Raw genomic sequence first — 141,638 nt, forward strand, 5'->3', positions numbered from 1 at the left:
TATCAGGCACAGAAACATGCATCTCAGCAGATCATCTCCTAAAGCCAGGCATAATCCACTGTCTTGCTGCTCTGAGGAGGATTATAAAGGGCTGTGTAGGACCAGGTGCACATGGAAAAATACCTGTAAGGGTTGGAGTTGATACTTGCTCAACCCTAAAGAGAAACAGGACTTTAAATCCGAGCAGGTAGTTCAGAAATTCACAGCATCTCCCCAGCATGATACTAATATTGATATTAAACCCAGCTTCAGGCTGAGTCCCAGATCAGTCTCTGCTCAAGTGGTGCCCCATGCCCAGCTCCCTGCAGCGCTGCTTTACCGGGGTGGGGACCAGAAGCCCTGGAAGCTTGGCCCCCCCCCCCCCCAGCACGGCACAGCATGGAGGCCAGGCTGCCCCTGGCAGGGCAGGGATGGCGACCAGGCTGGTGGCAAAGGCCGGAGCTGGCATGTCCCGGGGGGCAGATGTGGACTGAAGAGACACCATGGCCATGACCCCCCCCCCAGCATCCAGCTGTTGGTGCCTGCTCAGCATCACCAGGAGAACATCGCCTCGGGGGGGCAGCAGGGAAGGAGCATCCCCGCTACCACTTCATGAAAGAAGTGCAATCCCCAGCACAGCTACAGGCTGGGGGAGACTGGCTGGAGCAGCCCTGAGGAGAAGGACTTGGGGTGTTGGTTGATGAGAAGCTCCCCATGACCCGGCTTCAGTGTGCGCTTGAGCCCAGAACCCCCCCCGTGTGCTGGGCTGCACCCCCAAAGCGTGAGCAGCAGGTCAAGGGGGGGGATTCTGCCCCTCTGCTGTGCTCTGGGGAGACCCCCCCTGCAGTCCTGATCCAGCTCTGGGGCAACAGCACAAGAGGGATGTGGAGCTGCTGGAGTGAGTCCAGAGGAGGCCCCGGAGCTGCTGCGAGGGCTGGAGCAGCTCTGCTCTGGAGCCAGGCTGAGAGAGCTGGGCTGGGGCAGCCTGGAGAAGAGAAGGCTCCTGAAGGGGACACCTTAGAGCAGCTCCAGTGCCTGAAGGGGCTCCAGGAAACCTGGAGAGGGGCTTTGGACAAGGGCCTGTAGGGACAGGACAAGGGGAATGGCTTTAACCTGCCAGAGGGGAGACTGAGATGAGCTCTGAGGCAGAAGCTCTTCCCTGTGAGGGTGCTGAGGCGCTGGCACAGACTTTTCCCAGAGAAGCTGTGGCTGCCCCATCCCCGGCAGTGTTCAAGGCCAGGCTGGACACAAGGGCTTGGAGCAACTGCTCTAGTGGAAGGTGTCCCTGCCCGTGGCAGGGGGCTGGAACTGGACGAGCTTTAAGGTCCCTTCAACCCAGACCAGTCTCTCTCTCTATAACACCAGGCTGTCCAGTGCTTATCGCCCCGGTGCAGGGCAGGGCTGCAGAGGCACAATTCCTCTCCCCCCGGCTCCCTGGGCCCTGCCCCAGCCACTCCTCAGCCTCGCTGCCCTTCTTTGGGCCGCCACCGTTTATTTCACCGGTGCCTCCCAAGCAGCGCCTGGGGCTCGCAGTCGAGCCCTCAGCGGGCCCCGCGGGGGGCTCCTGCCCGAGCCCGGCCACCGCAGCGGTGAGACCGACGCAGAGGCGGCATTCCCAGGGAGCGGAGAGGCGCGGGATAGCCCCGCGGCTCCTCAACATCCTTCCACCGCCCATCTCCCCTCCCGTGCCCCCTGCCCGGCTCCGCTCCCTCCCGACGCCGGTGACCGCGGGCCGGAGACCCCCGGCCGGTGACGGGGCGGCTGCAGCCCCGCAGCAGCAACGCTCGGGGGGCGTCGGGCGACACTGCCCGGTCCCGGGGCGGAGCAGGGCCCGGCCGGGCCGGGGGTGCCGCACCCGGTACAGGGACCATGCCCGGTACCGGCGCCCAGCGCCACCCCGCTCCCGCCCGTCGCGGCCCCTTTAAGCGCGGCCAGGGTCGTCCCTGCAGCTCTCGCGAGACCCGCCGCTGCGCCCCGCCCCGCCCCGCCCCGCCGAGCGCCACAGCCGGGTCTGGTTCTGGACTACCCGCCCCATAACACCCCGCGCGGAGCAATAGCCAATAGCGACGCGGGCAGGGGGCGGGGTCTCGCGGGTGAGCCGCCTATGGCGTGTCTCTCCGCTCCCGCGCTGGGCGGGGCGGTGCGTACGTACCCCGCCCCGGTCCCCCGGAAGTGATGTCACAGGCCCCATGTGAGCCGATTGCAACACATGCAGCGCGGAGAGGGGGAGCGCGAGCAGCCGGTGTCCGACGTCAGCGCCGCCGCCAGCCGCGCGCCGCCGGGGGGGACCGCGCCTGAGGTGAGGGGCCGGGCGCGGGGGGGGCGGGCGGCGCGCCGGGCCCGGCCGGCTCTAACCGCTGTGTCTGTGCCGCCCGCCCGCCGCAGGCCGCCGCAGCCGCCGCAGCAGGAGGAGGAGGAGGAGGAGGAGGAGGAGGGAGAAGATGGCGGACGATCCCAGCGCTGCCGACCGCAACGTGGAGATCTGGAAGATCAAGAAGCTCATCAAGAGCCTAGAAGCGGCCCGCGGGTGAGCGGCGGGGCCTGCGCCGCCTCAGGGGGTGGCCGCGGCGCGGGGGGGGTGGGCGCACCGTGGGGCGGGACGGGGGGTTGCGGGGCCGCCCGCCACGGGGACGCTGCGGGGAGGGACCTGGCCGGAGCGGGATCAGCAGTGAGGGCTCTGCCGCCCGGCACCGTCCCGCCGTCGCGGGGGGTGAGGGAGAGGCGCTGCCCCGGCCCGGCGGCCCCTTCCCGGGCCCCGGTGCCCTTTTGTCTGGCCGCGTGGTGAGGCGGCCAGGTCCCTGCGGCTGTGCACGGCCCTGGGTTTGGAGAGGAGAGCGGGCTTGGAGCGCGGCGAGCAGGGCCCCCGGGGACACCGGGGAGGGCTCAGTCGCAGAAAGGAAGCGTAACCGGCTTTCCCGCACGGGAAGCGGGCAGCGCCTGCCGTTGTGCTCCCCGCTGCCCCCGGCCCGGTCGCGGTTCACCAGCTGTCTGCCCTCCACCCTGTGAGGCTGCCTCTGCCGGGTGTCCTGGGTGGATGTTCCGGCCCCGCCGGGCGGGGAGAAGGGACGCGGGGCCCGCTTCCGAGCTCCACGTAGCGTCCGGCCTCGCCGTGGCCCCTGGCTGCCCCGTGCCAGCTGGCACCGGGGACCGGCGGATTCCAGCTGGAGCAGACAGCTCCTCTGCCCCGTGCAGGCGTGGGCTCCTCCCAGGGGACCCACCGGCTCGGGACGAGGGGGTGTGGGGTTGCAGTTACTGTGATTCTTCTCTTACCAGCACATACCTGATCTTTCTCCCCCCTTCACCTTCCAGTGAAAGTGCTTAGCTCCTTTTCCCTGAAAGCAAGCTCTCCCAAAATTTGGGTAGTGCTAAGTTTAAAGGCTCTAATTCCACTTCTGTTTGTCCTTGCACTTTGATTTCTCTTTTTTTCCCCACCAGAAGTAAAACTGCTGGATGTTCTCACAGCCTGCCCCATGCCAAAGGTGACATGGTGCCTGCATGCGTGGTAACTCAGCAGTGGCCTGCTATGTGGGTTGGGAAGCTACTCAGGCTTGAGTACTTGTAAGAACCGTAGGTTCCGGAGCTGTAAAATAGCAAAGAAAGTGTGTGTCTCAGTATACAGTGCAATAAAGTCGAAATGAAGGGTGACTGCATGGCTCTGGTTCCATAGGCTCATCTGAACTAGTGTTAATTGGGCTGGGACATTGCTCTGGGGGCACCCAAAAAGTGGGTTGCCTTTGGACAGCTCACATACACTGAGCTGCTGTCTTGTTCTTCTTCCCTTAGTACCGGTGCTTGTTCTGGTGTGTAGAGTGGGCATGGGGAGTTGTTTAGCTGAAAAGTAACCCAGGGAAGTGGAAGTGAGGGAGAACCCAAGCTACAGCTGCCCCTAAATGTTATTTAACATGATGTACAAAGTAGCTGTGCAGGGGATGGGGTGTGGGAGAAGGGAGTGGGGAGCCTGGGTTGTCCTTTCTGCAGCAGAGTGGACTTTGACTGCCGAAGCTGACCATTCAGCTGTGCCTGTGCAGGGTTGACAGCGTGTGTTGGACTCATGGGGAGGTCCTGGCAAGCGTGGGAGCATGTGAATGACTTCTGCCATGAAGTTAAAGGCCTTGGGGAGCTATGGGTGTCCATTGCAGCTTGTGAAAACACCTAGTGGCTCCTGTAACAGCGCTGGGTGTGTTTTGGAAGTGTACAGTTAGTATTTTGGCTCTCCCTGATTCAAAATGTGGTGACATTAGCGTGTCTAGCTTCGTTGGCAACTCTTGTGTTGTTTGGAATAGGTGACTGTTGCAGAGAGCAAGACTACAGCTGGTATTGGAGAGCTCCCAGGGTGAGGTGAGGCAAGGGGCTGGCTTGGAGCGGGTGGCTGTTAGGGGTAGCAGCTTCTTGGGGCCACAGCCCTAGTGTCTTTCCTCTTCCCCGCCAGTGGTCCCCAGAACATCTCTTCTTCGTGTAAAGGTGCTGTGAGCACAAGAAAACGCACGTAGGAGGTTTAGCTGAGCCCTCTGAATCCAACATATGTCCTAGATGTTGTGGTACTGCTGCTCTTTAACGTGTGCGCTAGCTGCTAAACCACCACCTGATGAAGGCCGCTGGTGCTAGCAATCCTTGTAGAAGCAAGGTTATGTGTAAATGGGTGTTGTGCTAAAATTATCCTGGTCTGTTTGGGCCCAGTAAGGGGAAGAGATGCTGCAACTTTTGCCACCAGAGGCATTAGGCTCCCCGGCACAAGAGGTGTGAGGTAGTGAAACAGGCTTTTCCGGCCTTTGGGAGAGTCGCTTCCTCTTCCTGTGAAGTAGGAAGACCTGTTCTGGGGTGGGTTAGGGGGCAAAGTCTTTAAATAGGGTGATGTGGAGGGCCAGGGACTCCTTGGCGTCTCCACCTTCCCTTACTCATGTACTCCTAATAGTGACCCAGCAGCAGTGTCCCAGTTTCATGTGCTGGTTGTTCCTGCAGTGGATCAAAGAGACGGGAAATGGAGGAAGCTGGAGCTAGATGTTCGATTCGTGTGTGGCGGTTGGGGCATCTCTGCTGTTAGCCAGCTTTTTGGTAAAATCTCCATGAAATCTTGCAGAATGTTATCAGAATGTTAAGTGAGCATGAGAGCAAGGAAATGCTTTTATCGTGTCTGGGATACATGAGCTAAGTGGCAGTATTTGGTTGGAAAACCAAGGTGGAAGATTAGAGCTTCAGCTTTACTAGAAGCTGATGAGCTCAAGGCCAGCGAGGCTAATGTTAAGGTAATAGCCTAGCAAGAATGTCCTGTGTTATTTCTCCAGGCTGGCTTTCTTGCTGATCTCTGGATAGCAGGAATCTGGCAAATCAAAACAAAAGTAATGTTTAAAACTGCCTAACCCACCTCAAAACCCTCTCTCTGCTTGGCAGGGAGTAGAAGGAGCTTTTGTCTGTATCATGCTTCCTAAACCAGAAGTGTCTGTTACTCTCTTTCTAGCTCTCCCAAGGCTGAGTTGCACGCTGTGATACTTTACACAGTTAATGAGTTGATCTTTCTGATGTGGTGTGAAGGGACGGGGAGTAGCTGGTATCTGCAGAGTATGTGTGAGTGAGAGCAACTGGGGGGCCTGAGTTCTGTGCTGTAGGCAATTAACCTTTCCAGCCAGAAGATGATGAGGGTGAAAGGCTGCTGGTGAGCCCTCATGAGAAGTCTAGCCTTGTCGCATCTCTGGTGGCTTGGAGTGCTCAGACTTTCATCAAGCATCTTTGCTTCTCTCCCACAAAGGGATTCTGCTTTCAGTCCACTGTTAGGTTTTGTAACAGACAGATTTGGTGAAGGACTGTGCCCTCCAGAAGGTGCAGCCATGGCTTTGCATGTGGCTGTTGCAGCAGCTCAAGTAGAAGTAGTATTGGCCCTGTGTTTTCCCTTATCCTCTCTCTCGGTGCTTTTCTGCTGTTGCTTCATGCAGTTTTCCAGTGTCAGTGTTAAACTGACAATCAGTCTTTGTTCCTTTGGTCTTTGCAGTTCTGAATAGTTAGCAGGGCTATGGTCATTTTTTTTCTGCTAATCTAAGCTGTAAATGCTTGGCAAAATCAAGCATCAGCAGCAACTGGCAGTTTCCTTGCAGGCTTAGGCCTGAGATGGGGCCGGATCTGAGTCACGTTTGGAAAACTTCTCAAACTCTTAGGGACAGGGGCTCTCTTGTGGCAAACAGCTCTGCTCAGGAATGGTTTGCTACCACCTCCTCTGGCCAGGTGGACTTCCTGACCCTGAGTGAGAGCACAGCAGGTGCTGGTGCAGGGTGTAGAGCTGCATTATAATGGTAAAACCCTCAGGAACCTGCTCCCTTGAGACATCTCTCCTGCCCTGAACTTGTTCTGTTCAGAGCAGTAGCCCTTTTTAGTTGTTTTACTGAAACAGGGAGAGAGGAGGCAAAGAGAATGGTGTCTTTGAAGGCTCTCTCTGCAACAACCACTAAGGTTGACAAGTGTAGTGTGTTGAAGAATTTTTTCCAAACTATTTTGGAAGGTGGGGAAACAGGTCATATGCAGGCTTCAACTAACTCTGAACAAGTAACTTATTCTGCTTGTAACTGGAAGAAATGGCTCAAAGCAGAATGGAGAAATGGCAAGAGAAGGGGACATCTCAGTGTCTCCAGAGCCACGGGAAGGCAAAGCAATGCTATTTCTTGCTAGGATTTGGATTCTGCCAAGTTGAGACTTCCATCTGTGTATGGGAGAAACCAGGAGGAGACAAATAAGTCACCAGGGAGGAGAGAGGCCTGAAAGTGTGTGGGGAATTCCTGCAAAGTGAAATAAAGGCTAGTTCTGCTTGAGGGTGGAAATGCTGACCTGTTGCTTAGACATAAGTTTTTTCAGCTTGTGTTGCAGAACACATCACTTGCAGCAGGGTTCTTCTGCAGTCCATCTGGAGCCTTGCTGGGCCTGATGGAAGAGCCCAACTTTGGAGTTAGCCTCGGGCTGCTGCTGTTTCCCAGCCTTGCGTGACAGGGACAGGAGGAGGCTGCTTGGGTGAAGGTGGGTGGGAGGCTGCACAGCTCCACACCTACTTCTGGAGCGTCCTGGGATGGTGCTGCTTTTATGACCAGGCACGTTGGCAAGGCTGGGTGAGACCTGTTTGGACAACCTGGTGCTCCTAGAGAACAAGATAGCCTTGGTCTGTTCTACTGTTAGGATGGCGGGTCTTTCCAAAAGTGACCTGAAATCCTACCTGCTTGTGAGTTAATGCAGCAGCTGTGAGTGCTGCAGCAGCACTAGCTGCTGGAATGCATGTAGGGTATGTCTGGGGTCAGTTGCAAGTATGAGTTTGCCTTGTTCCTGATTCCTTTTGAACAAAGTGCTTGGGAACTGGTGGTGCTGGGGTTATGTCGTGCTGTATTTCTCACCTGAATTAGGCAGTGTTTGGTCACTCCTGGGAGCATCTGCAGTTCTTTACTGTAGGTGGCTTGTTCTGCTGATAGCAGGTACTGCACAACTTCGTTGCACTCAAGTTGCAGCTGTGCTGGAATACCTGTTCAGCAGTTGAGTGTGCTACAATAGTTGTTGCTTAACGCTGGTATAAACTCTTCTGCTGCACCATATATGCATATAAGATCCAGTACACCCACATATAGTGGTGTACTGTATCTTACAAGTGTAACAACACCACCATGTCTAGGCAAGTACCAGTAAAGCTAAGTCTTTTAAGTGATGTCATACATCAGGAGGAGGATTTTGTGTGCTGTGACTGGTTTCTGGCTACCCTGCCAGAGGTGTGTCAGTTCAGAGGCTCCCTCCCCTGTTCCCAGGCTGCAGCAGATCTCTTTCCCCACCTTCTTTATTGGGATCTGTTTGTCGTTGTGGCTGTACCTTGGGTCTGGGCTCTGGGAAACAGTTTAACCGTTGATACAGGATCTGTTTCTGCAGAGCTGGAGCTTTCACCTTAGGACGTGGAGTATGGAGACCTTGAACCGGGCCTGGGTGAGCTGGTCGATCCCTGAAGGGCAGTGCTGTGGCAAGGTACTACTTGGCTTTCCAACTTGTGCTGTGTTCATTAGGTTGCAGTGCTGATATGTCATGCTAGTGCCGGTCATGGGATAGCCTTGAGGATCTCTCCGCAGCAAGCTGATGTCTCCAGTGGAGCTACCTTTGCTGGAAGTCTTTTGCTTCAGCTGGAATCCAGGCTGGGCCAGCCTTGGGATAAACGGCTGCATTTCCCTCTGTGGAGAATGTAAGCCAGATGTGGGGCAGGGACTGCAAGAGGAGTGTCTGTGGGGTGGCACATGGAGTTTATCTTTGCTGACAACAGGTTTTCTGCTTTGGCTTTATGAGCTGTCATTAAAGTATGGAGTGTTTAGGGAAGAGGTTATGATTTAAGTTCTTACCTAAGCTGAATTGCTTCCTTGAAGCAAAAGCACTGCTTCGAGCCTGCTTGTCTTAAGGGTAGTTTCTAAAGGAGGTCACGTTTCTGTTACAGAAGTAAAGGCTGCAGTATTAATACTGCCTTTTGCTTCTGGTAGTGTGAGGAGATGGAGACATTTGCAGAGAGGTCAGAATAGAAATAATCCAGGGCAGAAGTGATAGCTGAGGGCTCTGTGGCAGGTAACCACACAGGATGTACTGCAACTCTTTAAACACTGTTTCCCTCTCAAAGTCTGTTTGAGTCCCTTCAGGCTGCCGGTCTCTGTAGTGTTGGGGTTAGAAGCTGGGTATGGGTTTCATGTGAGCAGGGCTGATCAGACCCCTCAGGATTAAGGCAGTGTCTCTTAAGAGCTTGTGTTTTGGTGGTGTTGAGGGGGGTGGTCTGAGAAAGCTGCTCTCCCTGTGCCAGATAAGAATGCAGCTGGAGCTGGGGAGAATGTCCAAAGGGTTGTTGACATCCTGCTGGTTGCCTGTGCCTAATTGTTGTAGAACACTTTCTGGGCTTTCTCATCTGCTTGCTCTACCTGTTCCTTTTGAATTGTAGCAACAATTAGGACGTGTTGTTTGAGAGTACACACTAGCAAGTGGCAGAAAATGACCTGATCTGGGAGAATGGTTACATGCGAGACAAGAACTCTAGGAAGTGTTTTATAGCCCCTGGTAGTTCGGCAGCCTGGTACCCTCTTTTACAACTCTGTGAATCATTAGTGAACAGTGTGATTCATATACAGCTCATCATTCACATAGAGCTAATGAATGAGTCCCTGACTGCTGAGGAGAAATGACGTGGCAAAAGATGGGAATGAGCACCTCAAAAGAGGACAGACTTTTTTGGCTTTGTGGCAACTGCATTTCTTCCCCCCTGCTCCCCTTTTATCTACCTATTCCCATGTAGCTCTGAGGCATTAACATCTTAACAAGCAAATCTGGATCTGTTGCTGCAGTCCCTCAGTGTACATCTTGTACCCAACTGGTCCATTAGCATAATGCAACAAGTCTTTTAAACTTGGAGCATTGATAATTGGAGAGGGAGGAGGGAGAGCAGGGGAACTGTGGCAAAACCAAGCCTCCCAGTGAGTCACAAATGTCTGAAGTGCAGAAATGTCTGTTCCACTTACCAGTAATTGGGCATCCGGGCTTTCTGCATGAGGTCAGATGCAGCCAATAAGGCCTATTCAAAACATGCCTACGCAATTAGGTTTTGTGATGTGTTGCCTTTGATCCAAGGATTTCAGAGGGGCATTGATTCACCCTCCCTGTGGGGTGTGCGGTAGCCACTTATGCTGATTCAAGTCTCTTTGGTAATATGGGATGAAGTCAGGATTTGCTCCTGGAGCTGCAGAAGTGAGTTGGGATCTGGGTGCTGGTGGTTGCCTGAGCGGCAGCCACAGTGTCGGAGCTGGCTGCAGTTGGGGACAGGAGGAAGCCTGGAGCATGGAGCTGCTGGCATTGACCTGTGCGCAGGTAGTGCATAGTGGACTAATGGGCTCACTGTTACTTGCTACCTGTGCAGCCTTCAGACACGTGATACCTGGCCAAATTCTCTCCTATGTGGAGGAATTAGGGGTCCGTGACCTGATTCTTCTTCCACCTCCTTTCTGTCCCTGGGGAGTGATGCATGCTGAGCTCAGGAGGCAGGTCCTGGCAGCAGGCCAGTGACTGCTGAGGGGGGGAAGCTACCTTGCCTGACCCTTGGTGAGACACTAGCCAGTCTTGCCTCTGCTCTTTTACTGAAGCAGCCATTTGCTGCCTCCCTGTGGGAAGCTTTCCCTTGCTGCTGAAGCAGGGGGTGCACTGAGGAAAGCAGGCTCACTTTTCCAGGGTGGGTTCTAGCTTGGTGCTTCGCTCCCTAGCCTGCATTTGGTAAGCGTGCTTGGCATCTCAAGCCTTTTCCTCTTTGAGAAGGTCAGTGGGTTAGGGTAAGAAGGCACAATACCATTTCAGGGCAGTCTTAATGTCTCCGTTCAAGTTGTTTCTGGTTACACAAAGTGCTTTTTCTATCTGATCTGCCAGCATTACAGGAAGATGATACGCAAGATTCCTGCCTAGGGCTCTGGGACAGCGCTCCAACGGGAGAGCTTGGCACTGCGTGAGCCATGGAAGCAATAGCTGCATGGCCTCATGCTGTGCAGCTAAGTGATTTTCCTTTGTCCAGGGTGGAGATGGCATTCAGAGACTGATGGATTAGCTATCTGGGGTGTTTCTTTGACTCAGGGGAGGGGGGCTCACTTTCTCCAATCAATGCTTATGCTGAAAAGTACTCTTGAGGAAAGAATTACTTGGTCTCCTGGCTCTTTGATCCTCCCCTCATATCTGCTCTGCCCTCATCTTGTGCTTTTTCTCTGCTTCTGAGGCAGCACTGGATCCAGAGAGGTCATCTCTGCCTTACTGCTGCTTGGGAACTGGTCTCTTCTGTATCTTCATACCCTTCTTTGGATGACTTGGAAACCTTTGAGGAACAACTTGTATTGATGTCGCCTTTCAGTAAATGACCCAGAGTTCTTGTGTATGCTGCTGTGAAATGCAGAATGCCTCTGAGGTGGAGGTTGTGAGGTTCCTCCTGAAATGATGCTGCAAAAAGTACTGCCGACAGCATGGCTTTCAGCTCAACTTTACATGAAACATCTAAGGAGCTAATGGTAGGTCCCATTGTCAGCTACCCACTGTTGTGTGCTCTGTCTGGGTATCCATGCAGCAGTCTTTGAGCCCATCATCTAAACAGGGAGTGGGATTTCATCTGTTTCTGATGGAGACCTCACAAAAAGCTGTTGCTTCTCAAGCAGCAGTTAAATGGAGGCATGTTGGCCATGTTTGTTACAAAGCATTCAGCTGATGTTCTCACAGGCAGTGCAGTCTTTGGGTAAGCTTCCAGATGACCTTGCCTCTGAAGGCTGAAGGGAGCCTAGACTCTTAAGATTGTCTCTGCTCTGTCCTAGCAGGCTAACAGGATTTCCAGGAAAAGTTAATGTAGCTTTTGCATCTGCTGTTGTCTCTCTAGATTTGGCATCTCAAGCGGACTTGAGCCACTTCCTATTTGACAAAGGCTTTGTCTTATTAAAAGACACGATGTCTTTAAAGGGCACAGCTATGAACTTCAGAGCCATAATTCCTAAGTTGTAAGAGCATATGAATAGAACTTCCCCAGAGCAAGGTCAACACTGTTGCATACAGGACTTATGTGTGAATAGGGAGTGTCTAATGGCCTGTGTTTTGTAAGAGAACCCAAACCAGCCTATACAAAAGCACACTCTTTGTATACTTCATTCAACACCTCTGCTCAGATACAGGATCAAAACCCCATCAAATATTCTTTACTTACATTACTGCTTGTGTGAACTGTGCTCTTGACTTAGTCCTTCACACTGTGTGGGTATTTGTTCAGAAGTAGCTGTCTTGGACCTGTGGAATTCATCTGGTGAAGTTCTGCCTTGGATTACATAGATAGCACTGGCATCTGTGTTGCATCTGGCTGTGGGTGTGTCAGTGATGGGACTGGTCTAGCCATGGTATAACATCAGTAGTCTTGGTGGTCCAGGCAGCTTGGGCTCCTTGGTACATGTGGTGCCTGCTCAGTAATCCACAGTCCTCTTGGATGGAGACCAACAGACGTTACCTTGGGAAGGTAACATGGCTTGAAGCAGTATGTGGCAACAGCTATTTCATAGAAAGCTTCCTAGCTGTGGTATGTGGTTAAGATCTGATTATCTGAAAGCTGTTTGCTCCGTGCCTTTGCTGGTCTCTGGCAGTCACATATAAGCCTTGTCCTGGGGAAAGCAAGATGCCCACGAAGCTACTGCCCTGTAAAAATAAGCTGCTTTTGAGTCATAGAGAACGAATGACGTTCCTTGCCTGTGTATCTCCACATTACACAGTGTGCTATTAGTGTAAAATGTTTCATTGTGGAACAACTACAGCTCAGCTGCTGTTTGTCAGGTCTCCTCTGATACCACAGGATAGGCCAGTAACTGCTATTTATATAGCATCTCTGTGAAATTAATGCTCTCCCTTGCCAGCACATATCCCAGATTCCAGGAGGCAGGTTGAGTGACTGTTCCTCCTCAGCCTTCTGGTTGGGATTGCTCCGGTGCCAAGCTGAGGGTAGCTACAGTCAGTGCTTGCTGGTTTTTGTGTGGTATGCATGTAGCCATTTCACTGACATAACACTGTGTAAGATGGTCAGAGTCTTTTAGAAAGCTACTAGGCCAGTTTCCAGTTTCAGCTGAAAGCTGAAGGTCTAAGGGTCTGCTCAGCTGTTCCTCCTGACGGGCAAGAGAGGAGAAACTGAATCCCTGTAGATGAAGATGGCCACCCGGAACAGGAGGCTCAACTGCCAGCTGTAATGAAAACCATCATGGGGTGTACTTGGCAGCTGATTTCCAACGTGATACACTGCTCACTTTGTGCACTTACCTTCTGTAGTGGTGCCTTCCTCATGCTGGACCAGCAAGTACACAGTGTGCACCGCTCCTGGTGCCAAAGGTGGCTGGAGACTTGGAACAGCAATCCAGCTGGTGTAAGTGTCTTCAGTGAAATCCCCTCTCTTGCTCCTGGAAAGAACCCAACAGTTCTCCTCTTAGTCTGCAATGCCACAGCTGTCGTAAGGCACTTGAGATGCCATCGGATGATGCCTCTTGGGCAGTACGGGAAGGTCCTGCAGGGAGAACGGAGCTGCTGGATGCTGTGTGTAGTACCTGCTTGGAGGAACACTGGCAAAACTTTTCCCTTTGGGATTCTGGGGCTAGGTTAGTGATGTTCAGCACCGCACACACTGCCACTCGCTGTGATAACTTGATAACATTTGTTCTTAAGCCTTTCTGTGCCTGGGAAAGCTGTTTTTGGTGGTACAATTGTCTGAAATTCAAACTGTAGTAACGTTGAAGTTTTAATACTAGAACAGGCTGTCCTATCCACAAACCTTGGTTTCCTACAGAACTCGCTGTCTCAAGAGAGCGAAGTGTGCTTGGTTTTGCTTCGTCCTTTCCCCCAAACGGTTCCTTGGCAGGTTGTAGGGGCAAAGCTGGAGCCCACCTGCAGTGGTTTAGGAGCAAAGTTGGAGTCTTGATTATTGTCCACTATCCTAGAGATAACTAATGCTGGTACCTTCAGGCCACACTAAATCTGAGCTAATTACCACTTACTGGCAGGGCTGGTACAGTGTGAGTAGTAACCATCATACCCAGCCGGTGAAGTGGTTCTGCCTTTCCGGAGGTTGGCACTTACTTGCCCCATTGTTCCTTTATAATGTGTGGACAGATGCCCTTAATGCCTTAAATTGTTTTCTCCTCTGCAGTCCCTTGTGCAGTGGCACACGTTGTGCTGTCCTGTGGCCGGGGATGCTGGTTTCTTACAAAAGCAAACATCTCTGTTTCTTACAAGGAGCATTTCGGGTCTTGATGTGCATACTTGGATTACAATGGCAGCTATTTGGCTGCTGTGCAGGCACTCCTTAGCCCAGAATAGGGACAGCAACTGTGTCTAGCTGCTTCAAACTTCCTGGCTTGGTTCAGTCTGAAGGCATTAGCTTCCAGCTGATCTCATATAATTTGTCTTGGGTGCACTAAAACTGGAGGAGGCGAGGGGAACCTCTTAGCAGTGCTGTGTTTTGAAATTGGGATCCTGCTGAGCAGAACATAATCTGGAGTGCTTCAGGTCCGTCCTTCCTGCGGGAGAGCTGGGGATGATACAAGGAAGAATGCATGTTCAATCCAGAGCTGCCAGTGTGAGCACTGCCCTTAATCTAGATTGATTACTTAATTGTTCACTGTAACAATTCTATAATGAAGTTTTGTCTGGCAGCATGCTCACCAGGGGATTCGTGGTTGGCAATGGTCTGCCAGGCAGCAAATGTCCCATGTGCTTCATGCACAGCAGAGCCTGTTGGTTTTACAGGTCTGCTGCTTGGAAAAGCCCCTTTTGGGAGGTTGTAGTCAGCATGATTTCCCCTACTTCCTTCTCAGAGTAAATGTGCTCTAGAACCGTGTCTTTGAACAGCAGCTTGCTTAGAAACTGTTTCCTATGTTTTGTGTCATTGTGGTGAATTTAGCAGATGGAACCACAACTGGTTTTTTCAGACCTTGCCATCCTGCAGGAAGGTCACATGCAGGTACCAGCTTGCTTTGAGAGGGGAAAACTGCTCTTCTGTGGCAGGCTAACAAGGTCTCAGTGGTGCATGAGGGAGTTCTGCAGCCGTCCTGATCACTGGTGTGCAGGCGTGCTTCAGCTGGTGACATGCTGCTCTCAGCCTCTCTGGGACATGATCAGATCCTGACAGTGCGCTGGTTTAAGGAAGAGGGAGATGAGCAGGGGGGATGCTGACTGTTACCTTCAATTAGCTGGCTGCCTAATGAACTGCTTGGTTGGGTGGATTAGCTGTACCCAGCAGGCAACAGCAGCAGCATACTGGCAGGGGCTGCTTCCCCTGGGGGTGCTGGGGACACGGGTGAGGAGCTGGTGGCTCCTTGTGCTCCAGGCTCCAGCAGCTGGGGATGCTGTGAGGTGCTCAGGCTGCACGCCTGCTGTTCTGCTGCATTCTCTAGGAATCAGTTAGTGCCTGAAATAGCTTTGACTGAGTAAATAATGACGAAAGCACATCAAATCCAAGAAGTGCACTTGGTATTGGTAATGGAAGGTGCTTTTGGACATAAACCCAGGCCGGGTTTGCTGAAGGGTTGGACCAAGCACAGCACAGTGCTGTCTTAAACTAGTTTGAGATTTACGTGAGGGAGAATGCATCATCTAAGAGACCCATTTCATTTATTTGCTTGCAGTAATGAATCACGAGAGCTTGTGAAGTGCACTGTGTTACCTTGGGTCGGGTGCTTTGGGCAGGGTGTTCCTGAGGAACAGTGATTTGCCTGACGCGTGACTCTGCCTTATAGATAAGAAGCTGTGTGTAATAGAAATGATGGCCAGTTGCAGTGGCCCTGTGAAGGTGTGGGGTTGGTGCAGTCCAGCCACTCACAGCACACAGAGTTGCACTCTGGCCAGCAGCTCTGCTCATGCCAGTGTTTCTGAGGCAGTGGAACATAACAGGAGGCCAGGGGCTGGGATCTGAGGAGTGGCTTGCATTTGAAAACTGAAGGTAGGTAGCTTACTGAAGAACTGGTCTGGGGAGGGAGGGTGTTCTGGGTCTTCCACCTTGCTGTTTCCCTAGCTTGCTATCTGCTCTTCCCCCTCTGTCCTCAAAACTGCATTAAATCTCTTCCTAGCAGGAAAGCCATGCAGTGCCCAAGGGCCATAACAGTCCCATCTGCCGCATCGGGATGTGCTCAGTTTATGCAGCAAGTTAGGTGTGATGTGCAGAGCTTTCCAATCTCTGGGAAGTCAGAGAATCTCCTCTTTCAGAGGAAGAAATGAACTCAAGAGTGCTACTTTCAGAAAAGTCGGGAAGAGTTGCTTTCATTCCGATCAGGCTCTTACTCAAAGGAGCCTGCTGGGAATGATAGGCCATTAGATCTCCCCTAAGGCTTGTGCCATTCACTGTGGTAGTGAGCTGCTTTAATTGAGTGGTATATGGAGTATTCTTGGCTGGTGTGACCTGGAAGTCTGAGAGCTGTCAGCATGGCTCAAAGCTCCTTCTGGGAATAATGCCTGCAAGTGTCTCTTCATGACTTTCTTGATGAGTGTGTATGGGGATCTTGGATATTAAAACCAATTAGTTGTCTTTAAGGTCAGGGACTTATTTGACCTACCAGCATCTGTTTCAACTTGGCCTGAATTGAAGATCTTTGGAAGAGGGCTGTACAACTTTTCTAAAGAGGCTAATGAAGTGATGCTTTTTAAAGCACTTCCCTGCTGTCTCTGTAGCCCAAACACTTCAGGCAGGATGCTAGAGCATGACAGGCTGGAGCAGCAGCAGGCAGGTTCTCTGTTAGTCTTCTACTGTAAGAAATGTAAAATAGCAAAACCTAGCAAACACACACCCCCCGCTTTTTTTTTAATGGCTGAAAAGCACTTTAGTTCTCTGGTACAGAATACTGAGTAGAGGTTTTTCCACAGAGCTTAGCTGGTTTGCCCTTGAGAGGGCTAGAGGACACGATGAGATACTTGATTTTTATGCCATTACTCTAATGTGAAGTATTAGGTCTGGGTTGAATTTGAGACAGTGCAGAAGCAGCACTTCAGACATCTGGGATACTTCAATGGCAAATGGCAGGTACCTCCTGGAAGGCAGATAGGAACTTTCCTGATTTTCATGTTGGCCTTGGATGGATTTGAACCACGAGGCTGCTTTAGGGATGAAGTTCTCTGCAGGATCCACCCAAAAGCCGTAGGAAAAACGAGTATCAAACTTACTTTTTCATTGAATTTAAGCCTGCGCTGTGATTTGTGGGGTCTTATCTCCTGACTCTGTGCCTGGGGTTGGTGCTTAAGCACACTTTATTTAAAGCAGCTGCCAGAGCTGGTCAGCTTCTCTGTAAAGTCAAGTGCTGGTGGGTAAGTAGAAAAGACTAACTGCTACAAAAGGGTCCTTCCAGTCTGGTTTTCTGTATTAATCTGAGGAGAACAAAGTGTTAAATCAGCACTGGGGCTGGCTTGTGCTACCAGCTGTCTGAGAACAAATGGAATGGACTTTAAAACATTCTTTAAGTATGTGGCTGCATTGTTTTAAATAATCTCTGCTGGGGACAGCTTCCATGCCTTTAGCTTGCAGCCCTTAGCCTCAACATCCGTGCTTTCTTTTTCCCAGAGTAGTATCCCAGGTTAAATGAGCAGCTTTTGGAAGACTTGCTTGGTAGTGACTAACCTGAACACTTGCTTATGGAGCCACATGCTTCTGAAGAGCCTGGTTTTGTTCTCTTTTCTCTCCCATTACTCCAGCAGAAGGGGAATGACACCAATAACAGTGGAGTGAAGCATCCTTGGGGGAGGGAGGCAAGACAACTGCGTGCATGGAATATGGTATGAAATCACGTGTTGCTTTGGCTGGTGGCTGCTCACAACCCCTCTCTTCTCCTTTCTCAGCAATGGTACCAGCATGATATCGTTGATCATTCCCCCCAAAGACCAGATTTCGCGAGTGGCAAAAATGTTAGCGGATGAGTTCGGCACCGCCTCCAACATAAAGTCTCGAGTGAATCGCCTTTCAGTACTGGGAGCCATTACATCTGTACAGCAAAGACTGAAACTCTATAACAAAGGTAACTTCTAGCTTGTGTGGATGCTGGCAAACTTCCCTTACTTGGAAGCAGCCTTAAGTTCCTGCATTATGCAGTTTTCTGCTAAGCAGATCTGTTGGCCTGTGCTGCTCTCTTTGCACTGATATTCCAGGTACGTTGCCTGTGGACAGCTACTTAAGGGGGCCCTTGGGACTAGAATAGTGAGATGGTCCTTGTCTCTAATAAGCAGGCTCATGATTCTGTCCTTAGCAGTGCTGACTCTTGTTAAACTTGAGCAGCCTTAAGAGCTATTCCACAATAGTTCATTTGCATTAAACTAGTGGTTTTCCATCAAGCAGAAACTTATGTATGCCTTCTGCATGCCACTGTGCAGCTACCATCACAAACAGACCCAGGCAATCTATAATGGTTGCTGGAAAAGTGTTCATTGTCAATGTTTTTACACTGGCAAGTGGTTTTTATTGAGATGGTCAGTCTGTAAATCACTGTATAAGAATTAGGAAGGCTTCACAGGGTTACCCAGCCTTTTTCAGGATTCTGTGAGCTTGCAAGCTCATGGGTTTAACAGCCAGGTACGTGTTCTTGCAGCTCTGTTGCAAGTCTTTCCCTCAGTGTTACCTTTAGCTTCCTGCAGCTCTTCAGCACTAAATTAGTTTGCTTTCCATTGTAGAGATCTGGGAGGGAATGAGGTGGAGGAAATGGAAAGTAGAAAACTTAGGAACTTCAGTTCCAACTGTGCCTTAAGTATTAAGGCGTAGTAGTTTTTGATGGGTGCAGCTTGCAGTATTTCTTAGTGATCTAAAATTGCATTGTGTCCCTTGTAGTACCTCCAAATGGTCTGGTTGTTTACTGTGGAACAATTGTGACAGAAGAAGGAAAAGAGAAGAAAGTCAACATTGACTTTGAACCTTTCAAACCAATCAATACATCGTTGTATTTGTGTGACAACAAATTCCACACAGAGGTAAGAAGTCCCCTATTACCTGCTGGTCCTGCAGTAGTCAGGCTGTTTTGCTAGACTCCCTGGAACAATCCTTGATGTGCAGAGTCCACAGTCTGTAGAGCAGCAGGGTTTAGTTAAGACATCCTGCTGGTGAAGCCACCAGCTCCTACTACAGCTGACTTTATGGTCCAGTTAGTAACTGCTGAGTTCGTGTAACCCACAGACATAAGCTTTTCTCTGTAACTGGAGGCAAGGGTTTTTTCCTTAACCTCAGAGGCCATAGATTTTATTCCAAGCCAGGCCTTAAAGTAATACCAAGATAATATTAATGTTGCCAGTCCTGATACCAGATGTGTTAACTGAGACCCTTGATGGAGAACTGGCAGGGGCCTAATCTGCCTGGGGTAAAGTGGGATTATTTTTATTCAACATCTGCTTATCTTAGTTAAATGAAGGTTTGAGGCATATTTAAAGTAATGTGGATTACACTAGTCTTGACTGGGTGAAGTCAGTTCATTGCATCTGTTCTGGCTCTACTGGCAGTTGCAGAGGTCTCTATTTGTAGTAGATGACTGACTGCCTTTCATGTCCGTGGGTTCACCACGATAAATGTGTGGACTGAGACTTAACTGCCTGTCATCAAACCTGTATGACTTGGGCTTGACAGGCCCTTCATTGATGTAGTTCTGCTTGTTTGCTTGGGTTTTTGGAGACCTGATCCGTGACTGGGATTCAAAGGGTAGGAGTACAGGAAGGAAAGATGTGCTTGTTGCACAGGTGAAGTACATCGCTATTATTCTGTCTCCCCACCAAGGATGAAATCCCAACACATCTGTCACCTACCAGGAATAACAGAACTGGGCACAGGTACAGCTCTTGAGTCCTGCTAAGCCCCCATGTCCATAGGCAAGAGGTAAATAAGAGAATTCAGGAGAGAGTCGGAGGTGCAAAGCCAAGAGATGTTTGTCCCTGCAGTTGCTGGCAGTGGGTGGATGGTGCTGCGTTGCCTTCTTCCCCATCAGGAAAGGGATTAATTTGGTCTTGTCTGCAGCTGCTTCCTCAGGGGCTGTTCACTACCAAAACAGTAGCTGCTGCCCAGTGGGCTGTTGCTGGGAGCAGTGAATACACTGCTGCTGATGTGTAGCATTGCTCAGCAAGAGAGTGGCAAGAACTTGAGAGGAATTTGTGGTAATTGCTGCTGCAGCTGTGATTACTAACAGCACCTTGCTCCATGGGCTGTTTGCTCTCCTGTGTCTTCTGAGTATGTGATTATTTTCGTTGGTATTGTCTGTGCTGCATGATCAAATCTAGCTGCAAAAGCCTGCTATATGCATCTTGAGCAGCAAGATGATGTTAGCACTGAAGTCTTGATTTGGCTGTTTCCTTTGGTTGTAGAGCTGTGGTTTTAACCTAGTGTTTTCCTCAACATGCAACTACAACCCAACAGGTGAGGGCATCTGGCTTGGTACATCAGCAGCTTTCCAGTGAAAGTGAGGGCATGTCAAGGAGCAGAAAGTGGAGGTGATCTTCACCTTTAGGCTGAAGCAGCAAAGAGGAAACTCGGCCCAGACTGAAGGAACAGAATAAAAGCTTGTGCTTGATAGGTCAAACTGTGGAATTGCTGACATAGAACTAATGAAGGGAAAATAGAGGGAATCACTGATCATTGGATACTTTATTAAAATAAGAGGGAATCAAGAACATCAGAGCCATACGCTGCTTGGCAAGAGGATCTGGTAAGATTTCCTCTAGATATTTTATTGCCTGTGTGAAACCAAAGTAAATTCCCAAGAGGGATATGAACCCTGGTGTGTGTCTGAAGGGTAGGATTTGCAATGACTTATTTTGATACCTTGGCTGGAGCATTCATTCCAGTCACACGATTTGCTTGGCTCTGTCCCAGTTAAATAGATTGCAATGTAATATGCCACTTCCTCTTCTCATTCATCCCACTGCTGAGGAATTAATACAGAATATTTATTTTGGCCAGTAGTTTCCATTAAACTTTAGTGTCTGTTTCTTTTAAGCTTGAAAGCTGTAGAGTTGGTCGTGTGGATTTTGGATAAAGATGACTGATGGTTTTTATCCTTTCCATTCAGCCCAATAATCAAGCTGGCAGGCTTGCAGGCAGTTAAAAGGTCCTCTGCAGTAAACCAACACCATCACTCTTTCAGTATTAAACTGGTGACTTCAAACAATCTGTAATTTGACAAGTTCTCCATCCTGCTGATGTGGTTTTACCAGCTAGACAGAGGATTCTTGCTCTTACTTTTATTGGACATGTGTAAGTGAACAGGAGTGGGTGTGCTGAATGTTCCTGCCCACTCAGGCTGCCCTTGAAGGAACAGTAGCTGCCAGATGCCCTCGAAAAAGGAGTGTAGAATGTGGGTATTTGTGGATGTCCCACACCACCAGAACCAAGGTTGGGCAGGACAAAAGTAACTCAAAAGCCTTGATATTAAGCAATAGATTAATGGTTAGTCAACTTATATGACCTTACAGGATGAATTTAGCTGCCTTCTTTAGAGGGAAGATAACTTCCATTTTGCAGCAAATGTTCTGGCTGTATTCTCTATAGCCAGTTATGCAATTTGCTGCTGTTACTTAATTCTGCTTTGTAAGGCTGAGTTTGTCACAGCCACTATAGATTTCATCATTCTACCTTTGGGACTTGAAGCCAGCAGGTGCAGCAAACCAGTATTTGTTGTAGTTGGCAAGTTGAAAGTCTGTATTAGTGCTTTGCAGGATGAAAGTAGCCCAAATAGCCTGATCTAGTGAACTAAGCAAGTTCTGCTTTGTTGGCTGGAACGGTAGGAAAATTCCTCTTCCAGTTTTGCCAACCAGAGAGGTGATGCAGCCTCATAGAGGTGTGTGAGTTTCACTTTCCAGAGCTGATCTTTAGAGTTTTGCTATTCCACCTGCCTGCAACATCAGGTGATGAACTGGTAAAAACAGTGAAAGTAGTTATCAAGCCAGAGCATTAGCTTCCTTTCTGCTCTTGGCAGCATTGTGTGAGGTAGTAATCTGGGACTCCCAAATGTGCTGCTCTTCCTCTAGCTTATTGGTATATAATAGCAAAGACCACCTACAGAACTGATATTTATTGAGGTATACTGTTTCTGGTTGCCTTTCTGAACCAGGGTCTTTAATAGACTGGTGCTTACTGCTGACAACATCCTTTTCTGTTCCAGGCTCTTACAGCGCTGCTTTCCGACGACAGCAAGTTTGGCTTTATTGTAATAGATGGTAGTGGTGCACTCTTTGGAACTCTTCAAGGAAACACAAGAGAAGTCCTGCACAAATTCACTGTGGATCTTCCAAAGAAGCATGGTAATGCACTAGTCTGTCTAGACTGTTTGCAGCAGAACACCATGGGGTGGCATGGGAGGGCAGGAGCAGGAAACTTGGCCTGCAGGTGTTTAGCTCTACTCAATTCTTTGCTTCCTTGAAATCTGACAGCAAAGCCTCTAGTCTGAGCCTTCTGTCAAAATTAATGAGTCACTGTAATATGCATTTGATCTTCAAGTTGTGCTTTTTATTTCTTGGAGCATTTGACCCTTTACTTGGTTTTGGGATAGTAGTAACTAAATATTACTAGCACAAGTAGTAACAGCACTTGGTAGTGTCTTTAAAGTTTGCATCTGATGGTATTGCTTGCAAATCACAGTGAAAAGCAAGAAGCTCTTCCTTGCAAGAAGCACAGAACCCTAATTGGGCAAGCACATTTGTAGTTCTGCTCTCTGGTGCTGCATTGTAGTAAGCCACTGATGAGTTCAGTCTGTTAGCTACTCCTGGCTTACTGTCCTTAGTAGATTGGGATGAGACAAAATGAAATTGAAACATCTCCCCCAGTTAAGTTCCTGCAGCAGAGTTTACTGGGATGCACTGCATCGGCAAGAAAAGCACGTGAGGCAGTGTAACAAAGGAAATGGCTTTTAATGAAGGTACAGGGCATAGAAAATGTGCACAGATGTTCAATTTCTAAAGAAAGTTTCAAGTCTGTATAAAAACAAAAACACCCTCAACATATTTCCCTCTTGGGATATGTGGAGAAAAATCCCTTGCTGTGAGTGAGCCCTCTTTATTCACTTACTGTTTGAATGAGTGCCCCTGGCTCTGCTTGTGGCAAGCTAATTCTGAAGGCTGCATCTGCCCTTGGCTTCCATTATTCAGGGCCCAGTTGGAACCATGTACTGATAACCTTCCTGAACTGAAATTACTTCCAAATCACTCCTTCACATCTGTTCTCTTGTAAAGGTAGAGGAGGTCAGTCTGCCTTGCGTTTTGCTCGCTTGAGAATGGAGAAGCGACACAACTATGTAAGGAAGGTAGCAGAGACGGCTGTGCAACTCTTCATCTCTGGCGACAAGGTGAACGTGGCTGGTCTCGTTTTAGCTGGATCAGCTGACTTCAAAACCGAATTAAGTCAATCTGACATGTTTGATCAGGTGAGTGGCCTTTTCTGAGCAAAGCCCAAATGTTTAAGCTGTCAGTAGTAACGGTGATATTAGCAGTAGCTACTTGGTATGAGATGTATCTAAGGAGGAATATAACTTTGGTGTCTGAAGTCATTTGATCAAAACTAAACATCTGATGTATCCTAATGGGATAGGATACCTAATGTCCTAGGAGGATTTTCTAATGCCTCCCACAAGGAGGTAGTCTCCTTTTCTTAACAGCAGTGCTAGAAAGCAGTCTGTCCTCCCTGGTTTGGAACTGCCTATTCACATTCTTTCTGTTTCCAAATCTAAAGTAGAAGCTTTACTGGAATTAAACTCTACTAAACCTAACCTCCATGTCCCTGTTGCCTGAAAACTGAGCTTCAATATCAAACATTCAGAGGTCCCTCTGACTCAGAACCTCTGCTTGCAAGTGAAACAAAATAGATTAATGCTGTGACTCTTGCCAGGTGCTTGTTCTTGTGGCATTATGAAGTAGTCTTATGGCAGTGCTGTGTAATAGACTCTTTTTCATGTCTTGCTTGTTTAGCGGTTGCAATCCAAAGTGCTCAAACTAGTTGACATTTCATATGGAGGAGAAAATGGATTCAATCAAGCAATTGAGTTGTCAACTGAGGTCCTCTCCAATGTGAAATTCATTCAAGAGAAGAAACTAATAGGTACGTGACCACATGTTCAGCTTTCTGAGCCAAATGTGCTTGACTGAATATGCTGAGGCCTTTAGGCCTCCTAGTAGTGCCTTTGTGTGCTACCTCAGCCCTGCGATGCTTTTTGAGGTGGACAGAGCATGACTTGTAGTGGTTCTTTGTTACCTGAATGCCTTCTCAAATGCTGCAGGACTTAGGAGACTTTAAGGGGGGGTGTGTGTTGTTTTTTTCCCCGCTGGACTTCTCAGATCTTCCCTGTTTATCCTTTCATCAGAGATTGCCTTAGTTTTCAGGCCTTCTGGTGACATTTGAATAGGAGGGGGTGAAAATAGCTCCTCAGATCACTTGCATCTTCAGCAAGATGAAAGTTAAGATTTTTTGTTTTAAGATGGCAGTAGAAATGATCCTTTGACTCTCAGAAGGTACACATTGTTAGATTAAAAGCACAGGAGGGCAATAGTACCAGTAGATACCTTACACTGGGAAGGGTGAAGTTAAATGGTTCCTGCTGGTGGGTTAGTCCGGTTGATTGTTTTAACAGCAAAGGCAAGCCTTTCAGTGGAGTGAGATTCCTGACACGGCAGTATTTCAGGGAGTATTTGTTAGATTTGGAACATTCATCAGCTTTCTGCTGATGAATCTTTTAAACTACATGCTCTGACATGTTACCATATCCTTTGCTTCCTTCAGCAGCATTACAATCTCCTTTTCCAACTGCTTCTTGCATTCAGATCAGGCTTGTTTAAAGCTCCATGTGGCATGAGCAGTGTTTATGACAATCTCTTTCTTTGTATCCTGGCTGCAGGACGATACTTCGACGAAATCAGTCAGGACACGGGGAAGTACTGTTTTGGCGTTGAAGATACGCTAAAAGCTTTGGAAATGGGAGCAGTAGAGATACTGATAGTCTATGAAAATCTGGATATCATGAGATACGTTCTGCACTGCCAAGGCACGGAGGGTAGGTAGTGCTTCTGTGAGACTGAAATGTCCATGAAGGTTTAACACCTATGCCATCTCGCTTGGATAAATTATGCTGGAGGAACTCCTTAAGTAGATCTTTAAGGACTTGATCAAGGGGATGTCATGTAGGCAGGTCACCAACTTGCAGCTTCCCAGCTACTCTGAAAAGTCTGAATGAAACTAGCAAGCTTCCACTGTGGAGAAACAATTGCAGTGCTGGGGTGGTAATTTATCACAGTGCTAGCACAAAATCTGCCTTTCAGTTGTGAAAGTATAATTGTGGTACCAGTGCATTACAGAGGGGATGCTGACTTGACTCATGGCCAGAAACATGATTCTTACTGACCACAGACAAACCAGAATGCCTGAAGCAGGACCTCTGCTTTTTTTGGTGTTGACATGAGTTACTCCTCCTGGTGTGCTCGTTTGGTTTCTCATAGAGCTTCACGAAGAAGGAAAGGCAGTGTCATAGTATCCCAGACTGGTTTGGGTTGGAAGGGACCTTAAAGCTCATCCAGTTCCAACCCCCTGCCACGGGCAGGGACACCTTCCACTAGAGCAGGTTGCTCCAAGCCCCTGTGTCCAACCTGGCCTTGAACACTGCCAGGGATGGGGCAGCTGCAGCTTCTCTGGGCAACCAGTGCCTCACCACAGTCAGAGTATTTCTTCCTAATATCTGTCGTAATTGCTGACTGTTGTCAGGCTCTTGCTGTCTTTAACCTGCACCTGGTAGTTTTATCCAAACTGATTTTTTTCACCTCCCTTTTCAGAGGAGAAGATTCTGTATTTGACACCAGAGCAAGAGAAGGATAAATCCCACTTCACAGATAAAGAGGTATTTCAACTTTGGGGCTTGTAGATTTATTCTCAGTATACTGGTGCAGCATTCTGAACATCTGAGCTTAGTTTGTCACAAGCACATGAACATGTGCCACCTTTCTAGCACTCGGATGAGACTTCAAGATGACAGCCCATGGCTCTTCCTGTTCACCTTCTGTGTAACCCTTGGATTCCATGCTTGCTTTACTCCCATCTTCCCTGCCACCAATTCCCAGATGGTGTAAATGAAGTGACAGGCAATACGGGGTCTTTGGCCACTGTCGAATTACCTGCTAGAAGAGTTTGGTAGCCACTGTGCAACATGCAGGCTAAGGTCCCAAACCATAACTCCCTCTTTATTGTGCACTTACGTGGTCACAACCAATCAGATTTTGCTTGTGCAGGTCAAAAAACCCTGGCAGGGTTTGGGATCTCTATTACTTTGCAGTGTAAGCTGGGCAAAGAAGTCTGTCCCTTGTGAAAAGGGTGGTCATCTCTGTCTCATGCAGGAGCTGCCAGGGTAGCCCTTTCCCTTCTGGTGGGGTAATTGCTAATTCCTTCTGTGCATGGCAGGTTTCCATTGTTATCTGCAATGATGTTGCGTTTCTATGCCAATAATCACCTGACCTCCTACTTATAAAGCTCTGTGTTTGCATAGATCAGTATTTCCTAGAGAGAACAGTGCCTGGTTAGATGAGTGGCTATGGACTGTTTGTGGGGTATAAAGCAAATCTAAAGAAACACTAAAAACTGTGTAGCATGAGCTGACACTTGAGCAGAAAGAACAAACAAGGTGTTTCCTCTCCTGCTTCTAAGTTCTGAAGTATGGGGCCCCAAAACAAGGCCTGTCAGGACTTAACTTCTTAACACCAGGAGCATTCTGCTTGTGTCAGCGCTTGGCTGATACAGATGTGTCCCAAATGCCTATCACATGGACCCTGGCAAGTGTGTTGGTTGCTCCAGCCTTTGAAGCAGGAAGGTCTCTCTTTAAAAATGAAAAGACAATAGTGGTCTTTAAGCCAAAGACAACTTTAGGTATGGATTTTCTCAATACCTAACACACAGTGATGTAACTTTTTTGTTACTGGTTTTTTCCACATCCTCAAATGTCTTTCTAGACTGGCCAGGAACATGAACTGATAGAAAGTATGCCCCTTCTGGAGTGGTTTGCAAACAACTACAAGAAATTTGGAGCAACATTGGAAATCGTTACAGACAAATCACAGGAAGGATCCCAATTTGTGAAAGGATTTGGAGGAATTGGAGGTAAACTGCAAGAGAAAAATGTTTCTTTTTTTTAATGGTTGTTTTGATAATCTGGTGCCAGGGCAAGTGGGATTAATCTTATTCCTATTAGTCATAATACCAGTTCAAGAAACTATCATGTTCATCAGGGATCTGCAGGTGAATTCATTCCACATTCAGCACGATGATGCTGCATGTTGTGCAGCTGTCACTTTCCAACTGTGTTCCTCAGATCGCTTTGTCCTTCAGAGTGCTCAGAGGGTGGACTGTCCTTCTTTCCAGCTGCTGAATTTCAGAAGGGCTGTGAACTGCCTCACTCTCTGCACAGTTGTTGTTTTGTGGCAGACCATGCCCTGCTGTGTAGAAGTGCTGTATGACAAACCCCAGCCTAGTTTCTGAAGCAGTTGGATATCTGTTACTCATCTCTCAGAATTTCCCTGTACTTTGCTCCCTGGTCTTCCCTTCTTTTCAAAATAAAAGCATTTTTAGCCCAACTTCATGGAGAAATGAGGCTTCTGAAATCCTTCAGTCCTCCTCTTGAGCTCACTGACCAGTTTCAGCTAAGTCTGGCAGAGGTGCAGATAGCTGCTCTGCTTCAGTCTGACAAAAACCGTTAGTGGGGTAGAGCCAAACCACCTGCTGTGCGCCTTGTTCTCCCCAAACTAGAGATCCCAGGACAAAGCTGCTGCTTTTTGGCTGATAAGCCAACTGTTGACACTTGCTGTGTTTAGGTTAATGGATGTAGAACAGAGTGTATTGCAAAGAGGAATTTCTAAGGGCCGGAGAACACTCATCAGAAGGGTTCGAGCCTGAATGGTTTGGCTACATAAGGAGCAACAGGTTTCTAAGTTTTCAGGGTTTGTAATTCCAGGAGTCCTTCCTGTCCTCCCAGATCCAGTCTCTGCATGGTGGGCTACTTTTCGCTACCATGCTCCCTCTAGACTTGAAATACTCTTTGAATACTCTTCAGCTAAGTAAATGTTTCCAGGGATAAAGGCTTCCCAGAAACCCAGGCTGGTGTTTGGGGAGGGAAGAGTCTAGAGAGACAGCCACTAAATACTGCTTTTACTGTTGTAAAAGTTACTTCAGTGCCAGCTGCCTTCTGAATGTAACTGTCTGAGCAGTTAGAGTAGGTCAAATGATCTGTCACTGCTGCTTTTTGGAGATACAGTCCTCCTAGAATAGGTTCAGCTTTTCCAGCAGAAGAGGTATTCCTTCTTTTTGGCACTAAATTACACCAGGCTGTAACATGGCTGTGGCATTTCCACGCTAACTGGATGTCCTCTGTCAGTCCTCAGCCTGAGCCTAACTCACAGTACAAGTTTTAAGTCAGCTTCTGCGAATTGAATTGAGAACCTCTTGACGTGCAGACAGGGCTCAGGAAACTGTTTAAATGCCTTTCTGGCTCTATGGATTTTGAAGAAGCTAAAGCCTGTTGTTTTTCCCAGGTATCTTGCGGTACCGAGTGGACTTCCAGGGAATGGAATACCAAGGAGGAGACGATGAATTTTTTGACCTTGATGACTACTAGGTAGTCGACCTGGGTCCGGCAAAACGTGCCTCGCCCCTCCAGCATCCAACCCAAGGAGCAAACTCATGGTGGAAAACTCAACAGATCCCTGCCTTAGAATTGGAACATTTCCAGAACTTGATCCACAAACATTGGATTTAAAAAAAGCAAAACCCTACACTTTGATTTGTCATAGTGTCAGTACAGCAGCAAACTACTAAGTTCCTCTATGCCACTTTGGACTAATTTAAAAAGAATCCCAATTTTTACTTTTACTCAATGGTGAAATTGGTTGCTCTTGTATTTTATGAAAATGATTTTTTTAACCTTCATGATACATTAACTGCTGTAAAACCTCTTCCTTCAAAAAATTAATAGAAGTAAGATCCTACTGGTTTGTTTCTTTTTACTTTGATTGGAGAGATCAATTGCTGCATTTTGCAGCCCCGTGACCCATTTACATGGCACTCTCAGCTTAGACTGCAGAAGAAGAAATGTAATGAAATTGGAGCCGTTCATTCTCTTCTAAAGAATGAGAAGGCACTTACCTTGAGTGCTAGCTTATGTGTGGCTTGCAAATTCAGATGGGATGGGGAGGCTTACCAGCCAAACGTGCTTTAATCTATTTGCAGAAGCACTGCTCTCACAAACTAGGAAACGCACTTCATTGATTGCAATGAAAATGCTGCTGAAGTCTTGGGCTTAATTTGGATTTGAGCAGTGCAGCCTTCAGGATATATTATTATTATTATTTTTTTTTTTCAGTCTTGACAAAAATAAACACCTGATTTAAGTGAAGTAAGGTACACTTTGCTTTGTTTTGTTCCTCAGTAAGTTTTTCTTTTTGCTTTAGGACTGCGTAAGGTTTCCTTGAGTATGTGAATTGGAACCCACAGTTCGTTCATGGAAGCGGGTATTTAACAGGAGTCATTAGCAAATGGAGTCCTTGACAGAAACCTTAGTGCTGGTGTGTTTGGAGCATTCTATACGTGTATGCTGAATGTTAGCACAACCCGTGGGACACCCATCTCCCAGCACTAAGGCAGTCTGTGGGATGGGCTCACAAGTCTCCTGTAAATCTGATGCTGAACATTTAATGTGCCCTTCATGGGTTAAAACTTCTGGTTGCATCAAGACTCAAGAAAGCTTTTTGTCACGCCTGCTATATAGAATGCACTTCAACCTGCTGGAACTGGCAAAGGGTTTTTCAGGTGGTGGTGCAGGCAGAGAGTGAAGTGAGCGTTGGCATGAGGTAATGCACAGGTCTTGCTGCTTTTTGGGGGTTACTGGGTTCTCTGACATCGCGGTGCCTGGTAGTTCTGCTCTTCACTGGCTCTGTCACTCCTGGTGCATCGGTCAAAAGCAGCTTCTCTTCCAAGCTGCATACCTGCCTACTTTTCCCATAATCCTGTTTCACTTGAATGAAGGGGGAGCTTGTCTTAAAACTTCTGCCACGCTGTTCTCTGAGGTCCAAAATGACAGTCATTGTGAGCAATACAACTCGTACCCCTGGCTTAGAACCTGGCAGATCAGATGGCTTTGCTGGTGTTCTCGCATCAGAGCTGGAATCTCTCACAGAAGGTGGGCCCGGGTCCGCCGCAGGTCTGCGCAAACCCAGGTTTGAGCACATCTGTGGTCTCCACGGCGGTATGTTCATGACTTTGCCATTGTAAATGGGTCTAATGTGACATGACAAGACCAGAAAAATTGGATGTAAATTTACATTTTTTTGAATATACTGCTTGTTGTTTCACATGATACATTAGGGTATGCAGCTCCTTTTTGTAGTTTTTATTTTTACTATTTAAGTTTGGAAATGATGCCAAATTTTTGTATTTCTTTAATCAATGTGTTCTCTTCGGTGATATATATTGCATTATATATTGATGTGTATATCAATATATACTGATATGTATTACACTTACACATACAAACACGTTAAACGGGGGTGAAAAATCCTAGCCTTCGCATACTATATAGCCTCTGCAGAGAGATCCCAAGCAGTGATATCTTGGTGTTGTGATGTACAGAAATGGAGAAGAGTATTAAACCATATTTAAGAATATAGTAACGACTCCTGGTTTATTTTTCTTTAGTCCAGGCAACACCTGCTTTCCTCTCAGCCTGGGGCCAGCTTCAGGTCAGCACTTGAGTTTTGAGGTAGGTCTTTCACAGTTGGGTTTGAGCAGCAGGTTTCTTCATCAGACCCAGTTGCTCTTTTAAGCTGTTTCAGAAATCTAACTTCAGAACTGGGGGGAAAAGCCACCAACTCAAGTTCAAAGGAAGTTGTGCTGTGAATGTCACCTCAGGTGGTCTTCTGGAAGATGAAAAATGCCTGGCAGAGGCAGGAACCTGCCCTTAACATTCCAGGCACACGACACATGGGTGGGTGTTTTTTTAAGAAGCCTTTTCCACCCTGCCTCTTGGTGCAGGACAAACCTGGATCAGCAGTGTACTCATCTGCCCCAGTTCCTCCTGGGCCTGAGCTACACGCATGGATGACTCTCCCCCAGCTGGGAAGGTGACATGTAAGAGACATGAATATCAGGGATTTTAAGGGATGCTTTATGTCTCCTGTGAGCTGGCCTTGCCTAGAAAGTGATTCTCTGGCTGCAGCTGATCATCCACCACTTGTAGCAGATGGAAGAGTTCTGGAGATGGGACATTTCTGCTGGGGCAGAACCAAAACCAATACACAAACCCACTTAGCTGCACGTCTCGTGCTGTCTGCAATCGAAGTACAGAAAACCCATCACCATTCAGCTCCTGGTGCAGATAAAAGCACCAAGCTGAGATCGGCACAAAATACTTTAAACAAGGAAAACTAATGCCATCAGTCAGCACATCGCAGAAGCTGTTGCTTGCAGAACGCTGCCTGTGCAGCCTCACCACTTGGTGTAACCAGGTATGTGGATGGATATTGTTTTCAAACAAACCCAGGAGTAGTTCTCAGTTAACCCTTTACTGGCAGCAACAGCAAAACTGGCTTCTGCTCTTCAGCTGGGTGTTCGAGGGAGCAGGAGGAGCAGCAAAGCCTGGCTGCTGGGGGTGAAGATGCTCCAGAGCCGCCTGGGCTGGTGTCACAGATGCTTCACGCCAGGCATGCTTGGCAGCTCCTATTGCCCCATGTACTAATCTTGGCAGGTTCTCATGTCTCTTCCCCTCCACGTTTCAGTGAGGAAACACAGGAGAGCAGCCGCAGGAGCTGTGTGCGGGTCCCCTCCAGCACACTGGCAGCAAAGGTAACTCCTGCCAGGGGCATCTCTCAGTTCCAGACAGACAGGGTCACAGGAGAGAAAGGTGGTGAAACTATTTCCTTCCTTACAGCTGCCAAAAGAAGGTGGCTGGCTCCCATTTACCCTTCAGAAAGCAGCTTCTGTTGCCTACTTGCTTTTGTCCTGGTTGCAGGGTTCAGCGATAGCACTTGGACTGTCTTGGATTTGAAAGTGCTGATTTAGCATTCTGGGTTCACGTTGTTTCACATAGAATATTGCAGAGCATCAGGCAGGTTCTTCCCGGCTTATAAACTTGAGCATCCCTTTGCAGTGCTCTCATCTGGGAGCCCAGGCTGCCTTCAGCACGCTGCATTGCTGCAACATGGAGTTTGGCAGGGAGGTCGGTGCTGCTGGGTCGGCATGCTTTCCCACACAGGTGACCAGAGGACACAGGTTTGTCTTTGCAAGCAGTGCAGCATGGCTTCCCGCCTGCCCGTGGGCTGGAAAATCAGCATTTCCCTCGAAGGGATCCAATCGTCATGAGCTGGAATCAAGAGAATAAAGTAAGTTTCCAGGATGTCACCTGGAGCTGCTTCTGTGCATCTCTGAGTGGTTTAAAGCGCATCCCTGTGCTGCTCCATCTGTGCCTTTTCACACCTGAGCTTGGGAGCTTCACACCTGAATTTGGACACTTCACACCTGAACTTGGAGGCCGTGTGCCAGGAGGCTCATGTGAGTTTAGCGGATGAGCAGCTTGTACTTGCTGTCTGAATGCATTTATTTTTTTCCCTGTGCCAAAGGGCTTCAGCTCTTCTAAATACTTCAACTACACGTGCCTTACACCCTGGGTAATACCTGCTGAGTTCTTATTTTCATAGAATCAGAATGGTTTAGGTTGGAAGGGACCTTAAAGCTCCTCCAGTTCCAACCCCCTGCCACGGGCAGGGACACCTTCCACTAGAGCAGGTTGCTCCAAGCCCCTGTGTCCAACCTGGCCTTGAACACTGCCAGGGATGGGGCAGCCACAGCTTCTCTGGACATCTTATGTTTGGTACATCCACACTGCTCTTGCAGCATTCCCTGGTTCAGCACGTGTGCTCGGGTGTTCTGATAATCCTCTTTTTAAACATTTCTTTGTATGCAGCTGTAATTAAAGACAGAATTTGCCCTTTATGAGCTGTTATTTCGGGAGCTGGAGCCCGGCCTGCGCTGTTGTTGCTCGCAGGCTGCAGATGCCATTGTCCTGGGAAGCCGAGCGCAGCCGGTGGCGCTGAAAGGCAGCTCTGGAATTTCACTCGGCTATTTTTAGCCAGTGGTGCAAAAATTGCACTTCCAACACTTCTGAGTCTTTGTCAGTGCTGGAAGAAAGCAAAGGGCAAATCCTGACGTCTCGCTGACGGAGAGGTGACCGGGAGCTGCTGCGGAGGCTGAGCCAGTGAGAAGGTGACGTGTGAAGGGGAAGAGCCCCGGCTCTGCATGGCTGGGCACTGCCTTGCTCGGCAGAGGAAGGGGCTGTGGCAGGACATTGCTGCATGGCCACAGCCACCGGCCTGTCCCACTTCATGTGGGTGATCCATGGCCATTGCTATGCCTGGGCGGCTCCTTGCTCTTCTCCCCATCAGGGCCATCCCATTTCCCTCTGCGTCCCCAGGTCTCCCCGTAGCTCTGCTGTAGCTGTGTAGCTCCGTGGCAGTGCTGTGTGTGCAGGTCTGCTCTGCAGAGCCACGGTGGTGGCCGCTCTGGACATGGCAGCTCTTTGAAAGCTGGGACCTGGAGACAGGAGCTCCTCAAGGATGCTGTATGTGAGTCCAGCTGAATGCCAAGCTGTTGTGTGGGACCATTCCCTTCAACCCCAACCATCTTTGAGGCTGTAAGACAAATCCAGTTTCTAACCCACAGTTTCTTCTTTCTAATGCCAGTGCAGGAGTTTTCTCAGAAGCTGATTCACCTGTTTGGCCACCAAGTTGCCACCTTGGCACAAAAACGTCCTCCTCAGGCAATGGGCTCCTCACAGCTGAGTTGTTGCTTGCCTTGGTGTTCCCTGCCATGTGTTTGAAGAGTCCCAGGTGGCTCCTTTGCTGCTTGCTTTCCTTCTGCTCCAACTTCAGGACTTGATTTGAATGGGGACACCTTCAACTGCGCTTCATTGAGGTTCCCAGTGGCTTCCAGCTACCCGAGAGCTGCTCTGCTTGTGGAGGTAAGAGGGTTTTGAGGGCAGGAGCTGCTGGAATGAGCCATGCAGTGACCCTGGATTGCCCTGCCCGCTCCAGGGCCGGCAGCTGCTGGAATTGCTGGGCTGGAGGGGGCTGATGGGCTGTCACCGAACTCGGGGAAATAACCTCAAGTTAGAAACCGACATGGCTTTATTCCTGCCCCAGGTGCTGGGGGATCATTCCTTCTGTTGTGCACCCTGAGAAGAGACAGTTCACAGCTGATATATCTTCATTCTATACATATTCATCCACGAAATGCCCCCCCAGTTCCCATTATTCATTGCATATGGGTATTTGGACAGATGAGGCCGCGGTGCAGGCGCTGTGAATTTGAGGAGTGGTGTCTGGGGGTCCTGGTGGTCATTTGGGGAGAAATATCCCCCCTCATTTTATTTTCTCATGGAAACCCATTAGTTAAGGACATTGGAATGTGTGTAGACTTTCCAATTAACTCCGTGTTCTTGTTTGGGCTAATTTATGACCCTGAGAGGCTTCTCGAGCTGTTTTCTTTCACAGTCATTTCCCTGTGTCTCGGACCTTATCAACAGGAGGAACCTCCACTGGTTTGAGAGAAGACATCTGGTTCTCTTGTGGCAGCCTTCCTTCTCTCTATATCCTCTATACACAGTAAAATTCTAGTTTAAGAATCCTTGTAGCCCCATCTATTCAGTAAAATAGTAATTTAATTTGATATCAATTATATAGTGAAATACTCATTTAATTTGGTATCAGAGCGAAGGCACAGCCTCACAGCAGAGCGTGCAGCACAGTGGGGACATGGTGTTGGGATGCAGCTGGGATGGGGACAGGTTGCTGTGCTCTTGGGACACTGAGCTCGCTGCACTGTACCTGCTGTTATCAGTGCTGAGGTTCCCTGCACCCCTCAGCCCACCCTGGGGTGCTCACCCCCTGCCCTTGCCCCATCCCCAAACCCACCCTGAGGCACAGGACCGAGGGGAGATGTCCCAGCCCAGGAAGCCTGAGGCCCTGAACAGTGCTGATGGTTTCCACCTCGGTGGTGGTTTCCATCACGCTGCAGTGTTCATGCAGGCGCTGACTCCTCTCCTGGCTGCTCCTCGGGTTTTCTGCCTGGTTTTTGGGATTTGTCTGGGTTTGGATGCTCAGAGGCCTGGGAACATCCATGGTTATGTTACAAAAACAGCATTTTACTAAGCAAATGTCATCCTCCAGCTCACAAACTAAATGCTGCCTCCAGGGAGGGGGGGCAGCGGTGCTCCCCAGCACTGTTGGAGGCTTCAATGCTTTTCCCAGGATGGTTTTGGCCAGGACAGCCCCAAACCCATGTGCAACAGTACCATCAGCCACCCCCTGAACCAGACACGCTCCTGCATATCAGCACCTACTGTGAGCTTTTAAATGCTGCTCCCTTAGTCTGGAGCTTCTGCAAGCTGGGGCCATGCTCTTCAGCTCTCTCCACCATCATCATCATCCCCCCCATCATCACCACCAATGCGGTGAAGCCACTTGGGTCAGAAAACAAGAAGAGTTTACTTAATTGTCTCTGTTTAAATCAAGGGGTTTTTGTCTGTTCGAAGAGCAGTTGCAAGCTTTGCTTAGAGCCCAGCTTACACAGAGGTATTTTGGGGTTGTCCACAGGAGCCCACCATAGAGGCAGGTGATGAGGACAGGCAGAGGGACCATCTCATGTTCCTGAGCCAGTTTTCATTAAGGAATAAGCTCCATTCCTGCACTGCCAGCAGGGACCGCCTGCGGAAGCACCCATCAATTCACTGCCTGTGGAAGGCAGCAGGTAACCAGCCAAAAGAATGGGGTTTATGTACAAGATAAAGCAGGGGGACATCCCATGTGAAACAGCATCAGAGGTGTAGCTGTGAGCTGAAGTCAGCCGCCTTCACTTGAGCACCACTTGGGAGCCAAGAACATACTTGTGGAGGGTGGGGAGGGAAGGGAGGATGCTGTGAACCCACGTCATGGGTGGCAGCGGGCTCTCAGGACACCTCGTGTACCTCTGCTGGGTTTCTGCCATCATCCCTCCTGGTTTGCTACCACCAGGTGAGGTGCCCTGTCTCTTCTCTGCTCTGCCTTTCCACACATATTTATTTTATGCCAGGATGGATTTTGGTTGCATCTGCAGCCAAGTGAATCTTAAACACCTCCTTTCCGTGTCCTCTGCGCATCCCGGATGCGACCGAGGTCTGAGCAGCTTTCTGAGCACATTTAGGGATGGCAAAGACATGCTCTGCAAAGCCAGGCAGGACGGGGGCCTGTCCTTCAGTAGACCCGCCTTTGCATTTCTATCTTGAGCTCAGCCTGGCTGGGCCTCAGCCTGGTTTGGTTTAATGCCCAGCTTGTTCAGGTGTAAGGAGGGCACCGAGGCGGGATGTGCCGCATGTGGCTTTGGTGTGAGCAGCATTGGGAGCTGCCCCTGTGCTCTGGGGGATGCTCGGTGTGGGAAGGGCAGATCCCATGGGGCTGGCTCTATATCACGGCTTATTCATGGGGAACGCAGGGGCTGGGTTGGAGAGAGTGATACCTGTGGGAGGTGAGTGGGGATGGGACCGGGACCAGCCCCTCTGCTGTGAGTGTGGCTGAGGATGATTTACACTAAATAACAATTGTTCTCCTCCCCTTTGCTTGCTGAGGTGGAGATGCTCTCACCGCATGGGCACAGACCCCGGCAGGGGCCGCTCTGATGCGCTGTACTTTGAGAGGTGCCCTGTGCCGTGTCACCGACCACCTCCCATGCTGAAATCGAAGAGTTCCTATAAATATGGAAAAGTACAGCTGAGACATGGCAAGAACTGCTGAAAGCTGCATTTCCTTTGGTGTCTGGGCAGGGTCTGAGGGCACCAGAGCCTGCACAGCTCTGCCAGGGGGTGAAAAATAACCTGGAAATGCATTCTGATCAAGGCCAACAAGAGGGCTGGGAATTCCCCTTTCACTTGCAAAAACAGTGAGTGGTTTCATCCCTCACTGCACAGTGCTGGGAGTACAGACCATGCATGTGAATTGCTTTTTGTTCTTATTAACAGGGTAACTGAGTTACTCCTCGCTGTTTTGCTTAGGTAGGTGGATGTGCCTGAAGGATGCTGCACTGCAAAGTAAGTCCGTTCGTAGATTTATTGTTGTCTCACAATCAATTATTGGCTTCATGAGGTTGTCTTACAGTTGGCAGGACACCAATTACCCAAATGTCACCTCTTCCCACGCAGGATGGAGAGCCAGCACTGCCAGCTCCCACACATAGCAGCTACTGACCTGCTCTGACAGTCAAAATCTTGTTCTGGGTAAGTTGTCTGCTTCCAGGAAGATCCTTGTCAACGATCCTGGCTTGCTGAAGGGATGTAGATTAATTAAATACTGAGGTCTGAGCTTTGCATCATATTCACACAATTACAGAATAGAATCCCAGACTGGTTTGGGTTGGAACGGAGCTTAAAGCTCCTCCAGTTCCAACCCCCTGCCATGGGCAGGGACACCTTCCACTAGAGCAGGTTGCTCCAAGCCCCTGTGTCCAACCTGGCCTTGAACACTGCCAGGGATGGGGCAGCCACAGCTTCTCTGGGAAAAGTCTGTGCCAGCGCCTCAGCACCCTCACAGGGAAGAGCTTCTGCCTAAGAGCTCATCCCAATCTCCCCTCTGGCAGGTTAAAGCCATTCCCCTTGTCCTGTCCCTACAGGCCCTTGTCGAAAGCCCCTCTCCAGGTTTCCTGGAGCCCCTTTAGGCCCTGGAGCTGCTCTAAGGTGTCCCCTTCAGGAGCCTTCTCTCCTCCAGGCTGCCCCAGCCCAGCTCTCTCAGCCTGGCTCCAGAGCAGAGCTGCTCCAGCCCTCACAGCAGCTCCGGGGCCTCCTCTGGCCTCGCTCCAGCAGCTGGGGTTGGGCAGCTCTGAGCCAGCCAGGTCCAAATGTGGCTTATTAACAATTGGAGCTGATGGGTTTTTGTAGTTTTCACAGGACAGGCAATTTTATTCCATATTCGAGACCAAGCCCCATTGTACCAGGGGTTATTATATTACAGCCTTCACTTGCCGATGTATGAAAAGAGCAATGATATGCTGTTTCCTTACCTCTGAGAAACTGTTTCTCTTTTTTGGGGAGACTTGAGGAGTGGTTCAACTTGTCTGACCTGGCTGAGCTGTGGGCTGTGAGCAGAAGACAAGAGGGTCTGTGGAGGAGTGTGAAGGAAAGCGGTGACCCTGCGGGGTGCGGAGGGTCAGACATTAAACCACACTTTGGAACAGGATGTCCTGGCTCTCTAGTCTTTAGACCACAAAGTGAAGTCTTGCTTTATCATGTAGGATGCGACAAGTGAAGCAGAGCAGCCGAGTGCTGTGTGAAAGCAGCCGCTGGAGCCCATGAGCTGCAGCCGTGAGTCACAAACCCCAGCGCTGCAGCTGCCCACACCTGCTCTGCCTCCCCCTGTCTCCATCCCTTACCTCCAGATCCTTATAGATGAATAAAGCCACAGGAAACAGCAACTGGGGGGCTGGATCCTGTGCTTGGGAAGCTCTGTGCTGTCTGTGTGCCTCCTGTTTCCCACCACCCCAAAGCAGCAGGGCCACCCCTGCCAAGAGGTCCGTGTCCTTGGGAGCTGTGGCCATGCAAGAAGCAGCCCTGGGCCCCATCCTATGGACGTGGTCCTATGGAAGGGAGCACCTCCTCCTTCAACGCAGGGTGTGGGGGCTTTGCATTGATTTTCTTTCTTTCCCCTTTTTTACAACTATTGCTATTTTGAGCCCCCCTTGCTCCTAACATCATCACTTCAGGTGGTGTAGAGGAGCTGGATAAGGACCGGCTGCTTCTCTCTGGGTGGCAGCAGAGTTAATGCATTTGTTATTGGGCTGGGGTAAGAATCGTTGGGAATCTGCCCAGTTTTTTCCAGATCTTTCCAGATCAGGCCAGGTTGGACACAGGGGCTTGGAGCAACCTGCTCTAGTGGAAGGTGTCCCTGCCCGTGGCAGAGGGTTGGAGCTGGATGAGCTTTAAGGTCCCTTCAAGCCAAACCAGGCTGGGATTCTGCAATGTTTGAAAAAACCCATCACACCTAGTGTCACCCCATTCTGGCTACAAAACACTTCTCTGAAGGAAGAATAAATGTTTTCATACTTCAAGTGCAGTCATCCCTGCCCTGACAAGAATGTTTATTTATATCTTACTCCTACCAGCTGTAAGTTCAATAATTATTCTTCCAGCAGGAGCATTTGAAATGTATCTGCTCTTGCTTTTCTCGTGCTGTAACTCATTACTGACCATTGAGTAACCTCTGATCCCTATCAAACAGCCAAATAAGTGATCGTAACATCCTAAGATGAAGGGGTTTGTGAGCAGACTATGTTAGGCTGGGGATTGTGGGGAGGCATCTGAAGTTTGCAAAAGGCATACCCATGGGGTGCTGGAGGATTCGAGCTCCAGCTTGGTCCGTGGCAGATCCCAGACAGTGTGTTGTTTTGCTGCTTGGCTCTTGGGTCTAGTTTTCTCACCTGGCTGTAGCCTTGCTGGATCAGCACAGGGATGGGGGCAGCATCCTCATCTGTGGGTACAGAGAAGCCTGTCTGGGACGCACCCAGGGCTGGTGGCTTTTATCCTTGTCCTGTCGGTGTTTAGCACCAAGAGGGAGCCCTGAAATAAGGGACCAGCTGCCAGGATGTTTGTCATTTGACTGAGCTATTTCAAGGCCTAAAACAATTGCAGAACATGGAAACAGACTTAGAAATCCCAGCACAAACACAGGCTGGGGGAGACTGGCTGGAGCAGCCCTGAGGAGAAGGACTTGGGGTGTTGGTTGATGAGAAGCTCCCCATGACCCGGCCTCAGTGTGTGCTTGAGCCCAGAACCCCCCCGTGTGCTGGGCTGCACCCCCAGAGCGGGAGCAGCAGGTCGAGGGGGGGGATTCTGCCCCTCTGCTGCGCCCTGGGGAGACCCCCCCTGCAGTCCTGATCCAGCTCTGGGGCAGCAGCACAAGAGGGACGTGGAGCTGCTGGAGCGAGGCCAGAGGAGGCCCCGGAGCTGCTGCGAGGGCTGGAGCAGCTCTGCTCTGGAGACTGAGCTCTGTGGCTGCCCCATCCCTGGCAGTGTTCAAGGCCAGGTTGGACACAGGGGCTTGGAGCAACCTGCTCTAGTGGAAGGTGTCCCTGCCCATGGCAGGGGGTTGGAACTGGATGAGCTTTAAGCTCCCTTCCAACATTCTATGTTTCTGTGAAATAATTCACTTTATTATACAAAAAAGATGTAGAGAGAATAAAATCAAATCGTTCTCACTGGGAATGTTTCTGTACTGTGTCAGTCCTTATATCCTCCCCCAGGTGCTTTATGGAGCTGGTCCACAGCAGCATGAGCCACAGACAGATCTGCCGGTGTGGGAGTAGAGGTTGGAGGGGATTAGTGAGCAAATCCTGCCGTGGGGCTGTGCAGGCTCCAGGGCCAGTGGCACAGCTCCTTGCTAGGCTCCCCCCACGCTGCCTGCCCTGTCCTGTCCTGATGCCGCGTGTCCTCTCCACTTGTCTCTGCTGAAAAATACCTGCTGCAAGAGGAAATCGGTACCTCATGCAATGAACGTACAGAAAATGTGCACTTAAAATGATGGCTGAGTTTCAGCAGCGGTCCCAGCCCAGGGGTGATGGTTCATTAACCTCAAAGAGTTCTCACTCTATTGCACAACATGGTGGTATCTCCAGTTCACTGATGCAGGGACTTTCCCTCTTGCACTTCCCCCTCATACTCATCCTCGCAGGAAAACTGGCAGAGCAAGTCCTCTCTTAGGCTGAAACTGCCCCACCGCCCTGGCGTGCTTCCACCTCAGCAAGGTCATCATTAGTGCTTAATTACCAGCTCCATCCTTGCCCTGCTGATGGGCAGATGTGTGGCAGGAATCCATCAGGACATGGTGATAGCACACACATGGAGGTGTTACCGATCCAGCAGCGTGTTAACCTGAGCACACACCCAGAGACTGCTCCTCAAACTGTGGTTTGTGTAGTCATGGGGCTACAGTGCTGGGCTTCATCAGTGCTCAGGGGGTGTGTATCTCTCAGAAGCTTTATCAAAAACCTGGTTTTTCATCCATCTTATTAGACCTTGGACACATCGCTCAGTCCTCAGAAGCTGTTAAGTGATGGGTTGCTCAGAAACAATTGTACTTTACAGATACAGTATTTTTCCTTGGTGTGCTGCACTAAAGCCAAAAAATCAGAGTTTTTATAAAGCTTTGGTTAATTATTTTCAACATTCTTCTCTTTCTCTCAGATCGTAGATGTTTTCCACACAATTAAAAGCAGATTACAGGAGCTCAAGTTCCATCGGACAGCTCATGCCACAAAGACCCACATCTGCTTCTGTAACATCCATCATTGTGATGCATTAACCATTCAGCACAAGACGATGGATTTATTCTTTCTTCAAATAAATGGAGGAAGTTTTGCATATTTTCTTTTTTTTTTTTCCTTTTATGTGGGGTTTTTCCCCTCTTTTTTCCTGGACAATCCTTTCCATAATCAGAAAACTGGCCTGACTGTACAGCCAGGAAAGCGCCACATAAAGAGCGTTGTGCTGATCAGCAACTCTCTTCCCTGTATATATTTAGACCAAGACATGCTGATTTTTAACTTTGGTGTCACAAACAACTATCTGCTGCTTTGTTTGATCTCCAGAGTGAATGTCTGATTACAGGGAGAGCAAAACCAAGCTGGATTCTGTCCCACCTTGTTCCCGGTGACACCTTCGTGAGCTTGCCGAGGTCGGTGGCGTTACACAACACGGAGGATGGGGTATAATTTGCCCTGCGAGTCCTTTGTTACAGGCTGGGATGTGAAGGTGGAAGGAATTCAGCTCGGCTGTCAGCGCCCGCACCCAGCTTTGACAGGAAAAGCCTTTGGATGTGCCTTCATGTGGAAATGGAGCGTGTCTGGGGAAGGGTCGGTGGGTGCTTGCACAGCCCAAGCTGATGTTAGTGCCGGTGTGTGAGCTGGGGCTCTGTAGTTCCAGATAGAGGGACCGTGGGCAACAGCATGTCTGGTCTTTGCTTTCTCTGGAAGAATGTAACCGGGGCAGCTTTTGGGGCACGTCAAAGTTTCACCCAGACTCTGGGCAGCGGCAGCTGTTTGATGGAATTGGGGTTTAGTCTGGAGAAGGCTCAGGGGGGACCTTATCGCTCTCTGCAACTGCCTGACAGGAGGATGGAGCCAGGAGGGGGCTGGTCTCTGCTCCCAAGGAACAAGGGAAGGGACAAGGGGAAACGGCCTCAAGCTGCACCAGGGCAGGTTTAGATGGAGCTGAGGAACAATTCCTTCCCCAAAGGGTGCTCAGGCATTGGAACAGGCTGCCCAGGGCAGGGCTGGAGTCACGGTCCCTGCAAGTGTGTAAAAAACATGATAGACAAGGCACTTAGTGCCATGGGTTAGTGGTGGACCCACCAGCTTGGGGTAATGGTTGGATGTGATGATCTTAAAGGTCTTTTCCAACCTGGTTGATTCTATGGGGAGGGAAACCTGCTGCTCTTGGTTCATTTTTTCAATCCTACGAAGGGTTTAGACCTCATGGTAAGTACTCTTTTAAGCACTTTTTGACGAATAAGGTACATTTCTGCTGACCTAAATACCCTGCAAAGCAGGTGTGTTGTCAATAAGGACGGACTTTGCACCATTTTCATTTGATCACACTCTATTTCTTCACCATTTGGCAGAGATTTAAACAGGTAACGGGAAAAAAAATGCTTAGCAGGAAGCTACTGAGCCCATTTTCATTGCAAGCACTGAGCCACTAGTGCTGTGCTGTTACACCAAATTGCTGCTTATGACATTTCTGCTTCCAATTTCCAATGCCTCCAAATGCATTTGGCCCCTGCTGCCTCATCAGATCGCAGCTCATGTGCCCTTGGCCACCCAAAGCGCCTCAGCTTCCAGTGTCGCCGGTGCTGCTGCCCCACCAGAGCGGCTCCAGCTGCCTGTCAGCAGCCAGAGGAACCCGGTGGCTGCTGCTGGCACTGGCAGTACTGGAGGGCGGTGGTGAGCTGCAGTTTGCCTGCAGGATGCAGACCCTAAAGGTTGAGAAGCTGCTTGCTGCTGAGGGTTGTGATGAGCCAGGTGGAAATGCCTCACCTTATCTGCTTTGATGTCTCCTTGTGAGTACAGCACATCTCCTTTTCAGGCCTTTGTATTCAGCCCTGTTTTCATTTAACCTACACTGAGAGTTTCCTCTGGCCAGGACCATCTTTTCTTTATTTTCCAGGTAGACTGAGATGAGCTCTGAGGCAGAAGCTCTTCCCTGTGAGGGTGCTGAGGCGCTGGCACAGGGTGCCCAGAGAAGCTGTGGCTGCCCCATCCCTGGCAGTGTTCAAGGCCAGGTTGGACACGGGCTTGGAGCAACCTGCTCTAGTGGAAGGTGTCCCTGCCCGTGGCAGGGGTTGGAGCTGGAGGAGCTTCGAGGTCCATTCATCCCAAACTAGGCTGGGATTCTATGACTTTCCCCCTTATTTTGAGCTCGGTTTTCCTCCCTCCCCAACTGTCTCTCATTTTGCATCAAGAGAACACACTCCTCAGGTGTGGCTCAAAGCCAGGGGCCAGTTTCCTCTCTGGGTAAGTGAGCAGGATTTTGGACACGTTTCTTTGCTCGTGGCCAATGGAGGGATCCTCACAGGGTCTGGCTAATGGGAGGCTTCACTCTCCCTTCCTTGGTCTAAGTACAGGAACACGAATCAAACCACCTCGTGCTTCAGCTCTGGGACATAAAACCTGACCGCGACAAGAGTGTATTTACCGGGGTCCCACAGGCGCGTTTGATCCCCAAACCTCACGCTATTCCGCACCCGCCTTGCCGCAGCAGGCACCGCACCAGGCGGGGCGCAGCGGCCGTGCTCCCGCGGACAGGCCCCTCGCCCTGGGACAGCGGCGAGGCACCGGCCTCGGCGCCCTCCCGCCAACCCCGCCGCGCCGCGCCGCGCCGCCCCGCCCCGGGGCCGCTTTGCTCTGAGAGGGCAGGGTCCCAGCGGGCACCGGGCCGAGGCTATCGGGCGACGCGGCCCGCGGCGGAGCTGAGGGGACCCCTCGGTGCCCGCCGGGAGCCGCCCGCAGCCAATGGCGGCGCAGCGCCGCGGGGGCCGCCGGGAGCTGTGGTCCGTTACGAGAGCCGCCGCGGCAGGGTAGCGCCTCTCTTCTTCAGGGCGTCCTGACGTCACCCGGAGGGACGCACTGTGCGTGCGTCGGCGCGTCCGTGCGTGCTCGCGGCGGGGGGGGGTGGTGGAGCGGCGGCGGCGGCGGCAGCGGGGCCTGTCGGGCGCGGGCAGGCGGCGGGCGCGGCGCGGCTGGGCGGAGCTGCCCGCCGCTATGGAGCCCGACTCGGTGATCGAGGACAAGACCATCGAGCTGATGGTGAGTGACCCCCGCCGCCCGCGCAGACCCCTCCTTCCGTTCCCTCCGCCCGCCGGCAGGCCCCGCCGCCGCGCCCGGGCCTGCGGGGTCCGGCGCCGCCGCCGCTGCCGCCTCGCCGCGAAGGTGACTGTGGCGAGGCCGGCCCCGGCCCCGGCCCAGGCCCGCTCGGCTGACGGCGCCCCTGCCCGCGCCCCGCTCCGCCGCCCCGGGGGGATCCGCTGCGCTCCCTCCTCCTGCGGCCGCCGCCGGTGCTCCCGGCACAGGCCGGGGCGCGACGGGCGCTTGGGGTTCCGTAGAAAGAACCACATGGAGATACTAAACCCCGGCGGGAAGGCAGCGCCGCTCCGGGAGGCGCCGAAACCCGCTCCCGGTGCGCGGGGGACGCGCGCACGCTGCAAAAACCGGAACCGAAATGCCCCGGCGGGGCCGCGTTCCGGCTCCCGCCGCCCCCCGACCCGCAGCGCCTCAGTTCCGGGCGGGGTCTCCCCGCGCCCCCCGGCCGGAGCCCCCCGCGGGCACTTGCGGGAGGCTGCGGAGCCGGGGAGGAGGACGGGGGGGAATGGTTCAACTTCCCCCGTGAGCATCTGGGGCTCCTCTCGCCCCGGTGTCGCTCGGGGCGGTGCGGGGGCAGCTCCCATTTGCCCGGGGCAGCGCCGGTGCCGGAGCCCCGGTCCGGATCACACGGTATTCTCTAACGAGAGCTAATTGGTGCGTTTGTTGTACCCCCTAATTAACGCTTACGCCGCTAAATTGGGGCTAGTGGCGAGGCGGCCAGATGGAAGCAATAGAAAGAGAAGGTTTGGTTTATTTTTAAATGCAAGCAAATCTTAGGTTTCTGTAGCCAAATACTGGGGGGGGGGGGCGGGAATTTTACTGCCTTTAGGAATGAACAGAGTTAAGTTAGGAGCAGAGAAAGAATAACAATCATCCTTAAATACCGTCTAATTTGTCATAAGCATCGTTTGCTTTCATGCGCAGAATTCCATGCAGTGCTGCAGAGTTGAGTGGTAAAATGCAAACGTTTGCTTTTGAGGCACTCTGAAGGCAAGCTGGGTTCAATGGAGACATGAAATGGGGTTTTCTTAGTCAATAGAGCTCTTGTTAAACTACCTGATCTGGAAAATGTGAACTTACTTCGAGTGTTATTTGCTCTTAAGGAGCAAAAATTAGAAAACCCCAAATAATAGAGGGGAAACCCCAAAAGCTTTTGTGATTCTCTCTGTATTTGTGGCTGATTGCTGAGGCCAGTAGCTTAAGAGCTGTTTTCAGGAGCCTCCTTTCCCAATCCCTATTGATCCGGCAATCTTGCACTTAAGGGTGGGTGATACTGGGACGGTTTCCAAGAGGATACAGGCTGGGGCAGCTGTGGGGGTATCCCTTACAAGATAAGTTGCCCCCAGAGAAGCTGTCTGTTGCATTTCTGAGGTGTAAAGTGAGTTCTATCCCCTACCTGGAGCTGGAGGGTTACTAGTGCTCCTCAGCCTGGGGATACATGAGTCACTGCAGTAGTGGTTGAGGCTGGAAGGTACGTTTGCCTCACCGAGCTTTCCTGCTTGTCTTTCTGTAACTGCTCACCCCTTTTAGAAGTAACTTGTAACTGTTCGGGCCGCATCAGAAGCAAGTGTAACTTTTGCTGATGGTGGTTGTGCCCTCTGTTTCCAGTTGGGCCTGGGAAATATTCTAATCCATGCAAATAGCCATGGGGTTATTAAGCTTTTTGTTACCTAGTAGGAGGTTGACCCAACACATTTTTCTCTTTCCCAAGAAATTAATAAGTATAAAAATTTGATAAGGTGAAAAATTCTCTAAATTTCCAGCAGAAACATGGCTCTCTAAAATGTAGCTGAATTTAATTGCAACCTTAGTGAAGGCTTGCATAGTAATACTCATGTTTGAGTGTTAATGTTTCACTAAAATCATTGAAAGTCATTCCTAAACGAAGACATGGCTTGGAGGTTTTGCTGCCTCATGTGTTGGAGAAGAGAAGCTTCTCCAGAAGGTTTCTTTAAATCCTGTCGTGGTTTAACCAGGACAAATACACAAAGCAGGAGCTATATGAACTGTTTCAGCCTGGGATTTCAGTATTATGTGCAAACTCTTGTATCAGTTGTTAATGCTGGTGACAAACATCCCTAAACCTGGGATCATCTTAGCAGGATGCTTTTCTTTTGAAGAATGTTATTGTTTGCTAAAAGCAGGATGGTTTATGCCTCGCTTTGCTACAGGAGATGGGGTTTGGTGTGCTTTGAGTACTCGGTCACTTCCCTCCAATGCTGAGGTTGAATCTATAGTAAATACAGGAGCAAAGGTATGATGCAGAAAGTCTGAGGAGCAAATAAGATGTAATTCTGAGTAGCTGATAAACAAGAGGTAATGTGTCAACATGTTAATTGCATGGAAGTCTCAGAACAAGATGTTCTAGCCTTCCACTGTGCCTTTGCTGGATAGATCATTTGCATTTATTTAAGGAAAAATCAGTCATGGCAATAATACTGTTCTATTTTTAAAGCTGGAATCTAAGGGAAATATTTTAAGGTTTCAGAGTGACAACTTTTAGTGCCGTAGGAAGTTCTAGCGAGTGTTCTGAAGTCACTGTATTTTTTAGGACAGCTTATGCTTTGCATGTCTTGTTCCAGCTTTGTAAATCATGTCATCCAGCCGTTTTCATGGCAATGAGCATTTGATTTAGTGATGACATTCTACGACTTTCATTTGCAGATGGTGCCCACCTCTACAGACAAGGCGCCCATCGCCTGTAGAGGTGGTTTCAAGAGGCATGAGGTGTCAAGCTTGTAACTTGGGTTGATAGTGGGAGGTCCAGATTTAGGCTGGCGGCATGTCTGACGGGCTGGGGTTTAGTTTAGATGCCTTCATATTTATGCTGCCTCAGTCAAATGCTTTGCATGAGTGGGCAAACTATTAGAAAATGAGTAGTAAGGAAGTAATCCAGAACAGATGGAGGGGTAGCCAAAACGATTGAAAGGGCTCTTTCTTCCCTCAGTTTCAATTTTCTCTGTGAAATTAGATAACTGTAACCTTTTTGCTCTTTTAAAGAACCAAACTTTTTTCTTTCTTAAGGTGAAGTACCAACAATGCTTTTTGAAACAGGTTTTGGTTTTTACCTAGAGGTTCAGAGTTTTGTGTGAAATCTGTATTGCTCAGTTGCATCAAACCTGTTGTATGCATTTGCCTTCAATACCTGCTAAAAGCTTCATGTTTTTCATCTTCTCAGGAAACTTCACTGAACCATACTGCTGTTTTACCAGCAGACTTTCCAAGTAGGTGGCAATTAGCTTCTTAGTTTGTATGAAAGTGGTTGTAAAAGAATACCTAAGTATGATAAATACATTTTTTTTTATACAGTGTGAAAGGTTTTGCATTTATGGCGTGAACTGTGTGCAGCATAAGATATGGATGGCATAAAAAAAGGCAGATCTCTTGCTCCCAGGCTCTTGTACCCACCAGACACCTCTGGGACATGGTTACTGAAGCAGGAAGCCAACTGGGTGTAAATTACTGCACTTACTGAGTTTATTGTCATCTGTCTTTGCACTGTGTCCTTGGTGCGCATGCTGTTCTCCAAACACAGATCCCACTGCTGCAGAGTTGGCAGTTTAAATTCAATATAATGCTGCTCCGTGGTGGTGGCATGAAAGGGTTATAGAGAGAACATGCCTAGGGATAAAACTGACAAGAGCTTGCTTACACTGTGTTATCATTTGTGTCTTAAAGGTGTATGTATGGAAAATATTCTTCCTAATATACTACCCTCAGTGTTTAGAATGTCTCTCTGTCTCTCATAGAAGTGTCCAGTGTTTAAGTGCCTCTGTAAATAATAAATGAAAAACTATAATTGAATATCTTGCCAAAAGTCTTCTAATTTCTTCTGGCAGAACTTTCATATGAGCTGAATGCCTTCAAATTCAAGAGGTAACAATCTGTGGATGAAGTCAGCAGCAACTTGTTCTGTAAACCACGCCAGCGGTACCTGAAGTTCCTTGGGTTACTGCACCTGGAGATGGCTGTGCCCCCAAACTACTGAAAGCTTTACAGCACAAAATAAATCTTAGCATTCTGCATGGAAACTAAAATGTAGCTGCTGTATATATCTCAGTAGGGCCTTAACATTCTGTCTTTTTTATTTCCACGTCTCAGTTGTTGCAAGCCAAGCAGCAGTTAATTTTTGTGTTTTTTCCCCACGTATTCTTAGAGGATTCCTTCAAAGAGTTCACTTTTGTAGCAACAGAGATACAGCTGGACTAGGCCACAATCATCTTTGCATCTGAAACAAAGGAGGTACTTGTTCCAGCTGAAATGTGACTGGTTCTTAATCAAAGGCTGGGAGTAGACAGTTAGTAAGATGTTTGTAAACCTATGCGTAAACTAGTTGTGCTTTCTTTAGTAGGATAACAATTTATTTGCTTTGCAGTCATCTTTTTTTAATTGTCAGTAGCTAAATTAGAGTTGGGAGCTGTATGTCAGACAGTGAAACATGCAGCCAGTGGCATGCTGGGCAGATGGGGAGAAAAAGGAAACATCTAGAGCAGATCTCTGAAGAGGTGGTGGTTAGATGGCTGTGGGAGGGCACAGATGAGCCTTCAGGGCAGAGGATGGAAGATCTGTGCTAGCAGAATGACAGTCACATTTCAGAGAGTGCCTGTAAGAGGAAAGATACAAATATAAAGAGAATGAATTGCTGTGACTTTGGCAGTAGTGCAAAAAATGGGAAGGAAGAGCTTAAGAAAATGAATTGGAGCAAGGCAAGTGCATTCCGAGCCAGCAGAGTGATGATGAAATGAGGGAAGTGAACAAAGAAGTGTGGAAAGCTGTATCTTTTGGAAAGGGTTGGATGAAACAATAGACTGACTGGGGAAATGGGGTGGCAAAGGGAAGAAGGAGAATACAAAGATGCAGAAGAGAGGTTATAAAGACAAAAGTTGTCTGAAGTTTGTAATCATTATGGCAGCAGCTGTTTATACAGTGCAGGGAAAACTGCAGATGCTCCATTTGTAGGGAAAATTCTGAAACTAAATTGCTTTTAGTTCTTAATAGAAAGAAGTTAGAGTTTCTTGGGGAGACTAAACGCTGGTGTTTCACCAAAGGCTTTTTAAATCTCGTTTGAAATTTGGAGAGATTCCTGCCTTTTTTTACCTCACAATGCAGTTAAATTGTCTAACACGACTAAATTTCCTAACCATTGCAACAATGCTGAGCAAGTGAGCAAACATGCAGCAGAGAAAGTTCCCTCGCTGCCCAAAACACGTGTAAAGCTTCCTCTGTGTGTGAACGCTATGTGTTCCCTGCAAGCTCTGGCTTGGGACCGGGAGGTCCTGAACTGTGCTTGTAAATCCAGTGTCCAGGTGGAATGAGATCACATCTCCACAGGCACGCTGGAATGTGCACCAGCTGCCCTCTCTGAAGTGCTATTGGGTTGCTCCTTATAAATGCTGTAAAGCACATGTGTGGCATTGCTGCTGTTCAGCCAGTGCTGGCTATATCCCTCGCTGGCTGTATCCCTCAGGCAGAGCTGTTGAACGTTGCTAAAAATTTGGGTCACTGGTGAGTGTTGCAAGCAGCATCTTGGCAAAACAAACTGCCTTGTTACAAGCCGAACCTTCAGAGAGACTTGGGGATGTTCTCTGAAGGGTGGATGGACCTTTTCTTTCCATGTGTTTTTTCTGAAACACCTTTGCTGCTTGTTAAATCAACTCAATGTATGTCTTTTGATGCGTTCTGTTTGATTGTCATGGAGTTTAGAGATCACCGTTGCTTTGGCATTTTCAGTTTCATCTTCCTGTGCTGCTTGGAGTGCCTGTGCAGCAGGCTGCAAAGTGAGATTGCTGATGGGTTTAAAATGAAATGCATGCAGCAGACGTGCCAATGTGAGAAGAATGATGTGTGGGAGAGAATAAGAGACCATGGTTATAAGAGGGCTGCTCTGTGACAAGTAATTTTTTTTGTTACAAGGGAGGAAATGAAGGGAAATGAGAATATTTATGGAGTTGTTCAATGCTGATTAGTAACAACACTTCATGTTACAGCTTTTTTTTCTCTGGCAATGTCTTCTTTATAACTAATGCCACTGTTTATGATGTTGTATAATCTGATTTCTCGGTTTGATTTTCATGGTATTGATAGTGCTTCATTATTCACAGAAAATCCACTTTTTCTGGAAAATCCCTTCCTTCCCCAGCTTCTCGGTGTATTTCTGAGCTCAGTGGTGTGACATCTGACAGCCTACTCTGTTTTCCTGTACTACTTCCACACATTTCCCAACACAAGTAGTGCACAACCAAGACCAGATAAGGCAAAAATAATGCAACACCATTTGTATTTTAACAACAAAAACCTGCTGAATCTTTTGGAAACTTAATTTGCTTCTCATGCAGGCTACATTAGCAATGGGGATGATTGAAGGGGTGTTGTTTCTTCGTAATCCAGCTGGCTTTCTTAATCCAGGTCCCCTCAGGACTTGCATCCTTATGCTTCTACCCCAGGAAATTAACATTTTTATTGGGGATCACAGAGTAGTTCAGCTTCCCAGGCCTGTTTTTCGTATGAATACAGACAGAAGTTTGTAGGATATATGTAGGTACCTACTTGCTAGGAATAGGGACTGATGTGCTTTCTGGTAAACTGGTGGAAAAAAAGCTTTTCAGGCCTACTTTTGGCTGTGGCAACACTGCAAGATTTTGTTTTCCTCATTGACTTGGAGGAGAATCACAACTATATATTCAGTGTCACGAGTTGTGGGGCTGCATTCTCAGTTTCATCCTGCTGAACAGTTCTTGAATATGGAGTTTTGGTGCAGAAGAAGTTGTAACAACTTGTGCTGCTTGCCTGTTTGTGAGGAGTACGTCTGTATTTCAGAGTGGCTTGCACGGTGGTACTGGGTTCGCATCTTCGATCCTTTTCTTTCAAGCCAATTTAAAGATCTCAGACAAGAATACCTACAGCTCTTTGAAAATCCATACTTGGAATCTATTTGCAAAACTTACTAAGTTACAACTACAGGCCATGTTTGATAGAGAAGCTTTTACACAGTTCTATTTGGGCAGTGAAGGACTAGCCAACTTGATATTCAGGCTGTCGCCATCATACTAGTACTTCTGGAGGCAAAAATCAGACCTGTGCTGTAACACTTGCAAATACTTCTAAGGAATGCCTTCTTGGTGAAGGGCCTCTCCTCCCAACGCCCCACTGGCTCTGTTGTGACTGAGTAAATCAGAACATTTATGTAATTTTGATAGCTGGCTTCTTACCGAGCTATATTGTACTCTTAAAACTGAGTCATAGGCCTTGACATCTCACTTCTTTACTTGGCAGCCTTTAAAGTCATAAATTGGACATGGTATCAGGCTTACCTTGCTGCTTTGTCCTTGACATGCCACCCTCTTATCAACCCTTGCTTTACCAGTGGTAGAAAAGCAGAAAATCCCCTGACGATGAAGATGCTCCGTTCTTTGGGTAGCTCTGGGCAGTCAGGGACTGTCCTCATCGAGAGAGTTCCTTGGCAGAGCTGCGAGCATTGGCAGTTTCTCTCACCCTTCTCTGAGCTGCTGGTGCTTGGAGATGTGGCGCACAGTGCTGGAGGCTGAAGAACACTTGGTTCAGCTCTCTGAGGGGGTTGGAGAGCAGAGGAGAGGGTGAGAGGCAGCAGTGGCATGTTCTTCTGTGGATGTTGCAGCATTATGTACCCGAAAACATTGCTATTGCTTCTGGCTGCTGTTAGCAGAAATTTTGTAGGCCATATCTCAAACTTTTTGAAGATCTGACTGGAAGGCACAAGTCTGGTCTCTCTAGGATCTGTGTTCTGTTACACATAGTGTGAGATTTCTGGGGACTTCCTCTTCTCTCAGGTGTTATTGTTAAAGCTGCTTTAAGTTAATTGTACCCTGAAGTGTGCTGCTGAAAGTACTGGATGAAGGCCTTTTGTCGTCTTGCTCAGCAAGAGGCGACTTTTTCCTGTCTCAGGAGTAGCATATCTTGGCTTACTCTCTTCTAGTTCTAGATTGTTTTCCACAGACCCAGTGATACGAAAAATTTACTGAATTCAGTGCTGTCATTCAGATCATAAATGTCTTGAAGACTCCATCTTTGTGCAGCAGAACCATAAGGCAAGTCACATCATTCTGAGTCTGGAAACAGGGAAATAATCATTGCAATAAAATGCTTTAGAGCATGTATATGGCAAAGTAGGAGAACTATATTAGACTGTGTGTTACTGTTCTGGCAGTTCACAGAGCAGGCTTGTGAGGTGTAAGCTGGTGGTCAGAGCTTTAGCATTTGTTTTGTTACTTGCATTGTAGTTTCTTCTCATCTTCCTTGATCTTTGTGAGCTGTAGTCTCAAAACGCTTGTGCATTGCGTGATCCAGGGCAGGGGAAAGAGCAAGTTCTTGTTTGTCAATCCGTTTCTTTGTCTTAGATCCACCAATCCGATGTCCCCACTAACGTAGTTGTTACGGAGTGGTAAGGTGCCCAGGCTGCCTTGTCTCTCTAACAGCATTAGGAGTACGTAATTGGGATTTCGTTCAAGAAAGGAGTAGATACACCAAGCTGAAGATGATTGGCTGCTCTCTTTTAACAGACAAGTCTGAGAAGGAAAACCCATTCGAATCCCCTTTCATTCTGGATTGGTGGATCTGAAGCCCAGAAACAAAGTTTCAGGTAAGAAGTCACCCTGTACTATATCTTGCTGCTTCTGCTTAGATGAGTTTGTCCGCAAATTCAGTATCTTGCTTTAACTGCTTAATGTCCCCTAAAGTGCTAGAAGACACCACGTTAGCTCCCGAGCTTAGAGAAGGAAAGGGCATATTCAGTAAATACACGTGCAGTTTGTTAGGAAATTGCATATCTACTGTGAAAAGCAGACTTAGGGATTTAAGGTAAACTTGCCTTCTGCAGAGCTGGAAAGCAGTATCTACAGGTACGGGGGCACTAAGCAAGTGGCTCACAAATCCTCCTGCTGAAAGGAGAAAGCAGTCCTACCAGTGACTTCATTGAACTTCTCAGCTGAGTTCAGGAAAGTCATAGCTATCTGCTCTGCTTTCTGGCCATGTCCTCTGCTGAGTTCATCAGAAACTTAGAGAACTTGTCTAGTTCATAGTACAAATTCCAGTAGCTTTGTTCTGCTGAAATGCCACTTGAGATTCTGTCGTGGGCAGCACTGGAGTCAGCCTTTTCAGTCCGTCATGAGATTTCAACCTAAAGTTCTGTTCCTAGCTGGTTTCAAAGCATAGCTGAGCCAGGTGTAAGGCACGGTTTGCAAGAGGAGCTTTAAAGTTTATTTCAGAGTAGGGGAGTATGGTTGTATTTTGGGATCGCTGTAAAAGGCTTCAACATGTTATCTGTTACACAAGTTGGGAAGACATTTGTGTGTGACAGAAAGGAAGGCTGAGTCCCTGGCTGGTAGGAAAATAAAGTCATGCAAGTTAAATACTTGGTGTGAATGGGAGACCTGCACCTCTCCTAACGCCCAGCTTTATTGCAAGTTAGTGCTTTAAGGAACATGGCAACTTATTCCTAAAGGTAGTATGAAGCAGTATGCCTTGATCCCTTTTGATATTAATAGCCATAACACTAGGCTGCTTGAGTGTTCTCTTTTGTAGACAGCTATTAAAGCGAATGTTAAGGCCTCAATATTTAATCTACTGTACAAGATCCTCTTGTAGGTGCTGTTGATCTCATGTCTTGTTTTAGCTCTGCGTTTGTTTTGCTGGCGTGGTGTTTTGTGAAAAAAATTATACTTGAATGTAATTGATGAGTACCTTTGTAATGAATGAATTGTGCACAGGATGATGTTGTTTCCTGGTTTGATTTCTGAGTACTTGGATTTTATTTGGTTAGGGTGGAGAAGCCTGGGGCGTGCTTTTTTAGTATAACTCTTCAAAAAGAATCTGAGGGAAAATCTAAGGGAAATAGTTATTAACCTCAGTCTGACACATTTCTTGCAGTCTCATCTAATAAGGAATTGAAGTTGTTACCCACACCATCAGATTCATCTTGGAGTTAACACTGCAAAATAACATCTTCCCATGGAATATTTGCTGTTCAGGGTGTGCCTTTTTCTAAACTGAGAGAGTGGGGAGGCAGAAGTGAACTTGGCATCTTGAATGATGGAAACTGAAAAGAGGAAATAATTTAACATACAAGGGGTGGGTGCAGGGGGGAAGAGGAGGCATAAATGTGTACTCCTGCTGATTAAGATCCCTGATGTTACCATGTGTAATACTGCTTTTTGAAGCATGAAACAGGCCTATCAAAGGCAGTAGTAAAGCTTAAGTTGATCTCGAGTGTGAGTATATGCAGGTTGGAGGCTTAATTCTTGCCCACGTTTTGAATCTTACATTTCAAAAAGTAAAATGTAAGTCAGCTATCAAAGGCTATATAACTTTTCCTCTACAGCATTTGATGCACAGACCCTGAATGTGCAACTACCATGTTACAATGTGGTGAGCCAGGCTTCATGTGCATTTGAACTTGTCAAGTTAAAGTGCACGCTGCCTTGTCTAGACGAGGTTTTTTTTAGATGGGGTTAATATTAGTTTTAGATTGTTAGACCTCATTCTTAGACTCTTATTCTCCATATTAAGTTTTTAAGACAAGTTTTAACATCTTAGGCAAGTTTCAGCTAAATTTTTTAAAGTGTTTAACTTGTTCACTCAAAGTTTCTCCTATTTCAGTTGGCAATGCTAGGTCTCTTTTCAGGTTTCTCTTTTTTCCGTGCCCCCTCCCACCCCCATTTATGATTTACCATAAGCAGGTGTGTTGCTGTCTTGTAGATGTCTGTAACACCTCTGTTCCTGCTGCAGAAGAGCACAGGAAAGCCATTTTTCTTTTGAAATGGCCTTTTTCTATGTGTCACAAGCCACATTAATGCAGAAACGACTCTCACTTCTGGAGTCTTGAAACTGTGGGAATTGGGGTGTTCGTACATGAAGGAAGCAAGGCTTAGTGTAAATACTGTGTATTTTGGGAAGTACAGATGATTTAAAGTAGCATTCAGAGTGACTTATGTAAATGTATTAGGATTTTCTGCCTAGTCTTTTGTGTCTTCCTGGAAGAAAGCTAGTGCATCTCACGAGTCTTATCCTGATGAATAAATGATAATGGAGTAAGATTGTTGTTATATTCAAAGAAAGCATTTAATCTTTTCTCCACTGAACCCATATTCCTTTTGTAGCATCCGTTTTGTTGTAGCAAGCTCATACTTTGATCTTCAGGAGCAGAGTGGGACTGCGTTATCGATCACTCTTCTGTGAATTCCTTGTGCTATCTAGAACAACGGTGTGGTAATGAGGAGAATTTATCTGATAAATTATTTACCCTTTGTCTTGCTTTAAATTTCCTGATTCCTCACTTAGTCTTTTCTCCCCCAAATGCAAGAAGCTGATGTGCAGATCTTGAATGGCTGTTGGAAGGTTGTAACATTGAGTGATTTTAATTTTGAATGGCAGTCACTTAGCTAAATAGTTTGGTTTTTGCCTAATGGAAATGTGACTCAGCTATTGGAATAATCAAAAACATTTCACAAGTTAAAATGAATTTGCTGCTCCGTGGATACTTATTTTTGAGAAATTCACTTTTACATTTGTATTTCAATGAAGGACAGAAATGTAAGAGTAGATTTCACCAAAGATAACTTTCTTGACGTGAGGATGTAGCTGTTCTTAAGGCAGAACACTGTACTGCATATGTAAAACTCCATGGATTTTGGAAATAAGTTCTCTGAATGGTACTCCAACAACCTTCCAAATCAGACACTCAAGGCTTCACGTGAGATTGCATTTTGGATGTGTAAAAGGTAGCGATGTGATGGCACTGATCCCAACAAACTTGTATGGAGCATGTGAATACACTGCACCTCTCAAGGGACAACTTGGTTTTGAAATGAGGATAGGAAGAGTACAAAGTACTACTATTGGTCTGACGTAAATTGTTTCTTTGGTTTCGAGTACCTCAGCAAAGATACTCAGTGTTGTACCAAAACGTGCAGCACAGTGAAGGTGTTACCATGCCAAGCCAGGCTGTCACTTGTAGAACACATGGGTTTGTGTTACATGCATGCTCCCACATGATTTCTGATCGAGTATTCACGCCTAAGAGTGTACTTTGACACTTTTCCACCTCTTGCAAATAATTCAAACTACTTGTTCCAGTATCTAGTTGGCTCAACACTGTTCTGCTTGTCACTGTTTTGAATAAATCACTGAAGGTAAAAAAGCCAGGTAAGATCTGGGTGATATCCCAGCTAGTGAAAGGGGATGGTGTTTGGGTAGTTGGCAACTCTTCCCTGCGGAGCGTAAAATAATACTGAAGGCCTTTGAACAGTGTCACTGCTTTGTATTTGGTTTAATGTCTTATTGTGCTCAATGCTGATTTTTTAGAAACTAAGATCTGAGCTTGATACTAAATTTGGAATGCAAACTTGGGAGCATATAGCTTTCATAAATGGTCGTACTGGCCTTAAGTCTAGGTTTGCTTTCCAGAATACCCCTTTTTGCAGCATTAAATCTGAGTCACCGGGCAATGTGTCTGTCATTCCCAGCTATAGAGAGGGTTTCAAGTAACAGCAGTTAGCCCATATATTCATCAATATTAAGTATTAATGGAAAGAAGTATCACATCTGTTGGTTCAGGCCTAAATCAAAGTAAACTAAACAGTAAACTACCAGTGTTGAATAGCATGTGAGTTTCTTATAGCTAAAAACCTGAAGAGAATTCAGAGTGAAGGCTGGAGATTTTTGATTGTCCCTTTTTTTGCCAGTCCAAATCTCAATTTGTAGCCCTTTGGACATCCAGAACATGAACTAACCCTACTGAGGAGCTGGTTTGTTGTCACAAGGAAGTTGTGAAATGCATTTCAGGCTTTAGGATTTGTAGATTTCAATGATTTCTTAGGTTCTTAAGTCCCATTTCATTTTGTAATAAACTGCATAAGAAGGTTGTTGCAGTGGGAGTGAATTAATATGATTAATATAATTAGTGATGCTCTTTGAAAAACAAAAGAGGAGTAAATTAGCTCCTTCATTCGTTTTACTGTATTTTTCTTTGGAATTTCTTTGGAGTAGGCCTAGAAACTGATTTTCAAAGGGAAGGATGTTTTTGCCTTGAGAACAGAATTCCCCAAACTGTAAACATAGCAATAGAAATCTTGTCTAAATAAAACGAATGTGGTGAAAAGTTCCGAGGTCGTAATTGGAGTACTTTATAAAACTTCAGCAGTGAGGCTGGCTTATGGAAATGCTGTCATTCTTAATTATGGCATTGCAGTATTTCTATCTCTGGATATCAAAGGTGTATTAGCTCTGTCAGGAACACAGGAAATAGTCCATATTAATTTCTTGAGCAATTTAGTGGGCTTTATAGGATAAGTAAGTGATTTTTTTTTTTTTTTTTCAGGAGTAGGTATGAGGACTTCTGTAAGACATAACTTAATTTCAGATGCATTGAAGTGAAAGGTTTCTGGGCATTTTATGGTGCTTTAACAAAACAGCATTACTGTACACCTATGAAAAGTCCAAAGTTAAACTTTCTTTGGCTGCCTCTATCCTAAAAGTTACCATGTACAAAGTTGATTTATTGGAAGAACACTGCTGTGCTCTTTACTAGAAGAAGCTTAGAGAATCACAGAATGGTTTGGGTTGGAAGGAACCTTAAAGCTCATCTAGTTCCAACCCCCTGCCATGGGTAAGGACACCTTCCACTAGAGCAGGTTGCTCAAAGCCCCTGTGTCCAACCTGGTTCTCAGCATCTGAGCTTTAAAGACATTGAAGCATATTCCTTTTTACTGATATTACTGAGAATTTATAGGTTTGGGTGTAAATGCAAGCATTTGCAGAGGTTTCTTAAATTTCAGATTTAAAGACTGAAACGTAAATCTTGAAATGTAATTCCTGAGGCTAGACCACCAGAGCACTTCTTGGTGTATAGAATTAAAATCAATCATATAATAATAAAATAAATGCATTCATCTTTTCAAACGTAAAGCATCTAAAAGACCAGAATGAGGTTTCCATGTTTGTCTGGAGTCTTTCAGCATCGTTCCCTCTTTGCCCTGCTGCTGTGGAGCCCCCTCTTTGACCTGCTCCCTCTACCCTGCTGTCAGGGCGTTAGGTGAACATGCAGCTGTCTGAATGGGAGTCTCTTGAAACTCTGCATTGCAACTTAGTTTTTTCCTTAAAATCAGAGTTTTGATTGGCCTTATCTTAACTCGTATGGTTCTGTGGTCTGCTGGTGGGGTTGACACTGGTTTATAAGTGCATTTATTATTATGCCCATCAGTCCTTTTCCCTTCCCCAGACTTTATTAAATCATGCTGTATCTCCCTGGGATCCTGACTATAGGCAAGTGGAAAGTGAAGGCATATTTCAGGCCCTTGTTATGCCAAAATTAAATCTTTGATATACTATTAGGCTTTTATTCATGACAGTTCCTATGCAAGCAGGGTCAAGAAGTAACAAGTCAGTGAAGCACACAAATATTTGTGCATTCCAGTTTCAGTGTGAAGTAGAATGCAGTATTTAATTGCCACTATTGTGCAATATCATTGCTACAGAGAAGTGTCCAGTGGTTTTTATAAATCCTTTTATTCAGGGTTTCGTAATACTGTGGAAAGTGTTTTGTGTGGCTTAAACTTGACGTGGAAATCTGGCCTCTGTAGCTGATGTATTTTGAATGAAATTAGAAATTGTTCTTAATTACGCATATTTCCCAGGTTCTTAAAATTCAGCTTATTTAGCTAAAGTGGTTCCTAAAAGAAGGCAGTCTAATAATCTAAACCAGTGATTTTTAGCGTATAGTTTGTGGACTCCTGGAGGTGTAGATTCATTAGGTACATTACACACACACAGTTTTGTCCAGCTTATCTGGGAATCTTGGGAGAGAAGTTTGTTGTGTTTCTTGATCAATGATTTTTACCAGCTGTTGAGCAGAATTAAATATTTTACCAGGCCTGTATGTTTAAACAAATGCAAAAACTTATTTGGGCCTTAATACCTGCAGCAATGCCCTGAACTTTGATGGTTCAGTGTTGCAGAAACAGCCTTCAGGTATTGTGCCAAATGGGGTTAAATAATGAAACAGATGAGAAAGGAAGTTTCTTCAATTATAGGTGCCTTTTCTGAAGCAGAACTGCAAATGGTCTGTATAAGATCCTGCATCTTAAATATTGTGATCAGTGGGTTTGAATAGTACATCCTGTATTTCTTTCAAAATACAAATTACTACTTTAGTGTCACATTGAAATTAAGGTAGTTTCCCTAATGGCATTGGGAACTAAATTTCAACTGTTTGGGTGAGAACATGTCAAAGGAAATTATTGCAAAGTACTTACAGATATACTGGATTAATTACATGATGGCTAATGAAAAATCACAGTTCTCTAAACTTTAAATAAGAAACTTCTAATAATAGGATTTTTGATAATAATATAATGTATTATAAACATGTTTATTTTTACCTCTGTACATAAGGTATATGCACCCATTCTTCACATGACAAGTGCATAGTACAGAACAGCCATATGGAATTGCAATCTTCCTGCTGGATAAGAGAGAGAATTCCAGTGTGTTTTGGTACTCCTAGGGTCCTGGGTCTGCTTTAATTTTTCAGCTTAACGCAGAGATGAAAATATTGGTCTTTCTTTTGTTTTATTCATAACATGAAATAAAATACCTTAAGGGGTCCTACAAGAAATCTGTGAAGGGACTTTTTTTATAAGGGCATGTACTGACAGGACGAGGGGGAATGGTTTTAAACTGAGGGGAGACTGAGATGAGCTCTTAGGCAGAAGCTCTTCCCTGTGAGGGTGCTGAGGCGCTGGCACAGACTTTTCCCAGAGAAGCTGTGGCTGCCCCATCCCTGGCAGTGTTCAAGGCCAGGTTGGACACAGGGGCTTGGAGCAACCTGCTCTAGTGGAAGGTGTCCCTGCCCATGGCAGGGGGTTGGAACTGGGTGAGCTTTAAGCTCCCTTTCAACATAACCCAGGCTGGGATTCTATGAAAGAAAGTTTATAAAAAAAGTTTTTAACCTCTTCAGTTGCTCTGGGTCCCTCCTTCCCCTCACTGCTGGCACAAACCACTTCCACTGAGTCTTCACCTCCAGTTATTCCACTTTCAATGTTATCTGTGTGGGATTTTTCTTTTAAAGATTTGGCATTTGTTATAACTAAATTGGAAGCCTGTGTGAAAAATATTGAATGCTAAGTCTGTGCCAGATTTTAGAGCTGGGTTTGTGCACTGCTTCATAGTCAGGAATTGAGTCTTTCTCCCTAACTTTATGTGGTGGTTATGTAGTGTATGTGCTATTCTGTCCTTAAAAGGAACTGTGAAATACTGTCATGGAGCTATAGAAGTTTTGGGGAGTCTGCATCAAATTTCTTCAGCTTCAGAAAAGAAACAAAAAGGATTTCCAAATGTTTCCTAACTTGTAGTGTCAGCAATGTGGATGGAGTCTGGTAGTTAAGCTTGGTTGGTGTTACAAGTAATAAATGTAGTTAGGGTATAATTTGGCTTTAGGATACCCTCAGCTGATAACACAAACCTTTTTCCTCGGTATCCCATTTATTTAATCAGGAGACCAGGCATTTTGACTAAGCAGAACTTGGTCTTGCAATTTGAACTTAGGTGTTGTTACTTTCTAAAAATACTCACCTTTTTTGGTTGTCAGCGTCCCAGTGCATGGGCTGTAACCTCAGACGTTAATGTTGGCTTTGCTGTCAGAATAAATGAGCACAAATTGGTTGAGAAAGTTGAGACAGTGTGGGGTGCCAAACCTTAATTACCGTAGCTCCTCCAGGTCGTATTCTAAAGACGTGCCACCCTAATGAAAAGCTCCTGCACTTCTCTTCCCCAAGGGTGACTGCAAAGGTAAAAACCTCTCCAGCAATTACAGCCAGGCCAGTTTGCTGAGGAAGGCGTCTTCCCTGGGCAGCAGAACCGCGGTTGTCGGTAGCAATGTGTGGATGCATTGCTGGCCTGATGGACCAAACTGTAACAACTCTGATTCTACTGGTAGTAAGTTAAAATGTTAGCTGGGCACTGAAGCCAAGTGGCTGCCAATGAGCTGGTTATCCTTAACAGGACAGAGGGAGTGCTTATTTTCTGAAAAGGATCTTCAGTTGTTATTTTACCCTTGGCCACTAACCTTGTGATGAATATAGAAATAACATAGATAAGTACCCACGTTAACATACTAATGAGTTGCCTGCCTTGAGTGATTTGTTGTGGCATCTAACTGCTTCTTCTCTTCCTTCCTTTTTGTCACCCTGCAGTGTTCTGTGCCAAGGTCTTTGTGGCTAGGCTGCTCCAACCTGGTAGAGAGCATGTGCGCACTGAGATGCCTGCAGAGCATGCCCAGTGTCAGATGTCTCCAGGTGCCTTTCTTCTTTCTTGTTGTAAATGTTATGCGTATGCTGTTGAACATTTGTTAAACTCTCAGGACTCTGTTTAATCAAACTGTTAAGTCTGCTAAATGTTTTTTGTGCATCCTTTTTCTGAACTCTTCTACTTAACTGCATTGTAGGAGTGAATCTTAAGAGGGCTTTCTGTACAGCAGGCTCTTGCGGGGGGTGGTGAGCTGTTGTGTTTTATTGCCTGCTTACTGAGTTGTGATATAAGTAGCATAGTTGTGCATGTTGCCTGCTACGTTTTGCTTTCTCATTTAATTTAAAAAATAACATAATGAGCTTTTGCCATTTCTCTTAAACTGCAATGAACTGACTAGCCTGTGATATTTGTGTGATTTAATTTTGAAAGGATAAGCTTTTTATTTTCTACTCAGTGGGATCCTGGTTATAGCCTTATATGACAGTCTTTGCACATGTTTGAATGCAGAATAGTTAGCATGGAGTCCTGGAGCATTTTGGGTTATTCTGTTAACTTAGCTTCTTAACTTTTAAGAAGTGAAGAACAAGGGATGGGGGGCTTACTCTGCATAGAAGACCACTAAATCTGAAGTTCTCTGTTGTTTCTCTTCTAGTAAGCTGTTGAAGCTGAGCCTGCGTAATTTATAGATGGGGGAATTACTGCTGTTTCTTCACTGGTTTGGGAGGGATTGAAAGTGATGAAAAGGGAGATTGTGGTACCAGTTAACAACTTTGAACTCCGAGGATATTTACCTTGGAAAGAAAAAGCAGAACCTGTGTAGTAACTGTGTGGCACTTCCTAAAGTGTTCCTGAATGTACCATTTTTAGCAGAACATAATTATTATTTTAGTGTCTTTTATAATATAATAGTGTTATTCATTGGTTCAGGTTTTCATGTGTACCAAACAAATACTTAAAAGAAACTGCATTTGTGAATGGAAGCTTAAATTGAGTTTTGTTTGCAGTTAGTCTGTTTGAGTTCAGACACTGAATGTCTTGCCTTAGAGTAACCATTTGTTTCACAACCTCTCCTCTTGCCTGTGAAGTTTGGCCACTGGAGTTCCAGCAAATCTGCGTTTCAGAATCCAGATTTTCTTTGAAAGTTCTGTTAAAATCCAAACTTGTTTTTCTGTTTGAATGCTTTGTTTCTGATTTTGAAATACTATTCAGAGTTGAGGGGGAAACAGGACCAAGGTGAATGTATAGATGGATAATACAGTGATTATAGTTGTTTGTAAGATGGATAGTGATGTTGGAGGAGATTGGATGGAGTCTGGTGGCGTGGGCCAGTAGTAGTTTCAGGGCTCCTTAATGAACCTTGGTGAGGACTGTGAGCAGTGAGTGTGAGTAACTTTGCTGCCATGAGGCTGCTCCTTGGTGTGGACCTTGACTTTCCAATCCGACACTTTCTTGCTTAGTGTTTTTACCTCCCTCTCTCTCTGACTTTTGAATCAGTGAGTTCTGCCCAGCTGTGTTCAACAATTTGAGAACTATTTCAGGATAGGCGCAGTTTGGCTGTTAATAACTGTCATTTAAATGGTAGGTGTAGATCTTGGCTTCATGGACTTACAAGCCTTGGGGAGGGCTGGCTGCTGGACCCATACACAGTAAGCTTCAAAAAGGCTTATCAGGCTACAGGGCTCCTTAGAAAGCTCAGGTTCCCTACTGCTGGCAGGGTGTGTGTTCCTGCAAATACCTGCTTTGGGAATTGCAAGGACTTCTTATTGATGAATCTCAGAACTTTATGACTGCCCCAAGTTTCTTATAAATCAGCTCTTTGGACATTTCTGATCATGGCAAATGAACGGTTTCAGGTTGGGGTTTTTTTTCCTCCAACTGAGCTTTTTATTAAAACAATATTACAGGCAGAAAAATCTACCTATTCAATTGAAGTAATAGTAAACCCATTTATTATGCACACTTTGTTTTTCCTTTCTGTTACAGTATCTATTAGTGGGTACATAGTAGTTAACTATAAATTGAACAGGAGAAAGCTCAGAGCAGGCTGGGGAGTAGATTGATTAATGCAGAATACATTATTACAAAGTATTACAAACTTCGGTTGATAATATTGATTACAGGCTAAAATACAAACCATGAATGTACTGCTTCATACACAAGATTTTTGGAAACCTGTTATCACACAGCTGTGAGGTCTTGTGTCATTAAACTAAAGCTAATGCATGTTATGGGGCTTGGAGCAACCTGCTCTAGTGGAAGGTGTCCCTGCCCATGGCAGGGGGTTGCAACTGGGTGAGCTTTAAGGTCCTTCCAACACAAACCAGTCTGGGTTCTGTGACTGACATGTCAGTTTAAAAGACTTTTCAAACCTATGTTGTTATCAGGAGTTGTTACATATCCATCAGCTTCCATGAACACCACGTTTGAAGTGCCAGTTAATTTGTGTAGGCTCTTTGCTCCCTGTGCCTGGAGGAATGTACCAATCCCAGAACTTTTAACTATATAATAGGAACAGCTAATAGGGTTAATGAGTTTTAGTAACAAAGTACACTGCAGTGAGGACAGACCCATTGCTCAAATAGTGGGGCTGCTTTGATGCTGCAGGGAGCTCAGTGTGTGGCAAGAACCTGTTTTGTGTATCCAGCCTGTTGCACTTGAGGAGTGGCTGAGGAGGGGTTTCACCAGGGTGTTGCAGGTTTGTGCTTTTCTGCTGGCTGCATCCTCCTGATGGATTCTTTAGAGAACAAAGAGGATAACTGTCCTGAGCAGCTAGGTACCTGTGGGACATGCTGCTTGGTGAGCTGTAGAGAGCTCTGGCTTGGTTTAAGTTTTGTTCCAAAATAAAGGCTTGCTTTTTTTTTTTTTTTTAATTTTTTTAATTTTTTTTTTAATTATCTGATTTTTGTAGAACTGCAACCAGGAGTAAGAGGTTTTGATTTTAGAAGCATCTGTGGGAGATTTAAAACAAAAAACAAAGCTCTACTTTCAGGCATGTGACTCAGTGATGCCCAAAGGGGAACTTGTAAGTGAGAGTGGCGCCAGCTGCTTTTCCCCATGTTTGATTTTTGGTACAATGACCTGCCCTTCATTGTTTCCTGAGATTTAAGCCCACACGTAAAAAGAGGTAGGGCAGATAATACTAGCAGGTCTTCCTTCTGTAGCACACCTTGATTAGTGTAATGATGATTAATAGGAAGTTTAAGAAGCCCTTTGGTGATTCACAGAAGATATCTGGGAGTTATCTGTTAGCTGTGTGTGTTGTATGTGTAATTAGTGAAGGGACCAGGAAGAAGGGGGAAAAAACCCCAGTCTTAAATCTGGAGCCTTGTAGAATTTCTTCGAGAAGCTCTTACTCCATCTTTGTGCTTTCGCTGTCGTTTAGGCTTCAAGAGTAATCTACCATCAGTCTAAAAGAAGAAAGCAGAGATTAGGTTTACTCTTGCCTTTCCATAATGTTGTTAGCAATGATAAAACCTAGCGAGGCTCTTCCAAAATCAAGCTGTAACATTTAAGCAAATATCCTCTGCTGCCAGTGGATTGGAGGGAGTCCTCCAGTTCCCCGCAGTTAGTCAGGTTTTGTATTCTGTGCTTTTTGTCACGCAGTAAAATATCTTCATAGTGCATGTAGTTGAGTGGAGCAGTATTTACTTTCTGCATTCTGTGAGCTGTTAGTGAATGGAGAAGAGAGAATTTATTAAATATAGTGGTACTTGAAGCTTGCTCTCTCTATTCTGATTTTCAGTGTAATATTATTTGGAAATCAAGCCCTTGCCAGTTATTGTCACTTGTTATCGTTGTATTGGAGATGCCAGTTCATAATACTTTTAACTAGTTAAATATCCTTAATAATGTCTTTGTACCAAGGAGCTTACCATTATGAACACACTTGGATGCAAATAGCTACTGTTTTCATCCTCTTTGATATGGATTGACTGCAACGTTAAAAGCAGACTGGTCTCTTAAGTGTTTAGAGAAGTTGCTTCTATTACCAGTTGTGTAACACAACCATGTGGATACATCACCTTCCACAGCTTCATCCTTGTGAAGCGCAGCAGTGGTTTGGAATGTAGCTTGTCACGCTGCTTTGGGAAATAGCTCCAACAGCACTGTCACACAAAGAGAAACATCCAGAGCTCTTAGTTCTGTAAGTAAACATCTCCAGCGTGGACTGAAGACTAATCATTAAGCAACAGAAGATAAGTACTCAAACGATGCTTTGAGCTATTGCGTAATGTAGGATGTGATGAAATAATGCTTGGGGAATGAATTATTAGATAGCTGTAATCAAATCAACCTAGTAACCAAATACTACTGCTCAGCAACTTTCTTCCTTGTAGTCGGTTCCAATTTCCCTTGACTATTTTTTTTTTCTGGGATCATAGTCTCTCTCTTCTGAAACTCTGCTTAGTTTTTTCTTGCTTGCTTTGACCCACTCCAACATGGTTTTTTCCTACACCTTGCCATTTATTGTCCTTAACTTTGTCAGCTTAATCATATGTAGTGTCCTGCTCTTTCATGTTCACATGTGGGGTGTGTAGCCTGGAAGCTTTAGCAGAGCATTGATTCGCTACAGGAACAACAAACTTCTCACTTCCAGAGCTTCCAGTGTGAGAAGTTGACTCGTTCTTCCAGAGGCCAGATATTAGTGTTCATGTAGTGTCTTTTGCAGGCTTGAAGCTGCCCGGACTCCTCCCAGCCCATCACCCAGGGGTCCTTAGGCTTGTGATAGTGTGCTTCACTTTACCTCTCCTTTATCCCAGAGCTCTGTGCAATGTCCAAGCTCTGTAGGTTTGCCTTGATCCGCATTTTCATTCTTATACCACGTGTGCTGGTGATGGACAAATGATGGGAACATGACATTGACTTAGCTCTTGCCAGTGTTATTCCTGCTTATGGATTAAGACAGGAGTGTATTGATTTACTCTTCATGACTAGAAGTTGTTTGGACAAAACCATGGTCTTGAAAGCCTTTTGACTTGACTAATTCAAGTAATTTATTATAGTTCAGAAGAACTTACTATTTGCCAGTGGCAAGTGCAGTTCTGGAGCATTAGGGTTTTAATATTTATTCCTTACAATAGCATTCCCTGCAAAGGAAATTACTTGTTAGCAGCAGGGAATCTCAGTGCTATCATCACAGCTGAGCTGATGCACAAGGAAGGAAGTTTATTAATAAGATACAATTTAGCATTAACTTGCTTAAGCTTCTATTTGTTATTTTCTCCCTAATTTTGAGCTTCTTTTGGTTGATGTTTCTGTTCAGATACTAGAGGGAAGTACAATGGGAACTATACTTGGAAAAATTGTATTTGAAAAGGAAGAGTTCTGATTTATTGACGTGAAAACTTTATCATCCTTTTTTTGCCACAGTACAAATTCAGACATAGACATGATGCACTATTCTTAAACTAGCATGAGTGCAGGAGATGCATTCTGCTGAAACCTTTCCCTACAGTGCATGAAATCACGGATGGGAAAATGATGAATAGCCTGTCGCTGTGTAGTCTGCACCCTTTTGAAAGTGTTCTTCTATCCAGCTGTTAAAATGGGTTGTCATAGCCAGATAACCGCTTTGCTGCTTCTGTTAGGTTTGAAGCAATTTACAAATACTTCCTTGACATATTTTCTGGTATTTTGCCTCAAAACAGTGGGACTGTTACAATTTCTCTTTGGAAACAGTCCAACAGGTCCATTAAACAGAAATACATGTTTGAGTCCTTTTCTTTAAAGGAACAGAATGTTCCGTCCAATATCTGAAATACTTGTGCTTGTCCCTCTGCTTTATACAGACTTCTTTGAGGCAGAAAGCTTCACAACTGAGCACAGAGCTGTAGGAGCAGTTCAAGATGTCCATGCAGTAAGCCTGTTGCCATTTTGCACAGGAGGTGGCCTGAATTACCCAGTCTGTAGATCTGATGTAGAAATGTCGTTTTCCCTCTGTTAAGCAGCAGCAGTTCTTCCAAGTATTGTTGTTTCTTCTGTCTGAAGCTGGAGTCTCCTCTGAAAATTAATAACAGTTTGGGTTTTGTTTTCAGCAGTTTCTCATAATAGCTTTTTTTGTTAGTTCTTAGTATGTGTGAGTTGCAGCCTCTGAGGACTGATGTGGCAGCTCAATTTGGTGGCAGTTACGTGTATTGCAGGTATTTTGCAAAGGGTAACATCGCGTTTTTGCCCCCTTTCATGTTGGTTTTTTCCTCCAGTGCTCAGCCCTCCTGGTCTTCTCCAGTATCCCAGTATAGCTCTGGTACTGGAGTGGCCATAACTGGGGCTGGTATCTGGATGTGCCTTACAAGTGATAGCAGCTTCTTGTGGTGCTTCCTGCTGGTGTGGCCATGGTGTGTTGCTGGGCCAATAGGATAACTCAATGCAAAACACAGGGACTGTCTTCTTCCTAAGCATGGTTTATTGTCTGAAGGAAAGTGTTACGATAAGCACTTTTTTCAGTCATCCTTTGTGTATCTGAGTGCTCTCAATTTTATGACTTTAATTATTAACTAAGCCTGTTCGTTATTAGTGGCAAGAGGAGAGACCTTCTCTTTATTGGGTCAATTCATATTGTTTATTTTGAAGTGGAAGAGAGTGATTACTTACTAGATTACTTTAAACCTCACCCAGTGAGCTAGTATTGAGCTGTGAACCAGAGCTCTTCCTCTTCAGTTCCCTTAGCTGAGGAGCAGAAGTGTGTTCCCTGGTGTCAGAAAAGTAGCAAATGGAGTAAATATCTGTAAGTTTTGGTTCCTGGTTTTCCCCAGCCATGACGTACATCAGTCACTTGGAGCTGACTGGCTTCTGCTGAAGGGCCCCAGCTGTATTCCTTCTGCTCTGGGGTAAGGTTGCAGCAAATGGTGGTGTGGGCTGGGAGGCCAAAGGCAGCCTGAAAAACCACGGCACAGGTTGGGGTCCCCTGCAGCGGCCTCTCCAGGGTATGGGCTGAGCACTGCCAACCACTGATCTCTCTGCTAGCAGGTAAAGGGTTTTGCTGCTGTAAACAACTTCATGTGTACAGGTGCTTTTCTTGGACATTGTTGTTTTCAGCAGAGGGCACTTTTCAGAGAGCAGTGAGGATCATTAACTCCATCCCCAATCTTCAAGAGAAGAGCAAGTGACTCCTTTCAGGAGCCTGGTTCTCTTTCTAACCAGCTTTTCAAGTTATTTCACCTGTGGCTGTTAGTTGGTGGCCAGTTCTCTCACCTTTGTCTTTGCTACCGAAGTTGCCGGTGTTCAAAAGTTAGTAATTTATTTAATCTTTATGATAGAGCTTAGAAGGGATTGGTGATATGACTCCCTCTCAAGAGATACTTTTCTAAGCTGCTGTCTGTTGCAGAAGTCATGTCCAAATGTGGAAAAAGTAACATGAGCATAGAGATCCTTGTTCCTTTGGGTGACTTGCTAGCCTGCCTCTTGGTTGTGTTTCTCTCTTATACCATTTAGAGATCCCAATCTGTTGTCCCTCAGACTGGCAAGGATATGTCCCTAAGGAGGCATGTATGTTTCTTCGTGATGGATTCATGTATCAACTCACAATACTAGACCTTGCCTCAGTAAATCCAGAGCCTGTTGCTTATAGCTGCAACAGATGAGTGTAATTGCAAACATAAATTTATGTTCCTCAGAAAAGCTAACACAATCACACTAAGCTTAATATAGTTCACAAGTAGTGGGCAGGAGCTGTTATTCCTGATACCTCTTATGGTGCATCTACAGAAGATGGCATCTCTGAGTGGAGAGAAGCTGTTAGCCACTCCTTTGTGCTTATGCTGTCTAAGCCTCCTTTGGAAATGAGGATTGTTTTTGCTGTCTGATCCTTTATGGTGCAAAGAAGTTTGCTAGGTGATGTACCTTGCTCTCTGCCTGCCTTGTAGGAGTGCCAGGCTTATGCTGGGAGGGAGTGAAATCTTTCTTAGGAGAAGGAAATGCAAGGCAGTCTCTTCAAGGTATAGTTGATATCATCCTCTTCCTTGCAGGTGTCTGGTATGTTTCCAATGGAAGAATTTTCAAGGAAACAGGAAAAATATAGTCAAGTATTTCCCACTGTGGTTGAAATTACATTTATGCAATCTCTTTGCACAGCACTGTCAGACCTAACAGGAATGTCACTGGCAGGAGGACCTGATCGCTTGCTTAAATCCCTTGTGGGGACTTAAGCAGCAGCTTCAATACCAGTGTTAGTCATGGTTTTGCTGATACTAAGTGTTGCACTCTTGAGTCAGCATCATAGGGACATTAATTCTTTCCATGTGAAAAGTTTCTGGGGTGCTCAGCAGGCAGGTCATTCCCAGGTTGCACTGGGCCTTTTCTATTTGTATCCCATGAGTTGTTCTGTATGTCTTCAATGCTGTGGCATAGGAGAGTCTTTGCATATGCAGTTTAGGTTTTGTGATCCTTTGAAATGGTGGTAGAATCCAGATAAATTGAAGTAGGTGTTGGAGTCCAGGATAGGACAGCAAACCTATATGCATCTGTCAAGTATGGAAGAAGTGGTACAGCAGAGAAAGAAGGAATCATAACTAAAACCTTTTACTACTTTGCATAGTATTTCTATGGCAAAATAGTCAGGTTTGCAAAGCCCTGCTACAGGAAGGCATTACTTTTGTGGCACAGGGTGTCTCCCAGTGCTTTGGGCAAGTGGATTGTCCAGATACTTCTGAAGTTTGAGTTGACTTTGTTGCCATAGAAAAATAATGTAGGTCATCTTCATCCCAACCTTCTCACTTTGTGAGTACTGAATTCTGTTCAGTGGCGTTGTACTGGCGTCTGTAGAAACTCTCAGCTGTTCAAGCTGAACCCTGCCTTTTAATTCTTACTTCTTGCATTCCTCAAGTTCACACACAATTTTTGATGCAATTATTAAGCCAGGCTTTAGGGATGATCCCAACTACACTTCTAACCTGTTTCTTTTTGCATCTGTTCTGCTTTTTTATATTTTTTTTGATAAACTGCTAAATACTTACTATAAAGAGTATGAGTGCAAACATCTTTTGACATGTCTGTGGACACTTCAGCTGGTTTTCTTTGCATGTTGTAACTGATAAATGTTGAGTGTCATGTACTAAATGGATTAGGGCCATTAGAATTTAAATATGATGGAAAATACAGACTGATTGAAATGAAAGGAGAAAAGTTACTAATGAAAGCAGACTTTAAAGGTCTCGGAGTTATTCAGTAGCTAATAATTAAATGTCCCACTTGAAAAATCAGTTAAGGATCAAGTCAGGGTATCTTTAAAGTTGTCTCTATGATTGCAGAGTTTGAATGCTCACTTGAACTCTGAACATCGTAGGACATTTGTCTGCTTTTGAGGATGATTGAACTAGGAAATTATTCAAGGCATAAACCACCAGAAAATATTTATTGTAATGTTACAGGAATCCCCTACAAAGCAATTGTGATCTGAAAGTCTCAAGCTTAATAAAAGGACGTGTTTTGGGGAAAATAGTAAGAATTAGGCCACATGCCTTTGAAAAGATGCAGTACCTGAAGAGTAAAAATGCAGGATGCTTGCTACTGAGTGACTGTCATCACTCCAGTGCAGAGACTTCTGTATCATCCTGCTGTATCTATTACATTTTTTTTTTGAGCCCTGCTGACTTCAAAGTTATCCTTCAGTGCAGTTTGTTGGAAGCAAAAGCCCTTTCAGATTCTGGATCAGGTCACAGAAACCATAGCTGGAACTTTGTATAATGCTGTCCTTTTGTTCAGAAGTAAGAGAAACAGTGGTTTTCCTATTGAAGTGACATCAAACCCAGCTGTCTTCAGGAAGTGAGGAGATGGTTGCTGGCACGCTGTGGTGGTCACGGCTTTGGTTTCAAGGCTTCATTGCACAAGATGATGGTTTCAGCTGTCCCTTGCCTTTTTGATCCGCTGCCTCGTGCAACAACCACCCCCTTTCACTTATGCCACGGCCAGAGGCTGTGCTGTAACGTGCAGCAAGTCGCTGGTGTGACACAGATTAAAAATAATCTTCCAAAAAGAGGAACCTGAGACATTGGGCAACTGTTTCTCCCATTCTCAAATCCTGTTCTGCAGAGCCTTTATAATGATGTGCGTTTGTATTAATCAGCTGTATCTTGAAGTTGTAGGGGGAGAAGTGGTGCTGGCCTTACAGGTCAGGAGCATTTAGACACCCATTATATAAATAATGTGAAATCTAAATTATGCAATTGCACATTCCTTTTAATACCTAGATAAAATCAGTACTTGATTGCAGAGTGTCTGGCTAACCTCAGGCAAGGCTGAGTGGATATTTGAAAGATTTTAGGGGTTTTTTTTTGCATCTTATATTACTGAAGGATTCTTTCTTTAGCTGAAGTTAGTCTGCAGCTTTTTTTGAGATAGGTTTTTCCTCCAGGTTTTTGGTTACTCAGATATCAGCAATTACAAAAGCCACACTGAGATTGTGTATAAGCAAAAGATTGTGTTTCAAATAATCAGTGCATGATTAGGATTTCCTGAATAGTTCTGATGGGTTGATACGGTTTCATGAGTTGCCAAATCTGGAATACTTTGCCATTTATCTTTGGAGGGGAAAAAACTGGACTTCACAGCATGGGTTTCTTTCTTGGAGTAGCTGACTGCTTTTAGGCTTTAGTTTAATTGACTATTGCATTGTGGTGGCTACTTTTTCGCTGTTTCTTTTGTGTGCAAATACCTTCTATTTTGCAAAAGACAGATAATTGAAAGTTGCTGCAATTTTAGTATTTCAGACTCCTCAGTGGTTTTGAGTAACTTTTTTAGAACTTTTACAGAGGAAGTTTGTATAGAAATGTCTTAAAAATCTGGTTAAGGTTTTGCTGATCTTTGGGGAAGTGCAAAAACCAAAGAATGAGGATAAATTCTGATGCAGTTCTGGTGGCTAGGAAAGGCAAGAAGGGATGTAGAAGAAGTGCCAGAATCTGGTCTTAGAAAAATTAAAGAAAATACATAGGCATGCTTGGAGGAAAGTATTGAAGCTTAATTGCTTAATTATTGATGCTTAATTGAAGCTTAGAGCACCTTTTGGTTCTCAGTTCTAGTATATTAGTATTTAATGCCAGTGAATTTGTGGCTGTGGGCTTGTTTTTAAATTATTCTTCAGTTGTGTGCTTTGATATGTGGTATTTGTGTTTGGAGCTCACATGCTTTTCTCAAGCTGGAAGTATGTGTCTGCTGCTTCTCTTCCTTGTGTTCCAGTTCATTGTTTTGCTTTAGGGTTAAAGGGCTGTAGATCTTCTCTAGATCTCAGGGGAAGAAAAAGATGATGAGCACTAGTGCATGTGTTGACCAGTAGTGGATGGGATTAAAAACTTGTTCAGGTTAAGGATCTGGCTCTTGGACTGGCTGCAGTGTCTGTATTTGTGATGCCCATTAACGTTCCATCCTCCATAAGCTTTTTAGCCGCCCTTGTGTTGAGGGCTCTGCCTGTCTTCTGGCCAGCACATTGAGGTGATGAAATTTGGACAGAGCTGGTTTCACATGGAACCAGCAGCAGAGATCTGAACCTAAATTCCCTCTGGGAATCTAGGAATAACCCTTAAAGTGTTTTAACTTTGCACCAGGCAGCTAAGTTGCAAATGTAGTTAATCATAACATAGGCTAATTCATTTCTTGATTAATTTGAAGTCATCTAATTACTAACTTAGCCTGAAGTTTGTGTCTGAGACAGTACTTATCCTACCTTGAATCTGAAATACTGTTAATGGGCTTATTAATTGTGTAGGGCGGGGGGGGAGGCTTGCCTTATCCATGAACATAATGCATAGAAAACTGTACAATTTACAGTCCAATTCACAGCTTTTGTACAGTGTTGTACAGCATGAGGTGTAATTTGAATTTTTGGAGAGGGGCTTTGGACAAGGGCCTGTAGGGACAGGACAAGGGGAATGGCTTTAACCTGCCAGAGGGGAGATTGAGATGAGCTCTGAGGCAGAAGTTCTTCCCTGTGAGGGTGCTGAGGCGCTGGCACAGACTTTTCCCAGAGAAGCTGTGGCTGCCCCATCCCTGGCAGTGTTCAAGGCCAGGTTGGACACAGGGGCTTGGAGCAACCTGCTCTAGTGGAAGGTGTCCCTGCCTGTGGCAGGGGTTGGAGCTGGATGAGCTTTAAGGTCCCTTCCAACCCAAACCGCTCTGGGATTCTATGATTAGCAATACTGTTAGTGCAACAAACAATAATAGTAATTGCAGCTGAGAACTTGAGGTAATGTGTCTTAATTGAAAAAACCAAACCCAAAAGACCAGTACCTTGCTCCCTGTGTCTGTGTACCTTTCTGCAGCCAGTTTGTCACAGACATGTTCCTGATGTAAACATTTCACTGTTAAAATTGTTTGCAGGTGGAAAGGATTTAACTTTTGGTGTATTTGTGCTCTAGAGATGTGAAAGTTAATTCTGGAATGCTTTAGCAAAGTGATTGCAACCATTTGCAACAATAATCAATGATAAGCCTGATGACTGCTTTAATATACTTTTAAAGTTTTGAGACCATTTAAGTATCGAGATTTTTCTGCTGTGGGCAAGAACGTGGATTGCTGATGTACTGCCTCCATCCAACATCTGCCAAGAATGGTTGAATGACCATATAGTGAAAGGCATGAACTGAGACAGCTGAAAAACAAGCAACACTTGTAAACTGGAGGTATAATTAAACCTCCTGTTAGGCTGGAAAAGGGCTGCAGAGTCCAGTTTTCATCTGAAGTAGAAAATGATCAGTAAACCTCAGCATTGCAGTGAGACTTGCTGGCTGCCCTTTGCTGCTGGATGCTCTTTCACAACCTATGATGATGATGCTACCATTATATTTATTTATTATTATTAACTATTATAATTATTATTAATAATAATTATTCAGTTTTTTCAACAACCAGCTTGAGCTGAGCTGGTAGGAACTATGGAGCACATTACAGCAAAGCTTACCCTCAAACCTTGCCTAGCTCAATGTAAAACTTGAAAACAATGTAAAAATATTGGCCATATTTTTAGTAAGCTGATTCTTCCTAAAACTGGTGTATTCTGTTCAGAGGCAGGTGTGGAGAAAGTGATTTTTATATATATATGTATTTGGGACTCAACATATTTATATTCAGCCAAAGAGTTTGCATGATGTGCAAGTTTTGCAGCCGTCACGGATCCGTACTCAGAATGGTGCAGGGATGAGTCATCCAGTTGCCACAATTACACAATTCAGTGCTTATTGTTCTTGTAAATACAACATATTAATCCAGGATGGATACAGGCAGGTTCTGATTACTGACTCTTTACTCCAGACACTCGGAAAATTAAATGAGAGTTTAGGGTGTCTTTGAAACAGTTACACAAGGAATGTGGTAGACATTATCCCGCACTACCTGTTGAGGTAAGCCCGCCTTAAGGAGTAATAAGCTATTGCATATTTACCCCAAAGCTCCAAAAACCAACAACAAAAAACCACCCCAGATCTCTAGAACTGGCTGGATCAAAAGCATCCTCCCATCTAATTTTAGAAACTATATCTGCTGCTGAAAACTCTGGGTATCTCTTGGGATCACAGTAACTTATATTTTTTTTCCCCTAGTGATGTCAGTTTGAGTGGCAATACAGGCAAGCTGGAAAAAGAGCTGGTGACTTGCACAGAAATAGCACATTTCTTATTAAAACCTAAACTGGCTGCTAGTTTAATCAGTGAATGATTTTAATTTTTTTTCTTAATCCTAATCTTTATGAGAATCTGTATTCCACTATTTCTGAAGTCCTAAAAGCCAGCACAGTGATTTTGCTGTTACGGTTCTTCATTAACAATTGTGCCTTGCAGGTTGGCTATGAATTAACAAATTCACTGCTCTGCTGGGTGGTTTCAGACTGCACTTTGTGCAGGCAACTGTTAAAAGGATGTGCCATCACCAGAAGCTCTGTGGTGGAGTTGGAGCCCTTGCTTAGAGTTTCGTGAAATTGCATTAGAATAGTGGCTCTGAACTGCTGATTGCTTTCATGTATAACTTCATTTTAAAACCAAGTTATGTAGTTTAGTCCTCTCTGGACACAGGCCACACTGATCTGACTTCTGTGATTAACTTCATGTTAAGTCAGATGTACTGAATATTAAGAGATACCCAATTATGTATTTACAGAAGTAATTGCAAATTAATTTTGTAATGAGATTAAGGTAAAGACAAGTACTTTGGAAACCAAGTTAAAATAGTGGTACTAATTGCCAGCCATCAGAGCATCAGTGATTAAACAGAATAACTTGTTTAGTACCTGCTTGTATTCTTTAAAGCCAGGTCTAGGGTCCCCAAGACAAGAACAGCGTGGAGCTCTTGGAGTGAGTCCAGAGGCCACAGGGGTGGTGCGAGGGCTGGAGCAGCTCTGCTCTGGAGCCAGGCTGAGAGAGCTGGGCTGGGGCAGCCTGGAGAAGAGAAGGCTCCTGAAGGGGACACCTTAGAGCAGCTCCAGGGCCTAAAGGGGCTCCAGGAAACCTGGAGAGGGGCTTTGGCCAAGGGCCTGTAGGGACAGGACAAGGGGAATGGCTTTAACCTGCCAGAGGGGAGATTGAGATGAGCTCTGAGGCAGAAGCTCTTCCCTGTGAGGGTGCTGAGGCGCTGGCACAGACTTTTCCCAGAGAAGCTGTGGCTGCCCCATCCCTGGCAGTGTTCAAGGCCAGGTTGGACACAGGGGCTTGGAGCAACCTGCTCTAGTGGAAGGTGTCCCTGCCCGTGGCAGGGATTGGAACTGGATGAGCTTTAAGGTCCCTTCCAACCCAAACCAGTCTGGAATTCTATGATTTAGGTGAAGAAAGACTTGAGGTTTTCTTTCTCTGAGCAGAGACAGGAGCAGGCAACTGTTGGTTTTGGGGGAATTACTGCTCTGGACAAAACTTCCTAATAAAAAAAAAAAGGCCCTTTGGGGTTATCAAACCAGGAGTATAAAAACATTAGCTATATTTTAAAAGCATCACATCTACAGCTTGTGGTCAAACTAGGGGGTTTGTTTTTAGCAACTGAAACACAAACTGGAGAACTGTCTGCTGGTACCGAATTTACCCAATCTTCCTGTAAACTTGGTGGTGGTTAGTCAGAGGCCAAATAAAAACGATGCCTTATTTTCAGTGTGAGGCTTTTTTTTTTTTTTTTTTTTCTAATTTTGCCTTCAGCTGTTGGATCTTGGAGACTCTTTTAGTATTTTGAGTATATTTTTGTTTGAATTTCCAGCAATAACTGTGCTAAAATAAAACCTGGCAACTGGGCAGACTAGCTAGGTAAGAAATGAAGTGTACTGAGCTGAATTTGTACAGATCCTTAGTGCTTACATAAATAGTTTAGCTTAAGCTGAAACAAGCAGCTACTAATACAGATGTCAAATTTAGGCATGTCCATGGTCAGCAAGTTAATTTTCAAGTTATAATCATAGAATATCTCAAGTTGGAAGGGGTCCGTAAGGATCACTAAGTCCAACACCCTGCTCCTTACAGGCCTGCCTACAACTGAATCAAGTTTAACTTGAACCGTAGAGCTTTGTTTTCAAAGTGCTTTATAGTGATTGTGGACAGTGGATTGAGTTTATCTACCATCAACATATTTTCAGAAACTTTTTTTGGACAATCATTTGGCCATGGGCTGTATTTTCTATTTTTCTAAAAGGATTTTTTTTTTTTCCCCATAAAATATGATTTGATTGTCACCAAATTAAACAAAAATGCATATTTATCTTTTTACATAATTAATGGATAAATATTGCAAGGACCACTTTCTGTAGTGAGGTTAAACCCATAGCTGAGGCATGTTGCTGCTGGTACTGTCTTCTCTGTGGCACCAGACGTCTTTATTGACTAGATCTGAATGACTGTCCATACTTTTTTATGCTTATTCCTTTGATTTGGGAATCTTTTTGTGTCATTGCTTTGTATATAGCCCATGGCTCTGCTTCTGAAGAAGCTTTCTGAAGGGAGGATTCTTTGCAGTGGTTGGGGTGAGCACACTTGTCAGTGCCCACCTATTTCTGACCTGGCGCTTGGAAGCATTGTAGTGTTTTTGCATGTCTTTGCAGGCTGGTACATACAGATTGTTGAGGGGTGCAGTAAGTGAGGGATCTAGTGCAGTTTAGTGGTTCTCCAACCTCATTTGTACTATGTTATGTTTTTAAGAGTCTCTCAGTAGTTAAAAGAAGAAAATTCCCTCCTGTCCCTCATCAAGTATCAAGATGTTGTTAATAAACACTGTGTAACAGGCTCCTGGATTAGAAAACGGTGACCATTACATCCTAAGGAGAGGCTTGCATTCATTTGGAAATGCTTTAAACCATTTAGGGTTTTCTGACTATATTAAAAGCAGGAAGCCATGAGGGACATACTCATCGCTTTTAGATGGTAGAGATGGTTACCCAGCTTTCTTCCTCACTGATGTGGTCCAGTTGTCGCATAGGATGGTGGATTCCTCTCCTCCTCTGGATGAATGTGTAATTGATACCTTCAGCAATCCTCATGCTTGCGGAGCTGGTTTCAGAAGGCAAGTTGAGCATACAGACCTCAAGCTGAATCTGCTGTGCTTGCCTTCATGATATCCAAATATGTATTAATTATTTTCTACCATTTCTCCAACTTCTCTGAAGTCAGATATAGAAGTGATTTACTAAAGCAGATGAAGAGCCTGTTGCATAGAATCATGGAATGGTTTGGGTTGGAAGGGACCTTCAAGCTCATCCAGTTCCAACCCCCTGCCATGGGCAGGGACACCTTCCACTAGAGCATGTTGCTCCAAGCCCCGTCCAACCTGGCCTTGAACATGTTTAGCTGAACTGGTTTGATTAATTTTGCTTATTTTGTGATTTTAACTGAAATTTCCTGGAATCTCTTCCAGAGAGTGGGAATGTTATAATTAACTTAGCTTGGTCTTTAACTCAGATCAGAGTTACTGCTGTAGTCTCAAGGGTAGTGGGAAATAGAAGTTCTTATTTTCTACTACTTTCTTTTGCATTATAGTTGAAAATACAGTAATTCAAGACTGTTGTTGGTTTTTTTTCAAGGTAACACAGCTGTTGTCTAGTTTTGTCCATCCATCCTTTGTATCCTGTGAATCCATTCTTTGGTAGTCGAAAGCTTCTCATCAAAGCAGCTTAGCAGTGTTGTCTGCTTTGCTAGGTACTACTCCTGTGACTTGTATGTCTTGTCCCAGTTCCCAGGATTACTGCTATCACTTCTGTAATTGCTCTCTCAATACTGGAACTAAAACTGGGTTAAAGAACAAAGCTGCACCATGCTGTTTCTCTTCCGAGCCAATTAAGTGACTAAAGGCACTCTCAAGTCCTGAAGCATGGTGCAAACCCAAGCGTTACCTGGCTGTAGCTAACAGAAATCTGGTAGGAATTTGTTTGGTCCATGCACGTTTGATAGATTTCTGCCAGAAAGATGCAACCTTTGTTTCATATCTCACATAAGCAAGATGAGCCTTGCAGGATGAGTGCCATTCATCTACAGAAAAACTTAGGTGCTTTTGTACCTAATGTTATACAACCATATGTACGTGGAACTGTTATGCTTGAGATGCCAGTTTTATTTGCTATCTGGTACCTAAGGATCTTAACTGAAACTGATTTATGAAGTTTTATACTACCTACACAATTTTTGCTTTTGAGGATCGTAGGATGAATCCTAAAAGGGTTTGAGTTGGAAAGGACCCTAAAGCTCATCTAGTTCCAACCACCTTTCCAGGTTGCTCCAAGCCCTGTCCAACCTGGATCATTCATGGTTGTTTTTATTTTTGGAAGCTTTTCATAACCTCCAGAGGAAATGAGCTTTATGTAGTTACACTTGTACCTCTTTCTCCTCAAGTAGCTTTTGAACCTGCTTACCATGTTCATCTGCATCTCAGAAATCCTAAAGCCTTTTGTGCTATTGTGGAGCAGAAAGACCAGAGAAAGCTTGAAGTTATTGCAGAACTAGGCGAGGAATATGGGATGCAAATCTTCAGGAAACAGGCTTTTAACATTCTACAGCTTGTAGAGCAATTTGTATATTCTACTACCATTGCTGGGTTTACTCTTAGTAGAAGTCAAGAAAGGTTTTTCTCAGCGTAACTTGATTCAGTTGGGTTATAACAACTGTAAGGCAACAGAAAGCATCTATGCTTAGAGCCATTGTTATCTCTTTGCTGTCACTGCCATTCCCAGTAGGGGATGGGGAGCACTTATACCAGGCTGACTAATTTAGGAATGACAGCTGCTTGGAAATAATCGTTCTACTTTTGCAAGAGCTATGAGCAAGTGAGCAAGAATTTCTGGAAAAAAATGAACTTATAAATGGGATTAATTGGCAATATTTAGGAGTTACGAACTTATGCTTCCACTGTGAGAAGCTGCTGGGCTCTGGTGGTAGAAAACTAAGCCTATTCTTTCCGAGTCTGCAAGTGTCAGTCACTGGTATCGCAGGGGCTCGTGGCCTTGCCAGAGGTACTGCAATAAGAGGTCTTGCTTATGTTCAGCAGCAGAGCTACAGGGAGATGGTGTGAAGTCCATGTTAATGCAGCTTTAAAGCTACTTGGGGAACCTGTGGAGGTGGCCAGCGAGGTAGCTTTATGTAGAGGTTGGGTGGGGTGAACAACAAGGTAGAGGCTGAGAAAAGGCAACAGCATGATGAAGGGAAGAGTTACGCTTGTAGATGCCTATCTTTCTTGTTGCACAAGAGCTGGAGGCCTTCCTGAGCAAGAACTAGTGACACCAGCTGTTAGGAATTCTGAAATTCTTCTTTTGCCAAGTGCTGTGGATGTACAGGACAGATTAGAGATGTCTCATTGCTTCTTCCAGACAACAGGATGGGATCCACTCGGTCAGTTTTTAGTCTTCAATTAGTAGGCTTGAGTGCTTCAGAGGCACACAAGAGGAAGATTTTTCCCAAGGAGAACAATCAGCCATTGGAATAATCTCCCCAAGGGAAATGGTGGATTCCGCAACACTGGATGCTTTCAAGATTGGGCTGGATAAGGATGCTGGGGCATCTAGTCTAGGTCATGCTTTGCCTAGAAAGGTTGGACTAGATGATCCTTGAGGTCCCTTCCAACCTGGGATTCTATGATTCTACAACACATTATAGTCTGGGTTAGGCTGTATGTGATCTGGGAATGATCCTCAAAATTAAGTGTTGAAGACGGAAGTAGAGCAAATTTATTAGGAAGAGCAGATATAATAGGGAAATTAAGCTATATATTTGGGATCAGAAGGGGAAAGAATGAAGGATTAAACCCCTCAAGCTCTAAAATACACTAGGAAAATCTGGAGTGAGTTTAGGATGGGGAAAGAGCGAAAGCACAATCAACACTGTAGAAGTAGATACAGCTAACTACTTCTTGCTTCAATACATAAATGCAGTGTTAAATTTCCAGCCTAAAACCCAATCCGTGTAGACTGCCCTCACGTCATTTGTGAGGGCCCAGATGTTGAAGAAATGGAAATATCCCCAGCAGCAATGCTGCCTCTGCCAGGTCATCCATTTGTGGATCCAAGACGCTATTGTCTTAGCCAAGACTCTGCTCTGATGCTCTGAAGGAAGAGGGACCAGTGGGTTGGTGCAGGAGAAATGCAGTCCTCCTGTATCAGTGGACATGCCAAGGATGTAGCATCTTCCTAAAGCCTGCTACCCAGTTTTCTTTACCTAGGCAGCAGCAGAGGCACAGTAGAATTGAGTAGGTGCACACCAAAGCCAAAAACCTCCTCTGCAATCTGTCTAGTGTGGAAGTCTGGTTTTGGTGCAGTCTGCGTTCTTGCACACTTGGTGTTACAGTGCTGCTCTGCTATAGTTTTGTTATATGTTCCTAGAATGAAAAGACATGATGTTTAGGAGACAGTTCTTAGCCTGCATCCAGGAAAAGCTAGCAGTCATCTCTGAGCTGTTTCCTGATGAAGGAGCAGAAGAAAGCAATGGCAGAGTCTTGCCATGACCTACCAAAGGAAAGGTTGACTGGGGCTAAATTGATCTAATGTGGGATTTCTGCTGAATAAGCTGGCCCAAGCCATCCATGTTTGATATTCTCAGGGAGAGTTCCCGTTCCTTGTTCTTAGCTTACAAGATCAATGCACATACTTAGTCTTCAACTGCAAAAGGGGTGAGATGTTCCTTACTCATTTAAGGACATACTAATTGAAAACATTTTTAACAACCTATAATCGCTGTAATGAATATTTCTACACATTCAGATTTAAAATAAAACAAAATTAAAACCCCCTGCCTAATTCCCTGGAGTCACATTAGCTTTCCAGAATAGCTTAAGTGGTGGTGTTGGCTAGTTGGGTACCAGAAAGCCTGCATCTGATTCGTGCTCCCTCTTGTGGCACCATGCGGTGGGAGAGCACCCTTCACACATCACCCGCACATCAGTGATAGTGCTGGTTGTGACCGGTGTGTAGTTGTGAATAACTGGAATGGCCGTCAGGAGACTGTAATTCCAAAAATGTGGAAAGAGTGGTTTACTTTTCCAGTGTTACTTTCTGTGTCCGGAAAGACTGCAGAGTAACACAAAACCTTTACTGCTTTTGTCCATTGTTGGATTCCCCACTAGCCATCTTCTGAGCTTCTATTTGTCATGTGCATCATAACTAGATAGACTCAAGATTTTTTTCCATCACCCACTGTACATAATATTTATAATGTAATTTTTTGTGCATGTTCTTTCACAACTGCAAGGCAGAAAAGATCTAAGGTAGACTTCAGCCAGAGCAGTGCAGCCAGGTGGTGGAAGAAGCCTTGCCTAGAGGGGTAATACTGTTAACTCTTAAAGTTTTCTGGTTTTGGTGTCGTATATCCCTTATGCAGGAAAGAGGAGATGAAAGAGTGAATGTTTTTGAAATGAAATTGCCTTTTCAGTGGGGGTGGATGTAGTTGTTAAGGGGTTAATCCCTAATCTCTGAAGGCAAGAGTAAAGGAATTGTGTGACTTATTCCATCATGTGTCTTACTTGAGTGTGTTGTTCCTCTTTCTGCTGAGACAGCTGATAGAGAGGAAGGTGGCTGAAATAAGTACAGACAATGGTTTAAGGCACTCAGTTTTTCGTGCCAGTTAGCTGGTGTCTCCTGGGCACGAAGGATGGGGAGGACAGGGTTGGTGGGGAGCCAAATGAGCAGTAATTGCTTAGGTGTGGGGTACCACTGAGTGGGTAGAAATAGATGGTACTTGTGGTATGGACAGCAAGAAGGAGCAGATAATTAAGAAACAAAAAGGGAAGAAATGAGTGAAAGATTTTGAAAACCTGAGGTAAGCTTGAAAAGAAACACTTGCAGCTGAATGTCTATAGAAATTCTTACATCTCTCCTTGAACAAAAGGGAAGGAAACAGTAGGGAGGAGCGGTTACAATATGGGGAGAGCACTGTAATTAAGTCAGGGTGAAGAAAGATGGTGACTGCCAAGGGTTATAGGACACAGGCTGTGGCACTGAATCACAGAGACGTTCTGCAGAGAACAGTCCCTCCTCCCTGTGGTAAGCTTAGAGCTGAGGAAAAAGTCATATTCTGTTGCATGTAAGTAGTGAATAGTGATTTTATTTTCTTTCAACTAGATGTATGCAATTTAACTTTGGCAGAAAGTGCTGGTTGATTACTTTGACAGGTTTAATTACTTTGGCTTGAGTAGGATGAAAGTGAATTTATTTCCCAGTGAGAAAAGCGTTGAAAGGCTGCATGAAAACCTGTCAAAGGAAATTGAAGCGGGGTTGGGGAGTTATCTTTACAGTAAATGGAATTGATAAACATGTCAGTTAAAAGGGGAATTTATTTATAATATCCAGGTTCTGTGGCCAGAAATCTTTGATAATTCCGTTCACTGGGAAAATGAATTTTATCTGTTCAATTGATTTGCCTTTTCATAATGCTTGTAGAGCAAGGAATTGCCATAGAATAAAAAAGTGAAGTCATAATTCCTCTTTTTTCCCTTTTTTTGCCTAGAACACATCAGTAATGGAGGATCAGAATGAAGATGAGTCTCCAAAGAAAAATACCCTGTGGCAGGTAGGACTCACATTTGTGTAGAGAGTTGGCATGATTTTATATGTTTTTGCTTTTGAGAAACTTCCAAATCTTGCGTCTGTATAATCATCCTTGTACGTAGTTGACTGTATCATCCTAAAATTAGCTCAGCCTTCAAGTGAAGGATGATGCTGATGAATAATACTTGAGAAATTGCTAGATCTTCTCAGATTTTGGAGTTTATGCTGACTTTGAAAGGACAGTTCTGTGTCAAAGGATACTTGAAAATACAGTTCAACCTTTCTGAGCATGACTGTCATTTAAAAGGAAAAAATCAACACCTTCACATGGCAAAGAGTTGTAACCAATTTGCTTTGAAGAAATTTGGGAGTATTTCAGTGCTGACAGTTGTTCTCAGCAGCCCTCTTGGTCTCCTGAAGGGCTCAGAAGAGCCTGTCATCAATCTTTGGTTCTGTTTACTAATTAGCAGTAAGTCCTGGGGTGGTGTTCTTGTAGCTTCCTTTTTGTAGCAGAAACTCCCAGGATTTTAATGATGTTGATGTCCCAAATATTGTCATGAGCTGTCTTTCAAAAACAAGGCAAGCTCTTGACATCATGTAATTCTTAGTTTTCATTTATGGACAAGCAGTTCAACACTGGCATGAGGGTCTTGAATTTTTATGTTAATTAAAGTATTAATACCCAGCTTTCTCTGAATGTGTATTATATTAACTGCTGGAACCCAAGTAAATCATTTGTGGAGGCAGACTGCAGTATGCACCAGAGAGAAACTGCAATATGCGGCAGAAACCACTGTTTTCATCTGGAGAAGTTTCTTCTGAAATGAATTAAGTTCCTTGCTGTTCACATGGTAGGAGGTGTAAGGGAATTCAAGTCTTTCAGTGTTAACAAGTAACTTACACTTATGAGCAAAGTCCTTTCATTGATCTTTATAAAAGGTGAAATTCATATGGGATAACCCATAGCTTGAAGACTATGTTTCAAAACATAGGTTTCATTATTTCTTCTCACATATTCTTCCTTGAGAGAGTTCTTACAAAGCTGTGCTATTGCTTTCTAATACTGATGTTAATATTATGTTAATACTGATACTCCTTTTCTAAAACCAGATAAGTAATGGAACTTCATCTGTGATTGTCTCAAGAAAAAGACCATCAGAAGGAAACTACGAAAAAGAAAAAGACTTGTGTATTAAATATTTTGACCAGTGGTCTGAATCAGATCAAGTTGAATTTGTGGAACACCTTATTTCACGAATGTGTCACTATCAGCATGGACATATTAACTCTTACTTGAAGCCCATGTTACAACGGGACTTCATCACTGCGTTACCAGGTAAACTAGTATTTATTTTACAAGAGGTGCATTTACAAATATTTCTTGTTCTGTTTAATACTTTGGCTGTATGCAGACTTTTTGGAACATCCTCCAGATTTAGGCTGTCTTGAATAAAGTGGTGCTTCCTAGTCAAAAGAAGGGCAGGAGGGTAGCTGAACTCATTCACTTCTGTGATTAATTGAATTGGCCACTGGATGCCAGTGTTGTTCCATGTAAAAGCAGTTTGAGTAGCATATCCTGAAGAATAGTTTGTGTTTAAATTGGAACTGAGTTGTCATGAAAGTTTTATCTCTGCAAGCTCTGGTCTAAATTCCTTTTTCATATGAACCCCATAGGTGTAGAAAATACCTATATTTCTATAGGTATTTCCTGTAGAGGCGTGTTCATTTATGAAGTCCTTTATGACATTTTAGTTTAGTTCTAAATTTCCCAAGTCTTAAATAAAAAGCTGCCTGCCTAGGTGAGTGAGTCTAGTTTGTCTGGTCTTGTTACTGACTCCAGAGCAAAAGCAATTGTGGATTTTCATTGTATAGTCCAACCATGATTCCTTCCAGTTGCTCAGGACCGCTTCTGCCACCCATCAGTGTAAACCTGGATCAGTAGTTTGAATATGAAATCTGTTCTTACAACTGCTGTATGCATTTCTTCCAAAAAAAAAAAAAGGAACATTAATAACTATCTATACAATTGTTAGCTTCAATCTCCTGGTCAGTTGTATATGTTTTCTCATTAATTTCTGGAAGGAATTGCATCCCAGGATTTTTGCTGCTGGAGAAGATGATTCATTTGATTCTTTGAAAGGTAAATATGTAGATATTGTTTCCAGAGAGGGAAATAAGCATGAAATAAGTGGTCACAATGTTCTGCTTGCCACTGGCAGTATAACAGCACAGATTCACACCTACAATGAGTGAGTGGTCTGTGGATGTTATCCCCAAAACGCCAAGACACAACAGTGAATGCGGAGAGCAGATGAGGAGGTGATGCAAAGGAATTGGAAAACTGGGATTTTTTTGAGCACAGACAGCACGAAAGTAAAGTTCCTTTAAAGATTGGTCATATTACAAGCTCAGAAGCTTTTGTAAGCATTGGTATGCTCAGGTGGTCTTGCATGATGGATCCCCTGGTGTCTAGGACAGATGCTGCTTGGATATTATGGGTTCCTGTTCTCTGTAACACTGCTGTATTTTCACAAAACCTGGAGGAATCCAACTTTTTGAGGTGATGGGGGGAATTCTGGCTCATCTGTCAAACATGGCTGAAATGAACTTCTGAGTAGTTGGAGAGGAAGGAAGAATATATGGTAGGACACAGGAAGGTGGTATGGAATACACACGCATAAGTGTGCTCCTCGTTTAAAGTGGAGAGCTGTTTCCTTTAGGCAGGGTGGATGTTTCTTCCAACTTGTTTTAAAAATATTAAATGTTGATTTCTCCACAAAATATCTGGGATTCACTAAAAAATAAAGAGGACAGTCATGGTGGTCATAGAATCCCAGCCTGGTTTGGGTTGCAAGGGACCTTAAAGCTCATCCAGTTCCAGTCCCCTGCCATGGGCAGGGACACCTTCCACTAGAGCAGGTTGCTCCAAGCCCGTGTGTCCAACCTGGCCTTGAACACTGCCAGGGATGCGGCAGCCGCAGAGCTCAGTCTCCAGAGCAGAGCTGCTCCAGCCCTCGCAGCAGCTCCGTGGCCTCCTCTGGCCTCGCTCCAGCAGCTCCACGTCCCTCTTGTGCTGTTGCCCCAGAGCTGGATCAGGACTGCAGGGGGGGTCTCCCCAGAGCGCAGCAGAGGGGCAGAATCCCCCCCCTCGACCTGCTGCTCCCGCTCTGGGGGTGCAGCCCAGCACACGGGGGGGTTCTGGGCTCAAGCGCACACTGAGGCCAGGTCATGGGGAGCTTAAAAGATAGTTTCACTTGTCTTAAAGAAATAAATTTTATTTTATTTTTAATGGAAATAGTTTTTAATGTCCCTACTGATTTTACACCTGTCAGAATACAGGAAAAATGAGAGAAGTTTGTGGTATCTGGCTTCGTTTTGCTTCAGGGGAATAAGTGATAGTTTTGGTGTGCTTTTTAGTAAGTGGTGGCAGAATGTTTAGTCTACAGGGTCTGTTCTTACAAGTTGGGCTGTAGTTGGGCTCTTTTCTGCTAATCATCATTCTGGGGTATGCCTAATGCTGTATCAGCTATTGTAAGATGAGAGCAACTCAGAAGCCGATCTGTACTCGTTGTTTTTCCACAACTGCCAACTGTGTTTCCTCTAGCATGTCAAAAGACAGCGGAGTATAATGGACAGCATAATTGCAGGAATAACTTAAGTTACCTCTGTGCTTTTGATTCTTTTAATTATCTTTAAGATGTTAATCATAATATTCCTTTCATGGTCCCATCCAACTTGTACCTTTTCCTTAAACAAATTACAGCTTTGACCCTTGAGCGCTGCTGTTTCACCCTTGATTAGGAAAGAAAGCCCCTTCCATATGTATTTTGTGTGTTAAAGCTGTAAGAGAGCTGTACACTGAGTCAGGCATGTAAAGCCCTGCCAGGCTGCTTCTGAAATTTGTTTCTAAAACTATAAAAGTTGTGCAGTTGCATGATCCGAGTGACTGTTTCATATCTGATGCTAGTCAGCTTTAGAGAGCTGACATCCCACATTTGGGTTTCATTTTCATACAGAGTGATATTTACACATTGAGCTTTGAAATCCCTGTGGATTTTAATTGTTCTAATTTATTATTGAAATGGAACCAAACCTTCATCTGGTACCTATAACCAACAGCTGCTGTCGGTTTTCCTCGTTTTCTATAGAACTCCAGAAACTCTTGTAGAAGCATAAGATTTGGGCATAATTTTTTTGCTTTAAAGAGCACCCCAGTAAATACTGAATGCATTTTACTAAAGAAAATTGATAGGTTTTAGTACCTATTTCAGAAACTGTTTATAAAACTAAACACTTGGTGTCTCTTAATGTGAAATAGGTACATGCGGCTATTTCAGGCCTTAATGTGTCTTCAGCTTAGTCCTGCGTGTTGTCTGGAATAATGATAGCAAGTCTGTCTTAAGTATCTGTGCTTTGGACCTGTTCCTACTATGTTAATTAGGGTAAATATTTTACTCGATGTCTCTTTTTAATGTGAGCAGTTTAAATCTGTGCGCTTCTGCAAGCTATAAAAATCTTAAGAATAGACTTGGTGGCAAAGCAAAGCATTTCTGTGTTTGTGCTTGGTATGCAACTTTCAAGGCTCTGTGTATTCATAGGAGATGAGATTGCCACGTTTTAACATCAGAAAACACTTTAAGTTTCTGACTTGTTAAAAGTGCGGTTTTAACTGTGACCAGCATTACACAGAATTGTAAAAATTATGCATTTTAATAAAGGGTTTCTGCCTAGTAATTCACAGTTGATCCTTAAAACTCAATGGAATACTGGCTTCGTAAAGACCAGGCTTTAAGATTTAAGGGTATACAGTTCAGATAGAATCATAGGATTATCACAGAATGGTTTGTGTTGGAAGGGACCTCAAAGCTCCTCCAGTTCCAACCCCTGCCACGGGCAGGGACACCTTCCACTAGAGCAGGTTGCTCCAAGCCCCTGTGTCCAACCTGGCCTTGAACACTGCCAGGGATGGGGCAGCCACAGCTTCTCTGGGAAAAGTCTGTGCCAGCGCCTCAGCACCCTCACAGGGAAGAGCTTCTGCCTCAGAGCTCATCTCAACCTCCCCTCTGGCAGGTTAAAGCCATTCCCCTTGGCCTGTCCCTACAGGCCCCATGTCCAAAGCCCCTCTCCAGGTTTCCTGGAGCCCCTTTAGGCCCTGGAGCTGCTCTAAGGTGTCCCCTTCAGGAGCCTTCTCTTCTCCAGGCTGCCCCAGCCCAGCTCTCTCAGCCTGGCTCCAGAGCAGAGCTGCTCCAGCCCTCGCAGCAGCTCCATGGCCTCCTCTGGACTCCAGTTGATATGCATATGCTGTTGTGGAAATGTGTTTGCTGATTGCAGTTAGTTTTTATTGAGAACCTTGGTTTAGCTCAGTGAAATGTTAATGAATGCTCCATACTAGAATTACACCACAAGCAAGATTCTGAAAAAGCCATGTGTTAGTGAACAGAATAAAAACAAGCTGAGCACTTGTCACTTGGGTTTTCTGTCTCTCATGTTTGGGTTTGGTCTGACAGTTCCATAAAGCATCTTCCCGTAGATGGGCAGTCAAGTCTAAATCTGCTTGAGAACATTCCTAATATGTAGAAAACAAGTGTCACCTTATGAAGGAAGATTTTCCTTGTACTTTGAGATTATTTGGAGATTACTCTCCTTAGGAACTGTGTTCTGGCCCTGTCTCTAAATGGTTGGTATGTGTTACAGTAAAATGATTTTTTTTAAATTTGATTTTGAGAAGGGCCTGAGACTTAGCCTGATACTTCTGTGTTCTGCACATGCCACGGAAAGGCGCCAAAACCATTGTAGTTCCCAGTCCTGTTTGCATTCTGGAGCATAGTCTTTGTTGCGCTGTTCCCTGAACTCGAGGAGAAGCTTTGTTTTGGGATGCTGGGGCCAGCTGTCTGGTGGCACTGTTAGTTTTCTACCTCTCTTTGTCTGAGTAATGGCATTAATGACTTTTGGTGCCTCAGCAGTGGTTTGCCAGCTCCTCATCTCTGCTTCAGAGCATCTTGTTGACAGCCAGAAATGGCAAGATTGCTCTTTCCAGGAAAGACGTAGCTTTTGGTTGAATTGATGGTGGTATCTTGGTCATTCAGGTTCCGTTTCCAGATTTGAATCATGAGAGGTGGCTTTGGGTCCAGACTTGCACAGCCGTTTTTCAGAGGATTGTTACTGCTCTATCAAAAGCAGTTGTGTGAAAGACTGACCAATGGCAAAATGTTCTGTGTCGTGTCATGTTTCTTAATTGGTTCTGTGCAACTGTATTTAATCTGGATAACTATCTTTTTGGAAAGTAGTATTTCACAAGGAAAGGAAAACTAAAACCAGTTGAACATATGTTGATGAATACACATGTGGTATCATTCAGACATCACATTCATTTCTAAATAGAAAACCATAAAACCATGTACTTCGGCAACCCAATGTTTGCCTGGTGCCAGAAGGTGTTAGGATAGAAAGCCAGCCCTGGTGTGTGCTACCATCTTGATTGACTGTGATCCAAATACATTTATGGTCTCATAATTGTTATCTAAATCAAATTCTTTTGACACTGGTTAAGTGACATGTACATTCCTACTCACAAAAAGGATTTAAAATAGAACACGGGTTTCTAGTAATGGAATATGCTGTATATGAAACTCCTAAAGTGTTTGTGCTTGATTCAAAAACACTTCCCTCCTATCAAAAACTAAGTGATGCAGTAGTCCTAACCCTGAGAGGCAGATCAAGTTCTACTTGCAAGCTGCCCTCTTCATTGCCTTCTGAAAGATAACACAGGTATGTTAGCAGAGGGGCAAAAACCCAGACCTACCACTACCAAAACCCCACAGAACCATGCACTTGAGTCAAAGGATGCTCTGCAGTGTAGCCTTTTTACTAGGCTGGTTGTTGGTAACTTTACAGCTTCTCGGAGCACCCATCCTGAGGAGGGTAATAATTTAGTTTGTTGCCAGGAGATGGCAGCAACAGATAAACTTTTAAAATACTATTTTGTGCGTGAATATCATTTGAGTAACTTCTGTTTGTTGCTTTCTCCCTTGGGAATTGTTCATTGCACACCTGACATGTTCATGATCTTTACACTTCAAAACTCACTCAAAACCCTAAGAGAGGTGTCAGCAATAGATCCGAGTGCCAGCCTCGCTGCTTTGCCTCGGAACCTTTTTTAAGTACATGGTTGAAATAAGGGCAGAGGTAGGTTTGCTTAGTATTCTTTGACTAAAAGCATTTAAATTTCCCTCCTCTCAGAAGGTAAGTAAGTATTCATGTGATGATTGTTTTACTAAATGATGCCAATTGGACAAAATTATACTTCTCAACGGTGGAATGAGAAGAGAATCGGGTGGATATGTACCTGTTCAGCATGGACCCTGTTGCCTCATCTTTACTAGAGATAAATAGTGGCATTTTGTCCAAAATGTGGCCAGGGACAGCTGTTCCTTCAGCTGTACGGACAGTTTATATGTTGAGCTTTGCATCATTCATTTACGCATTCACCTGCAGTATTTCAGATGCACCAGTAAAGAGTTTTACTCCTTGAAAGTGCAGACACTGCAGGCTTTGTCTGTCATCCGTGTATCTTGTGCTCCTGGGTTTTTTTTGGTACCCAGACATAGCTGGAGTGTGTTTTTCTTCTAACAAAGGGGAGTTAAGGCTATCAGAAAAGATGAGTTTGATGTGTGCCTCTGCTCTTCAGCCACTCCACTGCTGATTAAAAATGCCTTTCAGATGGAAGGGACAGGGCAGCATCATTGGGTCTCTGAAAGCTGGTGTACTTGTCATTCTGCCTCATTGTGCAGAAATACTGTTGGCATCAGAGTGTTTTCCTCCCTTTTTAATAATTTCTGGGTCTGCTGCTTTACCTGTAACCTTCTTTGGTGTTTACTCCCAGTTTCTTCTAACTTCTTCCGAAGTTAGTCATTCACTTTTATAATTGATGTGTAGCCTTGAAACAGCCTGATGCTGGTTGAACTGAATTATCAATTCTGTCATTTCATAGCACCGTAGACTCTTTTATTACTTAATGATTTGACTAGATGTCCCCACGTGAGGCAAGTATTAAATACACCTTTACTCCTGAACTATGTTGGAAGGATTATGAATGCACTAACTTAGTTCTCTTGAGAGGGAAAGGAGGGTGAGCTAAGTTCAGATATTGTATAATGGCTACTGAAAGAAACATGGTGCAGTGAAACAGGAGCCTTAAACACCTCTTATACCGGAACCTCAGTGTAAGGCTCTACTCATACAGAGTTTGAATTATAGAATCATAGAATCATAAAATGGTTTGGGTTGGAAAGGACCTGAAGATCATCCACTTCCAACCGCCTGCCATGGGCAGGGTTGCCTCACACTAGACCATGTTGCCCAAGACTGTCCAACCTGGGCTTGAACACTGCCAGGGGTGGAATTATGGTGGTTAGTTGTCATATCCTCTGCACTGTTTGCTTTGGGAACTGCAATGCTTGATGTAAAACACTTTTTTTCTTGTCCTCTTCAAAATGTCATGTCCTCTGGGCTGGGAAAATATGTAGAGGACTGTGTTGTGTGATTCCAGTGTTACAGATGTAACAGACTGTATGATGTACTTGCTCTGCATGGGCTGATCTTACGTTGTCAAACACAACTATTTTGTACTGAAATTTAAAATAACAGATCTGTTCCTGGTAAAACATGGCCTGTGCCCTGTTCACACTTGTAACCTTCACAGAGTAATGCTTACTCAGCAGACCTGTTTTCCTTATTTTCTTCATCTAGCTGTGTCCTCCACTTTGCACAGTGAATTTATTTGTCTCCTTGATACCCAAGGATTCATGACTCTTGAAAATGACCTTGCAGTGATTATATTTTCTGGAAGAACCTTGAGAACTGTTTCTTACATCACAGTAAGATAAATATATCCTAAGTAAACAGTATTTAGAACCTGGAAGTTGTTATTTACTAGAAGGGCTGGGATGTAGCAGGCTGGAAGACTGCTTGTACGACGTATTTCAATGCCCTGGTATTTTCTTCAACTGCTGATGTAGGAAATATTGCAGCTTAAAGCTGCTCTGAGACACGGTATTGCTATATGAGAGACTTTGCTGCTTTGGAAGTGATTAGATTTGAGACCCACACATTATTTGGACCTTGTTATGTTTCAGTTACTTGAATCTGTTATGACTGGTATTGAAAGATTTGTTTAAACCTGATTTACATGGTAGAAGCTTCCACCATTCTTTAAACCTTTTCTAGTTCTCCAAATTAGAGAAGAAATGAACAAACACTCTTCGTATATTGGTTTTTCCTTTCTATTGCTGTTCATTTTTATGAAGGCCATGCCAAATTTAGTGTGTAGTAGAGGACTATATGAGCACACTTTGTTAATTCTTAAAATAAGAGTAGTTTCTTTGATTTTTCATGGCTATTTGAAGCCTAAATTAGGCTGTCATGAGATAAAGGGGAAAATTAAAAAGGTCGTCATCTCCTAGTTTGAAAGATGTTTTTCATGCTTGGCCAACTGGCATACGTGATTCATGAAGATGGAGTTATTCTAGATCTCTGATCTAGTGGAGTTTTGGGGAAAGCAAAACTGCAGGTCCTTTGAAATGAGTGACAGACTTTCCAGTGATTGTTTTTGTGGGACCAGTGACACTGGAGTTGGAATGTGAGCAAGAAGAGTTTGATGCTATTTTAAACAGTGCAAGTAGATTGTCTGAGTGGTTTCTATGTAGGTCCCTCTACTCAACTGCAATCGCATTTTTGAATCTAACACCCTCAGCAAGAGACAAGGTCTAGGCAAAGACCATAGACAAATGCATGCAGCATTCCACCTGGTTTTTGTTTTGATAGATCTGTGGTGCCAGCTTACAGTATTCATCATCTTTATTGATGTGCTTATTCTTTTTGCCAGGCTTCAGCCTAAGTATCCAAAGCTTTTGGATAAGTATTAACTGATAGCTATGAAGTAATATATTGCAGCACATTGCCTTACATAGATGGGGATCAATGGGCAGGACCCCAATTCTGGTATATTTGAACTTCTGCTGACATGTTGAGTGCATTTAATATGTAAATCTAACCCTACCACAATGGATCACAGGGGTTAATATGCTGCTTCTGGCAGTGAGGATCTTCATTATGAAAGCCAGTGCTTCCCCAGTGCACTAATAACTATTGCTTGTTGACCAACATAGCTTGTGCTGCAGGTGAAATTAGAGCATGAAATTAGAGCCCGGGTAGATAGAATCATGGAATAGAATCCTAGAATGGTTTGGGTTGGAAGGGATCTTAAAGATCATTTAGTTCCAACTTTCCTGCCATGGGTAGGGACACCTAGGTGTTTCTGGGATATCTGAGTGCTGCCAAAGGGCTTTTGTTTGGAATAATGTTGTTTTACTTGGGCGTTCTTGGGTGGTACATTGCTGAACTCATTCTTTGACCCAGTAAAGCTAGTGTCCTCACATAACAGTACACACACACCCCCGTCCCTCCATTGCCATAGAAGGCAGTGTGCCCCAAGGGCGGGAGAGCAGCAGATGCAGTAAAGATGCAAAGGTATTATCTGTTCATGTGGCTGTTGAAAATATGTTGGGAAATCTTTGTGAAGCTAAACTAAATGTACTTTGCACTGGAATTTGTGGTGCAGAAGCTTCCCTATGAGGGTGGTGAGGCGCTGGCACAGGGTGCCCAGAGAAGCTGTGGCTGCCCCATCCCTGGCAGTGTTCAAGGCCAGGCTGGACACAGGGGCTTGGAGCAACCTGCTCTAGTGGAAAGTGTCCCTGCTCGGGGCAGGGGTTGGAACTGGATGAGCTTTAAGGTCCCTTCCAACACAAACCATTCTATGATGATTCTGTGATTCTATCTGAACAAAATTCAGGAGTTGACTTGGCACCTGCAGATTATAGAAGGAGCTTATATAGAAAAGATGTTCTTGCATTTGATGTGAGATGGTTTTTGCAGGTTCTTTGCTCGCACTTCTACTGACTATGCCTGTGTGTGTTCCTGTGCAGTCCTGTCTTCTGAGTCGAATTATTATGTAAAGAAATAGTAAAAGAATTGGTATTTTATTTTTTTATTACTGCTGCTTAGTAAAGCATCTGCTTGATGATCATCATCTTTATGGATCATGTAGCGCAATGTGTTATGTGCTCAAAAGTCCAGGATTCTGTGCCCAGAAGAAGCAAAATGCTTTCTGCTGCTTGCACACTGCTGAATGTTGGGTTCTGCTCATTCTTGCTCTGTGGAAGTGGGACAGTCCAGGAGGCACAGTGTACTGGGAAAGGAGTCAAGTGTCACAGATTTTGGTGTACCTGTGTGGATCAATTTGTAACTGGTGCTTCTGGGTATGATAATTTAATTACCATGTTGCTCCAGTGCCTTAAAGCTGTGTTGGATTCTCTGAATGTATTACAAAGCTTGTTCAGTAGTTTACTGTGAAGTGATTGACGTTTGATTGCCTTTATTTCTTTGTAGAGCAAGGCTTAGATCACATAGCAGAAAACATCCTTTCCTATCTTGATGCCAGATCACTCTGTGCAGCAGAGCTGGTATGTAAGGAATGGCAGAGAGTCATCTCTGAGGGAATGCTATGGAAAAAATTGATCGAAAGAATGGTACGCACAGATCCGCTATGGAAGGGACTGTCAGAACGAAGGGGTTGGTAAGTACTGTGACAGTAACTAAATTCACCTTTTACAGTATTCTCCTTTACAAATCTCCCTAATCATAAGCTCTGCCAAAAAGTAAGTTTATAGTAAATTGGTATCACCAAGATGCTTAAGTCTGCTGTGGAGCTATCAGCTCCGGGTTCTACTTTGGCTATGTCCCCTCTCCTTTTCTCGAATTATTTCCAATTCAACTTTATTTTTCCTTAAAATGTAAAACAGCATATTGGGCTGCAGAAGCCTCTCTCAAAGAGAAACCATTTATGTTTGTGGCAAAGGAGTTTTTCTGTCCTTTAAGAGTATCTGAAGGGATGAGGTGTTTGCTTTAGAAACCTGTTTCTCTGTGCTCTCTAGTGGTGTGCCTAGGAAAATGCAAGGCATATTGTAAAGAGCAAGAGATTATACCCTGCGAGCTAAAAGCCTTATGAAACAGTGAACCCTAATTTGGAAAACCATAAGGAAAACACCTGTTCCCTTTTTAGTCTTGGACATTTTAAATAAAGCTGTCAAATTGTAACAAGGGTTGTAACAGCAATACGAAAACTTCTTACAAGTACTCTGTGAATATGTCACCAGGTCTTGTTCTGTGCAGGCTTTGAATTCCTTTAAAGTTTGGGTTCTTTGTGCTACATTGAAAAATATGTTTCTGGTTCTTTCTAGGGATCAGTACCTGTTTAAAAACAGACCAACAGACGGCCCCCCAAATTCGTTTTACAGGTCCTTATACCCAAAGATAATACAGGATATAGAGGTATGTTTTCTGATATACAGTATCTGCAGGAGAAAAAATGTTGCGTATTGTTAGTGTTTCAAAGGTGGTGCATGTTGGAGCAATGAAGCCTATCATACCTATTCATATCGCTACTACTTTGTGAACTCTGGCTCTTCAGACTATGTAAAAAGGAGCCTCAGCAATTTACTGCCACAGTATGTGCATTAACTTTAAGTGTTAACAGCATCCTTTTTGCATTTAAAGGGTTTTGGAACTCTCTTGGGACTATGGATTTTAACAAAATAGCTGTTTTAAGACGCACTGCTCCAAGACAAATCCACATACTGCTGAATGTTCTTATACTTCAGTGATCTGAGGTGTAATACCTTAAACACCAATCATTTAAAACATTGCTTGTTTAGTGACCTGTTACTTCTAAAGCATTGCAAATACAGCTTTCTTCACCATATAGGATGTTTTTCCCTTGTCCAGTGGTTTGATGAGAACAATAATCAGTCCTACAATGGCTAAACCCCACAGGGTTGTCAGTGGTAGAAAACTGCGGGAATGGCTAATCTTATCTTTGATATCAAATTTTGCTTATCTTGCTTAAGATTGGGTTTGCTTACTCATTTAAAAATGTTTGATAAATCAGGATCATCTTAGTACTCTGCCTACCAGCAAAAATCTGTCTTGCTCAGTTTGCTGTGTACCCACTGAAAAATAAGTTATACCACAGGCTGTAATGGATTTATTTCAACCACGTGATGGATGCGAAATTATTGGTCTGAAATTCATTTGTGAGGAAACATGTGTTTTGATATTTCAGGCACATGTGAACTAATGGAATCATTCTGCTGTGGCAAATGGGAATTTGTGTTGCTTGGCACTCGGTAAACAAAATTATTCAGAACTCTTTGCCTATCTGTAAAAGGTATCTGCTGGAAAACATAATCCCATTTTCAAGTACCTTTTTTATAACCCTTGCTACACAATTTATAAACTCGGAAAGATAAAGAACTAGGCATGAAATGTAGCCTAAACAAAATTAAGATCAAACTTGGTATTTACTTGTGAGCTGAATGATACACACTTTATTATTTGGAGGGAGATGTCTTCTCCCTATAAGGAATGACAGAGCGATATTGCAGTGATAAGAAGCCTGTGGGATTAAAAAGAACTCTTAACGTGGTATTTTCTTGCTTTCTGCAAAACTCTGGCAGAGTTCACTAAAGAAAATGGGCAAAAAGCAGTGTGAAAACCTTTGTGTAGAACAGAGTTCAGTGTTATTGTAACACGTTTTTAAAGTTACTCTCTGAAACTTATTTTTTCAGGTGTAGGTGGAACATCTGTATAGGAACTGTTATTATTAGAGATAGGAGGATTCCTTAGAGATGTTCTGAGGACTTTGAGGCCTTTTGAACTGTCACAATCTGGTATTTAATGCTTTGATTCTTTAGTTGCTGTAGATTTGCTAGTACCACGCAAAGAAATGAAGCTCCTCAATTGGATGGTTCTTGTTAGTATAAGTAATAAAACTCCAAACCCTTTATGTTTCTCTCATCACCAGTATTAAATATAAATAATTTTCAGTCTCTAAATATTGGGGAGTGGGGAAAGGATGTGCCACTAAAAATATAGTGTAGTAATGAATGTATTAAACCCTAAATTTCATTAAATTAACAATAAATATATTAAACCCTCAAAATCGGAGAAAAATTTGCACTGCACAGCCTGAAAAGTAAGGGCTGATCTATTCAGAATGAATAGAAAATGCATTGGTGTTCAGAAATCAAGAAACACGGCCATGAGGGGTGAGTGGAGATTGTGAGGGGAGAGGTGGGACGGTTGTGAGGTGAGAGCAGGGGCAGCCATGGAGTGTGAGCAGTAACCATGGGGCATAACGGGTGGCCATGAGGGGGGATTGTGAGGGGTGGCCATGAGGGGTAGGGGAGGCAGCTATATAGCGTAGGCCACTATGAGAGGGCAGATGGGGGGGTGGCTGTGAGTGGGGATCATGAGGGGCAGCCATGAGGGGAGATCAGTGTGCCCTTAGTGACATGGGTTAGTGGTGGGCTTGGCAGTCTTGGGGTAACGGTTGGACTTGATCTTAAAGGTCTTTTCCAACCTGGTTGATTCTATGATAATGCTCTCTTACACCCTAACTTTCTTCCAGCTCGTAAGTTTTTATTTTTCATTTTATAAAGCTCAGGTAGATGATGTGGTAACTGTAGAACGTGCAGAGTAAGCAGTTATGTCCTGAGAGGCTGTGAGGTGGAGCTGGCAGGGTAGAGCGGGCTGTACGTAAAACATGCTGTGCCACTAGTACTTAAAAATAGTAACGTGAGTAATGAGTGTAGGAAACCAGTTGTCTTTGCTGCAGTGTACAAGGAGTAAAGCTGTTGCCATAGTTCTGCCCATCCCAAACTTTCCATAGTTTCTATCTAATGGTGATATCCTCAACAATGTTAAGTATTACTGGAGCGTGCAGAGAACTCCTGTGTGTCTTATTCAGATGGAGGGAGGTAAGAATAGAGAAGCAGAATTAGGGCTGTTTGGGGGGAATCTCCTGTAGTTCTGTACTTTCCATTCCACGCTTGTGTCTAGAAGTCTGTGAAAAACCTTTGGTTGGTAGCAGTTGTCAATCACTTGGGGTAGAATTTCAGGTATTGGCAACTAACCTCAATGCTGTCCGTGGCCTGTGGATTCTTTGGTATAGCAGGAAAGCTACAGGGAGCCAGGACCTGTCAGCTGTGGGCTCTCGTCTCTCAACTTTGCTTTAGCAAAAGTAAATGTAAACCCCCGTTTGCCCAAATACAGGAAACAAATGTGTCTTTTCCCCACTCCAAAAGATGGGACAGTCTCTCTTTGAAAACTAATGGCTACTTCCAGGATCATCACTGCTCAGTTTATACAGGCAGGGCATTTCCCACTCCTGCTCCTTTGAAATTACTGAACTGAGGGGAATGGCAGCAGGACAGGGGTGTTGTGCCACGTTAGATCTTTCCCTCTTTACATACTTTCTTCAAGCCTTCTGAAATACTGCTGTTTTCCAGGTCGCCAACCTGGAGTGGGGTTAGGCTTCTGCTAATAGTCAAGGGTCCAATAATTGTTCCACATCCAAAAGTCTATTATAATTTTTCTAATAAATTGCCCTTTAAAGCACTTTTCACAGATTGCTTTCCTAAAGGACTGTCAAAAGAAACTTTTAACAGTGTTATAGGGTTAGGAGCACTTCTTAATGTTTTCCTCCCCTTACTCTGTTTTTAAGCCTAAAGTCATGCTCTCCCTCAGTTTCATACTCTTCCCATTCCTTCATTTTGTAAAGCAATGTGCAGAAGCTATTAAATAAGACTTTCATCTTAGCTCTGATAAAGAACTTTGCATCTCTGAATACCAAAATGTTTTTTCTTCAAATATTTGCCTGGACCTTTAATAAGATCTTCCTGTTGCTGTCAGAGGGTCAGAGTTTAGGGAGGTAATGATGAGCCAAAGGCTACCATATTAGCATTTACATAATTATGTATGTGGTTTTATAAGACATTTATTTTGTGTCCAAAGGACTTGATGTTTTAATACAGGAAAATATATTTGATGTAACACAATAATCTTGTCATTCAGTATTTTACCTGTTGAGCCCAAATATGAACCAAATTCTGCTAGACTGCTTCTGATGATAAGATTTATTACTCATTGCAGCTGGTGCTGAATTGGCTTGTTGGTAGAGATAAGCTCAAAGGAGAATGTGCTCTGTCTGGCCTTTGGACTGACTGACAGAATTTGAGAAGTAATCCAAAACCTGAATTCACCATTGGAACGAAAAATGAGGAATGATAAATAGCAAATTTGAATTGTTTCCCTTGGGCTCTATTTGCATTTTGGGTCAAAAGTCCATGCAACCACGAAGTGTTGTTAGCTGCAGGGTAAAACAGGCAATGACTTGGTTCCTTTGCCTCTCTGAAAATTCTTTAGTGCCAATATCTCTTCATTTGATGCCAAACACATTTTAGGAACATAATGTCACTTCTGAAATCATTGGACTTGAAAATAAGAGGACATTTAGAGATCTGAAACCAAATTCTTGGAAAGAGGTAGTTACTCTCCACCTCTGCTGTGAAGCCAAATATTTAATTAGGTTTCATTTCACAAGAGGTGGTCCAGTAATTTTAAATGTCTCCAAGTCGGATGTTGAATTGCCAAGCTTCTCGAGGAGCTTTTTTTAAAGGGAAAACCTGATTTAAGGCTTATCCCAGAAAAAAACTGGGGTAAGCTTTTGCAAGACCTTGTTTATGAAGATGATGGGGTTGATGTGGGGCATCCTGTGCCCGGGTGCAGTCCCAAAGCATTGCGGGCAAGGTCAGCTGCTTTAATGGGACTGTGTTAATCGGCACGTTGCCAGGATGGGAAGTTTAATACTGCTCATTCCAGAACCCCAAGTCCCTGGATTTTTTCCATATTATTTATGAAGCTTGGCCAACTATTGTGTTTTCCCCTCAGGATCTATTTCTGGTGATGAGTTGAGAAGACTTCTTTCGTAAATGTTCCCCTTATCTTTAGGCACATGGCAAGTGCCCTCATCTTGTTTCCATGGAGACTTGGGTCCACCTAATTAAGATGAGAATTAAAATGTGGTTTTGCTGAAGACTTTAGGAAAATGTGGCGCCAGGCCATCAGATAAACACCATGTGTTCTGCTGAATTTTGGAAAAGTTCAGATTTTAGGACTGGAACTGAAATTTTAAAGCCTTGGGAAAAATTTGCAAAGGGAGAAGAAGTCAGCTCTCACCCTCAGTCACTGCCAGCATCGAGAGATCTTTGTTTATGAAAGCCACAGTGTATGATGTCTGAGGGAAATGGGTTTGTTTAGTACTGTTCTATAATTATGATGCTGGAGAAGTTTTATGTGCGTGTGTGTAGAATCTGGTCAGCATTATATGCCTAGGATTTTTTTCAGCCAGCCTTTGAAATCTCTACTCCACAGGCACTTTGCAAATGGCATTTCTTAACAATGAAAGTGGCCCAAGAAAGGAGAGGCTTTTGAGTGGCAGGGACAAAGTTCTTAAGGTGCATGGCATAGATTTTGTGTCTCACTTCTGACCAGGGCAGAAGACTCTTTTCAGATGCCCCTAGCATGGGATGGATCCCTGGCTTGACTATTTTTATAGAATGGTTTGAGCTGGAAGGGAGCTGAAAGCTCATCCAGTTCCAAGCCCCTGCCACGGGCAGGGACACCTTCCACTAAAGCAGGTTGCTCCAAGCCCCTGTGTCCAACCTGGCCTTGAACACTGCCAGGGATGGGGCAGCCACAGCTTCTCTGGGCACCCTGTGCCAGCGCCTCAGCACCCTCACAGGGAAGAGCTTCTGCCTCAGAGCTCATCTCAATCTCCCCTCTGGCAGGTTAAAGCCATTCCCCTTGTCCTGTCCCTACATCCCTTGTCCAAAGCCCCTCTCCAGGTTTCCTGGAGCCCCTTTAGGCACTGGAGCTGCTCTAAGGTGTCCCCTTCAGGAGCCTTCTCTTCTCCAGGCTGCCCCAGCCCAGCTCTCTCAGCCTGGCTCCAGAGCAGAGCTGCTCCAGCCCTCACAGCATCTCCATGGCCCTGCTCTGGAGTCACTCAAGCAGGTCCACGTCCCTCTTTTGTCACAAAGGGGCAAACTAAGACTGCTGTTTTTCTTCTGCTCAGTTGAAAGAGGGATTTATTGTTCCTGTTAGAGTACTTTGAATGCCCCTATGCTCTGAGAGAGGCTGATCATTACCTGTTTCAATAGAACTTTGTATCGTTACGGTGTTGTACATAAAGTTATTGTCTCCAATGAAACCTAAAAGGTGCAATTGTTTGGTTTTTCAGCAGCATTGCTCTGTCAGGCATTGTGTAGAGTCCAGATGTGTGTGTCATTGACGTGCCTCATAGGACCCCTCTCTCTTTTCATTGTTGTTGGCTTGTATTTTTAAGGTTTCCTCTCCAGCTCTGGAAGTTACAGCAGTACCTCTCCTCTATCACCTCTCCTCTATCAGTTTGCTGTAAGCAGGACTCCATTCAAAGTCAGTGTTTTTTGTTGTTGTACCTGTATAACTTGAAAGCTTGAAACTTTAGTATTGTGTGTTAGACCTAGTTGATGGAAGTTGGTGGAAATGGAGATCCTTTAAGAGAAAACCAGTGCGCCCTAGGGAGAGGTTTTACTGTGATCATTGCAGCTGCAGGCATGAAAAAGGTTTTCTTCATCAGATGCTACCATTGAATCTCCTTTGGGATGTCTGTAAAGACAGACCTTTCAGGGAAGAGCAACTGCTTTGTTCAGCCACATTGTCCTGTTACAGGTTTTCCTGAGTAGAGTTGGGAGGATTCTTTGCTCCCTCCCTGGGGAAGCAGAAGAACAGTACCAATGAGATTGAAGATTGGCTTGCACAGCTTCTCGTCTCTTGAGAGCATCCAGTGACAGATGCATGGGGCAGAGCATGGGGACATGGTGCAGCTACACCTCATTTACGTGGCAGTTACAGGTCCTTCATGTCCCGCCTCTGTGGTGTGTTCTGCTACCTCAAGTCAGGCACTACCACCATTGTGGGCAGTAAGAGAGTCCTACAGCTGAATTGCTGTCCTGTAGGTCTGAAACTTCCATTAATTGCCTTTTTTATCTGCTTTGCTTCAGCTCCCTCTGGTGTAGAACACCATTTTGACACTTGGAGAACATGCTGTCTTTTCTTCATGCTTGATGAAATGATCAGTATCATACAGTCAGCTTTCTCCCAAAGTGACTTCCTATATTCTGTGTCAACGGCCTTTAATGCAATTTCTGCAAGTCTTCTCTTCCTCTGTAAGACATGAGCATATTCCACTTGTACAGATGCATCTCGCTCAGCATCGTAAAGTCAATCTGTTCTTCTTAAAAGTGCCTTTAAAAAGGGTTCAGAAAAGCTGCAGCAAGACTCAGGAACAGTTTTACTTGGTGGACCTTTGAGCAGCTTTATGCATATTGGATCAATTGCATGCAGAGACAACACTTCATCAATTTATATTGTCCACATTTGGATCTTATCTAAGCAGCTGTAAACATTGGGAACTTAATTCTGAAGTCTCAAATTCTGCCAAGAAATCATTATTTGATTGTAACACTTGCTAGGAAAAGCTTCCCATTCCTTTTTCTCTAGAGTTGTTTAGATTTTTGGACTTCACTGTTTATGCCTTATTTTTGGCCTTGGAGTTAATACTGAAAGTGATATTTTACCTCAGACTGATCTGAAAGCCAATGTAGTGTTCAGGCATGGAGTGGCTCAGTAGTACACTCCTGCATTTTTGGCCTTGCTTTAATTTCAGACTGTTCTTCAAAACATAGCCTGAGTATCCTGTGACTTTTGGAGATGAAGCCAGAAGCCCACTTTGCACTTCTTGGAAGTGTTTTTCCTTTGTTTTTTTTCTCGTAGAAGTGGGCCTTTCTGCTTGTACAAAACAAATATATGCTGAACTTTAATTAGATACATGTACATGTATAAAAATTAGCATGATATATGTTAGTGGGCTGTAGTTTGTTGGACTTGCTTCACTTATTCTTCCTGAAGGTGTTTTTTATTCTTTCTTGACTTTTTCGTTTGCCTGGAACAATGTAAGCACCAAACATCAGTTGATCACTGTTTTGAATTAATGTTTGCTTAGGTTTTTGTCCTTGTGTTTGTTTTCTGTATTACTGTTTACTACCTCTTCCCATGTAACTTTTCGTTTTCTTCTGAACTTTCACTTAGCTTTAATCAGGAATAATATAAAATATGAAGAATTCTTGGTGTAAAGAAAATTCTTGGAACGCACAAATTCTTTGAATGAGCAGTACTGTATAAATAATAACTAAAGCACTAAATAATAACTAAAGCACTAAATAGGTCTCATGAGGGACACAGTGTCATGCAGCTCCCAGTTGTATACCTGCTGCCTTCTAAGTTTCTCAAAGCATTTTGAGAGTAAAATCCACATCTAGTCACTCTTCCAAGTCCTCTAGTGTGGCATGAATCATGGTGGTTCAGCTTTTTTGTGGAATAGGGTAAGAGAACTAATAGGGAAAGGCAACATTGCGTAATGGGAAAAGTAGGATAATAAATGGCAAGATGCAGTGGTGGATGGTTTGCAGCACTTGGTGTTCTCTCTTGTAATTTGTTCTCTCTTCTGATATAACGTATGTCTAAGATGTTGGTATGGACATCTGTATGCCCTGCTGCTTGCTTCCAAAGACCTGTTTACTGGCTCAGGTGACAATAAGTACAAGCCTTAATGAATGAGTAATTAGGTATAGAGAATGTGTGATTAAGTGTAGAGAATGTGTAATTAGGGATACTGTGCCTGCAGCCAAGACTCTTCAGAGATGTAAGCTCTGTAGACCGTAATGACCACATCATTTTCTTGTTCATCACTTCCATTATGCAGCTGGTCTGAGGAGGAGGTGTTTTATGAAGGGAATGTTGGATACAGTGCAAGTACTTTTTCTGCCATACTGCGTTGGCAGGGCGATTTTATTGCTGTCTGTGTAGAATACCCACCCCAGTGCTGATCCAGTTCCTGTGGTCTGTGAGTCTTTACTTGTCTTTGCTGCTACACACCTACCACTGGCACTTAGCTCCTTTACTAGTGGTTTATAGAAGTGATGACACTCACAAGAAGGATGGTGATGCTCTTTATTTGCAGGGTTTTTATCCCCCTGCAGGAGGCTTTGCTGCTGGCAAGGTTTTGCCATCTGTTGCTGAGAGGCAGTCATCCCTCTGTGGTCAGGTATCTCATGGTTTATGCTGTTGTGGTAGTGACGGAACAGCTATCTCTCTGCAGGTTCCTCTCGAGGACCAGTTCAAGCCTTCTAGGTAATAAGCATCACATAGCCTTTTTTTCTTCAAGCTGATACAGAGATTACGAAAGCTCCTCAGCCCTCACTGCTTAACAGTAGCTTAGAGATCCAAAAGTGAATTCTGGACTCAGGCAGGATCTAGGGAATCCTTCTTCAAGAGCTTGATGCTGATTTTTCCCCCTAATGGTTGTAGCATCTTCAGAGACCAAGAGAGGAAAGACCTCAAAGATGCAGGGAGCCTGGTGCCATACCCAACCTGTCATTTTGTCTTTGCTTATCAAACCCTCTTAATTTCATAATGAGTGTCAGCAGGGTAGAAAGCCCTTTCTACTGTGCTGACACAAGTTCATGTGCTCCTGCCTTTCCTCTGCCACAGTCAGGGATTTTCTATTTTCTATTTGAAGAAAGCATGTGAAGAACAAGGGTTTGGATTTTAGCTGCCCCTGGTGTAAATGCCCAATGCTTCAGGAGAAATCTCTACATATATAACAAATGTCTGTGTTCCTTCTTCTTTTCCTCTTCCCCATTTGTCCTGCAGGAGAATTGTATATTCAGAGGGAACAAACTCCTTGGTTTATGGGATTAAGATAAACCCGCTTACTCTGCAGAAACATCCACAAGGATATAAAAGCAGTTTTTAGCCAAGGGGCTGAACACAGTGTACGTTAACAAGGGAGGAAAAACCTTGTTCCTAGTAGATTATCCTTAACATTTCCAGTGTACAGTTAACGATCCAACTGCTAATCCAGAGGAATTGCATCTTTTTTAATCTGTGTATCTTTGTATCAGTGAACATATTCTGGCATGGTCAAGGCTTGGCTATACCTCTGCATCTTGGACTATTTTCTATGTGTACTTTTCTCTCTAAATGCCTTTTTTTTTAATCCATTTATGCATTTCTTCAGCTGCCAAATGGTTCTCCTGTGGCAGATGCTTTGGTCTTTATCCCTGGTGTGTCCAGATTTTGCTGGCTGTGCAGCATTTGTCAGCTACTTGCTGCTATTGCTAAAGTCAGCTTGTAGAAAAGTGTAAGAAACTTGAGTGTGTGTGTGAACTAACGAGATAGTGTTCTGCACCATCTTGCTTTTAGTTGTGAAACCCAAGTGTAGAGGCAGTTATCTTGGAGACTTGGAGGGGTTCTGTAGACAATACAGGAGTGGGTGTTGCATGGGTATTAGGTTTGTACCATAAATAGGCAAATAAATGCTGAGTCTTTTCATTGTCCACTCCCTGGTGCTTGTAACAGTCCATAAAACATGGTAATTTCTTCCTCACCCCTTGTACTCATGTGCCTACCTACTCGGCTTATACACAGTTTATTAAGTTATCTCCTGGAAGGAGGTTGCAGATGAAGACTTTGACTAACTACACTATTCAGTAACAACCAGAAGTTTCCTATAGCAAGAAGCTTTAATGTGGTTGCCAGTATTGTATTAAACATGTTCCTTTTCAGAGGGTCCTCCAGGTTGCCCACCCACTCAGCCGTATTCAGTCATCTACAATAATGTTATTTCTCTATACATCCACATCTGTTTTCACTCTGTTGCCAATTGAAATGCTGCTGTATTTTCTCTGTGTATTGTGGCTACTTTCCCAGCACATTGAAAATTTACGCAGTATAAGGGGATTTTACAAGTTCTTGAAAAACATGAAGTATTTTCCCACAGTAGCCACACCGTATAATGTCTACATGAAATGACATCTATTCACAGGATTAAAAAGTGCACCTGTATATGACTTACTGCTTCATAGTGCCTTCACAAAGAGATACATAATACTTTAGTTCCTTTTATTTGAAGGCAGCATTTTCTTATGGGGAGCTTATTAAGTAGCTTCCTATAGGGAACTTCTAAGAGTTAAGGCAGCTAGTGTGCTGAATGTCTGGTGAGCATGCTTTTCCTGACTGCTGGTGACTTTGGGAAAGTGCTACAAGCAAAACTTCTGATCTGGGGGGTTCTTAATGTGGTCTCTAGCTATTGGTAATTGCTGTTGCAGGAAGCTGAAGCCTGAAAGAGCTCCAGTGGTGTTTGAGCACTAGGCTATTGGAGTAATCCAGCGTGTGCTACTTTCAACTGCTTATTTCAGACCTTTCCAAGGATGTTGCTTTGGGGAAACTCTCCCTTAAGACATTTTAATATTGAATATCTGAACTTACATGGTTTCTAAAACTGTTTAAATTGGCTAACTCAAATCTGTAATGCTTTATCTCCTGTGTCTTCAGTGTTAGTATTGCATTTTTAAATATCTTGCCTTCAGATCTATAATTATATCAGTTTGTGCTACTAATGTCTGCAATCCTCTCCCGTTTCTAAGTGTCACCTCTGTAGCAGCTAAGAAGTTAATGAGTTGCAGTTCTGCTCTCCTAGCACAGATAAATCTTCAGACAGAGCTTGTCCTTCCTCCTCAAAGCCTCCATCCCATGCTGAGCAAGTAGCAGAATGAGCAGGCTGCTACCTTGAAGGCGGGAGTCCAAGGCTGAGCCAGTGCAGTGTTGGATTTGAACGTCTTAAGCTCAGTCTGACAATCAGCAGTGAACTAGCTGGCCAGAAAAGCTGATCCCAAACTGACAGATGACTTGCTATCTTAATTTCATTAGCTTCCCCACCAAATTGGAAGAGAATGAGAGGGGATGAATAACTTGTCAGCATGTTCCTCTAGAAGCATCTCTTAATACTCATGTATTAGACAAATTCCTGTGGCACATCAGGTTTGTATTATCCTCTCCAAATTGCATAACGAGAGACAACTAAAGGAGCAAATGCATGGAAAACATAGTGGTAGGTTAGTTTTCCCTTGGAGCAGACATGTTTTCCTAGAATTGGGACGTCATAGTTGCACTGCACTTCTGTGTTTAATGAGGGCTTCTGTTGTTTTCCAGCCTTGGCAGAGTTGTAGAAGTGCTTGCAATTGCTTTGAAAGTTAGGATTTGATTATAAATATACTTTTCCAAACAAACTGGCAGTCTATCAGCTTCTTTCCAGGTTTCCGTGCAGTACTGGGGGGGATCCCAGGGAAATAGCTAAATAAATGGTCTGTTCTGGTGCCTGTACTGGAAGACAGAAAGCATCCCAGCCTGTCTAGGTACTGCCGGCCTGGAGTTCTGTGCACAGATTCTCTTATGATTGTTGTTACAAACTTCCTATCCAAAATCCCACATTTCTTTGAAACCAGCATTGGTTATCTTACAAGTAATAAAGCTGATTAAAACATGGAAATCATCCTGGTTCTGCTATGGAATACTTTGCAGCTTTTTAAGATGTGTCAGGTCTCTTTCCTTAAAAACACCTCTTGGAATGAAAATATTGAGAATTACACTTGCACAGATTTTGGGAAGAAAAAAGAAGTAAGTTTGGGTTATTTGAAATCTGATAGTTCAGGTTTATTTTTATCAGCCTTTAAGGTGCTCTGAGGAGGCTTTTGTATCTCAAAATCCCTTTCTGCAATGTTTAATGAGAGTTAATAGGTGAAACAACTGGGTAAAGGAAGGAAAGGTCCAAGAACTCCTTTAAACCTGCCTGTTGGACTCAGCAATTCTGTAACGTTAGTTACTCAGGTGAGGCTGAACGTGGCACCATATGAGCTCCTGGTTTAATCTTTATGTCAGCTGGTCGTGTAAATATGGGGGGGAACTGCATTGTTACAAAACATCTCTCTCTAATGGCTCCTTTGGAAATTCTCATTAAGGTTTGTTGACCACAATTTTCACCACTAAACACAGCTTTTGTCATGACGAATTATAGAAGTCCTAATTCTAATTCTTTGTCTTTTGTGTATCTTTATTGGAGGGAGAAAAGATATATTTAAATTTGAAGTACTTTAGGTGTAAGGATGTAAAAGTGGAAAGATTGCTGTCTGTGGGTGGGAGTAGTCATGCTCAAGCAGGCAGCCTCGTGCCTAACTCCTGGTTGTTTCCCCTCTTGTTAGACTATAGAATCTAACTGGCGATGTGGGAGACACAATTTGCAAAGGATTCAGTGCCGCTCTGAGAACAGCAAAGGTGTCTACTGTTTACAGTATGATGATGAAAAGATCATCAGTGGCCTACGAGATAACTCCATTAAGGTAAACACTTCTTTTCAGGCTTTTCCCTAGGGATAAGTGGATAATTCTGCCTTGGAAAGCTAGCTGCTTGTGTTGATTACTCATGTCTCTTCATGCGGCAGCATTTAGCTGTGCAGGGTTTATGGGGATGGGGTGTCTTCCTGTAGCCTGGCAAAGTTCTTACCTGTGCTTTGCTCTGGAAACTTTGGAGACTGCCAGTCAGAGATCAATACCATTGACCACAAAGAAACACTTGTGAAATCAAAGTTCACATAACATGAAGACTGAGTATGCCACTGTCCTTACCTGTGTCTTTTGTCACTGCTAGTAGTTTGCTTTCATGTGAGTAGGCTGCTTTTGCGCTAATAATCCACAGCATTTCCTCTTGCAAAACAGGATTTTGTCTTCTCATGATCAGTGGTCAAAAACTTGCATCAAGACTTCCTTAAGCTATAAGGGAGGACAGGCCTGCTGACTGGACAGGCTAAGTGGCCTGGGATTCTTCCTGCTATCTCTAGTTTTCTTCCTTCCTTCACAGTTGCAACAATGTTCAAGTCTTGGATCCATGTTCTTAGTCTTGATAAGCCATTTATACTTCTTGTTTTTAACAGATTTGGGACAAAACAAGCCTGGAATGTTTGAAAGTATTAACAGGACATACTGGCTCGGTTCTTTGTCTGCAGTATGATGAAAGAGTTATTGTAACTGGATCTTCAGATTCTACAGTGAGGTGAGTGTGAAGCTTTTGCACAAAAATCATGGCTGGGAATATTTACAATAATCTCTAAATATCAGAAAACATCCCTAATATGAATGGATACTGTTATTCCAAACCCAAGATATTCATACTTGGCAAAGCATCACATTCAATTTTTTTTCTTTTTTCCAAATCTGTCTCATTTTTTTTAGTGTTAAGAATTTTAAAGGAATATGGCCTGAGTGATTCAAGGCATATCTTGAAGTTGTAGAATGGCTGAAGGCCAGCTATACAGTGATTTCTTCATTTAGGGTTTCTTGTACTGCCTTCTGACACCTCTTCATGATGATTGTTAATGAAAGGGTGTTTGCTATAGGTGGAGCACTTCTCTGACTGCAGTTTTGATGATACTGAGTTTGAATTCTTGTATGAATTCAGTGGTCAGCAGATGTCCTATGTAAAGACACTCAGGTACAGTTCAGTGTTCAGGCCTTGTCTCCTGGTGTCTCACATTGGTATACCAATGTAAGTCTCTCTAAAACTGCTCAAAAGTTAGGAGGTGATCTTAACATCCTTCAGGTACTATAAATTAAATAGTGATTTTTCACTTCATGTAAGCTAGTAGGTGGCCTTGGAGGGTGCTTCATTCCAATTGCTCCTGGTGGGTGTGAAATCTGAATGAATGGTGTAAAGCTGTAACAAACTACCAACGTGTATTGAATAGTATTTAGTTTGGTCTGTTCCATCAATTTATGCATCATACAAGCTCTAGTCATCCTGGAAGAGTTGTGCAATTGTTAAGCAGCTCTTTCGTTTAGCAGTGGGCCCAGTTTAGGCATTTCCTGGCCTAATTGTTTGCTGCTGATGATTGTTGCTTGTGAGTCTGAGACATGAACTAGGATACCTCCCCAGCATGCATCTCCCTGCATTCCCCAAGTCCTAAGAGGTGTTAAACAACCAGAGAGCTCTCCATTAGAGATAGTAGCAGACTTGTGCATTTTTACACTTTATTCCATGCATACCCATCATCCTTCATTTGGAATAAAATGCTTTTCTTTTGCAGAGTCTGGGATGTAAATACAGGTGAAGTCCTGAACACGTTGATTCATCACAACGAAGCAGTGCTTCATTTGAGGTTCAGCAACGGCTTAATGGTGACATGCTCAAAGGACAGATCAATTGCTGTTTGGGATATGGCATCACCTACTGACATCACCCTGCGCCGTGTTTTAGTTGGCCATCGTGCTGCTGTTAACGTGGTAGACTTCGATGACAAGTATATTGTGTCAGCATCAGGTGACAGGACCATTAAAGTAAGTTGGCAGAGCTGTCACGGAGGTCTGCATGCCTACCAGGTCAGAGAAGCTTCTGAGCATTGCTCCACTGCAAGTAGCCAAGGTGTCCATGAGCAGTTCTGTGCCTTTTTTTGTGTTCAGCTAGCTGCTTCCTCTCACTAGCTGTTAATGTCTTTATGCACATAACCAGGCTCGTAACATTTTTGTGGCTTCTGTCATACAATTGCAAAGAAGTAAAGCCTACTTGCTGTTTGAACTCCAGTCTCAAGACCGGTTTGTTTGTTAAATGTGGCACATTTTGTGCCTTTTTCCAAGTGGTATTTTTTATTTCAATTGGCAGTCCTGTTCCAGACATGAAATTTATCATCAGTGCCTTTCCTCACCACGCCTTCCCAGCAGCTCCACCAGACTTTGCCGTGTTTGAAGAATTAAGAGGCTGTATTTGAAGACTCTTACATACCAGAAGATTTGAGATACCCAGAGTGTATTAATATAACAAAGGCATTTCCACCCATCCCTCTGTAGAACCAGAGCTACCTTAGACTGTGCCAAAAAGCTCTTGGCAGTTTAATGTCCAAATATGTGCCAGAGATCCTGCTGCACTCTGTGTTGGAAAATGAGCCGCTGGATACTCTATGTTACAACTTCAATTACAGTTCATTAGAACTGGGCAAAGTTGATTTGAATCATTTAAATTTAAGAAAGAAGCAGCCACCAAACTCTGAGGCCATGGGTTAGGCCTTCTCTTACTAGTAGATTGCTACCAATTTCTTTGGCAAAAATGTGGGGGGTTTGTTCATGTGATAATTTCTACTTTTAAAAATTATTACTAACTTATCAAGATTAAAGTGTAATTAAGTTTTTGAAATCATTCGGGACAGTCTTTACCACCTGAAAATATATGACCCCCTGAACTTTTCTCATTGACTCGATGTGCAATAGCAGTCCCCGTGGCTCTTGTCACTGCCATGTCCCCATAGCACTGTTCCGCTAATGCCAGGTGCCCACTCTTTGCCCGTGAAAATACTACCTGAGTTTTCATTCCACTGTCCAGCAAAGGTCAGCCTTGGCCCCCTTCTGTTTATGAATTCTCCTTCGACTGAAATTCAAACCCCTTGCTTGGGGGTAATTCTCAGAGGAGCATTTCTCTTGTGTTTCACAGGTCTGGAGCACAAGTACGTGTGAGTTTGTTCGTACTCTGAATGGGCACAAGCGTGGCATTGCATGCCTCCAGTACAGGGATCGACTAGTTGTCAGTGGATCTTCAGACAATACCATTAGGTGGGTGCCCACGAGCTGCTATTGGTATGTAATGGTGTCCATTTGCATGTGTGAAAATAGCATTTCCCCTGACCTTTGGTGCTGTTCTGCACTGCTGCATGTGTCAAACACATGGTATGTCTTGTGTTTGGTATGTCTTGATATTGGAGCAGATGATGTATAAATGAAACTTAACTCAGTGTGACAGGAAATATATGACATCCCTGTGAAAAAAAGTAGGATGCTGATGTTTATGCCAAAGGTAAACAAAACTTACCTGTGGCTGTAGTTTATCACCTTGTCTTCTGCTTGAGATGAGGAAGATGTTGGCTACTGGTTTTCTTAATTTCTTTCTGAACTTCTAATTATGAGTTTATACAGAATAGAAAGAAGTATATTAAAGTTTCCCAAGATAACTTGACATGTGTCCAACCTTTACTTGTATGGAATTTTGAGTGACTAAATGAATTTTGATATACTGCAGCTGCAGCACAAACTTATCTCTGAATTGCACACAGGGAACATCTCATGGCTCTCATGCCTTTTTAAGCAAGTAATGCAGGTATCTCCCACAGAAAACTCAGAGTGCTTAAATCCCTTACTGTGAGGCTAAGGGACAGGGCTGAACCTGAAGTACTCAAACACTTTGTTCTCTCTAGGCTATGGGACATTGAATGCGGTGCCTGTTTAAGAGTATTAGAAGGCCATGAAGAACTGGTTCGATGCATCAGGTTCGACAATAAGAGGATTGTTAGTGGAGCCTATGATGGGTATGTGTTTGAAGCAATTTCAAGCAATTCTGCTTTTCTTAGCGAAACATCTTCTGAAAGGCATTGAGCCTTGTGTTCCCTTGTGAAGGGATCTCTTCTGATTTCACTAATGGATCAATATTTAACTGAGTGGCTTCTGCTTGAGCATTTCAGCACAGCAGGCTGCAGCTTTTAAGTAGCCAAGAAGCTGCTTTTCTGGTGCTCTTTAGCATGCTCTGAAATTGTGTTAGCACTCAAGTTTGACTTTCCGTAGAAAGTAAACTTTTGTTTGGCTGAAGTGACGTTCCTTTGTTTCTTTCCTCAGGAATTGCTCTTTGCCAGGTCCTGTGTGCTTAGAGTAGTTCAGACTTTCTATTTTTATAAGACAGCAGCACTGAATGTTTACTGTGAGCATAAATATATCTGAGGGGCTCTCAGATGTCTTTAGTGACCTTTTTTGTTGGGTTGAGGGCAGGAGCCCCACTGTTAGCACTTCTGACTCAATATTTTCAGTGTGTAGTGGATTCACAACAACTTATATCCATGTCCAAATTCTCCATTTCTTTCTCTGCTTGATTTATACTTCCAGTGAACAGCAGAGTTACTGAAAACAATTCTTCAGCTGTTTGTCTCTAGCCTTTTATTTGGGTTTAGTATCTCACTGGGCTTGGCAGTCCCAGCTTAATTCCCACTGGAACTTTGCACCTCATCAGTAGTGCTGAGTTTTCAAGATCATCTGCAGTTCCAGAATGGCTTGGGCATTTATAGTCAATTTGTGTTTCATATAACCAACCCACTTGGTCCATCACAAAGACATCACATGTGCTGCTAAAAAGAAATACAAACCTACCTATATTTTATGAGATTTAGCCTTAGTGTTTTAGTGAAGATAGATTCTAATGTTTTGCTTGATCCTGATGAAGTAGCTGTAGGGAAAATCTGGCATGCTCTCCCTTGCTTTAGATGTTTCTTTTATGCTTATACTTGAAACGATGCTCTCATAATGACCTTCTCATTTTACTTTATAGCAAAATTAAAGTTTGGGACTTGCAAGCTGCTCTTGACCCTCGTGCCCCAGCAAGTACATTATGCTTGCGTACGTTAGTGGTATGTAAAACTAATTTATTTGGGGTTATCTGAGATCTTTTATGTGTGAGAGGCATGTTATTATGTTATAGTGGGATAGGTGAGAAACTTGGGATGTTTTATAAAGCCTAGGCTGCTGCTTAGTCTAAGAATAAAGAAAAATTTATATGTTGTTATATCCTGCATGATTTGGATCTGAGCTTAAAAGAAAGATTAAGTTTTTTTTCTAGTTTCAGATTCTTGGATACTCTTTAAATCAGCATGACACTGTATCAAATCATTCTAGTTCCTGGTGTGTTTCCCTAATATCATTATAGGGCTGGCTTTAAATTTCCTCTTATTAAAAAGGGGGGAGGAATCTTGTGAGCCTTTCCCAAACCTTTCTTCTCATCTCTCAGTTTGGAAGGAAGAAATGGGAAGAGGGAAGGGAGGTCAAGTCAAAGGGATTACCACAGGAACTCTAATCACTTCAGAGGACTGTCAGATTTAAGGCTGTTGCTTGAGTTCTATTTTCCTTTGTAATGAGGGTTTTGGTTTATGACAGTAGACCTAATTAAAAATAGATTGGGGAAATGAGTTAATTGTTCTCTGCACTGAAATGTGCATAAAATTTTTCTTCAGAAATCAGTTTGACAGGCTAGTAGCAACCCAAAGTTATTGACTGTGATGGTAACTGGCTTATTCAGCACATGCTTCGCCTTTCCAACAGCCAAAGAAGCGCTTAGGTGGCAAGAAATGCTTCTGCCTTTTCTTTCTCTTCAGTAGTCTTTGCATAGAGATAAGATTTAACTATTTTCTTTTCCATATGCATGCAGTGTATTTAGTTTTACTGAAAGAGGTGATTCTGTCCCTTCTGTGGGTGTACTGCAGCTCAGGTTACAGTTTGGAGATCACTGACAGCTTTGGTTAGTTCTCCAATGAAGGTAGCGTACTCATTTTAAATCTACTAAAAATGGGTGAGCAGGACAAGGAGGAGAATCTTTTCTGGGCCTCTTAGTGCCATTTTGAGATTCCTTGCAAGAGCTCACGGAGCATGTAGTCCTCCACCTCCCATCCTTATGGCAGCGTTTGAACACAGTCATCTTGCCTAGTGAGTGAGCCATAACGATCCTTTCAGCAGCATGCCCTAGCTGAAGCTGGGATGTGGTACATTAGGGCTGCACTGAACTGGAGTTGGCAGCAGCACTGAATGCAGATGTTCTGTAGGAGAAGGAGCCCTTGCAGATTGTCAGTGCCAGCCAGTCTTCTAAATTGCTGCTGCTTGATTGACAGGCTGCTGTTGTCTGTAATGATCTCAGCCTCTAAGACTGGCCCCTCACGGGGAGGCTCAGGGTTTACAGGCACTGGATTTGGAAGCCATGTGAAAAAAGCTTACATGCAAACTCAGCTTTTCTTAAACTTGAGTGTATATAACTAAGGGTTTCTTAACCAGTACACCAGCGTTTGAATTCACTGCTCTGTGTCCAGATACATGTGTGAGTACGAATGTAATGGAACATCACCCTCTTCTTGCCTTGCTAACTGGTTTGTGTTGCTCACAGGAACATTCAGGACGTGTCTTTAGACTCCAGTTTGATGAATTTCAGATCATTAGTAGTTCCCATGATGACACAATTCTGATTTGGGATTTCTTAAATGTGCCACCGAGTGCCCAGAATGAGACCCGCTCTCCATCTAGAACATACACTTACATCTCCAGATAACAGTCTGCACTTTACTACCCTCAGAAGGTAAGTCTCCCTCTTTTTATTGGACGTGTTATAAATATCTGAAATTATCACTCTGCCTGCAGGTTGGCTTAGTCAAAACAACAAGCTGATGTTTTCCTTCAGAAAATAAAACCTGTCTGTGCCACAAATACACTATCTAGTCTTTGTTTGGTCATGCTTCAGCTCATAAAACTTGTGATGTTTCCTCACCTCGTTCTGTAAGCCCTCCTGTCCATAATTGGGTGCTTCAGGTATTCTATGGAATGTTATTCTGTATTCACAACATCCTTGGAAATTGAGGAGACTCAGTGTATTGTGCAGGTGTTCCGGCTGTCCCATGAAATCAGAGCCTTTTGGAGTTCTTGATGCATCTGCTCTCTATGTGAAGCTTGGCAATGAGCATCGTAAGGCATCTCCACTAAACGGAATGTGTGTATGAGCTTTGGGCAAATGCTCACCAGAAATGAGCGGTTCTGTGACAACCACAAACAGTAGGGAAAGCTTTCAGAGCTAAAAATTGCCTTGTGTAAGGCAACATGACAACTCGGAGCTGTCAGAAACCAAGCACATGAACTTTGCCTCTTTTGTTTCCATTTTTCTGCAAGTCGGCTTCATTTAATTCTTGAAGCATGGTGGGTAAAGCTCTGCTGTAGATCTGTTAGGACAGTGGATGCTTTTCCTTATGTCATCTATATTGCTGCCAACAATTGCACTTCAAACTATAAATAGCTGTGAAGGTTGGAACTTGGAGACATGGAAATTGCCTTCCCCAAGCAGAGCAGTCACCCCTTTCTCCAGTGCCCTGTCTCTGCCAGCGCTGAGACATCCAGCTTCCAAGGAGGTGGAGACACTACAGAAGTTAGCAGTAACACTGCCCCAACAGGAAGGATCTATTTTATTTGAAGTGGATAATTAATAGTTTGCTTAAATGTTGTGGGAAAAGCTTTCCCTGTCTGCCTGTAAGCCTGGACTTTCATTATCTGTGTATGGATGGGGCTTGGAGCAACCTGCTCTAGTGGAAGGTGTCTCTGCCCACGGCAGGGGGTTGCAACTGGATGAGCTTTAAGCTCCCTTTCAACCCAAATCATTATAGGACCCTATGATCCCTGCTGTGGCAATGAGATCCTTGGGGTTTTCCCCTCCTTCTGTAGGATCTCTGCTTCTGGCTAGGAAAAACTTTCCCTTGTGAAGACACACTCAGCTGCTTTGAGATGCCAGCTCTTAAAAATTAGTCCTCTTTCACCTGTAAGCATTCCTCAGGGAAGTGTTGGCTGCCTTTCCTGCTAACTGAACTCCTACTCATATTGAAAAAGGCCAAGATAACATCCTCTCTGGAGATAACACTTGGATCTGTTGGCTCATTATGTTTCAGAGAGGGTCACAGTGAAAACTTGGCCATGGCTAGACTGAGTTCCTTGTCTTTTGAAACCTGTAATTACTTAATATAATTAGGCCCATGAATAAGAAAGAAGCCTTATGCTGTGATGATGAGCTAGTGTGCAGGATCAGCAGTTAATGGGACTTTCCCTTAAAAACACATTCGAAGAATACCACTGCCATGGTAGTTTAGTAAAACTCATGGACTTCCTTATCCTGCCTGCAGTAGGGCAAAAGAAATCTGAAAATGCAGAACTGCTAAAAGTAGTGTTTGTAGAGGGGGAGTGACTGAAAGACACAACTTCCTGGGAGGTAAATCACACAATCATAGAATGATTTGGGTTGGAAAGGATCTTAAGATCCATCTAGTTGCAACCCCCTGCCATGGGCAGGGACGCCTCACACTAGACCATGTAGCCCAAGGCCTGTCCAACCTGGCCTTGAAACTAAATCCTGAAACTACTCTAAGAGCCGGGTCCTCCAGTGCTGCTTACCTGTGACTTCCACTTCCCAACTATTTTATTTGATCCAGGATGACATATGTTTGTTCTTGTGAGAAGCTTGATGCTGTCACTGATGGTGATGTCCCCAGGGACTTTGTCCTGCTCCTCTTCAGACAGGTTTCTGTGCCACCTGAGTCCATACTGAAGTGAACTAACACTGTGGCAGCTCCAAGGCCTGTTGAAGTTGTATGGTTTTCCCTCTCTATGGAAAACTTTTTTTCCTCCTTTCTGAGTAATTCCATTTTTTTTATCTTGCCTTTTCAGGCAGATGGAATAGGCTGCATAAGAAGATGACAATAGTTTTAGGAACAGTCTCCATCTATGTTCCAGTTCACACACCAGTGCTGTCTTCTGTTAAGTTATAAGATAATTTGAGATTGACAAATTCCTTTTTTGGTTTTGTGTTATAAAAATCACAGAAGTTTATCTGGCAGGCTGCTTTGGTTAGTTTTGATTCATGGGAAAGCTACACAAGGCTTGTCTTAAAGCACAAAAGAAATGAGGAGTTGAATAAAACTGGTATCGATTCACTTGACCAGCCGTGTGCTGTTGTCTTTCTTTCCTCTCTTGCCACACGTGGCCCACAAGACCCACTGCCACTGAGATTTATGAAATACAAAATACAGTGAAATACAAAATGCCTTTGGCACGTGTTGTTCTGTTCAAATTCTGCACACTTGACAGTTTTGCACAGCTTAGGTCTGACTTGTCCCATGATGCATGACTCAAACCACGCAGACCTCCATATCCTGGGAGTTGTTGGTGTTGGTAATGACAGTCCTTTAATAATTATTTCCTCTATAGGAGAGATGCTGTTGATGTCATTTTTTGACAGGTTTGTCTGACTTCAGAATCCAAAAAACATAAATCTACATAAAATTATGGTCCAACAGCTAATATTTCATTATGACATTTAATGAAACAGTTTTACATGCTTTCAAGCCTTACAGTGTTCTGAATTTTGAAGCAGCCCTGTACGCTTCTTTTTACAAGGCTTGCAATGTTCTGCCTCTTGAAAGTGGATCATTTTTGACAGTCCTGGCAGTTGGCTGCAAGAGTTTTATTGCTTTCTATTGAATTCCTGTTGTTTATTGTAACATGATAAAAATTGTTACCATATGATAGTCTAATATTCTTATATTAAGAATATAAGCTGTGGGCTGGGGGAAGGGAAGTCAAGGGGAAGTGCCTAAAGATGTTTTAACCTTTCATGGGAATTTCATATCAGAGGAGGGTAGTTCTCTGTGGTCCATAGAATCAACTGGGTTGGCCATTAAAGGGTTTTGGGAAGTGGCAGGTAAAAACCAAAGTTCAGATTTAATTACACTAAGAACTCGCGCTGTCTCCAAGATAATAATGGAGCCACGTGGCTGGAAAGGTAACCAAAATATAAAACTACTGGAGTTTTGTGTCTGTTTTCTTAAAAATTTGTGTATTAAAGCAACTGAACTTGCACCCTGAGCAAAATGTGCTCCTCACAGCCATGTGGAGGTCACTGTTTCAGTAAATAGTGTTCAGTGAGGTGGGCTGGTGGTTCACCCGCTAGTCCCCAGGAGGGGTTTTGATCCTTACTACGTGTAAGAAAACTGCCCAGCTGTAGGTGACCCCCCAAGGACCAGCAGGCTTCTCAGTGTGCTCTTACTTCAAGTGAACTCGGAGTACATTCCACAACAAAGCCGTTTGTCCTCTGGAGGTGCACCTCTCCTCAAAGGAAGGACTTCCAGCACAGAGGGGAATAGTTAAGGACGGGCACCCCTTAATGTGTTGTGCTCCTTGCAGGTACCCTTCTAGTTGAGAGCAAAGGATGGAGTGGCCTGACCTCCAGGTGTCTCCACAGGTTGCTCTTTGATTTGTGTCTTCTGTCAGTTCAGCTTCTCTTTTGTCTTTTTCAGGGTTTCAGAGTCTTGAACTACTGGATTTTTGGCTACTACATGCCTGAAGATGTTGGTTGACAGCTAAAGTCAGAATTGGTTCTAGATGCTGTGTAGATGCAAAGCAGCACAAATCTATATCTAAATTTCTTAATCTTTCCTGCTCTCAGTGGTCATCTCTGAATTTACTACAAATTCACTGACTTGGAGTAGATGAATTTCAGAAGCCTATCCTTCCCTGCAGTGAGAAATCCAAAGCTTCACATGTAAAGTGTCCGTAGAAACTGAACTCCGATGGCTTGTTTTTCAGAAATAAATCAGAAGTCAAGAAAGGACTTGGCCTAATTTATATTGCTTTGCACTTTTGTCTGACTTTAAAGAATAAGAAACATTTTGCAATGAAATTTGGGTGCCAAACACATACCCAGAATGTACAGAGCTTTGCTTTCAAAGTCACCATTGTCCTTTAGACTTTACTCTCATGACAGATTCAGAGCCCGTTCTGTTTGATAGGAGTGTACGTTGGACTCTTAGAAATATTTCTGAATTGCTCAGTAATATTTTTGGATTACAGTTTACTTGTTCCTGCACCAATAATTTCTTTTAAATTAAAGATTACCTGTAATTCAGGCTAGGTTATCTAAACTAGTTGTATAGCACTGTCTTTTCCTTTTAACTGTGCTCTGTACTACAGCCGTCCTACGCTTCCTAATGTTTGGTATAGTAAAACCTTCCCATGTGTGCTTGCCTCATTTCCAATACTGTATAAGCATGTAGATATAATGTACATACCAGTGGAACCTCCGGGTGCTGGCGTCAGGGTTGCCTGACACCACACACTAACACAAGAAGTGGTAGCACTTGGCAGCAGGATGTTCTAAGTACTGGCACTGTAGGGGTTCATCCGAGTCACCGAGAGGTTTTCTCTGCAAAAAGGAGGTTTTCAGTATTCATTAGGCTTGGGTTTTATTTTTGGTTTTTGTTTTTTGTTTGGTTATTTTGTTTTGTTCTTTTTTTTTAATGGGAACTACATATTTTAAAATGGAATTTCTAAACTTTTTAAAAATTAAACAAAAAAAGTTTAATTTATGTTCTGTATCTTGTTTTGGTGCCGCGCTGTGTCCAGGTGTCTGTAACAGCAGCAGGTCCTCGCAGCCGCCTGCTCCCATCCCTCAGCGTCAGTTGGGCTGCTCGGTGGAGAAGATGCCATGGGCCAAAGTTCAGTTTATTTATATGTGATCTGTAGCACTTCCTCATGGTGGAGTGGAGGTTCCCTTCAAGTCAGTGCCGTGCTTACCACGCTGATCGCTGTGCTAGTAATGACCCTGCTGGTTCTCTCTTCCATAGCTGTCTGCTGTTGCCATGTCCTGGTTGTGGTTCCTCCTCGTTCGCGCTTTTCTTAGGAAGTCTCAGTAGTTTCTTTTTCTGTTGTCATGGTCTCTCATTTATGTGCTCATAGAAACGCTGCTGCATTTTTCTTATGTCAAAGCAAGACATGGATAAATGCAAACATGGATATTTTACCCACATGACTCTGCCTGTCAGTGGCTTTTCCTTCATGCTTCACTCGAGCTCAGCGTGGAACTCGCCTCCCGGGGAAGACGTGTGCTGGCACAGAAATGTACTGTCATTCCTCTGATCGTTTGTACGTCGTGTGTGTGTTGTCCTCTGGCAGCACTGTCTTGGATTTGCATTTTCCCCTGTTCTGGCCAGGTTAGGGGTGTCCGATGGTGTTCCCGATGGGACAGCCGTGGTCAGACACATCGTTTCCATGTCACCTGAACTCAGAGAACGCGTATGTCAAGGTGTTACCGTTACAGAACTGCAGCTTCAGGTTATCTCCTCCTCACCCTTCACACTGAGGGAGGTGTTGTGGGATCAGTGTTTGAGTTAAGCTCTCATTTACTTACTACAACAATAATTATTTCATCAAGATGACCGAATCTGATGAAGTACAGAAGAGTAAAAACCTGCTCCTAAGCAGCTGTAAGATCACTCTGTGGTAAGCTTGGCAGTAGTGCGTGCAAGTGTCTTACTTTACCCTTCTCATCTAATAGCTTTAATATCAAACTGTTTAAAAACAACCAACCTGTTGCAGCCCTGAAGAAAAAGGTATTTGTTTCCCAAGAGTGGAGTCCTTTTTTTAAATGCATGTGTAAGACTTAAATTCCTCTTTTTCCTTGGGAGATAATGGTATTTGAACATGCAGTCTGACCTTCTTTGTGCTTCGTGTAACACAGCAGTGGACTTTGTGATTGGCACCCAAGGAACTTGACTCCTGGGATTAATGGTAGTGATCCTGGCTGCACTCTGGACTTTGTTTTGCTAACCATAACTGAGCAACTGTACATTACTGCTATATTAATGTTTCAAAGCACTGGGATAGTCGAATTCTAACTTGTAATTATGTTTGCCAATTATCTGTTTGGAAAGTTGGTGTATGAACAGCTTCTTGAAACTGTTAAATTGTACAGATATCGTTCATGACCTAAAGCTTTGTACTGTGGAATGTGCTTAATAAAAAAAAAAACAAAACAATGAAGAAGTTTGAACTTAAATTTGTCGAATAAATGTATAAGTAACAGCATCACCCAGGGGTCAGCATCCGCCTTCCTTCATGCACGCTCAGCCGGAGCTCGCGTGGGTAAGTGTTCTCCTGGGGGTGCCAGGCCAAAGCATTCAGAGCCCAAATTGTGCCTGCAGCAGCCCAGCTCCGTGCTTTGGCGTGATGCGTGTGGTGCTGAGGTGGTGTTTTACCTGTCCCTGTATTGCAGTGCACGCCTAGGCAGGACGCGGTGGAAAATGGAGCTGAGCTGGGTCACCTGTCCCAGAGGCACCGCACGGCACCGCTTTGCTGCAGTGCTTCCACATCACACGTCAGCAGAAACATCACAAGAAGAATTTCTTCCTTGATCAAGGGTGCAGATAGAGTTCTTAAAATACTACCTGTTTCCTTGGTTGCTGAAGCAATCTGTGTGGGTGCAGAGAAAGGATCTTCACTGCTAATTCTGCCTCAAGAAGGCAGCAGCTCCAGGGAGACCTTAGAGCAGCTCCCAATGCCTAAAGGGACTCCGAGAAACCTGGAGAGGGGCTTTGGACAAGGGCCTGTAGGGACAGGCCAAGGGGAATGGCTTTAACCTGCCAGAGGGGAGATTGAGATGAGCTCTGAGGCAGAAGCTCTTCCCTGTGAGGGTGCTGAGGCGCTGGCACAGGGTGCCCAGAGAAGCTGTGGCTGCCCCATCCCTGGCAGTGTTCAAGGCCAGGTTGGACACAGGGGCTTGGAGCAACCTGCTCTAGTGGAAGGCGTCCCTGCCTATGGCAGGGGGCTGGAACTGGAGGAGCTTTAAGCTCCCTTCCAACACAAACCAGGCTGGGATTCCATGATCTGAAGCAGGCTGTGCCACTGTACTTGGGCTGTGACTCCCTGGCAAGAAGGTTTGGTTGTGGCCCTCCTGGCTCTGGTTTCCCCATGTCTGTGCATGCAGGAAGGTCACATTTGGCTTTTCACAGTGTCAGCACTGCGAGGTCACAGCTTCACAGCTCCCATGGAGGACCTGGCGCAGGCTGGTGAGGTCAGAGCCCTGTTGATGAGCTCAGCTGGGTACAAGTGCACCTTGGTCAAACTAACCAGTGTGATTGGAGGTGGGCTGTGATGTGGGGAGGCTGGTTGTACCCATCTCCTGCCATGGGGCAGCAGCTCCAGTGAATGGGGGTTTCAGGTGTTGGCTCTCGGCCTGCAGCTGTGCAGACACCAAACCTCTGCACAGGCTGGAACTGGGAGTGCTCTGCTTTTAGTCTGGTGAGAAGACAACAGGCCTGTCCTGAAGCCTACCCAGTTCCTCAGGTAAGCTGGAAGGTGAGTTACACGTGTTTCTGGAATGGCTCTTTCTGGCTACATGTGTATGAACGGCTCCTGGAGCTGCTGCTGGCAGCAGGTCCGGTACGAGTTGCAGCCTCGTATTGAGCAGCATAAGGACAAGCCACAGTCACAAAGTTTTGTTCACTAAATGCTTCTTTAAGAATACTGTTAGAGCTCATAGCTGCCTCCAGGTGAGCTGTTTGCTGAGCTCCGCATCCCCTCCTGCTCACTGCGCTGCGGCCAGACTGGACCCTCTGTGAGCTCAGCCCCATCCATGTGCTGCTGCGCTTCTCCCTTCTCCATGTTTTACTCCATGTTGCCTCAGGCTGTTGCTGTGGCTTTTATGCTGTAGCAGAGTGGTACCTGCAGCACTGAGAGGTAGCTGTAGAAATACCTCTTCTGATGGAGCAGGAATTGGTTGTCAACAGCAAGGCGAGTCTGGAAGCACTTGCCCTATTACAAAGAAGTACTTTGAAGGGTCTGTTATCTCATGGCTCAATTAAAGAAGCAGCTTGAATAACCTGTTGGAGCGAGTCCAGAGGAGGCCCCGGAGCTGCTGCGAGGGCTGCAGCAGCTCTGCTCTGGAGCCAGGCTGAGAGAGCTGGGCTGGGGCAGCCTGGAGAAGAGAAGGTTCCTGAAGGGGAGACCTTAGAGCAGCTCCAGTGCCTAAAGGGGCTCCAGGAAACCTGGAGAGGGGCTTTGGACAAGGGATGGAGGGACAGGACAAGGGGAATGGCTTTAACCTGCCAGAGGGGAGGTTGAGATGAGCTCTGAGGCAGAAGAACCCTACCCATTCTATGATGATGTGGGCCATGCCCATCCCCTGGCCCTCAGCTGGAGGAGCTGACCTGTTGGCCTGGGCTTCATCTTGCCTGCACCCGTGGGAAGATGCTCCTCCAGCTGCTCCCTGACGCTCTCCATGCTCACCACAGTGCCGCTTCTTCCCTGCAGGTGAAGAGTAACAGGGACAAAAGGTCTCAAATGGATTCAACATTATATCCTGGGGTTTTTTTTCTCATTGTTTTTTTAATAGCTTTAGTGAAATGAATCTGTTGCTATGGAAGAGAGCTTGTGGGAAACAGGTTTCTCTAACATGGCTGGTGAACAAAACCCAAACAAAAGCTTGTAGAGAGATTCCAGAGTGGGAATCTTTCAGCTGGAAGGGAATCCTGGGGCTGGTGCAGCCGGAGCCTTCGTGCAGCTCCTGGTGCGGCACCTTTCCACCTGAGGCAAGTGTCCCATGGGAGCCACCTGCTCCATGTGGAAAGCAAGTTCCAGGACTGAGTTCTCAGCACTTTTCCAAGAGAGTGAGTCCATGTTCATGCCCTCGGCATCTGTATTTTTACATCACCAACCACAATATCCCATTGGATCAAGATCAAGGCCTTAGTCCTTGTTTTCAAGGTGTGTAATGGTCTGGGCTATGGATTTCTGACAGCCGAAAGCCTGAATTAAACAGCACAGCATCGCTGGCAGTGGGGATGGGTAAAGCGTGTCCATGCAGGACATGGACCTTCCCCTGCACTGCAGCAAGAGCCTGGGGGGTCCACAGGAGCAGGGGGGTGCCATGGACACTGCTCCATCCTTCTCAGTGCCACAGGGAGCCTCGGGACCAGCTTCTCCTAAAGAAAGAGCACAGCAATAACTCAAAAACCAAGTTCAGGACAGATCCTCTTTTCCATCTCACCACGACAGTGCTTTTCCCTGACAATCCCAGGCCAGACCCAAGCCACAGGAGCTCAGCCCTCCCTTGGCTGTGCTGCTCCACCAGCAGTGTGAGGAGGAAAAGCTCCATGTGTCGCATGGCTTAGAGCATGGTTGAAACAGGCTGTGGCCATTGCTGCAGTTTAAACCCACCCTGGGGGATGCTCACGTCGTGTTGTGGTTGCTCTGCTGCGGGATGATGGGTTTGGATCGTGCTCTGTGTCAGTGGCAGTTTTATGGCAGTGTTGGAGCCTGTGTTCTGCAGCCTCCCTGTGCCGCCACTCTGGAGCGGGGTGGGCTGGAGCCTGCAGCGGCTTTCCCAAGCTCCAGCTTTTCCCTGGATACTTTAAAAGCATTTGTGGTGTGCTCTGTGGGACTGGAACAGGACTTGGGGCAGTTGTTAATCACTTACACACTGCTGTGGGAGGCAGTGTCCTCGCAGGCGTGCTGTGCGCCTCCAACAGAAATGCTGCTTATTTTGCGGTATAATCAGAATTCAGGATGTAAGATGACAACAGCCAGCAATGATCACCCAGATCTAGAGCTAACATCCCTCTTGAACTCCTCATTGGTGCTGAGTGTTCAAGCGCTGATGAAGAACTTACTTGAAGGATGAAGAAGGATGAAGAACTTACTTGAAGCTAGACCTCTCCTCATTTAGCTGTTTGAGCTCTCTCTGTTTCTCTGGGTGTTTCCACTGTCAATAAATACAGGGTTCGTGCCATTAGCACTGGCTGAAATAGTTCATTTTATCCTTAGAAAATTTTCCCTTTTTTCTTAGCATTTAGGGTTTTCTTTTCCTTGAATATTCTGTTAATTTAACAAGTCAAAATTACAGCTGAACCAGAGATTCCACAGAATCCACTCTATGTTGTGCAGAGTTTCTGCATCTCTGCACAACATAACTGGATGTATCCCATTAGGCAGTAGAAATGAACACCTCGTGTCTTCTCCTTGACAATGACTTAGTGCAGCTCTGCTGCCTGCCCTGAGCACCACCAGCGCTGTGGGAACAGCGTTTAGTTACGGCTGCATCTGGAAAGGTTTGGAGTTCGACCACCCTCCCTCCCGTATCGTCTTTCCTGCTGTCTGCTCACAGCCCTAAACCTGGAGCCGTAAACCCTCGTGGTCGGGTAATGCAGCCATGGCAGAGGAATGCAGGTTCTCGTCTGTGGGATTTCTGGTATCAGCACAACGGAGCTCCTCGCCAGCAGATGAACCCCATGATCTCGCAGGTCTTTCCTGTCTAAACACGATGCCTCTGATGAGTTTTGCATGCGCCTGCACTCTTCACCCTGCTCGTCTGCGCTGCGGCTGCTCCTCGGCGGTGGCGTGAGGGGAGAGGATTGAGACGAGGCGCTTGGAGTGCTCAGCACACGCGCTCCGGACTCCAAGTCCCCCCGGCTGGTTTGGCAAGCGATAGGCAAAGACATCCTGCGGCTCCTCCCCGGCTTGTGGGCACCCGTTGGCCTCGGCACATGCTCCTGGCTGACTCGCAAACCCCTGTCACACTTGACAGCAGATGCCACGAGACTCAGGCTGTGAGAGGCAAAGTCCAAACCACCAGCACTTGGACTGAAACACAAACATTTCCCCCTGGAACAGGGCTGTGCTGAGGATGGGAGGTGTGGGGACGTGGCCAGCGGGGTGCTGCCCCCAACCTCTGCTTCCCCTTGGGCAGGAGAGAAAATGGCTCTTGTGTGTGGACCCTCAGGTTTAGAGAGATGCAGGTGTAGGTGGGCAGGTAGAGCCCAGAGCATGGTCTGGTTGTGAGCTGCTGGGGACCCTTCACACTCCTTCATCCCCATCCTGCTGCTCCCTGGCACAGTACCCACCCCTCTTTGCAGCCCCCCTCTGTTTATCCTGGCCTGCAGACAACGGGGTGCAGATGGGGCATGGGGGTGGGATGAGCAGGCTGAGGAGCAGCAGCCCCGTGCTCTGCCACAAGTGACAGCGGCAGGGGAAGTTTGCTTTGCAGAGATGTGGCCTCTGTCCTGGTTGCACCAATTTCTTAGAGAAACCAATGTGGATGTTGCTCAGGACCTCCTGGATGAAGGCAGCAATGGACAGCCATGGTGACAGGTGGGGGCCAGCCTTTTGCCTTAGGAGCTAAACCTAACCTGTGGGGCACCCATCCAGTGGTCCCAGGGCATCCAAGGCAGGGATGGATGTGCAACAACAGGACCCTAAGGTTCAAAGCCCATCACCGACTGCCCCTGTGCTGTGACGATTGGCTTTGTGAGCATGGGGCTCAGCCTTCATGGAGCCTGTCCATCACTGGGACCTCATTTCAAGTGCTGGGCCTCAGCTGTAGTTGTGAAGACAGTGAGATGTGAGACTTGCTTGCACTGTGCTGTTGGGGTCTGTTTTCAGAAAGAAGCGAGCTGTTGTGCTTAGCAAAGGAAGGGTGGAGAAAGCTCCTGCCTCCTGGAATGATGGCACTGGTGACAGATGTGACAGGGAATGGTTGACAATGCATCCCTGGGCTCTGCATTAGAGCTTGTGCTCTGGGCTGTGTGCAGCTTAACTGGGACGAGTCTCCTCCCCGCGTGCCCACATCTTACTTGGGAAGTGGAGGTGAGCAGGAGCCAGTGGAGGGACAGCAGCAGAGGGAGGCAACTCATCAGCCCTCCTCTGCCTCATCACTTGGTCTAGGATGTGGTACCTGCTGGCTGGGGAGCCCAGCCCGGCTCAGGGCACTCTGGTGCACGTCCCATGGGAGCCTGGGCTGTGTCCTGCATGGACAAGCTGCCCTCAGCTGGAGCCAAGGGCATGGCCCTGCCCAGGAGCACGTCTCTCACCACCTTGGTGCTTGGGGTGCCCATGGGGGGCGGGCAGCAGCCGTGCAGGCCAGGCAGAGCTGGGCCTCTCCATGAGGGAGCTGATGTGGGACGTGTTCAACAGGAGCTGAGCCATCGCACCCACCTCTGCTTGGCTGTGGTGATGGGAAGCTGCTGGACACCAAACCCTCCCCCACAATCATCTTCTGCCTGCACATGACATGAGTGGTGCTCCACAGCACCTCGAAACCCCCAGAGACTGCCATAAACATGGAATCACAGAGTGGTTTGGGTTGGAAGGGACCTTAAAGCTCATCCAGCCCCCTGCCACAGGCAGGGACACCTTCCACTAGAGCAGGTTGCTCCAAGCCCCTGTGTCCAACCTGCCCTTGAACACTGCCAGGGATGGGGATGGATACAAATGACAATGAAGCACTGGAGGGCAGTGAAGAGACAACCTTCTCTTCAATGATGGCTCCTGCCTCTGCCTGGTTGAAGGATGTGCTTTGGAAGTGAAGTCCAGACAAAAAGCCAAAGGTCTTGGGAGCCACCTGAGCGCAGCCACCTCCGTGTCACCACTCCAGAGAGACCCTGTCAAGGACAGACAATGCTCCGCTCGCTAACCGTGTTTCAGGACATATAATCCTTACTTCACACTTTTTCCCAGACAATATCTTTCCATATAATCTTAATGATTCCTGCTGCAATAACAAATAGGCAGCCCTGAGAATAACTTCACACTTAATTGCTCGTGCCAAGAATCTCACCACTTGGCCCTTCTTTGGGTGTTTTCCCTCCAATCCATCTGCACAAACAGAAGTGGGCCAGTTCTGCGCCTCAGGAATGAGGAGATAAAAAGGCAATCATTTATTTTTCCACCAAAGCAAGAAGTATTTTATAGAATTTGCTCAAGTTTTTGTTTCAGGAAATTTCATCATGTCTCCAGGAAAAAAAAAAAAAAAAAAAGGGCAAAAAAGCTCCTAATTGGCCTCAGATTTTTCTAAAACTCCCTTTTCATTTTTGTAATCTGAGGAGCTCCAGGTCAGCTCCAGGTCACTGCAGTTAGTGTTGCTTTAGTGCACCTCTGTGGATACCTCGTTTCTGCAGCAGTTTTTCCTTCAAAAGCAGCCCCAGCCTGCTGCTGTAGCAGCCTCTTTCCTTGGCAACCATTTGCATTCCTTTAGCATATGGAAATATTTTTTAAAACACATACCAGTGTTTGCTGCTATAGGTGAAATTCGGCTTCAGAAACAGGGCAAATGCTCCTGAGCTGCCTGAATGCTGTAAAAACCCAGTATAAATCCCTCTGCTTTGGACAGAAAGTTGCCATTTCCCATTATCTGGGCTTGAATCTTCATATCAAAATAAAATGCTGGTGATTATCAAATTAATAATAATGTTTTGCTTGGGAAAGATGTGATTTTACCACCCTCCCAAGACTTCCTGCTGTCTTGACGTGTTGGTTTATACAGCTTCAGCTGGTGAGTTCAGTCCAGCCCGGGCTTAGCTTGATCTGTCTGATCTACCTCAGCAAAGCTGTGGACTCCAAATCTTTCACCTTAGAAAACATTGTGATGTGGTGGTGTGATAGGATGAGGGGTGACGGTTTTTAACTAAAAGAGGGGAGATTCAGGCTGGACTTGAGGAAAAAAGTTCTTTACAGTGAGGGTGGTAAAACACTGGCACAGGTTGCCCAGAGAGGTGGTGGATGCGCCATACCTGGAGACATCCAAGGCCAGGCTGGATGTGGTTCTGGGCAACCTGATCTAGTTGAAGGTGTCCCTGCTCATTGCAGGGGGTTGGAACTGGATGAGCTTTGAAGGTCCCTTCCAAACCAAACTATTCTACGATCTTTAAAATGGAGCAAATGCTGACTGAGTTTGTGTGTGCTGTAGAAACATGGGGAGGGGGGTTTAAAACAAAACTGTGTACCTGAACAACCAGATTCTTTGGAACAGATAAGGCCAGAGAGGATGGGAGAAAGGAGGTACTATCCCCGTTCATTGCTAAGGAGCTGTAGCACAGAGGAAAAGAGCAGTTTACATCTTGAATAACATCTGTGGCTGGATCAGTGCATCCCCCTGTGCCAAAACTACCTACAGCAAGGCTCTCCTTTGGATCGGATCACCTTAGGCTGGAGTTACTGGGTGTTTCAGCTGCATATTTGAAGCAAAGAGGATGCATTCTACATGTGCCCCCATGTTGTGGTCACCTGGTTTAGACTCTTCACGCTGCTGGTGTCAAAATCTGGCAAAAACCTACAAATGCACAAATGAAAAGCCCAAATACCAGCAAAAATTGGAGGGGGGCCTGGTCAGGCATGGTGAGGGAGAAGATGCTGCCACAAAGATGGGCTTCCTGGTCCCATACATAACACAACCTTTTAAACTTTCTGATAATGCTGAGGAAGGACAAACCGGCTCTGAGAGAGAAGAGAGAAATGGAGAAGACCAGGCAGTGTGCTCCTTAGTCTGCCACAACAACAGCCATGGTGCATCTTCCCAAGCATTGGGAAAGCTCTGTGGAAATACAGAGCAGCTCCCAGTGCAGCTGCCAAGTAGCTGGTTAGTGTCATCACTGCAGGCATTCACCAGCCACTGGACTAGAGGCTGGGAAAGGACCTTAGAAGGTGGTGATGCTCTGCCAGTTTAATTATAAGCAGAACTTGGAAACAAATTGGTGTGCAAGTGGTTGTGTTCCCATGGGAGATTTTAGGGTTTTAGGCAAGCCTATGGTTAAGCAGCACATGAGGCTGGATCCAGCATGGAGGTACCTGTGTATTTATGATAAAAGGAGAGCCTGTGCTGCAGTTTGAATCTTTTGCTGGAGATGCACTGGTCCTCACCTCTTCCCAGCTCTGATTCTGGGTCACACCAGCAGCCCCTCTGGAAACATGATAAAGGCACTCGTTTGGGAGTGAGTGTGCTGTTCATCTTGAAAAAATAGTGTCTTTTCACTAGCAGCATCCTTACTGCTCTGTGAAAAGCTGCTGAGTGCCCACGGCCAGTGATGTCTCAGGAGAAAGCTGTTCTGGCCTGAAAGGCTCAAGAGAGGTTGAACTCTGCTTTGCTGAAGATCGTGTTTCAGCAAACGGAAAGGCCATAAATGCCTGCACTGGTTGCTTGACAGGAGTTGGAAAGAAAATTGGAACAAAGGGAGAAAAATCATCTATTCAGGGCAAGAGCAGCAACAAAAGCAATACCAAGTTCAGCCCTGCGTGACCAGCAAGGCAAATAGTGATGCTGAAGGATGAATTCTCTTTCAAAGCCACGCTTATGGGCCTGGTTGGCTGTGGAGAGGGACTGCAGCAGGAGGGGTGAGGATAAGCAGAACTCATCTGCACCCTGTGATGAGCATGGTAATGCTGTCACGTGTGAGCATGTGCTGGCTCATGTGCCCTCCTCATAGCACCTCATGATGTGAAGTTACTTTGGGAGATTTCAGTGAGCAGAACGTGGGCCTTCCAGACCAGAGGGAGCAGAGGAAGCATCCATCCTGCTTTATTTCTGTTCTGTTCTATTCTTGATCCTGTTACCAGGCAAGAAAATGGACAAGATGCCCTCTTGAGTGTTCCTCTCAGTGTATTCGCCAGGGTATGTGCACTCCCTAATCCTGAATATTTGCAGTTTTGAGTCCCCATATACAAACTGGTTTTTTGCTTGTACTGTATTTGCCTCTTCTGTAGTGCCTCTTCTGCATACTTACATATCTGAGGTCTTTTTACTCTGCATAATCCTTGGGGAAAATATTAAACCTCCAGGTATTTGCACTAGAAATGTTGCATTTTAGATCTGATGGGGCCCTGTTTAACACAACCGCAGGATGTAAAGGTGAGAACTAAATGCTCTACATTGCTCAGTGTCGTGTTGTTGCAATGACACGTAATACCATCAGCACAGCAGAGACCTGCCTGCGCTGGTTGCTGCTTTGGTTGGTTTTTTCCCCTGTGGTTCCTTTGGACTCCCTGTGGTTGTTTTGGAGTGCATAGTTATTTTGCATGGATGCAAGAGGGAAAGCAAATGTAGATACTGTATTTGGCTATTTAACCTTAGAGCAGCCTCATTTCTTGGGGAAGATGCCTCAGAGCAGACCTTCCCTATGATTTCCTCTCTTCTGTGTTGTATTTTGCTTATTTTCCAGTTGCTGTTAATCTGGAATGTACCTGTCTCAGTAATAGTGTGTTTGGGTTCTCTGTGTGCTTCGGTAACTTTCTAAAGCCTTTTACTAAGTCTAGCTTTGTCAGATTATTTCCTTGGCATAAACTCTGCCATGACACCATTTCAGACAGCAGGCAAAGCAGTGGGGCTCCAGCCATGGGAAAGAGCTGGAGCTGGAGCTGGGGCTGAGTTTCCAGCAGGATGAGGGCTGGAGCTCCCCTCATTCCAAGCTGTGGGCTCTGGTTCAGTTCAGATACTCATCTGCTTCTTCATGACTTCACATGAATCATTTCACTTGGCCACAACAGGACCGTGGTCTTGCTAAGGGGCCCTTATTCCACAACCATATACAAAGGAAAACTTCGTAGCTATTATCCCAGGGCTTAAGTTCTCTCTCTCACGACCAGACACATGGCCTAATATCTGCTGGCAAGCTGGGAATACAAAATGAAACACCGTTATATGTGATCTATTTACAGCTGTATATGTGCTGGTGCTGATCCATCTGTGTTTTTCAGGCTATGTGCCATTTGGGGTATAGTGGGAGGAAAGCCCACTTAGAAAGCAAGCTTGCAGAGCAGTGTGTTTTTACTGATACCATGGATAAGATCTTTTGCCCTCAAGGTCTCATTTTCTCCTGTATCTGATGAGCACTGTGAGACAATAGCAAGCCTGAAGCTAGGTTATTAGCTTTGAATGGTTAGTTCCAACAGAGTTGAGCCCTCATGTAGGGACCTGGTTGGCTGCTGGGGTTTCAAAGGGGCTTTGTACCTCTGGTATCACATGCTTTGGAAAACCTGAGCCATGTACGGGGCTGAACTTCAGCAAAACTTTTGGAAATCGTGCCCCAGTTGAGGTAGCTGAGAGGTCTGAACCCTGCATGGTGATAAAGCCAAGTGTCCTTCCAGGGAGCATGAGCCCCTCATACCCAGCTGGTTTTCTGGTGAGCATATTGCGGTTTGCTTCCACCTTCTGTTTCATCCCCACCATGTTTTGCCATATTAACCAAACAATAAAACTGGTAAAGATGCCAGTAACAAACTCCATACTTTTTTGTGTTGATGAGTTTCCTTCAAATCCCCATTTCTGAGAGTCTGTTAGTCAGAACTGGGAACACTGCTTGCAAATGTATTGCAGCTTGCGGAGTGTCGGTGAGTTATTTGCCGTGACCAGCCTTTGGCTATTTACTGCGAGCTCTGCAGTGTGAGTGATTAATCATGTACGTTGGGTGCTTTTGTGTTGTTTTGCTTTTTCACTCCATGTCTGGATAACTGAAACAAGAGGAGTGAAATGAGGAAATTCAAGTTGCCACATAAAGACTTCCAGCGTGACTGCTAGAGCCAACACACATTCATGTGAGGGCTGGCGAGACTTTCACTTCTTCCACTACCTCTGTGACATTTTGGCAATTCCTGAGCCCATTGCTGAGCTTTTAACTTGTCCCATGTGACAAAACCCAAATATGCCGGGCCATGCTCCTTCTCAGTTACTGCAGTGATACAACAGGCATCCAGATGATATTCCTCCTTAAGGAAAATCAACATTGTTTTTGTGCAGAAACCTCATGGACTGGATATGTGTCCTTTTCACTCAGCCAGCGCTGTGCTGTGGTGGGAGAAGAGCATCAGCATCCACGTGAACTAGAAGGCCATCAGAGTTCAAGGAAAATGAGGACACGATGCTAAGGCAAGTTTCATTTTAGCTTGTTCTGAGAAGTTCAAGGCCACCTGTGCCAAAGGTGCCAAGGTCACTAGTGGCTTTAGTTCTCCATCTTTGGGGAGAGTTCAGCACAAATCCAGCCTGATTCCCAGTAATGAAATCCCCAGTGGGAGCAGGACCATGCTGGTTAGGAAGTGTATGTGGTGGTATATGGGCTGACAGCATGAGGACTCTCCTGCTTGTCCCAGCCACATACAAGCTCTGCCTTGGCTCAGTTTGAGTGAGCAGAGTGGCTTGTCGAATGAGAAGATTTGGGCACTAGGTAGGGACTACTCTGAACTGAAATGTTACTTGTGCACACAATATGAAAACTACTGATTTAAAGCATGGGTGCAGTGGCCTCAAGCCCACAGTTGGGTAAAACTAGCAGGCAGATACAGCTGAAGTTGCTATTGCTCTCTTTGGATTTATATTCCCTGTATAGTCAGGTTTTATTACCTATGTGTATAACTGTTCATTACCTTCTTAGCAGTGTCACAGAACCTATGGTTGTAAATAGTCTGCAAGCACCTTCAAAAAAAACCCCAAACCTCTTCCAATGCATACCCTCCAGCTTTGCTTAGGGATAAAGATTCCCTGCCTCCTGGAGGAGATGGGGGGGAGGGGGGGGTTGTCTTCCTTTTAAACTCATAAGCAAAGATATTTAAAAATGTCATATGATTTTGGAAACCGTAGTGGTTGAAGATTACTGTAGAGGCACTGTTAAACTATCTTGCAAGCCAAGGTATTGCATCGCAAGCAGCTCAGGTCATACCCCAACATCAGAATGTTTCAAATTATTAGTTGTTTTTGACATTTTCACTTATGGTATCTTCTATTACCTTCTTATACTTTCATTCACAGAATAAAAACCTCTGATGCTGGGCAGCAGGTACAAAAGAGAAGGCAGAAAGAGACAGCCAGTGCTTTGGCAAGTCTGGAACCCACATTCAAGGCAAAGAGAGAGTAAGAAAAGGAGCAGAGAAGCTGGCACATACAAGTTCATTTAATTGCCCTGGTAGTTCTTCAGGTACATTCAATTTATACCCAGACTTTTGACCACATTTGTAATCTAGGTTGGTTTGTTGCATGCTTTCATTGCACAGCTGTTACTGTGTGGGGGTTGGTTTTATGCTTCCTTCTTTCTAAAACTTGTAATGCTCTGTCTTGACTTTTGAGTGGTCAGGAAGATTTGGACTGCTTGTCTGGGTTTCTTCCTTGATAGGGAGGAAGAGTGGAGTTTATTTTCAAAATCTCTCTTATTCGTAAGTTATTTACACCCTTGGACAGGATTTGGATGGCAAAGCTGACGCTAATAGCAGGTGGAGATCTATTTTGAGAGCTACAGCAAGATCAGCACTGTCTCTCAGCATCTCCAGCCAACAGCAGTCGATTCTCTGCCCAAAGCATCCCATGACACTGTGTTTCGGAGTCCTAACTCTTCCGCAGCACAAAACGGGGCCCCACTGCAGAGAACATGAGCTTGGCACGCCACTTGGAAATGATTTCTCTCCCATGTATCCAGCCACCTGGCTCGGCTGTCAGTGAAGTAGGTTGCTCTCTTTGCTTGTTTTTGGAGCCAATCCAAGCGGGGTCGTTTGGCTGACAAAGGGAATGAAGGGGTCCGTGTTTGCTTATTGCACTTCAAAGGAGTGGCTGGTGTTGTGGCAGGCCAGGCACATCTGCCCTCACCAGCGAAGGCACTCACTCACTTGCAAAGAGCATGTGAGTGCAGATAACACACCCAAGTGTCCTGTCCCTGCAGCATGCCTCTTTGGGAGCTTTCAAATAAAGCTGCCTTCAAACTTTTACAGGGAAATGCAGAATTCCAAAGGAAACAGAAAGTCTTAGATTTTTCTTCAAAATGAAGTAGAACTTCATAGCTCACTGATGTCTTTTTGGCTAGTACTGCTCCAATGCGTTATCATGTTGGCTTCTGCACATCCATTGCCATTGTTAGATCTGATATCATCAAGAACACAAGCCCTTCCTTTGGGAAATGGGCTCTCTTTGTTAACTTGCTTTCTCCCTTTTGGCTTGGTTGTGAAACCATATCATAAAATCACACACACAAACAAGTTCTTCTAAAAATTCATTTGTTGCCTAAAGAAAGGAGTTCAGTGGTACCGCTGATGGAAGGGAAGGGGCAGATAGCTGTGAAAATATACTGTGACTATTTTAAGCAGCTAGTGAAATGTGAATGTTTACCAGGATGAACCATTTTATAGTGCTTTAGTTTCTCCAGTCTGGCCTCAAAGACAACCAGAAATAGAGCAAAATATGAAATTATAAATGTATTCTCTAGGTAAGTATAAAGAATAAAACTGGCAAGATGAAATCTGGCACCTCCAAGGAATATATTCTATCCCTTGTCTAATTCCAATGATTTGTATTAAGCAAAGTTCCTTATTTTGGGGATTGCACAACTTTTGTCGTGTTACATACAATTACCTTTTACTGCCTAGACAAACTGTCAGAGCATTAACCTGAGGTTTTCCATGTAATGTTCCAGATGCATGTCTGCCTTGAAAGGCCCATAATTCAGCTTATTTATAGCTGAATAAAAAACAATGCCTCCAAATAGAAGTCAAAGTTCAGAGGGATTGGCTAGTAGAGGATTTTAAAGCCTAGTTCTCAGCAGGTTATAGGGCTGGAGAGAGGCCATAATAGGATATTGAAATGTTTTTCCTTTTTAGACTTGGCAATAAATTCCTTGACATCCCATTATAATTTTATGAGCTGGTTGAGATTGTCGTATTCCATTAGCTCCTGACAAGCCTCCATGCAGGGAGGAGCACAAGCCTGTGTTTGTTAGCCACCTATGTGAAATGCTGGAGATGAGCAGGTAGGGTTTTTGACTCACCTACTCTGTAGAAAGACAGAGTAGTAATCAAAGCACCCTACAAACTGGCCAGCTGGTAGGGCATTTTAGTGCCACAGGGGGTTGTCTCACATGCTTTGAAAGCTTGGTCTGGACCTTGCCACTGTCAGTTTGCACATGGAAACAGGGGTGTGGAAGCCAAAAGCAAAGGAGTGAGCAGGAGCTTGCTGTCCAGGATCCCTCAGTTGTCCCATGGGTGGACTCCTATCACTTGGTATTGCAGCTCACGGTGATCTGTAAACAGACCCACTGCAATATCTCACCTGTATGGACTGATTGTCCATCTGCTTGGTTGCAAAAGCATTAGCAGTCCACCTCCCGCGCCTTCTCTGAGTATTTTATGTGCTGCTTCCCTTCATGCAAAGTAAACAAGTAAATGGACTGCAGGGACTTTTGTATGTGGTAGTTATATACATAACAAAAATGCAAATACAACCTGTCTGTTTCTTTTTCCCAATGAACTACAAAATCAACACACACAAATATGTTTATATGAGCAGGCCAGAAAAACAGCTGGTTCATCAAATAAAAAGGGGCATGCTTGGCTCTGCTAGGCCAAGTGTTCAACTGCATCCCATGTATTTATAAAGTGAGAAAGTGGAGCATATTTGAAAGCGCAGGTGGATAAATATTTCTGCCAGACCTGCTGGAGTATTTGAAGTCTCCCTCAAGCCGCTGCTCTGACTCACCACTTTCCAGGATGATGGGAATGCTGCCTGTGGGCAGCAGCTCTCCAGATCCTGGAGACAACCTCAGCCATAGCCATGGGGCAGCACTGCCTGAAGGGGGCTTTGCTCGGGGAGCCCTAGAGGACACCCCCAGGTCTGCTGTCTTCCTGGAGCATGACAGATGTGGGGCCAAGTGAAGGCTGGGGTGGGAGCTTCATTGAGATTGACTCTCTGGAGGTGCTTGGGGCAGATGTGGAGCTGACCGCTTGTTTCCTTGGCCTGCCATCCATGGAAGAAGGCTGCAGCTTAACTGCCAACATGGAAAAACTGTCTCAGCCTAAGCCTAAACTTCAAAGACAGTCGTTATATTTAATGTTACAAGCCCCCTAGTAATCCCGAGGAGGGAAAGCAGAGCAACAACGTTGGCACACGGACACAAACTGCCGACGCAGTGCAAATATTATATTAGATACTTCCCAGCTATGACTTCCTCTGGGGTGCTGTCACTGCTGCACATGGAAAAGTAAATCCTTTCATAATAAAACACATGCACATATACACACATACGCACTCACCCAAGCACACACCTGCACGGCCAGAACTCAGCAGTTGCAGAACGCAGGCTTCCTCAGCAAAGCTCATGTAGGATATCTGTCCCTTACAGAGCAAACCTGTGGTTTATCTAAGGCACAGCCAGCCAACACAGGCTAATATGCTTATACAAAACAAGTTTTCCAATATTTCATCTCCTTTTCAATATTTAGCTAGAGTGTGCACCACTAACCAAAATTATTGGTAGTTTTTTCTCAGTTATAGCCTTTTTTTGTTAAATGGGCCTTCTATGTGGAAAGTTTGACCAAGTAATGAAGAACATTTGAGCCAGAAGGACAGAAAGAAGTATAAGATTTGTGGTAGAATTTGAAATCATGGTGATGCTTAATAGCCCGAAGCTCCAAGGCCAGGGGAGCACTGTCAGACAAGCAGAATCGACTTTGTCTTCGAAGAACATCTGGCAGTTTTTGCGCCCAACTAAATTTTGCATACAGGAAGAATGGGAACCCAGAAGCTGGTTGTAATATTAATGCTATTCCACAGTTAAAAAACATTTTCAGCCACAAAACTGGTGATGAACATTCATGCCAGCACTAGAAGTGTTACATTGACCAAGCTTTGGTGTCAGTTTTACTTCAGGAGCCCCGTGAGCATTGCCTGCCTCTGCCAGTTTGGTGATTGCTCTACCTTAATCCCATTATTGAAAGGCCAATCTTGACTTCTTCTGGTATTCTGGAGTGTAAAATGAAGCATTGCAAGCATGCAAATGTGTCCTGGCTGAAAGCCTGAGAAGGATCTTCAGCTTTGAACACAAATAATGCTGAAGACATGATCAGGCTTTATGGAAAACTATGGCACAACTCCTGCTTCTTTCAGAAGCAGCTGGGCTGTGCCCACGGCATTTAAGCTACACAGTCTGTAATTGCTCTAAATCAGACTGAACACTGATTTACAGATTTGAGAATATTGATTCTTTAGTTCACTGTGAAGGAGCGCCCTAGTGCAAACAAAATTCGGCTGGCATAAAGGAAGCCAGGAATTTTACCTTGTTATAGATGTGAGCTGAAGAAATCACCCGAGTGTTATACAACTAGAATTTCCTATCTCAGTGTTTATTTTCATTATGCTATTAGAACTTGCTAACTTTGGTAAACTCCGTAGAAGAGCTCATCCAACTTCACTGACGCTCAACAATGGCAAAATAACCCCCGACCTGGACCTGTTCCCACAAGTCCTGCCAGTTGTGCCTCTCCCTTGCTCATCATGGCACTGATGAAAGCCACTAGATGTCACTGCTATATTGCACTAATAAAGTTACAATAATATTTTTCTGGCAATAAATGTCCTGACTCATAAGGAAGCTGGGTTATAAAAGCCGTGGATAGTTTGGATTCCTTCCAGTTCAAAAACAAAACAAAACTTTTTTTTTTTCCTTTTTTTACTAAAAATATTGGATCCAAGTTCAAAACAGTCATTTAACAAATAACGTTGAGTTGTATTTTAAAAGCAAAAAGGCTTTGAAGTTAATACCAGTAAAGAAACATGGTCTGTGGCTCTGTGGACTGAGCTGATGGGAAAAAATTATATCTGAAGGTCTACAGTGCTAAAGACAAGGCTTGACTAAATGCAGGGTTGGGGACGTTCAGGAATACTCACATTCTCTTGCTCAACCAGAGAGCGAGGCAAAAGGCCAGTGAAATAATAGTAATAGCAGTAATAATATTGTATATTTATATGGTGCCTTTCATCTCCCAGGTTTCCCCGCTGCAGTGTCTAGCTGACTGCAGATACAATAATCACTTCACTCAGCACCGCACAGGAACCACCCTTGGCAAGGCCATGGCAGCTGTCAAGCAGCACATCAGGAATCGCTGCTCCAGTTCAACACATCATGAGGGCATTTGTGCAGCAGGTAAAGTGTATTTTAATGGGCCAGCTCTGTATTTGCTTGTGTTGCTGGGGCTAATTCTGGCACTCTTATACCTGGGATGATGTTTTGGCTTTTTGTATGTTTGAAGACTTTGGTTATTGAAAAATTGGCAGGTGAGCTCAGCTTTTTAACCCTTCCTGAGAAGAAATTTAATGTGTCTCAAATGGACACCTGATTATCCCTTCCTGTTACCTAACCGAATACTTACATTTTTCTTTTGATGTCACCTAGACAAGAACCAGCCAGATCTGACTTATGCTGTCTCAGGTAATGAACATGCTGAACTCTTGGTGGCAGAAGATGTAGAGAATGTCTTAAACTCTAAAAAGAAAATGCTCAGCCGAGGTAGGGCCTGCCTCTGTCAAAGGAAGCTCTTATTTTGAGACTGAGATGAGCTCTTAGGCAGAAGTTGTTCCCTGTGAGGGTGCTGAGGCGCTGGCACAGACTTTTCCCAGAGAAGCTGTGGCTGCCCCATCCCTGGCAGTGTTCAAGGCCAGGTTGGACACAGGGGCTTGGAGCAACCTGCTCTAGTGGAAGGTGTCCCTGCCCGTGGCAGGGGGTTGGAACTGGAGGAGCTTTGAGGTCCCTTCCAACCCAAACCAGTCTGGGATTCTATGAAAATGCAAGGTTCTTTTGAGATGGGAGAGGAGAGGAGGAGAGGGAGGTGAAACCTTTGCCTTTTGTCTACAAGTAGATAAAAGGCATCTGGACATCTTCACACATTTTGGAATGGGTGTGAGAATATGAAGAGGGCAGCCATTTCTGGCAGTACAGGAGCCTGTCTCCACCCATTCTTGATTTTTTTTGATCACAGTAGAATTAGCTGAAGTTAATGGTATTTTACAGAGGAGCATTTTACACTGAGGGACCGCAGCACAGCTGCAGCCTGGAGTGGAGCCCCAATCCCTGTGCCTGGGTGCGTCATGCTGCACAACGTAAGGGGCTCTCATGGGCTTTTTGCTCACAGTAAACAGTGCTGCTCTGTGAGCCCTTTGCCCCCAAAGATGGGGAAGAACCATTCTGTATTAGTGGATACACGTGATCACTGAGGGAAAGCAACAAGGTTCCTTCTCAGGACTTGAGCAGTTTTAGTCTGTGTCCTCTGTGTAACGTGGGTGGGCTACAGTGTAAAATGAGTGTAAACCATGCTCTGGCTTTTGTCCACACAGGAGGAGCCAGTTAACTGACCTGGAACTAGCATCAAAGGTAGGTGAGGTGTTTTTTGAAGTGGCTGGAGGTGGCCTGGCCACAATGCCTGAGAAAAAGCCCACTACACATCAGCTTTGCAGGGAAATTGCTTACTGTGTGCCTGCTCTTCTCCAGTGATGCCTCTCTTTTAATGTTAGTTAGGATAGCTGAAGTGGATAAATCTATGGTTTGGGAAGCACTTTGGGACTAATGGTGCTGTATCAATGTAAGCATCTATTAAACACCTGGTATCCAGTAAAAAGCTAATCCAAAGTCACACACTGTAACTGTAACTGGAGGGAAAGCTAACTGGCCTCTCTCCTGATGGGTAGTGCTATAGAGTTTGTATGTTCTAGGTCTAGGTAAACTCCCAGACGGAGAAGGAATGAGACGGAGAAACAAGGCAAAGGCAGGAATAACTCACTTCCCTGGCTCAGGTTACTGACAAAGGCATGAAAGCCTCAGCCTGTAGTATAAATTATGACCTATCAACTCAACCAGAGTCATAATAAGAAGGGAGGAATCAGATGAGTAAGGCAATAGGGGAAAAGCAAATACTGTGAGTAATGGCAACAAAAGGTTAGTTCCCTAGAAGTTGTCTAACCACATTAGATAGCACAGCTTAGTGACTGAGTCTGAGCCCAGAGTCTAGACAATAAATCAAACGGCTTTTTTGTTGTTGATAAAACATTTTCTCCACAGCAGATGGATTTAATATTTCCTCGATCCATACTGTTCAAGAGTTGGAGTGGGGATCATTTTCCAGGATTGCATTATTGATGGCTTTGTTTTTAAGGGATGCAAACTCAGAGTTCTCCTAGGACTTGTTGCTATAAACTGTTAAGTGAGTATTTTTGTCTCTCTCTTCTTCATTTCCTCCCTCTGTTTGTTGACCAAATTGTTTGCTTCTGATCCACTTTGCTTCTCCAGGACCAGTTCATTCCTTCCACTCTCGCTTCCACTTGCTTCTCTCCCCTGCTCCTCCTTCACTGTCACTTCCACACCTCTCAGTTGTTCAGGTTGTGGGGACTAGCCTGGATTGTGCCAGGTTGACAGTGGTAACAGGCAGTGCACCCCTGAGATCCCCTCACTCAATGTGCCAACTCCTCCCCCCCCAGCTATCACCAAAGTTACTCTTTGCCCAGAGCAGTACGAGTGATGGAGCATTCCTGAATTGCAGTGCAAGGAAGCAGAATGGCTCTGAAGGGCCACGTTCCCTCAGCTGAATGGCAAAGCTGAAGTGCATTGCCATCTCCTATGACACAAGGTACTATTATTCCTTTAAAGTAACCTTCAAGGGTATTTTTCTGAAAGGTACCATGGAATCATAGAATCAACCAGGTTGGAAAAGATCTTCAAGATCATCAAGTCCAACCGCTCCCCAGCACTGCCAA

General features: G+C 45.1%; 2 protein-coding genes and 3 long non-coding RNA genes across 14 annotated transcripts in view; all 5 read left to right on the top strand.

Annotated features, from left to right (window-relative positions):
- Positions 1–2,171: 2,171 nt before the first annotated feature.
- Positions 2,172–30,131, top strand: ETF1 (eukaryotic translation termination factor 1). Of its 4 annotated transcripts, XM_030505218.1 has the most exons (11): positions 2,173–2,278; positions 2,365–2,506; positions 17,323–17,498; positions 18,302–18,441; positions 21,612–21,750; positions 22,678–22,868; positions 23,410–23,539; positions 24,333–24,488; positions 25,261–25,325; positions 26,428–26,575; positions 28,003–30,131. In XM_030505218.1, the coding sequence occupies exons 2-11, from the start codon at positions 2,421–2,423 to the stop codon at positions 28,083–28,085; spliced, it is 1,314 nt and encodes a 437-aa protein (XP_030361078.1). In that variant the 5' UTR covers positions 2,173–2,278; positions 2,365–2,420; the 3' UTR covers positions 28,086–30,131. The 4 variants fall into 4 exon arrangements, with proteins under 4 accessions (XP_030361081.1, XP_030361078.1, XP_030361080.1 ...); XM_030505221.1 differs by lacking the exon at positions 24,333–24,488 and having other exon boundaries at positions 2,172–2,278; XM_030505220.1 differs by lacking the exon at positions 26,428–26,575.
- A 3,073-nt stretch (positions 30,132–33,204) lies between these two features.
- On the top strand, positions 33,205–41,275 carry LOC115615475. Of its 2 annotated transcripts, none has more exons than XR_003994065.1 (4): positions 33,205–33,476; positions 35,110–35,263; positions 36,507–36,761; positions 40,716–41,275. It is a non-coding gene; the product is annotated as an uncharacterized LOC115615475 (long non-coding RNA). The 2 variants fall into 2 exon arrangements; XR_003994064.1 differs by lacking the exon at positions 40,716–41,275 and having other exon boundaries at positions 36,507–36,575; positions 36,687–36,874.
- Positions 41,276–43,660: 2,385 nt separating this feature from the next.
- FBXW11 (F-box and WD repeat domain containing 11) lies at positions 43,661–121,365 on the top strand. 5 transcript variants are annotated; one of them, XM_030503608.1, is made up of 15 exons: positions 43,695–43,834; positions 52,423–52,502; positions 61,108–61,209; positions 83,032–83,094; positions 84,183–84,408; positions 94,518–94,704; positions 95,369–95,459; positions 108,164–108,301; positions 108,892–109,010; positions 110,041–110,290; positions 111,435–111,553; positions 112,192–112,302; positions 113,310–113,388; positions 114,909–115,097; positions 118,849–121,365. In XM_030503608.1, exons 3-14 carry the CDS (start codon positions 61,159–61,161, stop codon positions 115,068–115,070), a joined length of 1,596 nt encoding a protein of 531 aa, XP_030359468.1. In that variant the 5' UTR covers positions 43,695–43,834; positions 52,423–52,502; positions 61,108–61,158; the 3' UTR covers positions 115,071–115,097; positions 118,849–121,365. The 5 variants fall into 5 exon arrangements, with proteins under 5 accessions (XP_030359470.1, XP_030359471.1, XP_030359468.1 ...); XM_030503611.1 differs by lacking the exon at positions 61,108–61,209 and having other exon boundaries at positions 43,671–43,834; XM_030503607.1 differs by lacking the exon at positions 52,423–52,502.
- Positions 46,168–48,647, top strand: LOC115615476. Its single transcript, XR_003994066.1, has 2 exons — positions 46,168–47,112; positions 47,728–48,647. It is a non-coding gene; the product is annotated as an uncharacterized LOC115615476 (long non-coding RNA).
- An 11,647-nt stretch (positions 121,366–133,012) lies between the features above and the next one.
- The window catches only part of LOC115615473, a 25,144-nt gene continuing 16,518 nt past the window's right edge, over positions 133,013–141,638 (top strand). For both annotated transcript variants that reach the window (XR_003994063.1, XR_003994062.1), the window contains exons 1-5: positions 133,013–133,770; positions 133,890–134,574; positions 135,722–135,870; positions 138,882–139,038; positions 140,226–140,262. This is a non-coding gene — a long non-coding RNA (uncharacterized LOC115615473). The remainder of the gene's footprint in view (positions 133,771–133,889; positions 134,575–135,721; positions 135,871–138,881; positions 139,039–140,225; positions 140,263–141,638) is intronic.

Source organism: Strigops habroptila, chromosome 12, assembly GCF_004027225.2.
Source record: "Strigops habroptila isolate Jane chromosome 12, bStrHab1.2.pri, whole genome shotgun sequence".
NCBI classification, from domain to species: Eukaryota; Metazoa; Chordata; class Aves; order Psittaciformes; family Psittacidae; genus Strigops; species Strigops habroptila.

What these genes read in the sequence shown, in the direction of transcription:
- ETF1 (XM_030505218.1), top strand. Translation starts at nt 2,421, where the DNA reads ATGGCGGACGATCCCAGCGCTGCCGACCGCAACGTGGAGATCTGGAAG. An exon ending in ACAACAAATTCCACACAGAG is followed by an intron (nt 18,442 to 21,611) that starts GTAAGAAGTCCC and finishes TTTCTGTTCCAG; the next exon opens with GCTCTTACAGCGCTGCTTTC. An exon ending in CCCACTTCACAGATAAAGAG is followed by an intron (nt 25,326 to 26,427) that starts GTATTTCAACTT and finishes ATGTCTTTCTAG; the next exon opens with ACTGGCCAGGAACATGAACT.
- FBXW11 (XM_030503607.1), top strand. Translation starts at nt 43,790, where the DNA reads ATGGAGCCCGACTCGGTGATCGAGGACAAGACCATCGAGCTGATG. An exon ending in CCAGTGTCAGATGTCTCCAG is followed by an intron (nt 61,210 to 83,031) that starts GTGCCTTTCTTC and finishes TTTTTTGCCTAG; the next exon opens with AACACATCAGTAATGGAGGA. An exon ending in AGATAATACAGGATATAGAG is followed by an intron (nt 95,460 to 108,163) that starts GTATGTTTTCTG and finishes CCCTCTTGTTAG; the next exon opens with ACTATAGAATCTAACTGGCG.